This window comes from Takifugu rubripes, chromosome 13, assembly GCF_901000725.2.
Source record: "Takifugu rubripes chromosome 13, fTakRub1.2, whole genome shotgun sequence".
NCBI classification, from domain to species: Eukaryota; Metazoa; Chordata; class Actinopteri; order Tetraodontiformes; family Tetraodontidae; genus Takifugu; species Takifugu rubripes.
In genome coordinates, this window is record NC_042297.1 from 20,557,160 (window position 1) to 20,679,055 (window position 121,896).

The 121,896-nt window shown below is 48.1% G+C and overlaps 2 protein-coding genes and 1 long non-coding RNA gene across 5 annotated transcripts; 2 read left to right on the forward strand and 1 right to left on the reverse strand.

Annotated features, from left to right (window-relative positions):
- The first annotated feature begins 594 nt into the window (after positions 1–594).
- On the forward strand, positions 595–3,407 carry LOC115252092 (uncharacterized). Its single transcript, XR_003890532.1, has 3 exons — positions 595–705; positions 860–972; positions 3,198–3,407. It is a non-coding gene; the product is annotated as an uncharacterized lncRNA (long non-coding RNA).
- A 37,213-nt stretch (positions 3,408–40,620) lies between these two features.
- Positions 40,621–99,492, reverse strand: mafa (MAF bZIP transcription factor a). Its single transcript, XM_011610350.2, has 3 exons — positions 97,619–99,492; positions 91,946–92,011; positions 40,621–46,946 (listed from the first exon to the last, which is right to left on the reverse strand). The coding sequence occupies exons 1-2, from the start codon at positions 98,584–98,586 to the stop codon at positions 91,984–91,986; spliced, it is 996 nt and encodes a 331-aa protein (XP_011608652.1). The 5' UTR covers positions 98,587–99,492; the 3' UTR covers positions 40,621–46,946; positions 91,946–91,983.
- LOC105417300 (uncharacterized) lies at positions 58,137–86,418 on the forward strand. Of its 3 annotated transcripts, none has more exons than XM_029845968.1 (5): positions 58,137–58,200; positions 74,835–75,019; positions 75,712–75,802; positions 84,553–85,249; positions 85,318–86,418. In XM_029845968.1, the coding sequence occupies exons 4-5, from the start codon at positions 84,565–84,567 to the stop codon at positions 85,629–85,631; spliced, it is 999 nt and encodes a 332-aa protein (XP_029701828.1). In that variant the 5' UTR covers positions 58,137–58,200; positions 74,835–75,019; positions 75,712–75,802; positions 84,553–84,564; the 3' UTR covers positions 85,632–86,418. The 3 variants fall into 3 exon arrangements, with proteins under 3 accessions (XP_029701828.1, XP_029701830.1, XP_029701829.1); XM_029845969.1 differs by having other exon boundaries at positions 58,158–58,200; positions 74,832–75,019; XM_029845970.1 differs by lacking the exon at positions 75,712–75,802.
- Positions 99,493–121,896: the final 22,404 nt, after the last annotated feature.

Sequence of the window (121,896 nt, forward strand, 5' to 3'; positions counted from 1 at the left end):
ACACATCGTTCTAACACCAAAGCTCCTGCTCCGATTTTGGGAAGCAGTTGTTTCGATTCACCTTATAGATCAAAGAAAATCTCAACAGATAAAAGACTTTTAATAATTAGCAGCAGGAGGTCAGTGTCAGAGGTCAATGACCTCTAAAGGCCGCTACATCAAGACTATAATGTATCAAATCAAAGTTTTTGTGTTTGGTGGCTCTGAAATGTGTGTGACCCGGGCCTCTTTGGACCTCTTTGGGCTCCTTTGGCCTCTTTGGGCTCCTTTGGCCTCTTTGGGCCCCTTTGGGCTCCTTTGGACCTCTTTGGGCTCCTTTGGGCTCCTTTGGCCTCTTTGGGCTCCTTTGGGCCCCTTTGGGCTCCTTTGGGCTCCTTTGGGCTCTTTTGGCCTCTTTTGGCTCCTTTGGCCTCTTTGGGCTCCTTTGGGCTCCTTTGGACCTCTTTGGGCTCCTTGGGCTCCTTTGGGCTCCTTTGGGCTCCTTTGGGCCCCTTTGGGCTCCTTTGGGCTCCTTCTGGCCTCTTTGGACCTGCTCGGCCTCCTCCGACCATTTTAAACCCCCGCGTGCTCGAGCCAGCAGCGATCGTTCCGAGAGGAGCCGGCCTGGCTCTCCTGATGGATCCTATCCCTCCTGCCAGGGTGGTCTGCTTGCTTGGTTACACAGCTGGAAGGCGCGTTGCTGGGTTTGCTGTCCATGTTGAAGATGTGAGTCTGTGATTGTCCGTACTGGACCCAGAAGGTTCAGGACCCACGACGTCTGCATGCTTCATCAGAACAGCAACTCTATGCCTGACAAACACGAGCGCTCAGTCAACCTTTCTCCATTTCCTCTTTTCCTTGCACTCCTCTTTGTGTCTAGTTTTCCGGGGGATGCTGCCCACGAAGACCCTCCAGAGCTCCCGGGCCGGCGGCCCCCTCCGCTCTCCCCTCGTCTGTCTCCAGGGAAGATTAATCACGTCTACGGTGACGGCGGTAAGAAGAACAGCCATTTCTGATGAGATCCCACGATGACTCGCCTCCGCCTTCCACACATCTGTTGCTTCCATTGAGTGGATCCTTCTATGGAGTCCACGTTCCCCACGCGGGATGTTTGAGGGCTACTGCTGCAAATGTTCCGCTCCCTGTGCTGGGCTGGCAGCTCTGGCTTATGGATCTGAGACATGAACGCACATAAACAGGCAGCCGGCACCCAGAAGAGCTGCAGACCTGTCACTGACGTCAGGGTGGCACCAGCACCTGCTAGCTGCTAGCTGCTAGCGCGCGTGCACGGCGGCGGGGTCGGTAACCGCCGTCGACTTGAGCCGCCTTTAAACGTTGACAAGTTTACACAATGTTTGGAATGGAATGTTTGCAGTTTTCCTTTAATTCGCCAAATTCCTCGCTGTGTTATGGCACATTTCAGCGTATTAAGCGGCTAAATAATCGCACCGAAGGGTCCATTTTATCTGTCGACATGTGGGAGGACTTGGAAACGTGCCCTCCAGTGTGCACTCCTCTTTTTAGGTTAACTGCGTTTGCTACGAGCTGCCACGGTGTAAAAATAACACCCTTCTTCTCCACAATTATTCATTCGCCACCATAAATCATTACAGCTTTATCTGGCATGTGAAAATTCACCCGCTGATAAGGAATCCATGACCCCAATATGAGATTTCCGGCTATTGTACAGCCGGACTAATTGATCGCCGAGCATTTCTGGGCCGGCTCTGGCCTCCTCCCTCCTCCCTCCTCCCTCCTCCCTCCCCCCTCCCTCCTTCCTCCCCCTCCTCCCTCACTCCCTCCCTCCCTCCCTCCTCCTCCCTCCCTTCCTCCTCCCTCCCTCCTCCCTCCCTCCCTCCCTCCCTCCCTCCCTCCCTCCTCCCTCCTCCTCCCTCCCTCCCTCCTCCCTTCCTCCTCCCTCCTTTCCTCCCTCCCTCCCTCCTCCCTCACTCCCTCCTCCCTCCCTCCTCCCTCACTCCCTCCCTCCTCCCTCCCTCCCTTCCTCCCTCCCTCCTCCCTCCTCCCTCCTCCCTCCCTCCCTCCCTCCCTCACTCCCTCACTCCCTCCTCCCTCCCTCCTCCCTCCTCCCTCCTCCCTCCCTCCCTCCAGCGCTGTCTCAGTCTAAAAAAAACCCTTTTAAAGAGAATTTTCCCCACATTTGTCCTGTTTAAGGCGTCAGGCCTGAGTGGGGAGAGAAGGTTCCCTCTGTGATCTCAATAAGCTCTGACTGGTTCTTGTGCTGCTCACTTTAGACCCGTGACCTTTAGTCCCAGTGACCTTTAGACCCGTGACCTTTGTTGTGGGACGGATTCTCGTGGTCCGCTCCGATTAGATGAGCCCCCACTGATGGGACCACCTTTGCATTGCAGCGATCATATCAGAAAATCTTCTTTTCATTGGTGCGACCCCCCCATCCGGACCGAAAATGCAGGTCTGTGAGGAAGCGAGCGCGTGGGTGGTCGAGAGTGATGCAGCTCCGAATTCACGTTCCCGCCGCCTCGGCGAGCGGAGACACCAATTTTATGCAGTTTGTGGTCAACAAACATCAGCCCCTGACCTCCGGGTGATGCCGGGGGGCCGGTGTGGGCGCAGCAGACAGACACCTCCGATAGAGTTGGAGTTGGTCCCTTCTCTCTTTAAAGCTGAATAATTGAAGAGGAATCTGCTGAATCCAAGGCCAGAAATGGAAGGAAAACAAATGGAGAAGCAGGTAATAGAAACATGGCGACTATAAATGCGGTTCCAGTTATTTTTACATCACCTCGAGGACGGTTGTTGGATCTGAAACAGCTGGCCGAGGAAACGTTTCAACACATCTGAATTGGTTGAAGGTTAAATGAGAGTGGAACGGGCGGCTGTGAGTTTCCTTAACAGATCCAGATGTTGGGACTCCGACATGCCAGGATTTGGGTTTTCCACAGATGCATGCTGGGGGTTGTGTTACTGACGCCGGTGGAGCGGCGTGCACGAGCATCTTGGTTTTCATTCATCTCTGAACGGCGGCTTCTTCCCTCGTTGGACGCTTCTGATCCTGGAGAACTCCGTTATTTAAGGAGAACCTTCTCCTGGACACGTGGAAGCAGAGCTGAAACGCTCCGTGAAGCCCTCCAGGAGAACACTCATCTGTTGCTAATGACAACGGATTATTTAACTTTATTCTTCCCCCCTCGGCCCTTTAAAACCTTCTTGTTCTTCTCTGCAAACTTATCTTCCAACAGTGAGGATGTCTGTGAAATAACACTGGACCCGTTCTGTCCCACTAAAATGGCGACTGTCCCTCGGTGAAGTGGCTAAATTGCTGCCTTTGCAGCGTTTTGGACCTTCTGACCCCGCGGATGTGCTCCGATTCTGACATTTCAGGGGAGATGAAAGATCTGAACTCACCCACCGACGGGGTTCACGCACCACACAGGTGGCTCGCTGTCATAAACACAAATAAACCAATTACAACAGCCTTTAATTGTATGTGAGTATGTATGTATGTGTGTGTGTATATGTATGTGTGTGTGTGTGTATATGTATGTGTGTGTGTGTATATGTATGTGTGTGTGTGTGTGTGTGTGTGTATATGTATGTGTGTGTGTGTGTGTATGTAAGTATGTATGTGTGTGTGTATGTAAGTGTGTGTGTGTGTGTGTGTATATATATGTATGTAAGTATGTATGTGTGTGTGTATGTGTGTGTGTATGTAAGTATGTGTGTGTGTATGTATATGTATGTAAGTATGTATGTGTGTGTATATGTGTGTGTGTGTTTGCACTTGCTCGTTGGCTCCTGCCCATTATATTTTCATGAGTCCAGTATGAAGCATCCCCCCCCCCGTGGCCGTCCTTCGGCCCCCCCCTCCACCATCATGTGCAGCGCTCCCCCGTCGGCTGTAGATCACCCAGCTGCTGCTGGGCTCTGTTTGCTTTTCCAGATGCTCCTCTGCTCGTCTCCCTCGGAGGCTGCGGGGAAACAATCCTGAGAGCAGAGCAGCACTGGACACAGGACCAGGCTGCTTTTAAGGGGGGGGGGGGGGGGGGGGGGGTCAACCTTGAATCAATACAGTGGCTCTACAATCTAAAGCAAAGATGCTGAGTGTTCAGGAGGCTGTTGCACATATGGTTGTTATGTACTGAGTGGATGCGTGCACAGTACATATTGACAGTGCTGAGTACATATAAATCAACTGGATCTGTCCCGGGACGGATGGATCAAATGTGCAGATTAAAATAGAAGCAGTTTGGATCTGAATCGCAGAGGTTGGATGCACTTGTGAATACGTGTGAGCACCGGCCACCCTGGGAAAAGATCCCACTTTCCACTGAAGGATCTTTGATCCCGTCTCCACGATTTTGGAAGAAACAACAACGCATTCCCACCAAAATGACCGGGGGGGGGGGGGGGGATTCCTTTTCTGATAAGGATCTGAAACATTATCAAGCAGTTTATCCACAAGTATGGATGATAGTTTTAATTAGTTTAAACACAAGTGGATTTTATATTCTAGGTAAGGTCAGAGGTCACTTTGGCAAAAAAAATAAAAAATAAAAAGCACTGCAAAATATTCCCGTGCACACGTGACCTTCCTGACAGATCATACATCCTGCGATCGATCGGTGGCGTTGATCATTTTCAGCGTTTCCCTGTAAGCTGCCTCTGGTTTCGGTGCTGATTTGTGGAGCGCGTCTGCGTTCTCCACACAACCGGCCCCACTTGACACGTAAATAAAGCAGTTTAAGAGGCTCAGAAGCATCCTGGGCTAGAAGCCATCCGTTATTACTGACATTTAAGAGGATGAGGATGCTGCCGCGCACACACAGACGCGCATGTTACTGTATTTTACACACACTTTTACAGTGAGGCGCTCTCATCCCGTTATTGGCTGCCAGTGATCAATGGGAAGCGAACCAGGATAACCTGTGCGGTGGTTGATGGGATCCACACAGACCTCATCGTGGACCGGGATTTGTGTTTCAGTAAACTGTCTGCGTAAAAAAAACAACTATTAAATTCTGAGCTGTGTGTGCAGCACGGAAACGCAGAGAAGTCGGATGTTAATAACGGCGCAGTCATTAGGTTAGATTTAATTAAAAAAGGCAGCGGCATAGCTTCATATTCCCCCTTCCCTCCGCGTTTCCCAGGAAATGATAAAGATTTAATCCAATTAGCTCGGCACTGTTTCACCAGACTACAGAGGGGAATAGACTCTAATTGGGCTGAAGACAATTAGCTGAATTAATTCCAACAGAAGCCGGAGAATATTGTCAGATTTAAACAATATTCCCTCTGCCAGCTCCACAGACGTTCCTGATTTTATTTTATTCAAATGAGCCGCAGTCTGGTGAGCAGCAGCGGAACCGGAGTTCATCTCTTGTAGAGCAACTGCTCCAAACATGTTTAATCATGTCGCTGCCGCTTTCATTTCCTCTCTAAATAATTGTTTTTGCCAACTTGTTTTGATGTAGAAAAGTGATTCTTCCAGATCTTTCAGGAGCTTTTCTTTGATCTCCTTTGGTTTTTGGGTGTTGCTCGTTGCTTCAAGGTGTTACGTTACCAAAAGGCTCCTCCTCTGTGACTCTGGGGGGGGGGGGGCCCAGCCCAAAGATCAATGGGGCTGGGGCAGTCGCGCCGGTCCCGGGGGCAGCCAGGTTTACCTTCGCCCCCCCTTTGCTACTAAACAAATGCATTTGAAGCAGACTCCAGGAGCACCCCCGCTAACAATGACAAACGACGGCACATGCAGTTTTTTCTCCCCCCTATTAACATAAAGTAATATAAACCGAAGGACGCTAGTCTATAGAGAGAGTTAGGGGCTAATGTTCCATATCAGATGTGGACAATGTCAGGACTGAATACAGATTAGACTGTGTCCTTCACTCCCAGGGGGAATTAAGCGGTTGACACCGTTCTAGCTGCCAAGTGTATTATTATAACATGCTAGTGCCAGGCGTCTCTGTCCTGGACTATTAACCCCACTGTCCTCACATCGGCTTCCCTTTTGCCAGCTTCAGCTCGCTGCAGAGCTACAGTTTGGGATGAGAGACGTCTTTCATGCTCAGTTATTCCTCTGCTGTTAATTCGCCTGCCTCTTTTTAACTGGGCTTATTTAGCATCTTCCACATAAACACCACAGCGTCCGCGTCCCCGGCGTCTGACGCGGTCGGATTGTGATGGATGTCGCGCGGAGCGACCGAAGCCAGCGCGCCTTCGGCCTCATCTGCTCGCCCAAAGATGGATTGTTGTCCATTTTCAGTATTGGTGAGGCTCGTTGCTCATGAGCTACCAGGTGAGGGGAAAGTTATCGGAATCACGCTGCGTCGCGTTCTGTGGGCGATTCTCTCATGGAATCTTGTTCAATATTGCTGGAAAACCTTTTCAAAGTTTGACGCTTGTGTTTGTTATTTAATTTATACAGAGTTTTATTTGGTAACTGACGTCTGGTAAAATAATGAGCAGAGGGAAGAACTAAAAAATAAATACAAATAAGTGTGTTTAAGTGAACTTAGGTTCAAGTTTATATCAGTTAACTGAATAAGTAAATAGGATCCAGGTGATTCTTAATACCTGCCTCTTTTCACATGTTTCCTGTAAATTGTCTTTCATTCACATAATTATTCAGCCAAATGTAACGCGCTACATGACCCATTTAGTTCCATTATTATGACGACTGCAGCTTCATCTGGACGTATCTGTTGTTTTCATTAGGCTGGAGCCGAGCTGGCCCGTGCACACAGGAGCCAGTGGAGCTCCTGGTACCACTTCAGGATTTGGGTGGTTTAATTGCCACCACACATGGAAACACATTACGCTGGGTGATGAGATGCTGCTACTGGAAAATTCCACGTAATAATGCCTGCGGGTGTCGGTGCCATATGAGCGATAATGTGTGGGCAGAGGCTTATTTTCGCTTTAATACGGGCATGCCCACACTGGCACCCACAGGGCCCCAGTTTGAGCTCAGTAATGAAAGAAACAAGCCGTCGTGGAGGCTGGGGTTTGAGGTGTTGTTAAAGTCTTTGAGGTTTTCTCCCTCTGGGCCCCTGTCTGCCGCTCCGAATAAGAGGGGCTTTGTTGGATCAACGGTGGGGGCTTTGGTGAAGCTTGTAGGACAGGTCCTTCTCTGCTGGGTGTCAGGCGGGACGGTCCCGTCTGCTACAAACTGACTTTATATGTGTGTGTGTGTGTGTGTGTGTGCAGGCACATGCAGATAGAGACGCCCACTTTTTAAGAAGGGGCTGATTTATTTAAGGCAAAGCGGTGATGTGAACAGCAGCAGCGACGCCACAGCTCCAGAGTGCAACCGCAGCACAAGAGTGTGTTTAAAGAGTTCCTCCATTAAATTGTGTGTGTGTGCTGTAAAGTGACCAAAATTAGGAGGTGTGAGGTGCCAGTCAGTGTCAGTTAAGGAGGAATTTTCAAAAAAAGATCCTCTAACGTGCACAACACAGTCCGTGTTCTGGTTAACTATTATCCAATAAAGTCAGTTTCAATATTCCCAGTTCCTGTTATGAGCATATTATGGATATTCAGGTATTCACATTTTCTTTTGCAAAATTCTATTTTTTTGTTTATGTCACACTTTATGTTTATTCACCACCTGTGAATAAAAAAACATCATTTTCATAGCAGTCCGAGCTCACTCCCGACCCAGCCGTTATCCCCTCGTCCAATCAGAATCACTTGTGAGCAGCCAACAGGAAGCTGTCAGCATTCTTCTGCTCTCCTGGCAGGAAGTCGGTCTCCTTCAAACCCTTCTGGGAAACATGTCTCTTCCTTCCCCCCCTCCCTCACAATAACTGCTCATTAATATGGTTGTCACGCTGTCAAACACAGTCCTCCCTGTCAACCCAGTCTCATGTGAGCAGGAGATCTTCCAGGGAGTCACCCCCCCACCCCACACCAGTGACCGTTCAGTGGTGGGAGTCACACAGCAGGAGCCATCAGCCATATGTCCCCCTCCTCCTCTGTCCACACTGTCCACGCTGTCCACACGGGGCTGATCAGTCCTCATCCAAGGATGTCTTCATTTATTTTGGACTCCAAATACGTTTCGAATTGTAGATACAAAAGTAGGAATAAAATGATATGACAGCTGATCCTTATATAAACAGGGAATCCTGCTGTCAAAGCCAGCGGAGCAGCGTCAACATGAGATGGTGCTGGAAAGGATGTGTGTGTGTGTGTGTGTGTATTTGTGTGTGTGTGTGTGAAAGTGCTTAGAGGGCAGTAGAGGGGCTTGGGGCAGTGCCATGCCCCCGCAGTAGTTTATCTTGGGCTTGTACTTGCCCCTCTCGGCAGGGTGGGTCCTCGGGGTGCACGGCCCTCAGCGCAGCTCCATTAGCGGGTGTGCTAACCTTGCAACAATGCTGTGACACCCTCGTTTTTCACCGGCCTGCCTTTCAGCTTCCCTTCTTCCCTCACCTCTATCCCAGGGCTTCCCTGACGACACGGAGGTGAGAGGGGCTCTGCTGCCACTCAGAGGAGGGGGACACCGAAAGGAAGTGGCTTTTACTTTCATCCAGGGAAGTCAGATGCAGGATGATGACGTTAAAAGCTCTTCCAACAGATCAGGTTTGTATGAAACTTGTCAATAGGAGCTTCAGTGTAAGAAACAAAAGAAAACCAAACACTTGTATTATATTTGTGAGGAACGACGGCCTGAACCTGGATAAAAGCTCAGTTAAACCTCTTTGATTGATAAAGTTAACATCTTTATCCTTGCATGGAAGATAAATAAATGGGGAAAAAAGGGGCCCAACATCGGTAACCACTTCCTGTTTGCCCGTCTCTCCTCCGTCTGGACTAATCACGTTTCATTTGGAGGGTCAGAAACAGGCCGGCTGGATTTGAACGTTTGATATGTTTGATGCGCCCTGCTCTAGAATCACAATCACACATCCCAGCAGCGTCGGCTACGCTAGTGTTGTCCCACAACTTCTCTTATTTTCATGCGTATTTACCCAGAATGACTCAGTTTCTCACAATTTCTTTTTCTGTTTTCCAAAGTTGTGAGTTTAACCCTGAGATTAAAGGAGAAAGTATCATGACTGAACTTCAATGAGCGTGTTATCGGTTTTCCATGCTCTGCTGTCCCCGTTTAATGACCTGCTTCCTCTTACAGGATAGATAATTCAGGATCTTCTGGCTCACAGCTGTGAAAACTGTGATATCCTGACTTCTCACCTTACTTCTCCGATGAACTCTCACCTTTGACACCACAAAGTTCCTCTGCCTTCAGGTTTCTCCTGGAGGCTCGCTTCAGAAACAGGCAGAACGGCACTTTACTCTCAACGAGCCTCCTCTTTATCTACACGTCCGTGTGAAGGCATTCTTTGCTTTTTGTGCGAATGAAAAAGCTTTACTACCTCTGCTTGTTGGCAGCTTCATATATAATCAGCGGCAGCGATGCTCCGAAGGCAGCGGGGACGACTCCCAACATGCATGGATGATTAAATGGATGTAATGTATATCCCTGCTCTTTTTTGCTGGCCTATTCATCTCAGACACCTCCATGATCCATTATATGTTTAGCAGATGGATCTCCGTGCCCTTCCTCTGCCGCCGTAGACATACACTTACTGTATCCTTTTACCGGAGCAGAGTGATGAACTCGCGTGGCCGTGGCACCCCCCCGGCAGACACCCAATAGGTAAGTGGAGGTTATAAAAAGCTGAATTACAGCACGCGATACCCACCACACACAAGAGCAGAAGAGCAGGAAGAAAGAGGGATGAAAAGACGTGAATAATATGACAAATCAAAGCGCTGTGAAACGGTGAAATCTCTGAGGAATTACATGCTTGTTACAATGCTTGAGCAGGATGAATGAATAAGTTTCCTTTTTTTTGCGCCACTCAGGATTGTCTGTGATAAAACATTCAATCAGAAGTAGCCCTGGGTGATGCTATTTTCATACTGGGCGCAGTGTTCTCCTACATTCCTCTTTCCAGGGACTTCAGTCTGATTTATGCTGAAGCTTCGGCTGCACACATGAGGGTTTTCCTGCCGTCGTTCCCGTCTAGTCTTTGCTTTTCATTTCATTCACTGCTCTACATTTTAAAAACCTGAGACAAATATGACCCGTGCTGACACAAAGGATTTGTACAAGGGAATAAATCGGAGCTAAGCCTTTTATCTGAAGACCTGCCGCCTCCTAGCTGCTATCAATAAAATAATCAGATCAGGATGAGACCTGAGAGCCTTTTCCACAAAAGAGCGTTTGAGCCCTTGAGGCACATGCGTGATTATCCGGCTCCAACACACGCAAGTGTGGCTGGACCTGATATTTCTATTTGATATCCACTGTTAAGCTTTGAGAGTGGAAGAGCAGCTGCACTTGTCAATTGACCCCTCTACATGGTGGTTTTGCCGATCCTAAACTCCCACGTTGTCCAGCATATTAGTTAAACTGTGGCGTTGCATCGTACAGAGGACGAGTGCTGCTCCTGTACCCGCGGAAAATGGGTTTTTGTGTCTTTAAAAGTGCTGCCCTTCACAGAGCAGCCAGTCAAGCATGCTTCTTGTAGCACGTTGCTCCATCTGGAGGGTTTTTCCAAAAGAACCTTCATCGGGGGTGATGGGGGAGGAGAAGGACAAGAGCGGCTGGTAGAGTACCCAAGTGACCTCAGTGTGCCTTGGGGTGCGTGGCGTCTAAGCGGGCCCAGGTGTGGTTGGCACCAAACCACCGTGTGTCACGCGGCCTCGCCAGCCGGTTGGGCCTGGCAGCGAGCCGCGTCCTTCCTCTCTGCTGCCTTCACGGCTGCATATGTGAAGCGCCTGATGACATCTTTCCCCGGAGCCGTGCGGGATCCTTCACCCTCCCATAGTGCTTCAGTCACGTCGACCATCAGATGGTGGTCAGCCATCTAAGGTTGATTCAAGTCAGCAGAAATGGTCACGTGGTTCCATGTTTTAGCTAAAAAACGCAACCTTTTATCATCACATCAGGTACATTTTTCCGTCCCACTCCTTTCCAGCAGTCTTTTCCCTGTCCCAGATGCGGAAAACAACATTAACTACGGCATCAGCAATTAATGACTTTTGGAGGGACGTTTGTTCCAGCGTTTGTGTGTTTTGCTGCGTGAGAGACAGCATCAAAGAGGGGGTTCATTATACAGTCGCCGTCCACGTGTTGTACATCAGAGATTTCAAATGTCCGCAGGGGATTGCCGCTTTGCTAAAGACACTCCTCACATCTAAAACTTCAAGGGCACCCTTTAATTTAAAGACCTCCTATAAATGATTAATTTAATATTGATGAATATTTAACATTTCTTAATAAATTATTATGTATGCTATCAAGCTGTACACGCATCTGCATAAGCAGGGCTGTGATTTCCTTACATGGCTGACTCTTCTGAGTGTGTGTGTGTGTGTGTGTGCCCCACTGAACGTGTGTGTCCGTATGTGCACTGCGGGAATTGTCTTGCTCCGGTTGTATTTTGACATTTGATTTATGTTAGTGTGAAACCATTTTCATGCAAGCCATTATGCAATCTATAAAAGCGAGCGTGTGGTTTCCAGTGAGCGAGGGGACCCGCTGCTGCATCGCTGGCATACCAAGTGGCTCCTCTTTGTAAATTTCATTATGCCACAGACACGGCCGCAGCTCCAACCATAAGCTGAAGGTGTCGTCCACTAATGAAGGTGGAGGTGAGAGCGGCTGAGTGGAGGTGCAGGCAGGCGTCACCATCGGGGACACTGCTGGTCCATGAACCCAACCATATTTGGTTGAATGAATGAAAATTATTTAAATTACAGGGAAATAAATTGCTTTATGTGGGTCATCATGGGTAAAAACAGGTAAGAATAGTTGCCATCAATAATCAGTTAGAACTTTTCACTTCTCATCTGAGGTCCTGACTCCTCTGCATCAGGATTTTATCAAGCTCACCTCAGTATTTAACATCCTCGTAAATCATCTCTTTCTCTGTGGGGGGAAAAGAGTTTGTTTGTCCGGAACGTCTCAAACGATGGAAACCTGCTGGAAACCTGCTGGAAACCTCCCTGCAGGAGAACTGTTCTGCAAATTCTGTCATTTTTGATACAGTTTACCAAAATAAATGAACGTAATTGAACTTTTCCATTTTGATTCTTTGGGAGCTTGTTGAGAACATTTACAGTTAATATGTAATTCAGGATTATTCTGCCCTGTGCTGCGTTCCTTCCCCACCCACTGACGGAGGAAGAGTCCCATTCACAGTCTGTGAAATTACATTATATTCACAGTTTAGTCATTTAGCAGATGCTTTTGTCCAAAGCAACTTACATGAGTGCTGAACGTTGAGTGCTGTGAGGAGAGAAGGTGCTCCCAGAAGAGATACGTCTTCATGAGCATTTGGAGGAAGAGACAATCGCTCCTGCTCTGACAGGGCTGCAGAGGTCCGTAGACCTTAACTGGAGCTGACACCAGATCGGCATGATGTTCCAAAGAGGCCTGTGTGAGGGGAGCAGTGGAGTAAACGTCCATGATATCCAGATGACCAGACCAGCCCACCGTCGCCGGCAGAAACTGATACTACAGATCATTGTTTGTCAAATCAATCAAAGTCACATGATCACCTGTAGCTTCAGGAAACTTTGAGGACCTTTTTCTTCTTTTAACACCTGTTACCTCATCAGTTCAGCAGCTCATCTTTGTTTTCCACATCTTGGATCCTGTTATTGAGATGGAAATGTGAGACTTGGATCACTGAGTCCCTCTGACGTAGCTACACTATGAGTGCATCATAAATAATACAAGTCTGTTTTAAATCCGTTTAAACACACACAGGCCTCAGCCAACGCCATCGCCAGCCCCGCTCCTGCATGATCCTGAAAAGAGATGCCTTTTACTTCACAAGGTAATACGATGGCGATTAGATTACGCCGGCTGCGCTCTGCTGCTCCATGCGGCTCCTGTGACCCCAATGAGTGGCGGAGCTCCTGCAACGCCGCTCAGATGTGGCGCTCGCCACAGCACCATTGTTCACTGGAGAACATATTTATGTGCAGCCTGTGTCGCCTCTGATGTGATTTGATCTTTTAGTGCCCAGGTTGGAGGATCTGATCAAATGCTTCTCATTCAGGAGCGGCCACACAGGCCCGTTGAGCTCGCCACGCGGTCAGAGGACTCCGCTCGGAGTTGAAGATGAAGTTCTTGTCAGTGCTTTATCTACCATGAGCATCCAGGATGCCCCATAGATGGAAACATTTCCAACCAGCTCTTTTTTAAAAGGCAAATAGAGATTTAAAAAAAAGTTTACAGCCGATCTCCAGCTGAACCCGCCAGCGTGAGGAGAAAGGTGGCGTCCCATCTGATGCCCTACATTCACGCCTGCCCCCACCTCCAGTCGACCACAAGCTCCAGATAAGAGAGCGACCTCTCAAACACCGCTCATTTCAGTTAGGTCACCATTTCCTTATTATTTGCTTGGTATCATTTCGCTGCGGTTGGGGGAAAAAAGGCAAGGAGCCGATTGTCCCTCCTCACTGGTACGGTGTTATTTCTTAATCACTGAGGTTCTCTTGGATTGCCTAAGCATCCGCCTCTGGTGCTGTGTTGTATCTGGTGCAGGCTGCTCTTCCTCTGCTGTCAAGCCGACAGCCCAACACATCGCCCTGCTGTCAGGGTGTATTTTCTAGCAGCCAGAAGGTTTTAAGAAAGAGAGACAGAAGCCTCGCTGCACCCAGACGCTTTGCTCCGCACCGTCTCAGAGCTGCGCGGTACGTGGGAGAGAAGCTGTCTGACAAGACCACCTCTCCTGCCAGACGAGGAGAGTTATGCTGGGGGAGGATGAAAGGAGAGGGGAGGGAAAGAGAGAGAGAGAAACAGACAGAGAGAGATGAGTGTGGAGCCCAGAGACTCTTTCCCTAATCTTTATGTATTAACAAAAACAACATATTCACTCATGCTTGCCAAGGCTTTCACAATCTCCTGGAGGAGGAGAGCCTTGGACTGGATTTGTTTACCTATCTGATAAAAACTGAATGTGTGTGTGAGAGAGTGTGTGTGTGTGTGTGTGTGTGTGTTTCGTATGTCTGAGTTTGCATCTAGTCAGACACATGTGCTCCGTCCAGACAGTTGAGATTTTAAGCGCATAATTGCTCCATCCCTCCGAACGGCGCTCTTTTCATGGCGCCTCGGCAACAACCGCCGATGAATTTTTCATGGCCCGTGTTGCAGCCTACAGTAAATTTAGAGCGACACGGCCTCTGCATTTACGTGTCAACAGGAGGGAATTCATTACCCTCCCGGTGCTTCAGGCTCCAGGTGTGATCTGCCTCTTCCACCATATAACACAGTGCTGCTTCAGATCAGCGTCCTTCTTTCCCTCGTGGGCCAGAGAAGTTTTTTTTTCTCACCACTTTAGCCAAAAAGGAATTATGGAAATTTAATTTCAACCTTCGCTGAAAATGTGGATGTGATTTATTTCGACAACTGGGCAGACTCTCTGGCTGTCAATTGCATTTGCTCTTGCTCCCTAACCTTTTCTTTGTAGGCATGACTGCTTTGAGGCTTCTGGTGTTATCCAGTGGGCTGATGGCGTGCGCCCTGACGCACCGCCGCAGCTCCTACGCTGTGATTAAAGCATCAGACAAGGAGCAGGAGACCCCAGAGAGGCTCCTGGCCTGACACTGTGCTCCCAGCGCTCAGCTCTATCACCAACATCAGCTAGCTCAAACACGCATCAGGTACGCCGCCGCCGCGACGTATATTAATCAATGACAATATGATTACCTTCGAATGGCTCCTATACATTATTTAAAGGAGGGTCCCCTGGCTTACTGTGCGTCTGACTTTCAAATTAAACTCAGAGTCAATAATTAATGTTGGGATTAACTGAGTGCTCCTTCAGCAAGCAGGTGTTGAGTCTGTGTGTGTGTGTGTGTGTGTGTGTGTGTGTGTACTATTGACATGGAACCAGTCATGTGGAGGAGTGATCGTGATCTCTGCTCTTCTCCCTGTGGTATCGGCTCTAACAGCCCCGGACGGAGACTGTAAACCTCTCCTCTGTTTGCAGAGACAATCTTCTCTCCATCTCGCAGAAGCGGGCTGACGCTAACGCCGGGCGAGGAGGCGGCGCGGCTTTGTTTCCTTCTTAAAGAGATGTAGGCCGAGGACTTATCTTGATCTCGCGAGACAGAGTGGGTCATGTTGTCTAAGCTCTTTGCATGGTTCACGGCCCCCGAAGTCTTTCTTGGTGATAAGCTGAGAGGAAGAACAACAGCAGATATGGCTGTTAAAGCGTTCATGTGGACGGAAGCCTTCTGTTTGCCTGCCCGATCACTTGGCTATGGTGAGCGGCCAGGGTGGGGCCTGGAGGGCTACCTGTCAGTGCCTGACACGAGGACTGCTGCTTTGCACAGGCGTAACGGGCGCTCAGAAGGGCTGCGCGGTCAGATACACCACAGAAAGAAATGTCCTTTCAAAACTGCTTTCAATCAGATCAGATCCAATTCAGTCACAGGTAAAAATCAGAAGGTACGAATAACAACCTGCTCAATAACGATACTTAATCTTTATTCAGTTAATGTGAATATTGGAGTTCCTGAGCTGGTTGTACTCAACCAAACCTAATAATATTGTCATAATACTTTACATATAAAGGATAAATCCAGTTCATTAATTGTTTTATTCAGTTGTGCCACATTGTACTGGATGGCAGCTGTGACAGAGAAGAGTTTGGGTGTTCTCCAGGCCCTGTGTGGGTGTTTTCCAGTTTCTATAGTTTCCTCCCACGGTCCAAAAACATGCACGTCAGGCTGAGTGGAGAGTGTCCTGTGAGGGAACGTGTGACTCGTTACAACAGAAGAACTGAGGTTGCACTTCTTGACAGCAGTAAATGCTTTGATAAAACAGCAAACATGATTCACAGGTATTAAATAACCTCAACGTGTTGAATCTCTTTGCAGTAATTCAAGCAAATTAACTTTGGCGCTACACTGAAACCCTCATGACATCTAAATTACATCATTTTCCTCCCAAAGGTTCAGCACTGAAGGCTAGTTTAGGGCTTTGGTGGTTTGGATGGTCCCCCTAGAAAACACAAAAAATGACAAAAAACAAAAAAACTTCTGGCTTTAGCTTTTCCATTATGCCGACAGCAAAATACCTTCACAAACACGCCTCCCTGCCAATGTCTCCCATCCTTTAAACACCCACATCCCAGAATCATCCAGATTCAAACCACACTAGGAATGCACAAACACACACGCACACACACGCACACACACACACAAACAGAGTTGCTTGAGATCTCTAATGACCTCTTGTCAATCACTTTGAGCCAAAACCAAATGTATGAGTTCAACCTCAAAGAACCAAAATGACCAATAAATAAATATAAAACCCGTCACTCTGAGACAAATAAAACTGGACTAATCCCGCTCAAGCAGCTACAGCCTCATGAGAACTGCTCATGGTTCTTCCCCTTGTGATGTATGATTAGTCTGAGCCAAAGTCAAAGCCATGAAAAGAGGCCAGTCCCTGACATACGGAAACAACATGCAACACTTTCATGTGGTCCAGTCGAAAGTTGCCTGTTCTAAAAATGTGACGTTGACATAGTCATAACACCAGCTTGTTGACATCGGTGTGAAATCGTCCTTTTCTCAGCAGAACATAAAAAAAAACCTCTGTGGGAAAACTGTCCAACATTTTCTCCAGTAAATATTACAAGAAATATGAAAGGCAGCGCTAAAAAAACACACTCAGATAGCCCACAAGAAACTACACACGTCCTCCTTTGTGAGGTTACATGAGAAATGGCGTGTGTGCGTGCAGCGGTGCTGCGTGCACGTTGAGTGATGTTTAACATATTTCCACATTTGAGGTGACCAGAACAGTCAGTTAGCAGAAATAGGTCTCTGATTGGGTTTGCAAAGCCTTGATGGGGCCATGCGGAAGTCTGCAGTGGTTAACAATGAGGTAATGACACACTACCACGTGCACAATTTTCCAGGTTTCGTCCCTGCTCTGTTAACCTATTTCTCTGAATGCAAAGGTAGCCTTCCAGTAACAAATGGCAGATCTATTTATGACTAGTGGGGCGGCGATTGGCCCGTTTATTTGGGACCAGCAGAGTTTTCTGTGCTGGCTACCATGTCTCTGCTGAGGTGATGTGATTTGTGTGTGTGTGTGTGTGTGTGTGTGTGTGTGTCTTCATAATTGCATGACACAACACACAAAAAGCTGAAAACAGTTCCCCCAGTTTTGATTCACTGTCGATCCTATTTTGTCTTTATATTTGTTTATGTCTATTTTATGGCAGTGTATCAACCCTGGGACCTGGGTGCTCCCTGAGCACTCCTGGACCTTCCCTGTAATTACCTGCCTTTCACGTTGCTCTGGAAGACTGGGGGTGAGCTTCCTTCTGCTCCTCCTGCACACTTTGGGGTATTATCATAAATACAGCACATTAACACTTGTTCCCAGCTTGTCAGGATATAAATTAAGTCTGCAGGTGTCCCACCAAGGTTTACCCCTGATACTAATTAAGGCATGATAATTAGGTTTGTTGAATTTGGTCCTTTCAGCCCCGATGCCCCCCTTGGAATACAGCAATCACAGATTGCAGACAAGAGGAACACTGGAAGGATCCTCCCCGAGCTTCCACGCGGGAACAACCCAATGGGTGCCCGATAAAGCGGCTCCGCGGTGCTGCAGGGAATATGCAGGCTTGTAATTAGGATTTTGCGCATGACAATTCTCATTCATCTGACTTGAATGTGGACTCGCCGTGGTGTGAAGACAACATTTTTTGATGAGGTTCTTCCTCTCTTCATCTAGAGAGAGAGAGAACTATCCATTTACACCAGAGGAACCCCCCCCCCCCCCCCCACTCGCTCCCGTCTCGGTTGACCTTGGCGGCTGGCAGGCCTTATCAAGCAAGAGACAAGTACAAAGAACTAGAAGAATAACAGAAGGTTATGGCAGCCCTTTAAAGCATTTTGGAGGCTTAAGCATAAGTTCTGCCTCTTCTGAGAGTGAAAACAAAGACGGTGCCGCTCACGATGCCGCGCTCATTAGGTGAAGTCGAGGCGGAAGACTGCGCACCTTCACGAGAGGTCAAGAAAGGACAAAGATTTGAATATCATTAATCACTTGTGTGCCTCTACAAAGGGCGTCCCTGCTATGATGTGGCACTTTCGCTGCTCTATGTGGATATCCAAGCCCTCTGCACCCAGAAAAGACAAACAGAGTTGTTTGAGGAACGACAAGAGAAGGGCATGAATTCTTATTCATGAAATTAACAGACGGTGACACGCACAACTGATTAATGACCATAAGGCTCCTGTGACGTGCCCGCGTTCATTGCGAAGTCTCCTTCGTGCAGGTGAAGCTGTCCCTCAGCTCCCTCACTCAATAGTGCTGGCAGGCTGAACCGAGGGAGGAGGTGAACCCAGTAAATACGAGGAGAAAGGAGGGAAGAGGGAGATGTGAGATAGAGCACAGGATGAAGGCAGCGAGGGGAGAGTCAGCTGGCTCGGCTCTGGAGCTCTTCATCATCCTTTCCCCCTGTGACTGCGACCTGTGGGCTCCTCCGTCGAAGGCGAGAGAAATGAGAGGCGAAGGACAAAGTGGGACTCGCAGAGGCAGAAATAGATGGAGTGATACGGCAGGAGAAGCAGCAAGTTAGAAAACATCAGCGAATGGGAATGATGGCCTCCTGTGCAGTCCAGATGTCAGACCGCATCCAGGCCTCCCAACGCAGGCCTCTGGGAGGGCCCCCGCCTGGTGAAGCCCACTGACGGCACGGGGAGAGCAGCTGTGCACAGGTCCTGGCCTCTGCTGATGGCAGCCCAGATGTGGGACAGACAGACAGAGCGCCGTGTTTACACATGGTCCTCGTGTATGTTGCGTGCTTGTTTACTTGTTTTCTGTGGACGTGTTGTTTTCCGACTGTCTCCCATGGCAGCCATTGTTCTGCATGGTCATCTTTTTTCCTTTTTCACATTTTCAAACATCTGGCAGTTGTTGGCCCTCCTGAGGTGCCATGAGGCCACGCCACAATGAGCATTTGTCCATGACAGTCACAACGTAGTTTAGGGCATTTTTCACCTGATGCCTCCATTGTAGAAGCTGTTTGTTTGCTCATTTTTGCATTTTGAATTCCGGATCATCATTGGCGGATATTAAAAAGCCGTAAACATTTACCTGATATTTATTTCATAAGAATAATGGTGATCCTCTGGAGGTTTCATGTTGAGCCACATCTGATGATTGGATATTAAATTCAACTTTATGCACGAATTCCAGCATTATTCACCAGAAAAAGTCTTGAGCATTGTTAAAAACGCTCACTCACACAAACCAAAAGGAGTTTTTTTTACGTGAAAAATTGTCCTACTTTGCAGCCACATCACACCAGATAAGTTGACTTTTTTTCCTCAGATATTCAGCATTCATATCATCTCCAGGCTGATTGTTTAATGGTCACACAATTCCTTCGAGCCGTCCCTGAAAAAGGCATCTGTCCCTGTGACCTAAAGTTACATTTTCTGATAGACTGCTGGGGACAGAAACCCAAAGTGCCATCCATTATGGATGAAGTGGCAAGAAAGAAGACAGAAGTGAGTGAAACTGAAGAAGACTGGGCAGAGCTGAGAGACGGTAGCTTCAGGAATGTCTTACAAAGACCAATGAATGTTTACACTCCACCTATAGACTGGGACTGGCAACGGACACCAGAGACCACATTCAGCCTCACAGTTTTGCTGGGACTTCCACGAAAAAAAATAAATAAATAAAAATCCCCAAGTCTTTATCAGCTCATCTTGCTTAATTTTGACAAGATAAACTCATGAAGCCTTGCTGATGTTTTCTATAAACCAGTGCAGCGTTGATGTCTAGCACTCCTCATTTATTAGTTCCTTCGTGTTGTTGCATATTGTTCCACCCGTCACGTGCCGCGTTTGACAAACAGTGTGCAGCCTCTTAATAAGAGCGCAGATGGAGGCCAAGGCGTGCGTTGTTGTTGCACCAACATGCCTCGCTAACCTTATTATCAGTGTGTGTGCAGGACCTGAGCAGTTCCTGGCTTCCCCCCTTTCAAAGATAGATAACCCACTCTGTGCTTGCAAAACTCAGAGGTCCAACAGGGTCGGCAAGCCCCACACGCCCCACAAAGGAGGGGCGGCCTCACTACAGACATCCTGCAGACTGTCTTTGTTAAGGTGAAACACAAGCAGACAAACAAAAGGGGTCTGCAGGCAGGAAGCCTTAATCGCTGCCTCCGCCATTAGAGTAATGAAGCCTGATGGACGTACAGTCTGGGGGGAGAAGTGGTGGTGGTGGGGGGTGGGCGGGTTACTTTCCTCACTGATGAGGGCTGATAACCTCCCTCCCTCTACCACCGCCTTCTTAGGGACTCATAGTGTAACGACATTCCTCCCTTTAGCTGAAAGTGCCGGTTTTCCTTTAAAGCTGACTCCGGCGTCAGGCCTAACGGAGACTGTAACAGGAAATGATCCAAGTTCTATCAGGAGAAAAAAGATCAGATGAGTGTAGGTGAGAAAAACAGTTATGTTCAATGCACGTTTAAGGAATAAAAGAAGAAGAATCACAGTAAGAACAAAGGGCCTCGAACGCTGTGCTGAAAATATGATAACTGTAAAAAAAAATGTAACAAGGATAACAGGGCTTCTTATCAACGCTGCATCCCTTTCAAGAAAACTTGGTGCCAGTGTTGGGAATTGCCTTCATATTTGGAGGTTGTCCTGAGAGTGAATCAATCAGTCAGCTGTCTAAAGTGTGAGAGAGTTGGACAAGAGGGTAACATCTAAAGCGACTTCATGGCATAATTAAACAAACGGCAGTCCTCCATTTTTGTTGGGGCATGAACATATGAGCAACTTGCTCTCCCATCTCTCGGTACCCTGAGAGGAACCCACCGGAGTGTGATCAAGTTGCCTGTCTAAGTATTCGAACCAAAACTTTCAGCCACCTTTTTGGAGGAGATTGGGTTCAATCAATCTCTTAATTTAAGCACTTTGATTGAGAAATGATATTCACTTTGTATGTGTGGCCAATGTCGCCCTTTTCAAACAGCCCAGAACACTTGGACTGTCACATGGAAAGCATTTTCCCTGATAATAGAGAAGATATCAATTACACGTTTTGTTCCATCAAACAGCAATAATTTACCTGGGACAAGTAACAAGCAATTTATATTTATTTTGTCTGTATAGAGCTGGTGGAACGCCAATAAGCCAACCTAAATCTGATGACTTCCTGTTTCACTGGGGGCTAATCTTGCGTGCTGCCGTACACCCTATCTCCCTGCGCTGGCTAATATTTCCAGCAGGTCTGTTTTAAAGCTCTCAGGTGGGTCTTTAAGCGCTCACTCTGATGATGGCGAAGGCCTCCTTTTTCCATCTCTCCCTCCTCCTGTCCACTGTCCTTTTCAATGGCTGATTAATGGCCCACATAAGTGTGCAAGAGACGCAGAGATTGCAGAGGAAGTCGTAAATACATGAGTGTAGGACCAAACCGGGTGGGGGCAGGAGGGGGTGCTACAGACTGAGGAGGTGACACCGACGTGCTGAGTGTGGGACCGAGAGAGAGACGGAATTTTCACCTTCATTTGTGCGACTGGTGCCTGTCCATGTGGCATGTCCTCGTGGAGTAGATGCTGTGCTTGTGTAAAGCACTACTATAGACAGTACATATGAGGAGCCTTTACAGAGCGGACATGCATAAGGAGGGTGAAGGAAGTCACCACAGAATGGAGTGGTTTTGGTTTTAGTGTAGAATTTTCACAAATTTCCCTGGCACATTGAGTCTTTCTTAACTGCTGGCTAGCAGAGAGAAGCAGTTGACCTTGAACAACCTTTGGGGAGGAGCTCCTCTCAGTAATGACCTCATGCATATGGGCTTGCATGTCGCACTCAGTGGGTATCCCCGAGGTGATCAACCATTTGACATTCACGCGCTTGGGTTCGTGTTTATCAAAATTCTGTGCAATGTTTAATGTGTTTCCAACAGTTCAGTTCTATAGTCCTTTAATTACCTGATGTATCGCCCACAGACATCAGTGCAGATTTCTACAGTCCTTCTAGTTACGAATTACTCAAATTTAACCTTTAATTACCTTTAAAACCGAGTCTAAACCCTCAACTGACGGACGGATGGACAAAAAAGTCCTCACTTTCTGAAAGTGACCTCAGTTTGCAGGTTAAATATGTATATCGGTCCTCACAGCATAGCTTGTACACACACACACACACACACACACTCTACAGTAAAACATTATAGGTTATTTTCAATATGAGAACTAACAGGTTATTTTCACTAACAATTATCAAGCATTTGTTTGAAACCTCTGGTCTTCCACTGGGACCTTTGATGGAGCTTTCTGCCGTTAACGCCTCTATTTTTGTTTAAGCTTGGAAATCTACAAGTGCAGTTATTAAGAGCAGAGTCTGATAAAACTCCAAGCAGATGTTTTACGATCAGACTTTCCAGCGATGGTAACATGGAAAGTGCAGCGACCTGGAGGTGAAATGAATTTCACACTGAAAACCTGGACTTTTTCCTTTATTTGTCGTGGAAATTTACAGCGAAACAGCAGCAAAAACACAGAGGAAAATACATTCAGGATTGCAAGGATAGAAGAAGAACAATAAGTAAGAATAATACATTTATGATACTAATAATTCAAGAATAGAAAATATATAAAATTATTTTAAAAAATGAATGACTTTATGAAACTAATCATGTCACTAATCAGGTCACACTAATGTACCTCAGGTTTTAACAAAAAGGCTTAACACCCCCACGGGTGTGGTTTTAAATCGTTTTTGGGACAGAAGCCATGTTTTTGATGTTGTGGGCACCGATGGCCCGTACATCACGTCCTCTTTACGGTGTTTCCCTGCGAGTCATTTTCACACCATTACAGCTTTGTTTTATAACCCAGTAGATATTAAGGAAGTGGCTCCATTAAATGCCAATTAAACTTGAGGAAAACAGCGACGCCGATTCTTAAAAAGCCAAGAGAATTCTTAATTTTCTCACCTTTCATTGTTAGTGGGAGAATACGGTCCAGATGTTTCCCCTCTGAGACTCACACATCTGTTTGGCAGGTTTTTAATGATAGTAAAACTCATCTCGTTTCCCTCCCCTTCGCCTTCCTGCTACAGCGCCTCTGTTCCTGCGCCGTTCACATCTGGACCGAGCTGGGTGGGTTCTGCTGCCGTCTCCATCTGTGCAGGAGAGCCAGAGTGGGCTCAGGAAGTAATAGATTACATCCACCAACGTTGCTCTATTGGCATAGAGAACGGTCTTAGGTTACAGAAGAAAACGTCCAAAACTGACTTCTAAAAATGGCAGAATCACGTTTCTACTGGAACAGCACGTCACATATCAGGCTCTCGGTGCACGACCGTGCACGTTCAGCGCACACCTCGGCCAAAGCTGCACCAGTCAAGCTGCACCAGTCAAGCTGCACCAGTCAAGCTGCACCAGTCAAGCCAGTAAAAGTGAGCGTGGAAGGTCCTCCTGACTCATCCCGGCTGCACTGTGTGCTGACATTAGTCGTACAAATAAATAAAGAACAGCGTTAAAGCGCGTCGCCGTGGAGAGTTGGAGCGCTCAGAGGTTGTGATTCACTGACCAATCAATTAAATTGACCACTGCAGATGAGACGGGCTTGACTGGGCAAAAATGCAGCTTAACAGAATCTAAAAGGAAAGCAATCATTCATTTGGTGTTCAGGTCTCTTCTGTGAAAGGTGCCTCCAAACATGATCTTAGAAGATCTTATATAGGCCACAATTAACAATGCAGATTAAAGTAAGAGGATTCTGCGGTCGGTGATCAATAACCAATGCCTTAACTTCATTGACTACTTGAGTTGTTGCCTGTATGCATATCAGCACTCTGACTGGCCTGATTGACCCAACTAGTTAAATCTGGCTTGTGTATTGTAATCCAATTATCCCCAACATTTAAATAAAGATTTAAATAGAAGTTGTAATATTGCCCATTATTGAATTTAATGGCCATTGTTTAACTATTGATAACCTTACTTAATAACTGGGAAAATCTCTTTTTCACATCATTAAATCCCATAAGCGGTCGCAGCAGCGTTGCTCAATACTACCGCGCACTAAAATCACTTTTAGCGTAACCCCTGACTGGAGAGAGAGGTGATTCCAGTTAAGGGTTCGGCGGTCTGGGATGTAGTAGGCAGAACACCAGTCGGGATTGGAAGCATGTGGCCCACATCTGGATCTACTTACGGTGTCAAGCGGGGCACTTTGGAGACAGCCAGGCACGTGGCAGCAGCGTAAATCCTGCAGAGAAAATGTGCCTGCAGTTCACTCGGTGTATCGGTGTAAGAGAGCAGGAGGGGTGGGGCCAGGTCCAAATGAGTGGTGGGTGATGAAAAATCCTATTTGGGTTTCATTTAATGACAGTGACATTGGGGGTGATTTGTAGGTCTCAGTCTTTCATATATGGGGGCTGGAGTCCATTCAAAGTGTGGATCAGAGAGTTTCCTGTCACACTTCCTGTCGAAGGCACGACTTGGTCGTTCCCGGTGAAAGCCGACGCGGATCAGGCAGGAATCTGCTCAGCATCTCTCAGCATCCAGACGGAGCGTTAGCGAGCGACCCTTCAGGGCCGCGGGGGTTGGTTTGTTGCTTTAGCGGGCCAGTCTCTGCTTTTCTTTTTAATTCCTGCCGTGTCAAATATTTTGTAAAGATCTGTGGTCAGAACAACTGGTTCTCATTTGCAGCACAAAGAGCGGCCTGTGTTCGGGTTTTACTTCTGAGATTACATTCCTTTCCATCGTTACATGGGGTATTAAAGAAGGTATTTGAAAAGGTCCACACACCACTGCTTTTCTTTTCTTCCTCCATTTTTTTTATGTCTCTTAGGTTGATTTTTCTGCATATTATTCTTCCTGAAAGTTCACACTCCATCCTTTCACGAGTGTTTTTCATGGGTACTTTCGCCCTCCTCCTCTCCTCCTGCTCTCGCTTTAACGCCACTTCTCACAGCCATTTCTCTGCCCCCCTCCACACTCGCTCTCACCGACATGACAGTGCAGGGGGATAAGGGAAGAGTAATTATGGTTCACTGAGGCTGCCAGGTGTGATAAATGACTAATAAGGGGAGTGGAGCCCTGGGTCCTCTAAGGAGGACTATTACAGTCTTATCAGCGTGGTGCTGCAGCACAGCCAGCCTGGCCTGGGACAGAGGCCGCTGTAGCAGCGCCTGCTCCTCTCCTCACCCCTTCACCTCCGTCCTCCTCCTCAGCCCGCATCAGGCCAGCCCACCCCAGAGACGGGCTTCAACTCCAAGACCTAAGCTGCTGCTCAAACATGTGCATTTTGTCCTTTTTTAAATGTATTTATGACAAACGCATTTTACTGTTGGGTTGTTTTGTCATCCACTGTGTGATGGTGGAATTTACTCTCCCATGAACGATTGTTTTTAGGCACAAAAAGGCCAGAATTTGCTTGATGGAGCTTTCCTCCGGTGCTTCGTGGTTCGGTGAAATTTCCACCAAGCTTTTTTTTTTTTTTCATGAAATGAAATTCTTAAATCCTATTTTAAGTGGCTATATTTCAATAAAGTAGCCCTCATGTACTGTGATGTCATTTCCTTCATAGTTTTAAAACTACATATTAAATGACTTAAGAGTCTTTAAGGGATTCAAGAATTATCAATAAAAACATATTTTTGACAAACACTAGGATGCAGTTCTGACAGGATTTTCAGTCTTCTGGATTTTTACACATTACAATAATATGTTTTATGGAGATGAATGTAATAATTAACGGCCTTTGGAATTGTTTTTCTTCTGTTAGAGGAGCTAATCCATGTTGGATTACTGTAGTGTGTGTATGGATGTGTGTGTGTGTGTGTGTTTTATTGCACTATTTTGTGTCCACACTGGTGTCCTTCGACCTTTTCATAACATCTGTCAGATATATTACAAAAGCCGTCAAACACTGAATTCATGGAGATACAAATGATGACTTGTGTGAGATTGAAACGAAGATGTAAATTGTGTGATACACGTCTTTAATGTTTTGTATTTATGCACTAACTGCACGACGGTCCTTTGCTAGCAAGCACCTGACTGCAGGTCCAAGTGGATTCCAGCCAAAGATCAGTTTGCTGCAGGCTGCCTGGAGCTGGAGTCTGCATGTGCATGTGCTTCTGATCAGCCGGGTTGAACTACGCTGGAAAGCTCTGAGGCCAAGAAGAATCGGATCAAATCCCGTTCGGTGGGACAGGCATGCTCGCTGTGGCTATTGCACAGCTGTTACATGCAAACCGCTCTGACTCTGCATGTGGCAGGTTTGGATTTTTCTTTTTAATCAACTCAAAGACAAACATGCAAATTTCAGAAGACCGCTGAATTGGTGGACATGAGAAGACTTGTCCCTCCAGAATTCTGCTCCATAAAATCCTGACATTAGCATCAAGGCTTGATAACAGAGTAAGGGTAATGGCTAAGGAGTTGGAAGTGTTTATCTCAGCTATTACATTTCTCACATATCATACATACTTCAATGCATTCTCCAGGGAAGATCCTGGTTAATCCAGCTTAATAATTAAGCATGTTATTAAAAATGAAATGCCTTTTGAACATTGTGACGTTTGCATGTTAACATTTGTTGGATGGTGATGACATGAAAAACTATGTGCGCGTGAATGGCTCCTTCTGGCAAAGGATGCTGGTACCTGAGTGTTTGGGTGGAATGGACCGCTCGCTCCCACGATGCTCTGGGCCGACCTGCATTCGCATTCACACATTACCTATTATGTATGTTATACACACTTATACCACACTGCTATCTCATCGCATGATAAACAGCAGCAGGAAATGTAGTTTTCTTTTGTCCCTCTGATAGCTCAACGGTGCCGGTTCCCCATGCAAAATATTCATAATGGACCACAGCTCAGGATGCACAATATGTACATTCTTAGCAAGCTGAATGCTATCATGTCTGCTTTAAATTGCATTCCAGCCAGATATGGTGCTCTCTATGCATTACAGCTTAAAATAGGCAATAAAACATGATAAGATGCAACTAAAATAAAATAAAATTCAAGGGACCTTCACCTTACATGCACTGTTAAATAACTAGAAAAACTAAATTGAAGGCAAAAATCTAAGCTCAGATTCCAGCATTCATTTCCCCCCATGTGAAATCTCATTTTCTGAAAAATAAACGTTCATCAGTAGAAAAAGAAAAGGTGGAAAGAAAACCTGATAGGTGCAGGAAGGCGCCGGCTAAACCATTGATTTTCGACAGCTTATGCTGGTTGGCTCAAAGGTGCTTATGCTGGTTCAGGCGTCCCTTTTCTTCAGCAGACCTTCCAGGTCTACCGACATCCCGGGACGAGCTGGAATAATCCCCATCCAGGTATGTCCTTGGATTTAATCCCAGTGAAATGTTCCCAGAACACCTCCACAGGGAGCCCTTCCTCATCAGATAAATGGTTCCTGAAGCAGCGCACTGCGACCTACATATACAGTAGATACAGTAAAATCTAGTTGGCACCTTCAAGTTGCCAAAGGATTCTGCAAAGTCTGCTGCTACTGGAGATGGAGCAGATGTTGGACCAGTTATTTACTGTGGCTTTAAAACGCACCACAAATGTATAGTTCACATCTTGCCTTTTGCCAGGAGAGGTTGCAGATGGACGCTAGGCTAATGGACTTAGCCTCCTACGGTGGCTGCCAGGCTCTACTGTGACCTCTGGTTGGAGAGATGCTGGTATCCTCCCTGGACTCCTGTTTTCAGAAGGAATGAACAGCAAATGAGGTAAAAATGCACCCTATCCTGCCCCCCCCCCCCCAGCACACACACACACACACACACACACTCGCCATCTAAAACTCTCAGCTAATTCATAGTCCTGTTGATTACCCAGGGGGATTCTTTTATCTCCCCATTTCATTCCTCAAGCGCTCCGCGGACATTTTAATGGCTGCACTTTCATCGTCTGTCAGATATTTAAATGGAGGAGCGCGTGTGTGTGGTGAGGTGTGGGGTAGTGCGGGGGCTTCTCAGATTCTGCATGTCAATCTTTAATGCCCGGAGATATGGACGAGCTCTGACCTCTCACTCTGTCATGCTGCCTCCGCCGTGCATAAATTGACCTCCTGATAATCATTTCCATCTCCTATCTACTGTAACGAGTGTTCCAGGGTACTTCTCAGTCACATGACTCGGAGACCATTAGGGTTGAGAGATTGACCCCTTAGCAACGACCAGGCCACGGTGCATCTTTCTGACATATGGATGGCCAAAAGACTGTTATGGCAGGTGAATTTCCCCTGGCCTGATATGACCATGAACATCGCAGAACGACATGTGACATTAGGAGGTAACTATCGGTGTAATGGAAGTGTGAGAGGGAGTCATTTAAAGGGGAAATGAAGTGGTTCGACGAAAGGTAACTTCTTTGGCAAAACTGACAGTTCATATCGTCTGCCTCGCCTCTCCGAGGTATTATTCGATATTTTAGCAGTATCTGTCTCCCCAGCGGGTGCCACCACTGAGCTCTGTGGCGTCCCTGATTTCATCCCAGTTTAGTGTGTCTCCCGTTTCCCACCTTTCTTTTTCTAAAATCAGAATTCCTGGGGGGAAACATGGCTGCACCGCTGTTCCACCGCAGTGGTTGTTTACAGATGACCCGACATGAGAATGCCGCTGATATCTTCGCCGGTTTTAGTGATCATATGCTATTTACCCTAATTTGATTGGGGTATTCCTGTTGCAGCTGTGAATCCAAATTTTAGTCTCTATTTATCTTGTGTCAGACAAGAAAAACACCAAATTGCAAGGATGCATGCGTGTGCATGTGACGAGTGTGTTAGCCGCTGTAATGGTGTCATTTATTGTAAGACTTGATTCCCAAATCTCCATGCCAGCCCCGGCGCCAGGTGGCGAGGAACACAGCTGCCCTGCTCTCCATAGAGGGGTAGTTCTGAAGGCCCGCCATCCCAAAAGCAACCAAAACCAAACCGTACGTGAGAATACCACATGATCACAGACGCCCCCCCCCCCCCACTGTTGCTGTAGACCAGGCGTCCCAAGCAGAGGCCCACGCCTTAAAACCATACTGTCCCCTGCCATGGGGCCGTACACACAACACAAGGGGCTTCCAGCCACCTGCCAAAGGGCAAAGGTGGAGTTGTTTTTAACTTGTTAACAGCTTGTCCATAACAACAGTGCGATGTGATAATTCATCCAACAAATTGTTGCCTGTTTTATTTGTGTCTTACACAATTCCCAAACTCTTTTTTGAAGTTGAACCTCCAAGTTTATGTGCATTCATGGACAAGATGATGTGTTTTGATTCGAGGCTAATTTAGATGTGCATTGAAACAGAACTGTTTACCTTCTTCTTCTTCACCGTATCACTCTAGATGGGATCTCTTTAGCATCTAGTCTCTCTGTGAGGAATCATGGAGTAACCCTTGACCAAAACTCACACATTAAAATAGTCTCTAGAAGTGCCTTTTCACACACACACACACACACACACACACACACACACACACACACACACACACACACACACACACATTTATATATATGTATTTATAACCCTCTGGTTCTCCGTGCAGCTCCCAACTGACTGAGCTATCACTGTCTTCTTTTAATCCGAGCGTTCAAAATGTTGTAAATGGGCCAAAACATGCAAAATCACAGGTTTGGTCCCAAAGTGGAATGCTGACGAGGTCTGATGGGAGCGGTGAGAAGTCTGGACCGTGAACCTGTTGAATTCTGCAGTCTGTGAAAGCTCCCAGTCTAATCTGTCCGTCTAATCTCTGTCCAGGTGGGGGGACCAGCTCCCAGGGCAGAGCTATTGCCCTGACCCGGTGTAGGAATCACTCTCGTGTTACAGCCCCTGACCTTAATGGTACAATTAAGATTAAGATGTACTTTATTCATCCCCGTGGGGAAATTGAATACATGATAGACTATGAAAGTTAACCTGGAACAATGAGGAATATCACCTTTCGCCGTCTTCCAGTAGTTTTTGTTTGTCACTGACGGCTGGGCCATCAGGCAGCCGTGTGTGTGAACACAAACACACATATCTGGACCTTCAACGCACTTTATATTATGTTCTTTAAAAATGTTTCAATAAAAGGAAAATTACTTCAATTCAGGATGAGAAACAGTAGCAAAAGCCAATTTAATATGGGTTCAAAGTGATTCATCTGTTGCTGTATTTATGGGTTTCAGGTGTGTTAATGTGGAAAAGAAATTACAAAAGCGGCTCTGCTAATTTTGAAAATGTTCCAGTTCATAATCTTAATCTGGCACAGCTGTAGATGTGTAGGAGGATTCCGCATCTACCGAGAACCCAGTGGGCGTGTGAACGTGCACTGTGCTGCAAAGGTTAATGAAGGTGCGACGGGGGGTTAGCGCCGTTGCAGACATGCTTCTTCACACACAAAACCCAAATACTGCATAACTATCTGAACCTGTGCAGTGCTCACCTGGACTATATGGGGATAGAAACCTAATGCAAAGCCTGAAGCTTTCTTTTTTAAATCACATGCCTGGCATACTTTAACACTCGTTTTGATTCTGCACTTGGCCCGGTGGGTTAAAGGCTGCATACTGACAACCACGCAACTGCTCTGGTGATCAAGAGTAAAGGAGGATTAGAAGCAGCCAAATGCAAAAAAAAAAAAAAAAAATGACAGCAGGACAGAGATATTTAGTTTCAGTCTTTTCAGTCTGTTCGCTATTCTTAAAGCTGTTTACAGCTCCGTCTGATCCCTGGGAACAGATGGGCGTCTCCTCTGCGCTTTCATGAAGAAAAGAGCCACAACACGGGAGGCCACTTGCTCGTGCCTGATCAAATGCTTGTTTTCATGTCGCTGCTTCCACTCTTTCATCTTTACCTTTACAAAGGACACAAAAGTGACAAAAAAAAACCCCCGTCAAGTGGTGCAAAAGGCAGCGCGTTCTGTCACTTTTTGCAGGGAAGGAACCAAAGACGCAGGCGCACCGGCGGAAGAGGACGGAGACGAGATTGAGTTAGAGACAGGCAGAGGCAGAAAGATACAGCCAGTCTTCTAATGACTTCACACCCCATTAGCCACTTAGTCTGATGCGTCACACCTCATTATGCCACTGGAGCAGCGGTGCATGAACGCGTGAAAGCGTCCACTCAGCCGGACCTGTCCACCCGCTCCGAAACGTCCGCTCGCTCACTCCAGTCCACCGCCTGTTTGTGTTTCTGGATTGCCCGTATGAGACCGTGCCTGTTAAGGTGGCGGCCCACTGGCAGGTCGATCACTGTTTCAAGCTCAATAAAGCCTTCTGCGAAGGGAGTCCGGGTGCCCCTGCTATGTGGTACTTCAAGGTCGCCATGGCGACCCTGGAGATGAAGCCGAAATGCATGCGAAGACAGGGCAGTCCTACACGGTGGAGGAGGACAGAGGGGTGTGACTCTCCTTAATCATTGCCCCTCGAACACGTGACCACACAGGCATGACGGAACGGGCATGCATTTGTGAGGAGATGGGGGAGAACCAGAGGCCCCCCCCCCACACACCATTCACTGCATGAGCAGCCCCAGTTGGCAGGAGTGTGAAGTGTTGCTCTCCAGGACATGGCCCCCTAACTCAAATCCCTGGCTAGCAGCCACACTCCTCTCCATTACAAACACTGGGCCCATTTATTCCAGCGTCCCCCCCCCAGTCAGACTGCCACAGGCGAAAGGCCACATAATGGCTCCGTAGCCACTGTAACTGACATCTCTATGCTTCTCATGTTTATCGTTGTGCTCTGCTTGGTTTGTTGGTATCCAAGAAAAGAGCTGCACAAAAGAAACACCAAAAACCGGTAGATAATTGTATCATTGTGCCAAGATTTGTATAATTCATTGTCCCAGACAAATATTTCATATTCACTGGGAGCAGCCCTTCATTTGCAGCCAAGACTGACTCTTAATGCTCTGGAGATGAAGGAGCTACTATATCATGCTACTTCCATCTGACTGCGGTGGCGTTATTATTTTTGCATCCGTGCCGCTGACCTTAAGCCTGCTGTCCTCCAGACCTGGTTTATCCTTTGGATTCCAATGCTGTGCCAGTTGGAGAAATCCAAACGTGCTTTGTTGTCTGACCCCAGAAAAATAAGGATGGGATTTATTTCATGGGGACATTTTATTGTTTTTGTTCTATAAGAAATTAACTTTTTATTTGTGCGATTAATTGAAATATATTTTATCCACACCTCACATTCGATATCACTTATAATTACAACACAAAGCATGTTGTGTCAACAGTGTAATAAGAGCCAATCCCAGGTGTGATGGGTGACATTCATTTCCATTCCTTTCGTGTCAAAGTCTCATGAGTGTTTGCGTTTGCAGCAGGCGTCTCCCGTGACCTTCAGCAGCGCTCCGAGATAATGTAATCATGGTCAGGGAGACGCTGCTGTCAAACCTGCCTCCTCCCTGTGATGATCTCATGCTGCGTGAACATGTCAGACATCACACACCTGAACACCTGTCTGTTTCCGGCTCCAGTCTCCGCGCCGCTCCCCCGTCCTACGGGATAAGTGAAAGGAAGGGCAGAGGCGGGGCCAAGGTTGTTGACAAGTAAAAGATAAGACACCTCCCCACGCCTGAAGGTATCCAAAACGAACGTTGAACTGACGGCTTTAAATCAAGAGGAGGCGAGATCGCCCGTCAGTTATCAATGGATGGCAGCTGCGACGGAGGGCCGACTCGCCCCGTGTTTCCTCCTGCGGTTTTCCTTTTGCCGGGTCACAGTGAGCTCGCTGGAACACGGTGCCGAGCAGACAGGGGGTGGCCTTTAGTGTCAGGCTCCTCTGTGACCTCCCTCCGGCGTCTTCGCCTCCCCCTCTCTCCCCTTTTTACCCCGTTGCTTTGGTAGGAACTGCGAGTATAAGTAAATGTGAAGAAGAACATGAAATGTTTCATTTTTCACGCTGGGAATCAGAGGCGGCGATTGATCGCTGCAGACAAACCACACGTGCGTTCTTCTGCCTGCACTGACGCCCTTGTCCCGACCAGATGTACACAGAAAACCCCGTGTGGGGTTTGACAGCACGCTTTCCAGGAGGAGGGGTGATAACGTTGTGCGGTCAAATATTCTCATTATCCCTCTCGGTTAATTATTCTCTCTGCTGCTCCTATTCGCCGACCCCGAGTGTCTCCTCTCTCCCATTCATTCCTTCTTACTCGTTCTTCCTCATCTCGTTTGGACAGAGGTAATGGTGAGATCATAATTATGTTTTGACACATGGCGTTAGCCCCCAGAACACATTGGATTTTAACTCAAAGTGGGAATCGTGAGGACGACAGCCCTTACTCCTCTTAATTGGAGGGGAGGACCGGGAGGCCCGCCCATGGACCAGGGTGGCGGTTTTAATGAGGTTATGTTTGTATAGGAAGTCGGAGTGGTGACAGGAGGAAACTGTCACTGGCCTGTTTATGAGAGCAGCTGACATCTCAAAGCCGGCTGTGTTTGTCAGCGAGAGGGGAAAACCTCTCCACTCCTGTCTGTACAGGTGGAAGCAGGTAATTAAAGGAGGGATAAGTAGCTAAGAGACACTCAGGGCCAGAACACCAGCCTAAATTCATCAGCAATCGGCAGAGGAAAAGCTGCCGATAAGATAATAGTGGTGAAATAAAACACTTATTAAGCACCTCAGACCAGTGAAACCAAAACTAATTACATAAAATAAAGGGTAATTAAAACAAATCATGATTACTTTAGTTTACCAGATCATCTAAAAGATTTCAGACCCGTCTGCGGTCAAACAGAAAGTTCCCAGACATGAAGCCATGAAGAGAAAAGAACCGCCTCCAGAGCTCAGGTGGTCATATCGCATGCCTCCATCATCTCAGCATTCTGTGGGAAAGGGTCTCGTTAAGAGATGTGAGCAAGAAGAAGAGGTTTGTAGTAGGTGGCTGCAGAACACCACTGGTCTGGGCCAAGAAGCTAGCGAGAAGCTAGGGTTCTCCTCTGGTCAGAAATGGAAAGCTGAGGTACAGAGACATGCTCAGATTAGTCTGAAGCTTCTGCTTCCAACAAGACAATGACCCCCGACACACAGCCAGGACAACACAGCAATTCCCTCAGCTGAACCCCAGCAAACATCTCTGGGGAGACCTGGAAATGTGGTGACCACCGACTCCCTGTCCAACCCGACAAAGCCTGGGAGGATCAGCAGAGCTTGTAGCATCATGCCTTAGAAGACTGGGGGCCGTCACTGCTGCCATGGTGCTTCAGCCCCCTACCGAGCAAACACCTGGAAACTGAGGAACAGTTTTGAAAACTTCCTTTTGAAACTTTCCATTTGTGTGAATGAAATCACAGATGCACGTGTCTGAGCAGACAAACGTGTGTTTTGTATGACAAATTTCAACATGGAGTCTTTTCCCCCGACTGCAAGCAGAGTAGAAGTGCTGAGAAATGCTGCAGAGCGGTCGAATAAAAGCGGGCTCGGCCTCCTCCAGCTGGACCCTGTTGGGAAGGGTCACGGTTTGCAGAGCCGCGTGGCTGCTAATCGTCTCCGCTTACAAAGCGGCAGCGCGTGACCCCTGACCTGCACCACCCAGGAAGTGAATTCCCCCCAACAGTACGTTCATCTGTAAAAGGTTGTTCTGCAGAAATGTGCTCCAGTCCTGCTGGCTCACCCTCACAAGTGGTGGCTTGATATTTCATTTCAAACAGGCATTTATTTGGAACTCTACCGGCATTTATTTTAAGCGGATGTCGCTTCCTGTGGGGGCACACTGGGCTTGCAGAAGTCCAGGCCGGATCATTTGAGCCTTCGGTGGCCCACCACAGACCTCTGGCCGTGTTGGACACGTTGGGCTGTTGATGGGCCAGGGATATTTTAGATGGCTGTCCAAACTGGTTTGAACTGGAAGGAGGAAAGCCCAGCCCACAGTTTACACCACTGGTGCATTTGGTCGTGGGTTAATTTGAAGGGGAATATTGGCTCCCTCCTCAGCCATGTAAGGAAATAATGACAACGCTGGGGAGGGATCTGAAGATATGCTGCGCTCATTAATGTGGCGCGTGCGTAGCACTCAGAACCCGGGCCAGCTGGCTACGGGTTGACACGCACTCACATTCTTCTGTGTGCTTCACCTGTACCTCATGTCAGGAACTTAATAGACTCCCTTTGTCTGCCTTGACAATATGTGGCATCACACAATTAGAGGAGACTCCTTCCTGCCCTACAACAGATAAGCATCACCTGCTGGCTGTATAGATTGGAACAGGCCGTCCAAGGTCGTCTGGAGGTCTTTCTGTGTGCAGCTCTGCATCCCACTGCCGCATGAGTTGGCTGTTCTGAGGAGATGAAAAAAGAACGTGAGGAGGATGCGTCTTGACCTTCCACGGCGGGGGTCATTGGGAGTTTGGAGAGGCACGGTTGAGCACGCGGGCCGGAGCAGAAAGACGCAAGGTCGTTGCGTTTTCTCAGTGGGCAAGGGGAGGCTGGAGCCACCACAAATGAGCTTATCAGGAGATGTGGACCCCAAGGTGAGAGGGGGCAAAGTCCCATTTAAATCCAATCTGAATGTAATGCAAAGGTGAACATGATTCCATTCCACGTTGCACATCAAAGGGTTTGGAGGCTTTTCTTGTGCTGTGAAAAAAAGAAGGAACCCCCCCCCCACACACACACACACACACACACACACACACATGCACACACACACACACACACACACGTGAAAGCAAGGTGCCTTTTAATTGCTGCTTTAGGGGGATGCTGATTCAGAATTCATTCATATCTCACCTCATGACTGTTCTCAGGCTCCGTGACATCGTCTCAGCGTCTTCCTGTGTTTCACCAGAAACCGAAGAAGGCCTAGTCGTCGCCTGTGCAGGACTCCTCAGCTTCGGTTCAGAGCTGAACTCGCCCCGCCTACGAGATATCTGTCACCAGGTTTGACTCGACTCGTTCCCACAGGTTACCCTGGTTTACATCGTGCGTTTCTTTCTCACATTCACCTCCGGAATATGTCACTAGTTTCACAAAGAAGCTCTTGACCTCGTGTTGTTAGAGAACTGGGACATTGCTCGACCTGCTTGTCGCCTGTTCTTGTGGTGAGCAAAGCACACTTGAATGTCTAAAGAACCCGACATTTATTTTAAGGCTATTGAGAATTTGGGCATGCAGTTTTCTGTGGCTGTTTAAAATATTAAATAGTTGCGGTCATAACTCAGAACGGCAGTAAGTTTAAAAAAGTAATAAGCGCAATAAAAGTCAAGACTTTTCACTGCAGATTCATTAGTCAGTTTCCCGTAAATCTCGGCGTGGCAGTGTTGTAGACTCGTGTTGTTACGGTCCAGACTCAGCAGCAATCACCTCTGGTTAAATCAAGAATCTGTAAAGCTCTGAGGTCCACTTAGCTCAGCTTCACTAACATTAATAATGCAGAACATTTTCCTAATGAACATGTTTTTTTTTTCCTTTTCCATTTTTGTCTTTTAACATGTTGGCCAAGTGTGTTAATCAGGGCTTTACTTTAAGATTCCTTCTCTAATGGCACATCCAGCGGAAGCAAAAGGTCACGGTGGTAATAGACTGATGTCTGGTCCTCGGGGGAGGCTCTCTCTCTCTCTCTCTCTCTCTCTCTCTCTCTCTCTCTCTCTCTCTCCCATTCCCTCTCTCTCTCTCTCTCTCTCTCTCTGTCTTTTTGGCCGTTCCCAGATGGACCGTCTCGCACATCCTCATCTGCCCCCTGCTGCATTTGGCCCGACTCGCTGGGATTTCAATCACAGGTCTGAATGAAATTATTAAGAGGTGTTAAATGTATTAATCACTAAATTAGTTGAAAGATCCTCCGAGTGCAGCAGAGACTGACGACATGTTGTTCTCTAATGCATCTGAAGGTCAGGAGATGCACTTCTGCTCTGCCATTTTGAAGAAATCTGAGTTATGGAGAATCACTCAAAACTCTGAGAACACAAACAACCACACAAAAGTCGCAGCAATCACGAACAAGACAAAAAAAGTTATTTTCATTTAAAACGGGCACTTCCTGTCATCGTTTCCCATTTAAATAACAGTCACACTTCTCAAGTTTCTGTTTCTTTCTTATCTTGATTTGATTAATGAGAAAGTAGGTGGGCGAATGTGAAACACGCCTCCCACGTAACACCGACAGCACATGTTCTCCCGGTATCATATAGTCATGTGACCTGCGCGACACATGCTGAGAAACACCCCTGAAATCTGCAACTCTGCATGAGCTTCAGTCATTGAACTGTAAACTGTTAAAACAAATATTCACGTGGAAGCTTTTGCTCTTCTCTTGAATCTGATCTCTAGTTTAATCCAGCAGGGTAATTCAAAATTCAAGATGTGATGTTACTACAGAATTTATAAAAGGGTAATAAAGAATTACTCTTGTCCCCCAATTAGAGTTAGTGTTGGTATTAAGTGTGGCGCTGAGGGATGTTCAAGGTGAAATCAGCTGGAATTGTTGGACTACAGAGCTTTCTGAGATCAGCTTCGTCTTCCCTTTGATGTCTCGCTCTTCTTGACATTGAGGATAATCTAGTTTCCGTCTTCGATTTTGTCGCAGCTCTTTACAGCTCAGGACGGTGCAGAACATCGGTTCTAGCTCCCAGCTGGTAGGAGGATGTGCGCTAACACAGCTTTAGCTGCAGCTCCTGGTGTTGAAGCACGTCCTCTTAAACTTCCAACACTGTCCCTCCAACCTGATGGGATGCATTTAAGAGGGAAGGGGGGGGGGGGGGCTGAATGGAGTGCACAAGCCTCCTTCAGGTTTGCACACCTGAACTGGAGGTTTATTTTGCTTTGGAACGTTCAGAAAAGAAAGTGACGGGACGAAGGCGTGACAGTGAGAATGTGTGCAAATGTGGTGGAATAAAAGCTCCGCCACGAGGAAAACGCTATTCCCATTCTGTAACAGAAGAGCAGAGAAATCAATGTCATCTGATATTAATACGATCATATGATTAGTCTGTGATCAATATCGCATTGATCTCAATGCAAACAAGGGATTAAAGCTCTCTTGGACAATGCGGCGGACATGGTCTGGACATGTTCGACAGGCTGCCCAGCTGGCCTGCACAACCTTGACCAAGTTTACGTCGATATGTGATTGAACACAACACCGGGGTTATGGGAAAGGTCTGTCTGCCATCCCGTCGATACGCGCTCAAATTTTGGCATAATTACGGGACCTGTTTTCTTCACAGTTAGGAGAGCGCCGACTTTTAAAGATGCGTCACAAACAGAGATAATCATACGAATCAAATGGCAAGAAATCCCCTCATTTATGCATGAGGAGTGTTGTAGTTTTAAAATTCCAAAGATTCAGTGTGTGTGTGTGTGTGTGTGTGGGTGGGTGTGTGTGTGTGTGTGTGTGTGTGTGCGCTGGCTTCTGTTTGTTTTCTGCAAGCCTGTTGTCAGGAGGTGGTTGTCAAAGTGAAAGAGGACAAACATGTAACTGCATTGGCAGATTGCACAATAGGCGTTCACAAACCGCGGCTGCCTGCGCCTCTCTGTTCCGCTCTCCTTTTGTCCAACCCCATTTGTGATGGTATTTATCACAGTGGAGGATACAAAAACCCCGCTCTTGTGTGAAAGTAGCGTCATTTACAATTGTTTACATTAACAAAATAAAACCTGTATTTTACCATTACAATAAGCTCAGACAATAGCAAAGATCCGCCTGCTTCCTTTGGAGCCGCAGCGGCGCCGCGCTAGAGGCGTGCACCCATTCTTCTGTGCAGAACGTGCCGCGGATGCCACCGTCTCTTATTAGATAATGAGAAGATGCTGATAAGTTCCTCAATGCGGTCTAATCCACCGCCTTCGGCATTGTGGCGATCACAATGATGGCCTGTTATTGCTCATTTGGAGCTCAGCGGTGATTTAAACATTTACAGCCCCAGAACAAACAGTCAGATCAGTCATCTGTTTAGGAGGATGCCAGCTCTGCTTCCTGGCAGCTGCGCCGATGGGAGGACGCCGAACGTCTCGGGTCTACCTCCGAAAGGCGACACGCCAGGAGGAAGAAAAGGTTCCACTAATGTGTGATGTACAGCATATGCGTGTGTGAAATGAGATACTACTGCGCTTAATTACACACTCCAATACGCGTTGGCCTGCAGTCAAAGGCAAGATGAATGGAGACTGACATGATGCGGCTGTGGTAAATGTTCTCAATTTCCTGAGCATCTTGTAAAAACAGAACTTTTCCTCCTCACGCCGCGCTGTAGAACCCTCCTCTGACACCTGTGGTATTTCATCTCGCCGGCACTCGGCTCCTCGGCGAGACGCGGCGTGCTCGTATTATAGCTCGTGACCTACCTCTCTCCATCTCTACGACTAGCTTTAATAAATTACTGTCTAATAAGAACTTTTATGATCTTGGCATATGTTGCCTTTTATAGGTGAAAATAATTGCATTCCCAGATCAGTCTGCCCACTCTGAACATGAGAACGAGGCTAGCGGAGCCTGCAGAATGAGATAGTTTCACAGAGTCTGCACAAGTCCTTCTCATTTGGGTCATTACACCTCCCCCTCCTTCCTCCTTCCTTCCTTTCTTTCTTTCTTTCTTTCTTTCTTTCTTTCTTTCTTTCTTTCTTTCTTTCTTTCTTTCTTTCTTTCTTGGTATACCTTCACAAAACACACACGTGCACGGGTTGTATCTGCCGCCATTACCTCCACCGATGCCTGGAGAGGCCAGCGCTTGCATGCCAGCAACCACCTTAAAACCCACAAAACACCATCCCCCACTCACACAGACACACACTCACAGACACAGATACACACTCACACACACAGATACACACTCACACACACACAACCTCGTGAGTGATGAGAGACTGTCACTTACTTTGTTTATCTACATTACAGCAGGGGAGAGTAAAGCGAGTCCTTCTTTCTTTGCTCTATAACCCCCCTGGGAGAGGAATGGGGGTGTCCCCGCATTAATTAATATAATATAAATCCTCATTATATGTGTACCGGTGAGGCTGATACCGGAGCAGGGAAGAGGCTGAAGCTGCTGTTACTGCCGATTGATTGAGCCTCGGGTCATCATGAAACAGCTAATTGAATCAGTCCTTGTAAACTAAAGCTAAAAAAGGAGGAGAAGAAAATCTCCACCTCCTTTTAATTAATGAGGAGAGTCAAATGACCCTCGCAACAACTATTAATAAAGCATCAAATACCTGCAGGGTTGAACAGACGATCTGTGGTGAGACGAGGAAAATCTCTCCGACCAAGACCAAGGTGAAGTGAAACTTAACCTCTGTCTTCTGTCTGTCACTGCTGGGAGCCGCAGGTCAAAGGTCATTGTTTCAGAGACTACTGCAGATATAATGAGTGGAGACACACGACTCTTCTTCTCTGGGACAGACATGGACGTCCTCCTGCGGCCTGTTTTTAATCCTTATTTTAAAGACGCAAATGTCAACATCAAATATCATACAAAAGCCTTCACTTGGCAAAATAACTAAATTAAATGGAGTGCAGGCTCTTTACGTGTCGTTTTCAGTATTTAATGGCCCTTTCTTCGGTGTGTAATTGTCACGTTTCCTCCCCCCTCCGTCGTTATTGGAGCCAACATTTATTTCCACCTTCCAAATGATGGAGCAGCTGAAACACTTCTTTCCGGGTCCAGCCGAAACCACACATCATTCTTGGTACAATAATTATTTATTAAATTTAAAATATCTTTAGTACAGGGTAAAAATTCAACACTTCCAACTACCACGAGCGCCTGGTGAGTTAACGTGGTTTCCACAGGGTTGAAAATAAATTCTCTTAAAACCCCAAAAAACATCTCACTCGGTCAGCGTTGTCATAAAAGGTCACATTTGAGTTGCTGGGCGGAGGCAATTTTGGCATGGCGACATTTCTCTTTTCGGTGGACATAGTTTTTTTTTCTTAAAAAAAAAAAAAAACTTTAATATTTAGAAATGCCAATTTCAGCAATTTGGTTTGAGGCGTAATCGCGCGTCATGTCAGGTCGGTGTCCTGGTGGACGGGCTGGTGTCTTGGACTGAAGCAATGCTTTGACGTGGCGTCCTATTTACTGAGGACATGTCATTAATTTATGCATGTAAACATGCAGAGACGATAAAAACGCAGTATGACAGACAAGCATCCTTCTTCTCGTCCTCTCAGCCCTCTTATAGTCCTTTATGCTCCAGTTTGCCTCAGCTCAACCTTATGAAACATAAAAAAGATAACATGAGCACAGCACTGTAGTAAATGGCAGGCTAATGCATTAGGTATCAGTAAGAAAACATTACGAGTAAGGACATTTATTTACCGGCGTCGAAGTCATTTACAAACCACAATTTACTCTTTTTCCGTGTTTGAATTTTCTTTTTTCTTTCCTCTTTATCGTTACATGCCATATGAGAAGTCTGGATTACAAAAGTACCTGAACAAATTGCTTGTATATTAGCATGCATAGCTGTTTTCTTATTTACATCCTATTTACAGACTCGAATGAAGAAGAGAAGGATCAACCGCACGTTTCCTTTCATGTGTTTCATTTCCATTTCTTGGATGGGGAACAGAAAGCGTAGCTATATCGATTTGCAGAGTGTAGAGGACATGCACATCAAATAGAATATCTGTTAGAAGGAGCAAATGTGTTGTTTATTAACTGGGGTTGCAAAAAAAAAGGAAAGAAAAGGGAGTTAAAAAAAAGCCCGTTCCTCCAGCGGCTTCGTCTCTGACCGGTGCTGCTGCATTGCGTAACGACAATCTATTTTTTCCCCTTTTGTCTAAGGCTGCCTAAGCGGGGGGGGCTGGAAAAGGTTAATTTACGATGTTAACTGTGCCGTGAAGGGAAAAGCAAATAGGGGAGAGCGTGCACAGCGCCAGAGAAGGACATTAGGCTGGAGCTACATCTTTCTCTTCCCTCGATCTGCCAGGGACGACCGAGGCTCCCAGATGTGTGCACAGACACGGGGCTATCACTATCCATCCAGGACCTGGTGAAAGGATCTCTCACCCGTGGTCGGGGTGGAAGTAGGCGCGCGGTGACGTCTGGGTGCTTAATTATTTATTTTGATCTCAGTCCCCCCCCGCGCTGGCAGACCTACACCAACGTAACACTGGAATGAAAATAACAGTCAAAGAGGACAAGATTGGAAGACGGAGATAACGGCACCGTTAGAGTCGAGGTGTGAGATCACATCGACCAGCACTTTTGACTTTTCGAGAAACGTTTGACGCACATTTGCTACGTATGTTCAATGTAAATAACTGAATCCAGGACGGGTCGAGACCTTGATGGTCCAGCTTCGCTCGCCTCTTCATCTGGCTGATGACCCCATTCCACCGTACAACGTCACGGTTTTGTGTGAGCCGCCTCTTTATTTTCACTCACTGTCTAATGCAGACAATCAGCGGCACTTTCGGCCCCTCAATGGGGGTCCATAAAAGCTTTATTTCACTGGACTGCCTTTGAAAAAAGGGGGAGACTGACTGCAGGAGCATGTTAATGTGCTCTCCCATAAAGCTTATCTTTGACTGAGGTCACAGAGGCCAAGTGGCAAGGGGCTGATCGCCATAGCAATAAGACCCCAGAAGCCGTTACCGCAGCTTATGACCCCTCTGACAATAATGGAGTCTCCCCCTCATCAAAGCCCATGTGGGAGATAATGTGGACATTTACTGGGGCACAATTGAAATAAGGGCCGATCTCAAATGAACCTTTGGTATCAGAGCCGAGGCTCATTGTGAGGGGAGCGACAGTTTTAATTGTGCACCAGCAGCCGTATTTGAAATGAATAAAAACAGTGCGCAGGAAAATAGGAATGCAAATCCAGAAAAGGAAATATGTGGCCCCTAAAAGGCAATTTATGCGTTCCACAGTTTTTCCTATTTTCCCCTTGTTTGCTCATTGAGCTGCATAATCGTTTCTCCTGCCTTTGTCAGGTGTGCACGGCGATACGGCACCAGCGCGCGGACAAAAGAGAAAAAGCTTTGAAGAGTCCTTTGATGACATATGGTTGCCCCCTGCTGTGTCACACTCTCCACTCTGTGGGAGGGGGACAGAAGGGATGCGCGCTCAACTTTCTGGACTCTGCAAACTTTTCACTTCTCTAAAAGTGAAGGATTACACCCGGTTCACAGCGGGGAGAACAGCACACATCCCAGCAGCTCCTCTTTAATCTCCCTTCTTCTGAACACGCTCAAAACCACGCTGCTCCCCCCCAGCAGAACCAGGCTCAGATGGCACACCGAGTGAGCGGAAAAGCTACATGATATGAATATTTGTATTTTACTCATTTCTGTAGTTGTGCGGGTTAATAAAAGGTTAATAGCCTCTTAAAACATTGGATGATTATCTCTAAAGCAGAGTCAAATTCAGCACGGCTCCTGGTTGCTAACGGACTAGCATGCATCCCTTTCCTACTCCGATGGTCGAGATTTACTTTGCGGCCTTTTCCGGCGGTATCACGCTGAAGCTGTCCAAGAGCATTTGCTCTGTTTTTGAGGTTTTTGGCTTAATCTGGTTTTCCCATCGACCCATTTCCAAATATTCGTGGGAGACACATTAGCGTACGGGCCAAAATGAGGTCGGAATGAGGTTTTAGAAGCTATTTTCTCACCTTTGCTATCAGCTGTGTGACAAACAGGCCTGCCCTCGTCTGCTCTTACTCTCTTTCTTAAAGTTGCTCAAATCACGATCAATGTGCATGCAACATTTGGTTTTAAATACTCTGTAAACACTAGTTAGCTGGGCTTGAGGCTTACTGTAATCCTTTCACCTTTGACCCTTCACACAGACCACAAATGACTAACTCAGTCACAGTTAAGCAGGGACCCACCAGGCCTGCACACGCAAGAAGGGGGTGTTTTTGTGCTGGCATGTGTCAGAGACAGACAGAGAGATGTGTGTGTGTGTGTGTGTGTGTGTGATGAAGTATCACCAAATTGAGTGTCTCTTGAGAAGATTGAGCAGATTCTGCTAATTACCAACCTGGGGTCAATTTATTGATTTTAAATGTGTTTGCAGGTGTTGATGTATCAGATTTCCTGAGCCATTGTTGCGTGTTGACGCATCTTCTATCCATCTATAGGAACCCTACATGATGTTTGATGGCCTCTGGTTTAGTTTTTCACCAGTGATTCTGCACCAGTGGTCCAGAACACGTTGGACACAGCAATGTTAGTGCTGATGGCCCGTTCAGACGGGACTTCGTGGACGTATTTAGAGGACGATCAGAAGAAACAGAGATAAGTTGATAATGGGCGTGGACTCTCCTCAGGATTCATCTTAACTCGCTGCTTGTGTGCTGTTATTCCATTAGACATTAAAGCGCTGCGCTTTGGGTGATAAAGTGGAGACAATAACGTTGAAATTGTCTCAGTGTCCCTCCACTGGTCTTGTTTACAGGCATGAGTGAATCGCCTCAACGGGAAAACTCATAGTTTAATCAAACACGATTATGCAGCTGGTTAATTGTAGACCTACGCTGCGTACTGAGGTGGAGATGATCAGAAGGTGAATTTAAAGAGAACATGAAATAACCACAGGAACCAAGTGCTGTGGAAACATCAGTGGGTGGTGTGTGTGTGTGTGTGTGTGGGCGGTGGGGGGTCAAAGGAGGAGGTAGAGGAGAGGAAGGTGGTGAACAGGCCCCAAAGGGGAGTAAATCTGAAGCGGTGCAGATCCATATCCTCTGCATCCCTGCCCCTCCCCTCTCACATATCCATCATGTTAATATACCTACAGCAAAGCCCTCTGGGTAATATATCTTTGACCTGTGATTACGCTAACAGCTTATTGTTTGCACACTGAACAATCCCATTATGTCGACGATCTGTTTACACACAGCCTCGCCATTTAGATTAGCATGGCGTATGTATGCATGAGGGAGAAAATCCAGAGGATGTGCCTTCATGTCTCGTGTATACCACCGGGTATTACAGCTTCTATATCCTACGCATGTTCACGCTCACTGTGCAGGGTCACTGACAGGAAAAAAGCTTTTAAAGACACAGACACATCAACCTGAAACATCTGTGAACATCCAAATCTTAGCAAGAATCTCCGTGAGCGCAATCAAAGCGCGGTTAAACGTGTGTTTTTAGGGTGGGCGGAGTCTCCAAAGTGGATTCCTCTCAGAATAGGCTAAAGTCGTCCAGAGTGGGAGGATTGTTCAACACAACTTTTGGTCAGTGTGGCCAAGTCCTCTCAGCCAAACGTCGCCTCCCTTTGTGGCTCTCGGACCTCTCTGGCAGTGCATAGACTCATTGAGATGTATGAATTCTTCTGACACGGGATGAATGGACAGTTGCTGGCAGGATGCCCCGTGCCACTTTGTGTGTCGCCACTTAATTAGAGCGCCCCAGTTTGCCCTCCCCCTGCTCGCTTCCCCTGCCCACGCTCACTGGGCCCAGGCCCTGCCTGACATCAGTGGCCAGGTAGGAGCACCTTCAGAATAAAGTGTCAATCCAAAGAAAAGTGCAGATGTAAAACAAACTGAGCGCCTGCACCGGTTTAGAGCAACAATCCACTGACGACTCCTACAGCAACCCTGATGGATAATGGCGTTGCTCCATTTCCACGCACATGCACGTTAGCGTCTGAGATGATGCAGTGGGGCTGCACGTGTGCACACAGCAGGTTCAGCAGGGCTGCACCTGTTTGTGACCGTGTGTGAGTACGATGCTGTCAGAGTGCCCCGCCCCCACATGGGTGGGTGACGCTGTCCTCGAGAGGATCTGGGGATGCAGCAGACCCGTGGACCGAGGACGGCGCCGCAGCGTTGAGAGGTAGAGCGGGATGCACGGCGACGAAGGTGACATGCTCGGTAATCCACTTTTCTCCTCGGTGTCCATGCAAAGGTTTGCATTGTCGTCGCCACTAAATGGGTGACGTGCGATGTTCTCAGTTCATCCGCCCTCAGTCTGCTCCGTGGTTCTTTTCAGTCGGTAGCAGATGAAGGTTCCGCTGCCGAAAAACAAACTTTTAAAAGGATCTGCTCCTCCTGAGAGCAGCTCCTCCCGCTGGCAGACGGAAGGAAATATTGCTTTAGAAAAGAATAAAAGGCAGCTATGAAGACGTCTCAAACAAGACTCATGTTAAAATGATTTGGACTTTTGAGGGGAATTGCCTGCTTCACTCTACCCAGAACCTGTAAATGCTGCCTCCAAGTCTCCTCCAACATACTATATTAAAATAATATGGTTCGATAAACAGCGGCTAACATCACTAAGCATCTATTCCAATACGTAGAAAGAGCGTTTACATACCTCAGAATACCTCTTCAACTAGCAGAAAACAAACCTTCTAGTACTTTAAAAAGGCTGTCTAAAACATCTACATATTGAGAGTTTTGACTGATTAGGGTAGCCGTGAATATACATAACAGCGTGGTCCATGCTGATATCATTCATCTCTATTTACAAGTAGTTTTGAGAGTATTAGAGAGGAAGACCAGATCATCATGGGGCGAAGGAGAAGAAGAATACAAGGTCCAGTGCTTACAGTCCAAATAACTGCACAAGAAAATCATAAAGGGAATGGTAATTACATTGGTCTCTGGAGATATAATAACAATAGTAATACTGTGAGTACGCTATCTACACCATGAAGGTTTACGAAATCGAGAACAACTTGCCTGTTTCCCATGTTAGCAGTCACAATAGGACCTTTTTATAGTCTATTTACAGTAACATGCATCGCTGATCCTGCTGCCAAAAAAATAGTCCTCGCTGTGTCTTTCTCTGATGTCAATTATCTCAGGGGCTTTTGTCATTTTTTGTTTTTTCTGTATTTTGTAGCAAAAAGCTGGAGGTAAAAGATCACAGGGGAACAGGGGGGTGGTGGGAGGCCTTTGAGAACGGCGCTGTGGGGGTGTCGAGGTGTCTCAGGGGTCGTCTCTCTTGTTCTTCATTGGAGTGGGGTTTTGGAGCGTTGTGCTTTGCAGGAGTCTTCGTGCAATTCGGTCATCCGCTGTGATGTCATCAGCCATCCTTCAGGTAGGTCATCTGTGGAACTGGAGGGGGGGGGGGCAAGCAAGGAGAGGAACAAGGAAGATCAGTCATCAAAGTGTGACTCAGATCATAATTCATCCACGACTGTGCACAGACACACAAACACTCACGCAGAGTTCACGATGAGACAGCGGACTACTGAGGACCCTTGTTTCGGGCCTAAACCCCCCCTCCCCCCCTCCCGCCATGCAGGGTTCGAAGGTGACGCATAGTGAATCACAGCCAGTGTTTTTCGGGGGCTGGGGGGGCTCTGCTGTCACAAGCGCCAGTGTAAAAACAGAGACGGAGTGACCACCCTGTGAGTGGACGTGGCAAAGACGACTTGGCTGAGATCCAGAGTGACAGTGGCGTCAGCATGGGGGGGCTCTTCTTCAGCTTCAATTAAGGCCAAAGAGATGAGGGGTAAATCCAGCGCGGTGGTCGCGCCGGGTCAGTGTTCTTAAAGCAGAATCAGAGATCTTTTCTGCTCTTTTGGGGTTTCTTCGTCACCCGTTCGGGAGCATTCCTGCAGCTTGGAGCCCAGGGTGGAGGAAAGGGGGACCAGAGTGGAGCTCTGTCAGGACTTTCTGCAGGGCCAATAGCAGAGGGTGGTAAAGGTGGGTGTCTACACCCGACGAGACAACATTTGATTCTCCACAGATCTGGAAACAGTGCAAACCCGTCAGTCCAGTGGAAGAATCTTGTAAAAGTTATTCATTTTTTCTGTTTCTCTTGAAACTACGGACGGATTCTGCTGGACAGGGCGCTGATGTGGGATGTGGACCATCCTGCACTTAATGCAGAAGACTTTCTTGTCATTTTCAAAAGAATATTTTATCTCCAAATCAAGCAGAGCAGCGATAATTACAGTAAATCCCAACTCTTGGATTGATAAAAGCTCTGCTTTTATATATATACATTTTAAATCATGATATGTACAGTTTCAAACATTGTGTCTGAAATTTCCCAGAAAACAGTTTTTTCAGAGCTAAAACCAATGTTAAAAGTCATCATCTAGAATGTGAAGAACATATAAGCCAAGTAAGAGCAGAAGGGCATCGACGCCCAGGAGTGGCTAAATATTGGTTATGGCTCTCGGCTCAGACGCTTCCTGCTTTTGTTTGTTTTCGAGCAGCTACTTCTGTCGCCCCACATTAATACCTGCCCCCCAGCTCCATGTCTCTGTTATGTCCACCTTCTTTTAACAGCGTTGAGCCAATATCCTCACAACCAAGATCAGTGCCATTGCCGCCGGGCGTAGCTTCATCCGCCCTCCCTCGACAGCAAAGCTGGGACTGGGCCCTTCAACACCAAATGTGCTCCCAGGGTGTGTGATAACAGAGTATTTGATGGGAATGTGGGGCCATTTGGACCTCCAAAGCCAGGTGTTAGCACTTCAGCTCACTGCCTCATCAATAATTGACAGAGGCAAACCAATCAGAACAATTTGCTCCCCACAGCGAAGTGCTGGAGCAGCCTAACACCGGTGAATCATTAATGAGGCAATTAGCTGAAACGGTTAGACGGTTATCCCTCCCTGGCAGCGCTCCTCTGACGCTCCAGCGACGGATCTCCTTATGCAAGAGCCGCACGCGAAGGACTGATGTACAGGACAACACGCGCTGAGGGGGAGTCGCAGCCAAGCCCCCTAAAGGTTTGGAGAGTTAGTTGTGTGGGTGATGCCAGCCCTCCATCTGTTGACCACTGCTTAGAGAGCCAATAATGGGAACAAACCCAATTGGCCATTACCATGGGAGATTGACCTTTATTGGTTGTTGTTGCCATTGCACAGACCAACAGGAGCCGTCTCCTGGGTGATCCAAGTGTGGGAGAGCCTTTATGGACGTGGATAAAATCGACCCCAGTGACATCAGTCAAACACGGGGGGGGGGGGGGGGGCAACAACAACAATAACAGCAAAGATGGAGTTTGTCTTTGAAGAGCGGAGGTTCGGGATTGTTGTTTGAGAGGAAAATCAAAGGCCCACGGGAGCTGCTCACAAAGCTCCATCGACTGGGCATATTGGAACCATTTCATAGTTTATCGATGCTCCTCTGCTTGCTCTCTCAGCCCCGGTCCAGCACAGCCTCAATTAAACCAGCAACCTTGATGTCAGGCCCAAGCCGTGCACACACTGCTTGCTGCATAGATTATTCTGTCGCTCTCTTTCACACAGACACAGACGCACGCGCCCCTTTAATTCAGACTCCCAGTGACCCAACATTCATGTATATTTAGATCTGGAAGTGCAGTTAAAAGAGTCTTGAGCTGAGGTGATGCTTGTTAAGCTCCTGGGGTTTCCGTGTTAAACTCATCTCCAGCACAACCTTAAAGCATAAAGAGCGCCATCGTTTCATATTTAACAACCATCCCGATTCAGCGAGTTCACCCCACATGAGCACGCAGTCAGGAAGTAGAACGTTTCATTTTACCTGCTGCTCAACAACCACATTTTGAACTTCGGGGCTCCTGATGCACCGAACATCAATGGATATTTGTTCAAATGTCACACTGAAGAGCTGCAGATACTTGGTGACGCGTGAGTGGCCACTATTAATCCTGCCGTGGTCAAACTTCTAACCAGAGGGATGTGTGACCTCTGTTAATAACAGACATTTATGGGTTTAGTTATAGTTTATTATTAATTACACTTTTTCTTCCCTATTACATGTAATTAGTGCTGAAGAACCAAAAAGGCCACGCTGCCCCCCCGATGCCGATGCAATATAAGGACAGTAATCTAGAAGTATGATCCTTTATTATTGCACTGCTGTCAAATTAGCTATGATGCTGTTTGAGTGCCAGTGGGAGATGAAGTAATTTGTAGAAAGAAGAAATATTCACATCATTCTGCTCTGTTATTTGCCCTCTTGAGCTTGATTAGCTTCACAGCCTGAAACATGCTCTCCGGTGTGTCGTTAAAGCATGAAGCAATCAGGAGCAGTCGTGCGTTCACAAATATCAGGAGCTTTTTGTCTTCAGAGAAATTACGTTGGTTGTTTTTTAAAGAACCATATCGCTGCCGCGACAGTTGTTGATACGGGGGTAACTAATTGATTAGCGGCTCGTTGGTCCGCGATGCTCGCAGCGACAGTGGGGCAGATCCTGGAGGCTCTTCGTGGCTCTTTAATGATTGCCCTTCCCCTTTATGGCCCTCTCAGGATGCTCTCCTCAATAAATATTTGCAAACAGGAAATTTGCAGCCTGACTTGAGAGAGTTGTAACCCTGGCACCTGTGTGTTTAGAGATTAAGGTGTAATTAAAATAATAAATCCTAATTATATAATATATTAGTGCAGAAGATTTTGCACAGTGAAACTGTTCATATTGTCTGAGGACAGAGGAGGCTTTTAGTTTAAAGTAGCATGCTGTCAAAATATTTAAACACACTTCATATGTACTGCAGAGATGTTGACACACACACACACACACACACACACACACACACACACTTCCTCTCTAAACCACACTTTTTATCTGCTCGTATCGTCACCGCATCACTCTGAGATCATTTATCTTCTTTGGCTTTTGCAGAAAACAACTCCTAAACACACCAGCCTCCTCTAACACAACAGGGGTTAAAACAGGAACACACACACACACACCCCGGCACACCCCGTCCCCTCTGTCTCCCACAGTATGGAAAATAAAAGCTAAGATGTTAAAAGCTTAATGGACATCTCCCTTTATTGTGTAAAAACTGCTGGACGTATAAATGGCCGAAGAAACTCTGCAGGCCTCAATTATGCATTGAAAAATAAAGTTAGTGTATGAGCTGGGGATGAATTATTGATGCTGGCACCAGGAAGGAGCGCGTGGCGACGTGTCACTCTCTGATTTTGCTGATGCCTGTGATGATATTGATAACTCTTCATCTAAAAAGCCAGTGAACTCTTGATCTATGAAAAATGGAAAAACACACTCGGGATATTGGAAATCTGCTGCAGGGTTACTGGAACAGGCGCGCAGACAACACAATAGCAGCAGCGTCACGGGAACGTAGCCCTGAGCAGCTTTAGCATGATGATGCACAGCATTTTTATAAAATGGCCCAGACAAAAATACACATGTAGCATCTTTGAACAGTAAAATAACAGACGCTTAAAGTGGATCAAAACTTGTGGATTAAAATGTGGGCGGTTGTCGGTGTGCACAGTCCTCTCATAGTTCACTGTAAGAGCAACAACATCAGCTCTGTTTTTCAGTAGCTTCTCTAATCTGAGGCCCCAGAAAGACCGCGAGCGTCCGTAACCACGTAACTACTAGAATGAGAACTTTCTGATTTTCTGACGTCCTATCGTACGAGCTAGGTGGCGGTTTTTCCGGACCGCTGTCTCCATTTCATTGGGGTAAATTTACTGTTAAAGTGCCCCGAATGGAGTCACTGATTACCCAATCAGATCCCTTGTTTATAGACCAAACCGCAGAGACAACGGCAGCGCGCTCATTTGGTCTTTCGCAATCTGCTGTCCCATTTAACAGTCTCTGCACTGTCAACCTCACGGTGAAACCAGCGGCTCTCAGCAATCAGCACTGAGCTCAGACCGGCACGATGCATTTGTCCTCCTTTAATTGTGCTCTGTGTGTGTTTAGGTCGCACACTTATGATTTCTCTGCTACAGGGTTGGTGAAAGTTTGCATTCATTTCAAACCTGCACGATGAACAAGATTATCTCATCGTATCGAAGATCTGTGGAAATCATTTGTATTATTGAGAAAAAAGACAACAGCTGAATATTTTGGCAGGATCTGAACAGAGTTTGGCAGTGAGTCATGTCTGAAGAGGGAGGCCTGAAGTGAAGGGAGCGAAACGAGGGGATGAAAGTGCAGATAAGGCAACAGAAACTACACAAACAGGGCCTGTGACATTTTGGGCCGTCAGAATTCTTCTGTGTGTGATTCAAGCGGTGGACTGAGTCAAACGCCACGGGTCACGTCTCACTCCAGCGTCAGCCTCCAGCCTACTCACGCCGGATTCACGGAAACGTCACCAGAAGAAGAGCAGGTTACTACTTTTTCTGCTCACGGCGTCAGTTTCAGATCGCCGTGACTCAACTTCTGTCATTCTTTGCTTTTTCATCTCCGCACCGGTGGCTGGGACCGCCTCGGCCTTTCGATAAATGACTGATTTTAGGTGGAACTGGCAGTCAGAGGCCGCTGTTAACCTTCCGGCGCTGCTCACCTCATTTGTGCGGTGGAAGATGTGTGCGGCGGTGACGAAGCGCCTACGCTCTTCCTGTCCCGAGTCCACCAACGGCAGCCTGTGGAAGAGCTTCGGAGGAGATCAATACCCATCAGACCGCTAAAATAAATACATTTATCACACTCTGGTGCTTGTTCCGCTGCGCCACTACAGCTTGTTACAGCTGATTGGAGGCAGAGATACTCAGGTTCAAGCTACCATCCAGCGCTCCTTTATCACTTAGGTGTGGAGCGGCGGGGGGTCATGTGACACACGGATCGTCCCTTTTATAGAGCAAGAAGACAAGCAGCCTTTTTTTAAGTTGCTGTTGTGATTTTGGGGGGTTCTGAGCAGCCTCCTTCTCTCCATTCGGTTAATCTAATGGGAGTAAAACGCTCCTTCTGTCGCCCCTCTGCTGCAGATCCAGAACAGGCGTTTTGAGTAATTATGGTGCATTATCGCCAAGCAACGTTTCATTGCTACATTTTAAGCTGTGTAGTGAGCGGTGACAAACAAACGACCGTTTTAATTTCTGTCAGGAGGAAAAACACATGGCTGGAGCCCACGGAGTCAGCTCTCTCGCTCTGCCACTGACTGAGGCCATCTGGCCCGAATAAAGTTTTCCCCTTTGAATCAACAGCTGCTGGAGATTACGTGGGAGCGCTCCTTCGCCATATATTAGCTTTTCTTAGCACCGCTTGGCGTTTGTATTACAGCTTCACTCCAGGTTTGATGAGAACCAAAAACAGCTTCTTGAATGCACCTGTTTCATCTCTCCATGTGTGGCGTTACGATGTGTTTAGAGCTCCGCTCCCGCCCTCTCTGCAGCCCTGATTTAAGGCCTGACCGTGTCAATCAATCTGCCGGCGGTCGACAGTTTTACAACACGTGCACTATGCTGATGGGTGCCATCAGTCATGTAACGATCCCCTCCCACACATACACGCTGGCTTGAGAATTAAAGAAAAGAAACCAAAGAGGCTCGTTCTGTCTTCGTTTCACCTGTGACATCACTTTTTTGAAGTGAAGTGAAGTTTCCGTCCTGTGGTGGTGCAGAGATGGAATCACCATCACGCTCCTCTTTCCACGGGCCAGAGACGCCGTTCCACTCTGCCGATAGTTGTAACCTGGTTATTGTTCTTTTGTGTTCCAAATAAAGAAGCCTTTTGGGACGTGCAGGAGGCAGCCGCGCTCTGAACCCACCCACCAGCTCGCTGGCAGGAGGTTCACACATTTTAAGCGTAAAGGTGGAACTTCTCTGAAACGCCACCACAGCAGCTTATCTTAAACGGTTGATGCCACGATGACGGTAAAACCGGCTTTCTGCAGCGCCTCAGGCCAACGTGGACCAGCCTTTTCCACGCTGCCACCAGCAGCTCTGGCTTCGTCTCCCCTCGTTCATTTCCAGGGGTGTGGGGGGGGGGTTGTGCATGTGGGCGGGTGGCGTTTAACCCTGTCACACACGTCAGTGACGTCTGGGTAAACATTTCCACAGTATTGATTGCAGCGTAGCTCCGGAAGGTCTCTCCAAACCTTTATTCTTGTATCTATGCTGACAGGTGATGACATGATGGAGACGGGGCTGCTGGATTGATCGCCCCCCCCCTCCCGCTCCCGTCAGTCTCTGCCTTCTTTCCCTCTCTCTAGTCATCGTTTGGCGGCGACAAGCTCGTAACGTCAGATTATTTCCCCGCAGACGCCGAGCGTTGACAGGCCTGCAGCCGTCCTCCGTGATGAGAGCCCACGAATAAAAGAAAAGAAAGCGCGTGTTTCATCCGTCACGCTGATTAGAGGCTTCAGGAGCTCTTCTCTAAATGACCATGACTTCATATCTACTGTTCATCAACCCTGGCTTCCTCTCCACACGAGATCTGACCTGGGTGGGGTCCCCAGCCCCCCCCCATCCCCAGCGTAGTGTTTCTATAGCACCTGTCCCCAGCAGATGAATAGGTCCCAGGCAAAGCCTACGCAGATACCAGAAATTACAATGCTAATTCAGCTTGAGGGATTTACACCCCAGCCTCTCGCAGGATTTATGACAAAGTGAGCGAGAGCGGGATGGGGGCTGGATGGGATGGGGGGGCTAATAATGCAGGGAAAAGTGATTAGCTCAATGGGAGAAATTGGGCGTTTGTAGTCCTGCGATTATTATTGTGTTTCTCATCACATAATGACTCTGTACAATGCAGTTAATGGTATTATTGGCCGCCGACCAGGAAGGTGGTGGATATAAACTCGATGGCACTTTTTCATCGATAAATCACTCCGGCGCACGCGGCAATATTTAAATCTGCGTTATTAAAATTGTTGGAACAACACAATCAGATTTATGTTTTGTTATTTTATTATGGATTGATTACAACCATCGTCACACACACACACGATCCGAGGCCCTGCAGAGGACGGCCGCTCCAACGGATGAGCGCCGAGCGAGGCGCGGAAAACAAGAGCTCGCATTCTTCCTCCTGTCGACTCGTTAAAAAGGATTTTGACGGCCTCCTCTTGCTATTAACTCATTTTACGACGTGGGAACTCACACAAAAAAACAGATTTTTTCTTTTTTAAATAGAAACTGTAATTCCAAAAAAACCACTGAAGAACAATGGATCCAAACGGTGACATCTCAGTGGGGTTTGTGGGACTTTAGGGTAGGAAAGGAGAAATATTTGAGTAAAGGTCTCTATATTTACAATAAGAGAATAAGCTTTTATTTTGGTAACCATCTATTACATAACAGAACACTTTAGGCTGACTGAATCTAAAAGTCAACATTAATTATTAATAATTTATTAATGCAGCAGAATTATTGAGACAAAATCTGTGTCTTAATCACTTGATGCCCCCCCTCCCAAAAATTGAGAGACGCGTCTCAAGACTGATGTAGCAACATGCAGCTGTTCCAGCTGTCGACAGCCAAACATCCAGCGGATCGACGGCATATGTTGGGTTTGATTAGAACGAGTTTAACCGGAGCGTCGTTAATGATTAAAGTGCTAAAGTACGCTGTGCTGTCAACACAGCCGGAGGAGATCAGGGGCTTTTCCGCCTCCCCAGCAGCCCTCAGGTCTGCGGCTGACCTGAAATTACAATTGAGTTCCAGGCGTTCCAGCATTCAGACGCACCCTGTTGTTCTGCCCCCCCCCCCCCCCCCCCCCCCCCCGCCTGATGGCTCAATAACAGGTGCCATGTTAAGAGAGCTGTTAAAGCTCTCCCTGAGTGTTTGTGTCAGCAGCCGTGTCGGGGTTGAGCCTTCCAACCTGCTCACCACGCAGCAAAAACCAGAGCGACCGTGGAGGAAAAGCAGCCTCTGCGCTCCCAAATGACGCCCGCTGGGAGCCATCGTCTGCTGGATTCTGCTGGATCCTGCTGGATTCTGCTGGGCGCCTCTCCTCCCGCTTTATTCCTCGCGGCCCCCGGACTGCGATTTTCAGACGTAGCCATATTGGGCCTTTCTGCATGGCGGGGCCCGGGCAGCTGGGTTCAGCAGAAAAAAGTCCCAACAACCAAATGGTGAAATAAATAAAGAAATCGAGAAACCTTTTCTACCGTCTGCAGAAATAAAGCGCACAGTCAAACACGGGGCCTCATTAAAAACATCCATTTGCTCTTGGTTTTGAATGCGTCATCATGCTAACGTTTCCAGACGTGTTCCGGGGTCCTGATGGGATTTAAGGGATCTACTCAAGCAAGACGCTTTCTAAAACAAGTTTAAATGTTAAGGTTATTTTTAAATATGTGGTAACTTTAGTCAGGTCTTATTATCCAAAACAAATCCCAGAAATTGTGAAAATGCTGCTTGAGCCCAATTTATTCTGAACATTCCCTCAGCCATCTTGCTTGGCGGTTAGCTTTAATATCGCTTAAGCCGACGCCGTGATTGCTTATCTTGGACTCGTCATCAAATCTTCAGAGTTTCTTGGCAAAATCTATGCAAATGAAGCCGCTTTGTGAAAAAGACGCACCGGTGCGGCAGAATCCCGAAGGGGGCAATAATCACAGTGGGATTGTGTGCAAACAAGAGAGCCTAAGCACCTGCGGAACGCTGCCGGAGGCAGAAACACGGGGAGGACGCGCGGCGACAGCCGCAGAACGTCAACAGAGTCGCTCTTCATCTTCGCTGAGAGAAAACATGTTTACTTTTCAGAACTTCCTGATCCTTCGCTTAAAACTTCAGAACATCTTTAGACAAATTCCGAAGGTTCCAAAGGTAGATTCCGATCCAACTGACTGGACGCAGGAGACGTCTTCAGGGTCACGCAGGTGACGCACAGGCCGCGTCGCTCTGCTTTCTGACTCTTTGTTTTGGCCCGAGCAGAAGAATCAGAGGCTTTTAAATGCAATTATTTCTGACAAACATTTTAGGGAACACAAAGAAAGATCTGGAGCAGTTATTTTTATGACGCCTCAGTGCTCAGTGTGAGTTTGGGAACAACGCTGAGATCTGTGAACACCTCGCTGCAATTCATCATAAGACCAAGAAGGAAATGTCAAGGGCAAGAGACCCCCCCCCCCCCCCCCCCCCCCACACACACACACACACCATAAACAGTTGCATGCATGCAAACATAGAACACACAAACATTTTAACGCTGCGCTGCGGAGAAGTTGAGGCATTGACAAATCGCTAAGACCCGAGCGTGGGGCTGAGGTGGGACTAATTGAAATGAACTTTGGGGGGGGGGGGGGGGTTGGGTTGTGAGGGGAGGGGGGACCTAATTAAAGGTGAACTTTACATCAGGTGTTTGTGTTGACATCATGGGGGGCTAAATTTAAGCTCATCTTTGTTTGGCCGCCACAATAGCAAACACAAAGAAGGAATAAGGTCATTTTCCCCTTTTTTCCTTCGCTGAAAACACATTTTTTTCTTGTCCTGGAGTCAGCGGTGACACTTCTGCGGAGCCTGTGTGAGGGGCCCATTCATTATCTGCTGCTCTGCCTCCTGGAGACTGCAGTGCACACGGCGCGTGTGTTTGGCTGTTTGCTCCTGGTTCCTGGCAGCGGCAGCTATGTGAATAATGCTCACTGGTGTGTCGCACCTCTTTGTGTACCTGTGTGAGAGCCAGTGTGGCCGTGGCTGCAGGATGGATGGCCGCACGCACGCAAACATTTGTTCCTTGCTGTTTACGGCCTGTTCTTTTCTCTGTATTATTTAGTGGGAGACACGGCCCAGTGCTGGAGCTGAGAGGTTTCCCAGAAGCCGCCCAATTCCTCAGTGGCTGTTTAGAGTGTTCTCCCTGTGCCCGATCAGAAAACAGGACCACTTTAATCTGCTTGTTTAAGGGCCCCTGAGAAGCTCTCATAGCGTTCATCTACTTACCTGCGCTCTGCTTCATCGGCCCTTCTCTAACACACACACACACACACACACACACACACACACATGCGTCTACACACACAAACCCAACCAAAGGTTTTCAGCTGGACAGAATTTCTGTCATTTTCTGCTTGTTCTTTTCATTGTGTTCAGTGTTTACTGACCTGCACAATGTTACAGGACCAGGACTGAAGCTAACTTTTCTTTCTACAGGGTTCTGCAGTGGCTGCTTGAACACAAATGTGCAATTCTAAAACTCCTCAAGTTCACAATCAAATCCTTTTTTAGGACGACCATTTTCCCTCAGGCAGCTCGTCATTCCAGAGAGTTGAGAGTTGTGCTAGCAGGTAGCTCATTTAACGACGTGTTACGGGTACAGCAGAGATGTTGCTGAGGCCTGCACACACACACACACACACACACACACCCACACACACACACACACGCACACACGCACACACACACACACACACACACACACACACACACACACACACACACTGTTGTGTTTTGTGGAATTGTCCTATTTCATCTTTAATTTTCCTTAATTATTTCTTTAATTCTTCTCTTTAATTTCTCTTTAATTATTTCCCTCTAAGGGATAAAATGGTTTCATTGACTAAAGGCCGATACGTCCTTGGTAGCTAGGCTAGTTTAATGAGCACTGTCACTTTAAATAGCGTCTGCACTTTGTGCCCATGTGACCCTTCTGACTGGTTAAAGGGAGCGGGAGATTTCAGTTGCTACCTGTCCACATTCTCACCTGGTGTCCGGCTGCTGGGTGAGTTTATTGAGTTTCTTACTTTCTGCTGGCTTTGTCATCTGCTGTCATGGTGGCTCCTGCGGTGCTGTTGGGGCTACTTGGTAAAGCTAATGATAAGTTCTGGATAAGTCTTGGGTTTGTTTGGTATACTTGTAGAACTGTCATTGTCTCCATGCTCCTAAACTTAAATATTGATATTGTGATGCTGTTAATGGAGATGGATTTGGTGTTTGACTGTCTTTCTGAAGCTTTAATGTTTGTTCAGGTTGCTTTTTCCCTTGCTTTGGAATGTTTGATTGTTTGGCCAGCTTGTAGCGAGGATGTCTACTTCCTGGTTTGCCCAGTGGTTTCTGGGAGCTGTAGTCCAGCTGTGTTTCCTCTGGAGAGACAGAGGCTATTGGGGCTGCAGCTGGGCTATATCACATTTGCCTTTCAGACGTACATAAATGCTTGGGATTTGCTACTTTGAATGTTATTAATGTGTTTCAAGATTTCATTTGCTGCTGATATTTGAATATGATGCAATGTGTATGTAAATACTGGAAAGTTGTGCTTATAATGCACATGAGTGAAACCTTGATTTCCTGGTTTCAGGTTTATTACCCTGCTCACTGCACTTTGGAAATAAAAATAACAAAAGTGGGAAAAAATGAAAAGAGTAATATCCTTATAGTTTGGACACCAAGTTACCCTTTCTGTGGGGAAAATGGAACACACACACACACACACACACACACGGCTTGTGGTTCACTTTGCCTTGCGATGATGTTTAATCAAACCCTAACTGCAAACACGGGTTCAGAGAAGTGGGAATCAGATCAAACTGCGACAAACTGCGTTTTTACGTTTCTTTGTCCTCCCAGTTAAGCCTGTGAACCTGATATATTCTCAGAATAAATTCCTAAAGAAACTGGATCATAATGATCGGATGTGCAGCCCGGCAGGAACCACGGCAGCCTTTCATCCTCCTCAGTACCTCTGGGTCCTGACTGATGTATGAGGATTATTAATGAAACACCTCACATCAAGCCATCATTTATAATGGCATAATTTCATCCACCCTAACCCTACTCTCAATCCAAAGTTGTTCAATAAAGTGTGGGGTGACCCTCATTTGACCCACACTGTGGTTGGCTGCACGTCAGAAGCTGGGCCTTTGCTCAGGGGTCCTTTCTCACCAGATTAAGGTTGTAGTTCTTGTCATTGCCTGACACTCTGGGTCCTGTATATTTATGGTCACGCAATTTCGCTATGGGGACATAATATAATTATGACTTATGAAGACGAAGGATGGGTCCCTGACATTAAGGGTCAGAGTTGGGGAACCAAGATGGCAACAAAAGGTGTATTTTAATATGTTCTGATCATCTGCTCAGCTCATCCTTGTCTGACTCTATCTGGCAATAGAAGAGGACAGCCATCAATGTGGTGCCTTTGTCCAGAAAATGTCCTAACATGTATGAAGGGCTTCATTTGGATGCTGTCTCATATTGTTTATTAGCGTCTGGACGCAGTTCCAGCAGCTTCTGCTGCATTTACAGGTGAAGAGCTCAATACTTGAAACTGAGTCAGTTCCTGGAGTGTTTAGGTGGATCTCCATCAGCAGGAATGAAAGGGCCGTAAATTCTGTGTTATTCAAAGCAAAAGAAAGGGAAACATGCGTCTGCCCACAACACAAAGACGTCTTTACATTTTCTGGCACTGCTCTGCTCACATAAAGGTGAAGTTTTTTCACAGAAGCTGACAAGTGTGAAATTACGATGGGAAGGGCTTCATACCCTGCCATTTACCTTCATTCATTTGCACATTCTCTCTCTCACCTCACACTCACACTCAAACACACGCGCACAAGCGGCGCGCGCGCGCACACACACACACACACACACTCTGCTGAATAGCTGACAGTTATTGCAGGAGTCTTGGAAAACACGGTGCATCTTGGGCATCACCGTTTTACCTTCAGACTCCCTCCACTGCTGAGCTCCTCTGAGAAATCTGCTGGCTTTTGGAGCCGTATTGAAGGCAGCGGTACAAAGGTATCGAGAAGAAGGTTACGTGGAGAGACAGATCTACATGGATTATAGCTCATCCATACTGCTGGTCTCCAGGTCAGCAACTAGATCCATATGTCCACTCAGTTCAAAAGAGTTCTGCGGAGACCACAGAGATTTCCTCCCGAGATGTGAGACCGTGGTCTTCACTGCTCCCTCCTTCTCTCTCTAGAACGTCCAGCGTGTCGTAGTGATACATAAAGCTCGTGTGATGTGCAGTCAGTGCCCAAATTTGTATATTCATAATGGAGTCATGGCGTTGTTATCAGTGTCTCTTCGAGGGTGTGTTTTCTGAAAGTTACCCAGCTGACTTTGTGGCCAGGGGAACTGAGGCACTGGGCGGTCGCAAGTCTTTGTCTTTGAAGGCTGCACGCTGCGTCTGTATCGCTGCCGCAGCGTAATTGATACAGGCTCACGCTGTTGAGCTTAACGGAGCCCCATTATGGCCTTACACTCAGATCTGTTACAGCTGTAGGGCTCAGAGCACTGAGCTCTTCTCACAGAAATCACACAGGCGTGTGTCCACACACACACACACACGCTCAGACACACATAACACCCAGCTGGCTTGTGGGGAGATCACAGCTGAGGAGATCCTGGAGCTGGTTAGACAAACACTAATGGAGATGAGCTGCCTGGTTAGCTCAATGGAAAATCGAGTAGTGTTGATGCTCATTTCATCGTGGCAGTGGTCCGCTCCTCGGGGAATACACGGCCATCTTAGCCTGACTTCAAACCAGTTGGAAACAAAGAGGGGAAAAAAATATATGATGCTCTCTGTGAGGGAGCTGGACGGCACGCTGCGGAGAAGGCCTCAGCGTCGGAGTGATGTTCTCCTAAGTAGCAGGCAGAGAGGGGACAGCTGTAAGGGCACGCTGTGCTCTCAGCCAGATCGTCCCCCGACAAGCAGCTCCGCTCACTCGCCTCTTTAGGAGCAAATGCATTAAATCATGTCGCCACTGGACCGGTAAAAATCTGGGCCACACCTGAGTGCGTGCGCGCCCTGCCCAGCAGCCCTGTGGCGGAGCAGGAAGCCACTGAGGATCACGGGCGACTGGGAGGAGGTCCTCTGCTTTTATCCCCCTGCCTGACATTCTGTGACATTTAAGAAGCCGTTAAAGGTGCGAGCACGTGGAGGGGGAGATTGTGGCTCCTCAGGCAGAAAAAAGACCCTTGAAGCGGTCACCAAATAAAAACCTCATGCAGGTGAAATGATTATGCTGCCATGGGAAAAAATCAAAGCTTGACTGTCCCCAAAATATCTGCTTGTTGTGTTGACAAATCATTTAAAGACGGGGGGGGGGGGGGGGGGGGAGGGAGGAGTGGAGACACCAGCCAGTGCTCAGGCCACCGTTTGTACATCATTGCAGTCATTTTTGGCTGCGACAGACACTCGTGGGCTCAGAAGATTTGAGTCTCCGCTTTTATGAGCCTTTTCCTCTCCTGCAACAAGCAGCTATTAAAGCGCAGCCTGACCTGCTGCTGCTGCTGCTGCTGCTGCTGCTGCTGCTGCTGTTACTCTGCTACTACTGCTACTGCTACTCTGCTACTACTGCTGTTGTTACTCTGCTGCTGTTGTTAATCTGCTGCTTCTACTGCTGTTGTTACTCTGCTGCTGCTGCTGTTGTTACTCTGCTACTGCTGCTGTTACGCTACTACTGCTACTGCTGCTACTGCTGTTGTTACTCTGCTGCTACCACTGCTGCTGTTACTCTGCTGCTACTACTGCTGCTGTTACTCTGCTACTACTGCTGTTACTGCTGTTGTTACTCTGCTACTGCTGCTGTTACTCTGCTACTACTGCTGTTACTGCTGTTGTTACTCTGCTACTGCTGCTGTTACGCTGCTACTGCTGCTGTTACGCTACTACTGCTGCTGTTACTCTGCTGCTACTACTGCTGCTGTTACTCTGCTGCTGCTGTTACTCTGCTACTGCTGCTACTGCTGTTGTTACTCTGCTGCTACCACTGCTGCTGTTACTCTGCTACTACTGCTGTTACTGCTGTTGTTACTCTGCTACTGCTGCTGTTACGCTGCTACTGCTGCTGTTACTCTGCTACTACTGCTGTTACTGCTGCTGTTACTCTGCTACTGCTGCTGTTACTCTGCTACTGCTGCTGCTGTTACGCTACTACTGCTGCTGTTACTCTGCTGCTACTACTGCTGCTGTTACTCTGCTGCTACTACTGCTGTTGTTACTCTGCTACTGCTGCTGTTACTCTGCTACTGCTGCTGTTACTCTGCTACTGCTGCTGTTACGCTACTACTGCTGCTGTTACTCTGCTGCTACTACTGCTGCTGTTACTCTGCTGCTACTACTGCTGCTGTTACTCTGCTACTACTGCTGCTACTGCTGCTGTTACTCTGCTACTGCTGCTGTTACGCTACTACTGCTGCTGTTACTCTGCTGCTACTACTGCTGTTACTGCTGCTGCTGTTACTCTGCTACTACTGCTGTTACTGCTGCTGTTGTTACTCTGCTACTGCTGCTGTTACTGCTGCTGTTGTTACTCTGCTACTGCTGCTGTTGTTGCTGCTGACAGCTAACGTCCTGCTATTTGTCTATCTCTGGCATCTGTCTCCACAAAGGCCTTGCTGTAAAAACCCCACTGACCTATATCGTTAGGGGCTGACCCTATCTTTACAGCAGCAACTGTTTGTTTAGGGGGGCAGTCCTCCCCCACCCCCCTGTCCTGAAGTAGCGATTAGCCTTAGGAAAATAGAGGAGCCCTCAGGTTCAAAGCCCTTCCTCTACTGACAGGCTGTCAGCTCCAATACTAACAGAAAACACAGACGGAGAAATTCAGAGGCGGGACAGCGATTTCAAACGCTCTCTGCTCTGAGCTGTGTCGTGCTCCTCGAGAGGGAAAATCACCCCTTCCCCAACCAATGAAGTCAGAAAGAGATGGGCACATGTGCTGCACGGGGAAATGAGAAGGAAGCGATGAACGTGGCGCCATCCTCATCTTAACAGTGCAACCATACAAACCAGTCCCAACCAGTCATTAGAGTCCTCTAAAGTTGTTTCCCACTTTATTCCGAGACCACCTTTGAACTGTGTGCAAAATGTTGCGTTTTCAGCGACGTTACGATTTACACAAGTTACCTGGTCATCTAAACCATCCAGAGACCTCCCCCCCCCCCCCCCCCCCCATATCAATCTGAGATGAGATGCTCCCTCCACACAAGGACATATTGACATGCCCACAACACAGGCTAATGTAGCCCGGGGGGGGGGGTGCTACGTCACAGAGAAACAGATGATGACGGAGTAACAAAACTAATGTGGCATCTCAAGTTTGCAGCCACGTCTAATGACACGGAGAGGCAAATGGGGGGGGGGGGGTTACAATGGATGGTAAAGATGGCAGCTAAAGGTTTGGGGATTTAAAGAGGGGGGTGAGAGATACATGTGATATCTCTGGCCTGTGGACAGTTTCAAATGCTCTGTCTCCTGTATCTGTTGGGCGTCAGCCACAGGCCCCCACGCTTCTGATCAAACGCTGCTGATCTCAGGACAGATGTGCATCACAGACCCTGGATCTGGAGGGTCCCCACTAAAAGGTCTCCTGCCTGTATCTCCACAGACATCTGGAAGACCAAAACAACTGTTGATGTCAGACGACCACACGCTAACCTGCTGTATTTACGAGCATTGCTGTAACTTACAGCCTCAGAAAACTGTGGCCTGTGTGTTGCATATATTTAGATTCTTAAGATCCCTAGGTAAAACCCCGTCTGTATTCATCTAATTTTTAGATGGGTTTAAAGTAAATCGTGGCTCCAACAAGCATCATCACATCCAATGCAAGATTTATGTTCTGTCAGCTCAGTTTGTATTTAATATTTGGGCTTCTGAGAAGAGAACAGTCATCACATCTCTTTTGATAGACTTATGTGTTGGTTCTCCTCGAAAAACTGATCTGGACCTGTTGTTTGGGCTTCCCAGGCTCAAATCAGGGCTGTCGATCTGAGGTTACCGGACGCCCACCAGCAGGTACTGTCATAAAGGCTGTTTCATATTTCTCTCACTGTCAGTCTGAGCTGAGCTTGTCTGGGCTAAATCCAAATCCAAACATTCAGACATCTGGTCCCTCTAATCTTCTTACCCTTACACCCCACAAAATAACGGCTCTGTTGCATGTGTGACGTTGTGACACAGCAATTAACTTCTGTCCATTAATGAATTAAAAGCAGCTTACTTTAGCAAGGGTCAAGGAGCAGCGTGGACCTAAAGCCTTGAACAGGACAGGAGAAGAGAGTTCAGGTCAGGAGATAATCACACCCATGTGACTACTAAGGGTTAAATCCAGACGCTGCAAATATAGCGGCTAAAACTAGTTTTCAACCAAATGTAGCTTGCGCACATCAAATGGGTGGGTCATGGACCGGCCTTCAGGCCGCATTGTGATTAAACATGGAAGACAAACCTGAAACCAGACAAAACAGGAATGTCAAAATGGAAACAGGCTCAGTTTCCTTGTCCTGTCTTTGAGGATGGAGCCTAATTTAGCAACAGCTGCTCCCTCAAAATGTCTAAAACGCTCAAAAAGTGATGCCTTAATTTACTGTGCTAATATCCAAGCCTCAAAGACAGAAGAGGCAAGCATCTTAATATGAATTCTGTAACTAGCGAGGTAAGCAGAGAGGAGGTATCCCTGCCGCGGTACATGACCTTATCGTCTCTACTCACAGGCACGTCCTCCGTCACCCGAGCCGCCACCCTGTTCTTTTTAATTCGCTGCATGTTTCACATATTAACTGTACGTATCTCCGGGGTTTGGGTTTTAGCAGCATCAAACTAGCAACAGATCTTTGATTCTCCCCCGACGCGGCGCTTGGAAGAAACGATAAAAGCGTTCGGAGGGAAACGGACTGAAACAACGGCGGCGAGGACGCTCTGAGCGGCCTCCCGTCGCAGAGGAAAAGCGGGCGAGAGTGGTGCTTCATATCCTTGGCACGGGGAGCCGACGCGACGCAGAGTGCATGAAGGCGAGAGAGACGCTCGGAACAAACAGTTTATTGAGTGTGCAGGGAGAGGGCGGCGTGACGGCGGAGCAGCACAAAAGATTCATGTGTGTTTACAAAGGCATGTCTTCTGAACAAGTCCTCTCAGCCACTTGGCGCTCGGCCCGGGGGACCCGAGCGGAGCATCTCTGGACGGGCTGCGACGCCGCCACACGCTCCGTCGTTTCTGGTTATGGGATGGCGGCGTGGTTATGACCCCGGCACCTTCATTCTCCTCTTATTCACGGCATCCGAAAAAAGAAATGGACGAGGAGCAAAATGTCGTGTTGAAAGCAGCATCGTCTGAGAAGGAAATGTGATAAAATAAAAGAATCCACGATCGCGACCGTAACTTGAATAACTGCAGGAAATAGAACATTTCCACACAGGTTCCACCATCATTTGATGGCCACCGAGTAGGAAAATGACGCCACGCTGTGAGTACGAGTCGGGGCCAAATTCCAGGGTAACGACAGGAATTCAGGACATGTGTCAAGTGGTTTTCATCACTTCATCTCATTTAAAGCGAGTTTAGACGGATAATTAACACATGTACCACGTTTTTCTTCTCTCCCTCTCAGACACACGCTGAACTCTTCCGATTGTCACCAGCGTTTTCTTTGCTCGCGCGCGTGGACGTCGCATCGAGTTTTGTGAAACTCAAAGCTGCTAGAGGAGAAGAATCTGGGCCGTGCCACCTTCTGTTGGTTCGGCTCAGGTTACCTGTTCAGGCGGGGCCTCGACCCCACATGACTCAACACAGGTGAGGGGGGGCCCCCTCCCCGTTACCTGTCAGCAGCATCCGGAAGGGTTACGTATGATTCGAGCTGTCCCTGTGCCGGTCCGTACAGCTCATTACCTACTCTAGAGTCTGGTTCTGAAGGATGCCATGTGTTCGCTATCATTCTAAACTGAAAGGTGTCGCCCCCCCCCAGTGCGAGTGCATCAGCGCACATTTAACCACATCCAGTCCTATAAATGTATCTGTGCTGCTGCAGTAATCAGAAACAGAGCGGTCCGGTGCCGGTCCGCAGCCTGGTTCTCATTAAAATGCTGGCCCCCACTTCTCACATCTGTGTGCATCTAAATAGTTAATGGCCAGCCCATTCGCTTGGCTTCTGTGGGTCGGGGGCTGGAGGAGGTGTGTGCAGGCCTTCAGAAGTTTGACATCAGAAAGAGTGACTTTACAATCCTGCAAAATCTACGATGTGTTTAGGAACCCGATCCCCTTCCCTCGGTGCCCTTCAGAACCGCACTCATTTCATCACGTATTTTTTGCATTTTTTTTTTTAAGGAGAGGTTCTACATGCTAATGCCCGTCTGCAGCTCACGCCGTGTTGGGGGAAATCTGTTTGTTTGTCTGGCGCTCCTCGTGCCAGGTTGTCTAGAAATGTTGTAAAATGCTGACCAAGTCCTTTTGATCGTGTGTGTGTGTGTGTGTGTGTGTGTGTGTGTGGTAACTTTATACAGTTTCAGGATACCAGGTAGGACGTCTGGATCCTTACACTGGGCCCATACGGAGGGCAGCAGGAACTCTTTGAAGGAACCTATGAAATATTAAGGGGATATGGACACCACGCTTGGCCTGATGCAGACATGAGTGGGGCCACATGTAGGAACCTCAGATAAATCCTGGCTTCTGTCTTTTCATCCCGTCCTGTCTCCTTTTCTCCCGCTGCATCTCGGCCAGCGCCGTTTGAAGACGCCGTGCAGCTCGGAGACCTGACGCGCGCCTGCTGCCGGCGGCCTTCCCACAGCTGGAGGTCGGGTTCCTCTTCGGTCTCTCCCTCCCTTTACCTGTCTTTTGTGGTTGTTCCGGCAAATTAATGAGACTTATAGCGGAGATGTTTCCCGTTTTTAACTCGACGGAACCACAGATCAGTTAATGTGACTGTGTGATGGAGCTGCTGATGCTGGATGAGTCCAGAGGTGAGTCAGGTAAAGACTCACCTCATCCATCACTCTTATTTTCTGTGGTATTTTAAAGCTTTAGTTTGAAAATAAATTGTTTTTTACTGCGTATAAAACAATCAGAATTTTGTCCCTGTGGTAAAAATATTTTTTTGAAGCTCTTTATCACAAATGAGGGATCATTTAATGTATTTTATAAATTGCTGATTCATCAGAATGTAACTGGAAGAGTTGGTGGAGATGAGACTGTGCACGAGTGCTTAAACGGGCTGAGTTAGTCTTCTCAGTAAGGGGGGGGGGGGGGATGCTCAGAACACATCTATCAAAGCGGTGCCACTGAGCTCTGGCTGCTTTTAACCCTGCAGCGATCTCCCCCTCTGTCTCTATCCATCCGTCTCCCCACCGCCTCTTTTTTTGTGCAGCCCTGCTCAGAGTTACTGATACACAGTATGCCAAGCCAGATGGTCACACACACGGTCGAAGCATGTACCATTCGGTTTCAACACCCCTCTAACAAACCCTCCTCCCAGATCCAGATGGCACGCACCGCCTGGTTCTAGTGCCATAGGGGGACGACCATGGTATCAGTGTGCCTTACGTCCCCGGGGGGGGGGGGGGGGGTGTGTGTGTGTGTGTGTGTGTGTGTGTGTGTGTGTGAGAAGGGGCTTCTCTCCTCACTGAACTGCTGTGGTTCGAGATGCACTTCCGGTTCTGATCCGCCCCGCTCGGCCGCCGTGATTAAGTGAATGAGTTGAATCACATAAATAGAGTCGGTTTAAAAAAAACAACAACCTAGAATCACCAACACACGTCGCCAGGGGTGACAGATGTGGGACAGAAGACGAAGAAACAGAACTTTTCTCAGAAAAATTGAATTAAAAAAAACCCTTCACACTGAGTTAGGGTCCACTCAGGGTACCGGTAAAGGCGATCAGGTATTCACCAAGAGATTTCTTGCTCTCAGACGAACAAAATCCATAATTTTGTTCTTGCATGGTTGGTTAGGGAGTTCTTGCAGCTTCTCAAAAAAGGATTTAAGTAAAACTTTTTTCCAGTCCGGTGTCTGATTGGTTCAAAGGTGTGTTCAGGGTGTGTGGTTAACACAAGGCCGTCAGAATCTATGGAAATGTTGTCCAACACACGTGCTGGGGGGTGTAAAGACTGTCCATCCAAAACCTTTGCAACAAGTGAAAATGTTCAACTCTGGAGTTTCAGGCGTGAAACCTCCTCACAGAACAAAATCTGTTGCTTTTTGCACCATTTTCTCCCTTCTTGCAGAACCTGTAGCAGCCTTGGAGCTGAAGTGTTCCTAAACCCTCAACAGGAAACGACTGTGGCTCCTCATTTTCTTTGAAATGTAAATGTTATTTGCAGTGAACCGGCCCTCGCGTGGAGAATTCCTCCCCTCCCAGGGAGGAAGCCTCGGCTCATGCTTATCGTAGGGACTGGGCGCCTCGTGCATTTAACCTGTGGCTTTCTGATTTGCAGCGCATGTGTAAAATGTAAAGGGAGAACACAACAGACTAATTAAACAAAAGTTATTTTGGAGCAAGGCCTGTGGGTTAATTAGCTTAAAGTCGAAGTCACTCGGGTAGAAAATTGATATAAGATGGTATTTTTGTCCAACTGCCACACTCTGCAGTATTTCCTGCTCTTTGCTATTAAAAGGGAACCAAAGCGGAGCTGCGTTTGGAACGGTGTGGTTGTTAAACGCCGCTGCTCCGCCGCCGTGTGCGTCCTGCTGCACCAAGAAAACAGAGTTTGCCTCCGATCCAGGGAATATTTCCGCTGCTCAGCCTTCTAAATTAAAAAGCAGTTATGAATAATCCCCACTGGAGACTCTACTTAAATTAATGCCTCAATTAGATTGGGAACATTAAAAGTAGTAATGATTCCACTCCTCTGTATTGTAATTTAAGGCCTGCTTGCTCTTGCCTGGGAACGCAGCTCTTTGCTGTGGATGTATTAGAGTAGATTAATGAGGGGGGATATGGAGGTGACTAGCACTGCCAGCCAGGCCAGTCTGCACCTTCCCATCTCGCTTGCTTTTAATGGATTGGAAAGAAGAGGTTTAATATTCAAGCCATCTTTGTCAATAAGACTTTTTTTTTTTTTTTTTTTCAAAAAGTTTGATACGCAATTCCCGGCAACTACCTAAACTTCCCAGGCTGGATCAAAGACCCTCCCATTCAATTTGGAGGCGGGGAGTTGCACTGGGTCCAAGGACGCGGTTGAGCGGGTACCTGCAGCTGGTGCGGCGCCCTGAGTCACAGGGCTTTACCTGGGGTGGGGCGCTAACGATCTCTGCATGTAAGCCATCCGTTCCCCAATCGATCCGGACCGCCAACATGGGCGAGACGTTCACCTCTGTCTGCCAGGGTTAGGGTTAGGGTTGATGCTCCTGCATCAGGCGTTAGCATCCCTGACTTCAGATTCAGCGTACTGGTTAAAGTGGGGCCCAACTTTTGTGAAATTACCAGTGGACTGATGTCAGAGGGTTTATAATGAATTAATAGGTTAAATCTATGGTGACCTTATCTTTTGTGAAGCGGCGGGATAATTGGAAGTCCTGCACAACATGGGGGATTACCACATTTATCCTCCCATAATCCCCATAAACATTGAGAAGCGAGAAGCTACATGCTGATTAGCTTCATGCAGAAGCAATCAATCAGCAAATGATAAATTGGTCTCCGCCTCTGTGTCTGTGGGCAGGTAAACAGCTGTTTTCTCTCTGTCTCTGATAAGTTTATGTGGTGTTCCACTTTTACAGGCAGGTGAAAAGAATAACCCCCCTAAAAAAAAAACAAATCACCTGACTACAAATATTTGCTATAAAGCATTTCTCCTTATTTTGGGAGTGGAGTTTGTATTAAGTGAAAGTGGATTTTTTTTTTTCGTGATGCGAGTAAATAGTGGATTCCTTTCCCCGTCGTTGACAATCAAAAGTATAAAACTTTATCGGCCGCCCCAGGCCCGTTGGTGGGATGGCTGCTTTGGCAGACAGGAGGCCATTTTGCCATGCTGCACATTTGCCTATTCAGACGGGGAGCGGAGAGAAGCCCTCAAGCAGAACACATTCAGGCTGCATTTTGAGGACTTCATGTTTGCAAATGACTTGCAGGTACACACATAACCCCCCCACCCCCCCACCTACTTTTTGATAAAGAGACTTGTTGAAACCCAGACAAGCAGCCGGGCACCTCCAACCAGACACGGCACGGAGGAGACAGGTTGTGGGGGGGCTGGACGGTGGGGGGGGGGCTCTTCCTCGACCATGCAATGCCACGATAAGGAGACACTGGAGCTTGTTTACATGCAGCAATGGGAAAACAAATTGAAAATTCCTGCCAGGACACAGATGCATATCAAAACAGGATTATTTTAGAAATAATCGTCCGTGCCACAAACTGTCGCCAGCTAATCTCCACTTTGTTAGAATTCAAATTACTTTCCCATGTTTACATTGCCATTACCGCAAGGGCAGGGACTTGGAAATCTATGGGCACTATTTGCACAAGAGTAGCAATAATGCTAAATAATAATAACAAATACAGATAAAATAAACTTCCCATAAATATTCCAGACCTGAGAGAATGTCTCTGTCCTGTGGGTGTAATGGGAATACTGAATAGGAGAGGCTTTAGGAATAATGGGAACGAAAGGCCCAGGCAGATTGAAATGGTGATGGACTGGGGATTAGCAACTGGGCGACAGCTGCTCGCCTTCGCTTACGTCTACCTGGCCCGGCCACGGCAGGCGCGGCGAGCCCCAGCCAAGCTTTCCTGGACTTGGCTGAAAAGAAGAGAAGTGCATTAAGTTTGAACTCTGTCGGAGGCAGAGGCGTCTCTTGTCTCTGGATCAGATTGCCAGTATTTATCACTTCTAGCTGTGCTGGCACTGAGGGAAGACACACTATCCCTGATCCAGCGCTGTCAGTCAGCAGGCTGAGCCCTCTCACAGGGAGCAGAAGCCTGCTTCAGCACTGGAGGGAGCCGTGGAAAATCACATAGGGCTCGTCGCCCCACAGCCCACCGATCAATGGGGCTTGTCCTTAAGTGAGAACGGAAGCGCAAACCCGTACTAAGCAGTTCTCATCTATCAGAAACCCTGCCAAGCCGGTGCAATGGTCATTCCCATTTTCAAAACATGCACATTAAAACAAAAGTGCACATAGCCCTGCTACAACGTCTGAGTCTATCATCTCTTCATGCAAAGTCAGCGTGCGCCTGTAAAACTCTGCTGGGGTTTCATCCGTGTTTTGCCGCAGAGGTTGGTGGGATGGTTCCCAGGAGGAGAGGGGACGCATTGTGTGGTGGAAAACCACACGTGGCCACAGAGGAGACGGGAATACGGCCCCCTCTCAGTGGTCACGGCAGCAGATGCATTGACTTCTACCAGGCTGTTTCCCTTCTTGCTCTCCAAAAAGCCAGATGAGTTTGAAATTTGAATGTGCCCCTCGTGGTTCAGAGTTAACCCCAAAGGTTCACGCTTCACAATGTGGGCCAGTTCCTGCCACATGCGCAGCCTGAGAGGAGCCGCTGTGGTGGTGACGCGGCGCTGCCGTGACTTTGCTCTTGCCTTCCCAGCCCTTGCCTGAGGCAGCAAACGGCTTTGCTTACCGAGGATGGGGGGGGGGGGCACTGAGGTGGGCTGGATTCGATTTGACAGGGTAATGCTTTGAAAAGGGCCATGTTAGATGATTTATTCTCAAACATCTTCCCGTAATGGGCCAGTGCATGTTTCTATTAGGGCTGATGGAGATGCCTCTACGCTCACTTTCTTAGACAGTCGCTGCTCTGCAGTGCTGTCGCTCCTCCTTCTTTATTTTCCAATCTCAGACACTCTCCCTCGCGCCCCCACTCAGCAATGCACCAGTCCTCAACAACTAGTCCTCTTCCGCTTTTCCCTCAACAGATTTCTCCAACAGATAATTTTCCAGTTAATCCCACCTGGGCTGCAGGAGAAGCCGGACGGATATGAAACATCCCAGCATCCGACTCCACACTCAAAATTAGACTTACCGGCATCACCTACTAGCGGCTGCTGCAGCCGTGACTGCGCTGACACAGGACCGTGTTTTCGTTGTATTTCGTACTGTTTCCACCCTCAGAGTGGGAGGGTGGCGGTTTACAGTCTTCAGAACAGGAGGACAGTCAAAGTGAAAGCAAGGCTGAAAGGGGGAAGAGCAGGTTTGCACTTCAGATGTGTGTAGGTTGTGATAAAAGCAGAATCTGCATTTTTTTTTTTTTTTTTGATTCAGAATTTAGCACTCTTTTTTTCTAAATAAAGGTAAGCCTTGGTTTGATGTTTAGCCACAGGTTCAGAGCATGATTTCCTGTGAGGCTGTTCGCAGCAGTTTCATTTAAGCAGGGTCAAAGTTCACATGGGAACATGTCAGAGCAGCCGGTAAGACAGGCCTGGTACTGACTGGGCAAACCAAGCAGGAAGCAGCCTCTCACTGTGCGACTGTCAGAGATACGGGTCTAGGGAGACCCGCGATGGGTTCTGGTAAGATATGGATGCTTTCTCGCAGCCGCGGCAGGAAGGAACAGAAATAGATACCATTCTTTCCGCAATGCTGGGAAAGTGCGGCTTGTATCAAACTGTCACATTAAAGAGGAAAACAAACACAACTGTAAGACAAGAAATGAGCGATTGGAGGGTAAATTCTAGACTCTAGAAATCCAAATCACTCTCTATATAAAGGCTGGATATAAATAAGCTTATGTTAAGGATGCGACAGATCCGCTCCAGATTGAAATCAATATTGACCATCTGTTGTAATGTTGGAAACGGGAGAAACCCAACAGAATCTCTGGTCATACTTTGGTAATTAAAATAGTGATTATTTTGCTTCATCCCACTGAGGTTTGATTTTGTTTTGCAGCCACTTGGCACATTTTATTCCTGCTTCTTTTTTTTGGTCCCTTTAATTCTGCTTTTATTTACACACACACACACACACACACACACACACACACCCTTCGAGAGGCTGATTAGACCATTAATGGTAAAATAAACTGGAGGTTTTATTTTTCATTTGCACGGCACTTTGGACAGGTGGTTTGTTTCCTTACGTGCTTCCTGACAGCAGCGCTGCACATGGCGCTAAGACAGTTTGCAATGTGAGGCCGGTTCTGCTAATTCATTTCTGTATCAACGTATTGTTTATTGGCGCACAACTTCAGCCATGCACACACCTGTCCTTGCACAAAAAAACCATAAGAAGAAATAAAACTCTTTTCCAGAATTCTTGCACACTTCAACAGGACCTGCGCACACTGTTGGAACCATTGGCAGATTTTCTGGGTTACAATGTAAATTCAGCTGTTTTAATGTCATGGAAGTGTTTTGAAAAGCACCATTTATCACCTAAAGTTGCTCAGCAGAACCCAGAAATGTGCATTTTCAACTGTTTCTCAGGTTCTGGTGAGCAACACCATCAAACCTTTACAGCCTAATTCATTCTGTTTGAGACCCCAGCACGGATGGTGGCTTCGCATGTGAAGATCTGTGAGAACACGCACAGTCACCCGTGAAGACAACATTTGCACACACGTCTGAGCTCCCCTGTACCCACCGTAACCACAGGTTCTTTGAACCCCCCCCCCCCCCCGACTTTGTAACTGGGCTTAGAAGCAGGCAGATGAGCTGTGGTCGCGCACCAGCGTTCACACCGTCACACATGATGTCAGCAACAAATGCCAGTGCCTTTTAACTAGAGGGTAGACCTGATCATCATATATATGTAGATAGTGGAAGATATAGATAGGTGTGTGTGTGTGTGTGTGTATATATGTATCACATGTAAATATATACTAAATGGCCATGAAAACGCTACTGAGCAACACAGAAATGTGTATTTCTAGTCCTCAGAACAGCCGATTCTTTTGACTAAGGTCTGCAGAGAACTGTGAGAGTGTTGCGGTGCGTCGTTACTGGAAAACCAGCCTGGAATAGCTACAACGCCCATTCGATCGCTCTGACGACAGTGATCTACTGTGATGAAACGGCCGATGATTCACACTTTACTGTCAGAGGCTGTGAGGGGAACGCTCGCTCACAGGCCTCGCAAACAGCAAGAGGTCGCGTTGTCACTGACTCACGTCAGCGCTGTTGTTCAGCCGCGACAAACGGAACAGTTTTGGAGCCACTGACGGCTTTGCACGCTCACGCGTTTCGTCCTTTCTCTCTTTCAGCTGCTCATCTTGTTAGAGGCCTCGGCTTTAGGTGTGAAGATCCTAATCGCTCCCCGTTTGGGAGGGTGAAAACTCTGTTCTCCATCAGCAGGTCCTCAGTAACAACAGGGGCCCGTACAGGCCTGCACGTTCCCATTGTGTCCAAACACGTCTGTGTTCGCTGCCTGATCTCCTTCTCCTCCCCAACCTGCTCTCATTAGGTCCGTAGCACGAAGAGGCTGAGACAATGAGGATTACTCCATAAAACACTGCTAAACTTCCTGCCAAGTGGGCCACCTCCAGTCACAAAGAGAGCTATGAAAACAAGGGCAAACACACACACAGTAAAAAATAATTGGCTGTGGAAACAGCGGTCTGTCTAATGGTATTTGTTAGGGATAAAATGGACCTGGTGATGGGTCTCAAGAAGCGCCTGTACCTTGTGCCTGTCGTCATGTGATGCGTCCAAATGATTTGCTGTTTCTGTCTGATGTGTAAGCAGGACGTATACGCGGTGGCTCTGCTCCAGGAGCTCGCCCTGAAGGCCTGGGGGTAGCGGGTGTCTTCCAGGCCCAGCGGTATCTGTCTAAACACTGATACAGCTCTTTCAGTGCTTCCTCGTGTCATCCCAAGACCTGGCCGCTAAAACAAACGCTGACCCATCCATCTGTCAGCGGCGCGTCCCAGGTATGTGAAAAGCAGGAAATCGTCCTTTCTTCCAGTCATCCCGCGCCCGCTCGTGTGCAGTCCTGCTAATGTGGCGTCGCTCTTTTTCTGTTTTTATTTTGCGGCGTCGAAGCCGGTTTGTGTTACGCTCCGCTCTGTAACTGAGCTAACCTTTGTCGCCGCGGCTGCTGTGAGTGGGAAAGCAGAGCTCAGATAAGCCTGAACTCTGACCAAACACACATCCTCTCCTCTACCCTGTGTGCTTTTCTAACCTTAACCCGGGGAGCAGCACAAGAGCCTGCGCAACCTGAGTCTTTATGGTCTCGCTGGGCTCATAAAGCTGCCAGGCCCAGGATGCAGTGCTCTCTCAGTCCATCAAGCACGTCACTGCCCGCAAATCCCCCCACCTCTGTGCACTCTGCTCATGTCCAGCCAAGAGCTGCACATTAAGATAACAAACGCAGGTAGTCCCTCAATCCCAGTCCTCCCTGGAACACCAGAAAGTCATTTCATATTTGTCATCACTTGGATGAAGGTAAAAATTAGTGTTCATGTGAACCGGACGGAGCAGAAGCACCTTTTTCCAGTTGCTTAAGTGTGTCCTACTCGTCTGAAATTATTAATATTTTCACATTTCAAACACTGCTGCACGTACGGAAATATCTCGGAAAGGAGCGCGTCTGACACGGAAGCCCTTTCACACTCCTCCTCAGATTAAACGCCGAATGCTTGAAGGCCACGCGTATCGAGCCAAGAGTCCAGTTTGGGTTCCAGTGGACCGACTTGAGTTACAGCAGAAGAGGGGTCAGGCCTGTACTCGTTCATTACACACTCGCACATACACGCTGCGACACATCGCACACGCGCCTCACAGCCACAAACTAAGCACTTAGGTTTGGCCTTAATGAGTCTACCAGGCCGGCGCTTAAGCTGGAATGCTGTTGACTGACCAGCTGAGCTTCATACTGAGACAGAGCCGGGCTTGGGTTGCTCTTTAATTAGCAGGCCCACCAGCTCAACGCCGAGCCGGGGCCGGGAAACGCGGACTTCAACCTCATTTCAAGAGAGATTTCACACTTGTTTGTGGGGGAAAGACAGAAACTATAATGGAAGTCAAGCTATAAGAACCACAGCTGAGAGGAGGAATGAGAGTGGGACTCTGGAAAAGTCTGTATTCCGAGCCTGACTTTGGCAGCCCCTGTGATCAATATAAATAGCACTGAATGGGCTGTTATAAAATTGTCGAGAGTTGTAAATGATCCCTGAAGGCACAACTGGAACATAAAAAGACTGAGCTGGGATGCAGAGACAGACACTCAGCCCCCCCATAAAGTCTGCACATCTATTCCAGAATTCCGTATCCGCCAGCACGAACTTTCACGCTTGGACTCAGACATTCAGCTGATCTCTGATCATCTGCACGTCTACACGGATGTCAGCCAGAATATGTTTTTCTTGGTCAGCCCCCACCTGAGTGAACACGCAGCTCTAAGAATCAAATACACGCACGCAGACACACACTTCCTGCTCTAAGCTCACCCGAGGCGATACCTTACTATCAATAATGCAAATAAACATCTTTATTGCTTTGTTTAGCGGATGGTGTGATTTATGAGAAAACGCTCTCCTCGGCAGTATTTCGCCCGCCCAATTCTAGGGGACAGCGGGGGGGGGGGGGCAGTCTGGGACACCGTCCCCCTGTGGTCCCCAGATTCATTCGTAAAAGACGTTAAATCTGCCCTCACGTTTTACTGTCTGTGCACCTTTATTTAGGAATCCTTTCTGTTTTTATTTTTCCTCTCTCGTCTCTTTGTTTAAACCTCTTTTGTTTATCTCAGGAAGGAGATCCAGAGATCAGGACTAACTGTTCTAATACTCCAGCAAAGAGAAAGCGGAAAGCTACGGCGCCTGAGTGCAGGTTAAAACGCTGCGCTGGCTTTTTATCCACGCAGAGACTTTTTAATGCGTATGCGTCCCCAGTTCTTGCTCAGTGGCTGCACCTTGAGCAAATGTATTCCTACTAACTTTTGAGGTAAAACTAAAAAGGATTTTTTGGAAGAAAAAAAAGGTTTTTTTTCTGGTTGATAGCGGTGAAGCTAGTGGGTAATCACAGGGTGCTCTCTGCACCAGAGCGCTCCCGGTGACGGCCCCCAAACAGTCGCCGTAATTCAGGGGATATCACACAGACTGGCTAATGAGCATTAGCATTATAGCTAAGAGACGCACAGGTAAAAACACAGAGAAAGGAACCTCCTGAGGATATGTCTAACTTTTGAAATCCCTCTTTTCCCCTCCTCCTTTATTTTCCCCCTACGGACCATTAGCCAGTAGATCCCTCCTTCTCTGCGCTGCCTCCCTCCCTTTTCTTCTTTCTCTCAGCGAGGTGCAATTAGCACTCTCATTGAATATTGAAGGTATGAAGAAGAATGGGGCTTTTTAGCCATTTCTCTTCCGTTAGGACCATTGCTCCACTGAGGGATGGCTGAGGGCTTCATCTAAATCAGGATGCACAGCAACAGCACTTAGAGCCAAACAATCACTGATCATTTATTTAGTCAGTCTTATTTATTCATCCCCATTTGCCATCGCTCACAGCTGTTATTATTCCGTACAATTATTATCATGTGATATTGCTTCCTCGTAGCAGATGAATGGCCTTCTGAAATTAATGAGGATCCTTAAGTGTGGCTCTGCTGCGGTGATTCTATCACTGTAATTGTTCTCGAGCCAGAAAGCCTAAAACGTTGGTTTGGAGGATTTTTATTGCAGTCGTAGTCGTTTTATTCAATTTCCAGCCTGTATCACAGTGGGCTTATTTCCTGGAGTGTGTTTGTCACATCTCGGGATGATGCTGCTGCGCTTTGCTGCCGAGGCTTTAGGAGGGGTCACAGCAGCTGACCGGACCGAGGCGGGCTTTTTCAGGACGCCCCAAACATGCACGAAGAGCGTGCACCCAAACACGACACCTTCACGGCTACATGTGGGAGACATGACCGAAAGTGCCGTGAGTCGGCTCCTCTCTCGCGTACACGCCCACAAACACACCGCACTGGCGGATGCATGAAACACATCCGTGCTCGCGCCTCTACCTTCAACGCTCGCATGCAGACGGATCTTTTTCTCTCACATCCTCACACTCTTAACCAGCTCAAATAACACGCTATAGACGTGTTTACTGTCACACCAGGACTGGGCCAGACCTCCTAGGAAAAGGTTCTGAATCAGTTATTACTGGGTGGAATGAGTTGATTATTATCATCATAAGGGCTGATTGAATCCTCTTCTTCCGATCTGCTGCTGTTCTATTAATTATGGCTCTTTTTGCATCTTTGTAAGTGACCTCTTGCATTCTTGCACCACCCAAACACGCGTATGCACACATGCCCCGCTAACGGAAGGAAAGCGTTGCCATCTGGCTTCTCCTACCACTTCCTTTCATATATCTTTGCTCTGTGGTGACATTCATAATGCATTACATAAATGCACCTCACATACGCCGACATGCAGATACACAAATCAAATACACACGCAGTCGTTTCCAGGAAGTCAAATCTACCTCTGTACGACTGGCCACAGGCAGCGGGGTGCATTTATCACTCAGCTTGTTGTGATGTGACGTGTCGGCCTATTCTGAGAAGCGCTCGCTGCGGACGGCTTCATTCAACCGCTTTCACACAACTACAGCGAGGCAGAGGGAGCAGAGCGGAGAGGAGCCGGAGCAGAGAGCAGGCCCAGACCACAGGAGGAGACAGGCTCCAGCCTTCACTTACAGCTCCATCAATCTTTAATGCAGTGGGACAGAGTGGGGGGGGGGGGTCAGCAGGAGGAGGCCTCGGAGATGTTGGACATGTCTCGTCAGGCTTCATCTCAGCAGTTGGTCCTCCCTAACGCTGGTTCTGGTGAACACAAGATGGTGGAAACATACGTGCACCAACACCTCTAAGAACACAAAAAATCAAACAAACGTCCTACTTTTACCCCTTCTGGGAAGAACAGGAGGATGTAGGATGAGATTTGTCTGAGCTGAAGGTCCTGCCGTGATAAACACACAGCAGCAGCCTGTGGTTGACCACACATTTACTCTGTGATCAGAGCTGCAAACGGCCTGTTTTCCTCCAGCTCACCCCTGCTCAGCGGGGTGCACGTACTGCTCCTCTCAGCGTGCGCACACACACACACACACACAAGCTGTGATTATCTAGACAAGACTGCAGCGTCTCTGTCATTTGGGCCATCGGCTGTGTGGGGTGGGCGGAGCTAAACCGCCACGTCCTGTACTGACCTTCATCTGGAACAGACTGTGGATCGGACACACAAAAGGACACAACGCGACAATAACAGATGGGAGTTCGGCTTCTTTTTCTCGAAGCAGAAAAGCTGTGTAGCGTCACCGCTGCCTTCAAATCCTCGTCCAGACATCCAGCGACATCACGACCATCAGACCAGCTGGATCTGTGCCTGCCAGACCGGGAGGAGGAGGAGGGAAGAACGGGAGGGAACGCAGGAACTAAAGTGCTGACTCCGACACGTCTCTATTTGCCGCTAACGCAGGAACCAATTAGCTGGGTGCCGGCTTCCGTTGCCTTCTCTGTTAAAGGACCTCCTCTCTGAGAGCCCGGGGCTGCCGACATCTCCGGGGCTGTGTTCCACATCGACAGTACAGACCCACAGGAGGGTGTGTGTGTGTGTGTGTGTGGGGGGGGGGGGGGGGGTAGTTTGGATGTAGTTTGTGGCAGACACCAAAGACAACTGGACGCGTTAAACTGTGATCTTCAAAGCCAATGCTGCAGAACTCCACACGGTCACAGAACCTGCAACCCAGGTCGTCCCGCCTGTCTATGACAGCATGAATGAACAATCTGCCAGCACTGTTACGCTAATGCGCACACACACACACACACCTCCATAACCTACACACACCACCTGGCTGTCCTGCCCAAAGAGGGCACCGGGTGACGAGGTCCTTTTATGACAATTATCGATCCTCTGAGCGCTGTAAAAACTATCCCCAGACAGACAACAAAAATAACTGTAACCATATAACAGCTTCCTGCCGGGGGAACAGATCCCGCAGAGCGGCCACATGACTCCACTATTCCTGGAGCATAAAGTAGCCCAGCCTCACCGGTCCGGGGCTCTGACCAGGCGTTGGGCGAGGAGACGGGAAGGTTATTGAAAAGGGCCCGTTTAGGCTTCGTCCATTCTTCTGCCTGAAAAATGAGCATTTCATGTCTTTTGTGTTCACCGGGAAGCTTTCAGTGTGATTGTTTCCTCTTCCTCACCATATGGTGCCGCTCACTTTTAATTATGATAATATCAAAGTCTGTCTTGCATAGTCCATTTATGTAATAACATCTTCTGCACGCAGCGTCCGCGACACACACACACACACACACACACACACACACACACACACACACACACACACACACACCCCTCACCTTTCCATGCCCACATGCGCGCTCTCTGCACGTTTATCGGGTCCATCGTCTTTGAGAACTTGAACAACTTTGGAGAATTATCCTGACGTAACACAAGCGGAGAGGTGCTTTTGTCTTTGCGGGTGAGTTTGTACTGAGGGAACAATGGTGAAGATGAGCCAACATTTCCCTCTCAGATCAATTTGGCTGCGGGGAAATAAGGAATTACTGTCACGGCTGCTATAAATAACACCGTCTTTTATTCTGCCACTATTATTAATTGTGTAAAAAAAGAAGGTGTTCCTGGTGGGATTGAGTTGAAGAATAAAAGGTGCAGAGAAAAGTGCAGGCAGTTCTGCTTGTGAAGCACAGAACATGAAGAGGAACCTTTACGTTGGTGCTGCTGGGCCTCAGATCATCTGGACCTGAGACAGACAGGAACCCATTTATTTCATTATCGGACCATAGACCTAAAAGACACACAGTTCCACCTCCATAAAAATGTGACACACCTTTTAACGGCCGGCTGCTTTAGGTGTCGCGACCTTTGCCGTGAGGAAAAGGAGGAAACGAGCGTCCGTGCAGCGCTACAATACGCGGAAGCTGAAGTGTTCTGGATCCGATCTGGTGGCAGATTCCCAGCTGTAATCTGGCTGTCAGATTAGCAGCACGCCGGCCCGTCTCAGCCTGAAGGTTCACAGTCTGCATTAGCTCCTGGCCCACAGCCAGCCCAGTGACACAGATCTCTCATCATCGCCGTTTCTCAGCGTCCTCCCAGCCTCATTATCTGTTGTCTTTGCAGCACTTTAGCTCTGGTCTCCGTGGAGACCGTCAAATACGTCCACCCGTGTGCTGAAATCACTCAACCTCTGTTTCTGGTCCCTCAGAAGAGAAATCGTGATGCGTTTGCTCTGAGACGTACGCCACGCTGGGCCACAGAGCCCCCCCGGCCCCCCCGGAGGGGCGCTTTCAGAGGGAGGGGTGGGCTGTTTGATCTCAAGACTGATTGGCAGCTTTATTTCTGCGCTCTTATGTGGTACTCGTGAACCTGCACCTTTGATTTGTGGTCAATCTGGAGCCAAAAGCAGCAACCGCGCACACAAACAAACACACGTGCGTCAGACGTTCTTTACATGAAAACATCACCATCAAATAGAAAGGATGCCTTTGATAAACCTCAGGGGCAGCGAAACTCCTCAACGCTGTTGGGCTGCTGATAACAGCGTCCTCACGACGCCTTCCTCCATGCGACGACACGTGGAAACGTTTCACGGTGAAAGCGAGGTTCTGTTTACAATAAAAGATCAAATGATTCACCTGATCATCACGAGATGATCGATATTCTTCCAACCACGATTGTTATCACACTCTTCTCTCGATGCTCGGTTAATCTGATTCGTTTTGTTCTTTTAAATCTGCGCACGTGTAGAATCGCGGCCACATTAGCACAGCGAACGTTGGGTCTGCAGCGATGTTGAATAGAATGTGAAGTATGTTGGTGATAATGAACGTGACCTCTGTGTTTAACCCTGCCAACACACACCAGTAGAGAACACACAGCTGTGGGCAACACTCTCCCAGGGACCAATGGGGATTGGGTGCCTTGCTCAGGGGCACCCTAGCCCACCAGCCGTCCCAGGATGTGAACCACCAACCCTGAACCAGGTTAACCCTAGTTGACCAGGTGAACCAGGGTTTCTGCGTCCACTTTGGGCAACACGTGCTCCACTGATGTTGACATTTTTATCTTTATTTATTATGTTCTTTTCTGAAAAAACAACTTTCAAATGGTTCATTACCGGGGAAAATTGGCAGCGGGTAATAACGGCGCGGCAACAAAAAGGTCAGTGAAAGAGGAACCGGAGCCGCGGTTCTCTCCTCCTGGACGCCATCCCTGTGCATCTATATGTGAAATAGATTCCAGAGTCCTTCACGCCACTTGGTAGCGACAGCCCTAAATATAAGGGAGATAAGTGTGCACGGAGATTAGGCTGAGCAGAGACGCACCCCTTGAAGGAGGTGGCCTGTTTGAATCGGGGGGGGGGGGGTTTCTTTCTGCAGGCTGTGTTTTTCTGCAGCGTCTGCACTAAGAGTATTCATTTCTGGGGGGGCGGGGTTCCTTACATTGGGGTTTGTTGCAAAAACCCGAGAGGCAAGAAGAAGAGTGAGAAGATTCTGGGGTAGCTGGGGGCTTCTGGTAGCAGGTTATCTGTTTAAATAAAGCCCCGCAAAGCTGTGTGATGGAGGAGCAAAAACACACACGCAGAAAGCTGAAATTATCTCTGCAGACGCAGACGAAGCCGCGTGCACGTTCTTCCTGAGCTACTGAAACTCGCTGCTTCCTATCTGCAGATGCTGCTCAGACTTTCCTCTTCTGTTGTTCAAAAGCAGTTTTAAAAAAACTCAAGTTACCAAATATTAGTGTGAGAGAAGAAATAAGGTTTCTTCAGCAAAATGAAGCAGAATTAGCCTCTCGAAAAGGTGCGCAGCCGCTGACATGAGCGCACACGTGTGTGTGCAAGTGTGTGAAAGAGGGAGTGAGAAGCAGTGGAGGAGACGCTGACGGAGACACAATGAGCGCCGAAATGCTGCAGTTAAATGTGGCGATTTCAGATATGGCCGTTAGCCGCTCGGCCACGATGGTGGCTGCACACAGCTGTCGGGCCCAGATGGCTCGGCGCTGCTAACGCTCAGGCTTTTGCAGCGCACCGTTTATTTTCTAATAACAAAACTGTTAGCGCTCGCTAATAGCATAGCCGCTGTCTGACGAGCGCACGTTCCAGCTGACGCTCACGCCACTCGGCTGCCATTTGTGCGGCGAATGGCTCTACTGTTGGCCGTAACGCGGGGAGGCCGGCGGGCGACACACAGACGCAGGCTGTTACAGGTAGCCAAGCAGAACAAAATGACCCCATGGAACGAACAAGTGGGCCTCCACATGCAGGCAGAGGGCCCCACACACATCTGAACCGCTGAAGAGGGGCTGAACTCTGCCTTTATTTGAAGGCACTTCCCATAATGTCACAAAATCTGCACTAAATTCAGCCGCAACTCTGCTGTTAAATGTCCAGAACAGTGAAAACACCATTTCACTGGGAGAAAACGGACAACCTGCTACTTTTAAATATTCCATGGGTCCGAAACAGCAGGTGGATTATGTTCATTTAGCTGGAGGATGAGGGCGGAGGTGCCGACCGTTTATGATGGCAGCTCGGGTCCGATGCTAACGCTAACCCGAGCTGTGGGCGCGGTGAAACGACCTTTCGGACATCCTCGTGTCCTCTCACCTCCTGACAAATGCAGCTCTCTGTGTCCTTTAGGCCTCCCAGCATCCGAAATCCCAGCAGGTGCCAAACACGTTATTTAGTGGATGTTAAGGTAATTTTCAAAAATAAAATAGAAACAGTGATGAATGGGTTATTTGTGGGCAGAACACCCAGACACCCGGGGACAAACACAAAAGGTGCTATTCTGTTACAGCGCTGACTCAGCAGGCCGCGTCGCGCAGCTACACGTGGCGCGACGCGTTCTGTGCGGTGACCCTAAAAATACCGTTGTTTCCAATAATAGCCGCAGCTTTTTAGATCCGACCGTAGGCGCGCTCCTCCAGCCGAGCCGGCGGCGGATCGCACGGCCTTCTCTCGCCCAGCGACTTAATTTAATAAATATTCCAACAGCAGTCAATTTCCTGCTAAGTTTCAATACAGCGCTTCTGCACACGTGCGAGGCTGCAAAGTGCCACGATTAATTGGACTTCATTTCCGGGAGATAATTTCCAACTGTTAGGCAAGCTGTAAAGGCACATGGCCGCGCACATAATTACGCAGGAAGGCTGCAGAATTTATCTTCCCGGCCCAAAATGAGAGGATGTTGAGTGGGACTCTGCAACAGCCTTTGAAGAGGTATTTATGTCTGCATGCTAACAGCCTCTAAATGAGCTAACTGTCACGTCATAGAGGCGCAGCTTCATCGGCCTCTCCTGGTCCATTCTCCCTTATCTCCCAGCCCCACAGAATATTCAGCAAATTAATGAGTAACAAAGCCCCCGAATTAAATTACGCTGTACGTGATACTAAAAAATAAACCGGGGGGGGAGGGGGCAGAATGAAATCTAAACTCTGCTTTCTGCTGCAGGTCTCCAGCTCAATGGTGGAGTTGAAAGACCCTCAGCCCCCCCCCCCATCAGGGGGGCTGGAGTGCAGGAGAGAAGCTGGGTCGGGACTTTTGTTCAAGGTCTTTCCAGTCAAACTGGAGCAAAAACTGGAAGAAAAGAGGGATGAGCAAAAGTCTAATGTAGGAAATCAGCTGTGTGTGTGTGTGTGTTTGTGTACAAGCAGACGCATGTTTGTGCGTGCATGTGTGTGGAACAGAAGGTTCCGGGGCTGCTGTGTGCAGTACCGGCTGGCAGGGGGCTGTCAGAATGGCCCTATTTCCTGTGTCAGCTCTAAAATAGGTCCAAACACAGCGGAGAAGCACGACACACTCCGGCTATTTACAGCGCTAACGCAGTGTGTGCGCGGCGCCGTGCCAAGCGTACGAAACCTCTCTGTGCTGCACCGTTTCTGCTCTGAGTCCTCAGGAATGATGCGTTCCCAAAACACACACGCGACGAGAGCGGGAAAACAGAACCGGAACGGCCCACGAAGACGGGTTCAGCGAAACATTAAATGCTGCCCAGTCGGGTCGTGTGTGTTGGGGACGCCATTGGTGTGGCGTCCTGCTTCTGTCATTGCATCCACCTCCTGTTTACTGGATTGTTGCCCTCAGTGTGTCCATGGCAACCACAGTATCGGCCCAAACGCTCCACATTCCGAGGATGAGCAGGACAGAGGTGAGGACAGGTTATTCGGGATTCGCGACACATTTGTTACTTTGTATCGTTTCTTTTGTGTTTTTCAGCAAACGTGCACGTGCAGACGCGTGACCCCGCCTTCAGACTGACGGCGTGCACGGAGCGAGGCGTCACGGGGGCCAATCCAGGGCAGCAGACGTGCGCTCGGTCTCAACTTTTGCCCCCGTGCGTTCTTCTTTTTGATTTTTTTCTGCTTGCTGACGGCAGCAGTTTGGGGAGGATTCGACCAACCGTCCGCAGCATCCGCCGCCCTGGAGGCGAGCCGCCGCGCAGAACTTCGCAGTCATCAGAACCACGAGGCGGCTCGTCACGTTGTAACTGCCACCCAGCTTGTTTTGAGAAAAGCAGCAGAAAGTCGTGAGTCAGTTGTCACTTAGCTTCAATTAGCACGAAGAGTGTTGACGGTTTGACCGAGGAGTCCACCACTGACGGCGCATTGAGGAACTAAGAGCCGTCTTGGGGAAATAGCTTCATCTCAGGGGATGATGGGTTCATGTGTGTGTGTGAGCAGCAGTTGCACAACCTTTGCACTTCCAGAGCCCCCGAACCCCCCCGATGGGCCACAGACCCGAGGATTCTCACGACAGCGAGTCTGTTCAGGCCGTTAGACTGAGAGGAGAGTTCATGTCAAGCTGAACGTTTCTGATGCAGAGACCGTTAAAAACATTATTTTAGAAGCTTTTATGGATGATAGAGACAGGTTTAATTTCACCTATAGGGCACCTGTTAGCGGTGGCTTTGACTCCAAAAATCAAATTTTATGCTGTTTAAATAATAATCTAAAACAAATAAAACTCCTTGTATCACTGATCCACACGTGCGCTCCTCAGCAGGAGTCAAGCCCACATTTCCATTTCTGTATCATTATTCTAGCACGTTGGCTGAATGTTTCCTCCCTCTTCACGTCTGTCTTCACTGTTCTGACACCTCCCCACGACCAGGTTCTGATGGGACTCAGCCGTCCTGTAATTTACACAGTCGGGTTCTTGGTGCCGTCCCTCCACCGGAGCGCGTCAAAGTAAATAGTCACATACACCATCAACTTTGGATCTCAAAGCTAATTACGCTCCCCAGCTCGCCCACATCTCCTCTTCTTTGTTAACATTTCCATCATTAATTTGAGTAAAATGATTAAATATTTGAGATAATGGTTGTTTTTTCAAGTTTTCATGTTCGTGAAAACATCCCAAAAATTGTATCAAATCCAATAAAGCTGGATTGTTACACTTCTAATTCCTGTGTGTGTGTGTGTGTGTGTGTGTGTGTGCTCAGTTTGCGTGAAGCTGCACACATGGGTCGGCTGCTTCTGGTGTCGGCTTAGAGCCGCTTTGAATGGGCAAGTCTGAGCTCATCTCCTGTCTAATCTTCCCACTCTGGCGGGTGCAGGGAGGAGGAGGAGGAGGAGGACGAACAGGAGGAGGAGGAGGAGGACGAACAGGAGGAGGAGGAGGAACAGGAGGACGAACAGTAGGAGGAGGAACAGGAGGAGGAAAAAAATCCATAGTCTTTTCATCCCGCTGTGACCACTGTGCCTGGGAGACAGCAGCCGTGGGAATGGAGACGGATACGAGCCGCCCTGCCTCTGACCTGCCTCTGCTCCAACACTAGTGTGGAGATAAACAGGGCCACGAGGATCGCTAACAGCTCTCTTCAGAGACACACACACACACACACACACACACACACACACACACACACGTCTCATTAAAGCAATAGTAGGTGAATGTTGCCACGGCGACCTGCCACCGGGAGAGAGGTCCATTAGGGATACTATCAAGAGACAGGGAAGGGGAATGAGAGTCGCTCCGCCCTGTCTCATTCCAGCAGGGCTCCTGTGCTTGACGCATGTCTAATTTGGACCCGGGGACACGACCGGGGGGGGGGGCAGGACTTGAGACTTATTGTCTGAATCATAACGGTAACGGACCGACTGGAGGCTTGAGAGACTAACGGTTACTACACGGATTTGTTACCTGGAGCGTCACCGTGTGTCAGGGGGACAAAGGTCGGGGAGACGGCAGTGACCCTCCCTCCCCCCCTTCCCTCCCCCCCTCCCGTCCCGGTGCCTCTCACGCTCGCGCACGATGAGGCAGCTTCATCTGAATTGGTTTGTTGTCCCCCTGCTGTGACCTGCTGCTTTTCAGGACATAACAGGAAACATGTTTGCAGCCTTGGCTGAGCGGAGTCAAACGCCGCGCGACCTCAGAGCGGAAAGTAAACACGGGGCCGCTCCTGTGGACATGGTTGGTGTCCACTGGGACGCCCTGGTCCTATCATGGCTTCTGTCAGGGGTCATCAGTGTAACTCAAGCAGGCAGAAGTTGAAGCTGGCGAAGGTTCTCTTTCTGGCTATTGCGTCTGTGTGGCGGCGCTTCCCATAATGTCACCCTACACTGCTGGGCGCTGCTCGCAACCAGAGCCCATCGTCTGTGGCCTCGCCGCTCCGCTCTGGCCGCCAGGTCACAGCCCGAGCAGGAACCGGGAACCAGGAACCGGAGCTCCGCGGAGCCGGAGGTGTTTGTTCGATACAGAAACCAGAAGCAGAGCATCATCGTGAGTCGTCTGTGCCACAGTGATGACGTCACCACTCTGAGGGACGATCATGTGATCGGTGGAGCCGAGCTTTCCCAATGGAAGCAGCATTCCTGGTCTGGTGACCTCGAATATTCACTGCGATGATCTAACGGTAACGGTAACACAACAGTCTGATGCCATGACGCAGATGCAGGGGATCCACTGCTGATCCTGCTGCTGATCCTGCTGCTGATCCTGCTGCTACTGATCCTGCTGCTGCTGATCCTGCTGCTGACCCTGCTGCTACTGATCCTGCTGCTGCTGATCCTGCTGCTGATCCTGCTGCTGCTGATCCTGCTGCTGACCCTGCTGCTGACCCTGCTGCTGACCCTGCTGCTACTGATCCTGCTGCTGCTGATCCTGCTGCTGACCCTGCTGCTACTGATCCTGCTGCTGCTGATCCTGCTGCTGATCCTGCTGCTGCTGATCCTGCTGCTGACCCTGCTGCTGACCCTGCTGCTGACCCTGCTGCTGATCCTGCTGCTGATCCTGCTGCTGCTGATCCTGCTGCTGATCCTGCTGCTACTGATCCTGTTGCTGATCCTGCTGCTGATCCTGCTGCTGCTGATCCTGCTGCTGATCCTGCTGCTGATCCTGCTGCTGATCCTGCTGCTACTGATCCTGTTGCTGATCCTGCTGCTGACCCTGCTGCTGATCCTGTTGCTGACCCTGCTGCTGATCCTGTTGCTGACCCTGCTGCTGATCCTGTTGCTGACCCTGCTGCTGATCCTGTTGCTGACCCTGCTGCTACTGATCCTGCTGCTGATCCTGCTGCTGATCCTGATCCTGCTGCTGATCCTGATCCTGCTGCTGATCCTGCTGCTGCTGACCCTGCTGCTGATCCTGCTGCTGACCCTGCTGCTGATCCTGCTACTGATCCTGCTGCTGACCCTGCTGCTGCTGACCCTGCTGCTGACCCTGCTGCTGATCCTGCTGCTGATCCTGCTACTGATCCTGCTGCTGACCCTGCTGCTGCTGACCCTGCTGCTGACCCTGCTGCTGATCCTGCTGCTGATCCTGCTGCTGATCCTGCTGCTGAGTGATATGCAGCCCATTTTTATTTTTATTTTTTTGGAGGGGTTTCTTTTATAAAACTCAAAATGTTTTGTGAACTATTACAAAAATTCAGATGCACCCACATGCCAGCACCCCCCACCCCTGGGTGCATGCGTGGGTGTCTCAGATACATGAACAGACCCCTGCAGACTGCTTATCTTAATAGTTTGTGAATAAGATGATGTCTGGAGCTGTAATTGGTCTGTCAGTGGGATCATCATGGGAATCAACTGGCCTGGATTCCATTCATGATGAGGTGGAGCAAGAGGAGCTAAAAGGGAAAATAATGTGCCCTTAAATATGAGTTAAATATAAGAAACCTGTCCCTTGTGTCATGACCGAACCTCTTGAACAAGGTGAAAGGTGAAAGGCTGAGAGTGGACACCCCCTGCTGAGAGTCCGACACCCCCGAATACAACATGACTCAACCATAGCTGAGAAAACAGCAAAGTGAGTTACGAATCCATAAAAGGGTGGAATATCTGGATAAATGCAGACCTAGCCTCCTCAAAGACCCGTATCTCGGGTGAGTGACTGCGGGATCGGCGGCGTGGCACCATGAAGTGTGTTCATTTCCTTATTTATTGACTCGCTCGCTTTTCTCTGAGTGTTTGAAATTAATAACAGCCAGCAAAAATCAGACAGAGGGATGAAAATCAGCACTTTCCCTGCAGTGAAGCCATTCATCAAGCTAACGAGGGGGAGAATAGGCATGGAGGAGTGGAGGGGGGTGACGTTTGGAGAGGGAGCAGAGAGCAGGAGGGAAGCAGGTGCGGAGAGCGGCGGAGGGGGAAGGCGAGCTCGGGAGCAGGGGTGAAGGGGAAGGAGGCTCCGTTTGTATGGAAGGAAGAGCAGGGAAGAGAAAGGAGGAAGAGCTGAAGAATGAATCACTCGCAGTCCAAATCTCTCCATCTCTCTCTCACTCACTCACACACACACACACACACACACACACACACACACACACACACACACACACACACACACACACACGCGCTTCCTGACATATCTTTGACATGGCTCAACCACTCTTCTCCAGCAGTGCTATGTTGACGACCCGCCCTCAACAGTGGGACTTTTCACCTCAACCTTTGACTGATCGGAGATGATTGACTTGCCCGTTTCTCCGCGCTTTCGCCCCAACAGTGATTTGCCCCCGTGTTGCACCGCCTTCCCAACAGTCCACCAGAGGCCCGTTACCGTCTCAAACCCGGAGTCGGGCTGACTAAGCGTTTACCGCTGAGCATCTGTTCAGGCTGTGCTGAGAACTCTGCCACAGGAAAATAATTAGCAAAGTGGGCTAAAGCTAGCTCATTTCACAAACAAGCAGCCATAAATCCTTCCTTTCTTCCTTCCTTTCTTTCCTTCTTTCTTTCTTTCTTGCCTTGCTCATCTCTCGCTGTACATGGAGATCTGTATTTTTACACCACAGCGTCTTTGGACGCTGCAGCTAAATAAAGTCTGCCGCTCTGACGCAGTCTCTAGTTTCTCACTCCTTTCTAAGAGACGAGTGGAGCAGGGCGAAGGAGAAGGCGAGGCGTGTTTTTGAATAACTCATCCCTCCACTTCTGACCCACACGGAGCACTTCTTTGATGCCCCATCTCCCTTTATGGCCTCCGCTGTCACATTCATTTTCTCCTCCGCACGACAGGTCAATTTGGATCGATTACATCTGCCCTCTATGGCCGACTCCCACATCCTGGCACCCAGGAATAGAGCACTCTGTGATAAGAAGAACATTAACCCCCACTGTTAGCATGTAGCGCTGAAAGAGCGGAGAGAAACAGGACCGGTGTGATGAGCATTGGTCTGGGTGGGGGGGTGGGTGACCTTTCTCAGCCCGTTTCCATCCGTACCCTTCCACGCAGCGCCCTCATGGTCGGTGGCCTTTCCTAGCTGTTATAGCACGCTGATGTGATGACACACTCGGTCACACACATTCCGCGGTCTATATTTACGCTTCCACATGCACGCACCTGATGCTCTATCTTCCTGAGGTCCTTCAGCCTCCAGCTGGGCTCTGAACTTGGGTGTCTTTTTACACGGGGAGCCCCTGAGGGGCCACAGGTCGCGGGCGACACACTCTGGCTCTGCCGACACGACATTAACGCCACGTCTGTTCTTCTTCTCTCCCGCTTTAGCGCAGGAGCCACCAGGCTCTGGTGCCTCGGCAGTCCCAGCCACATCGGGACACTCCCCAGGCAAGGACGCTTAGACCTGGCTCTCCTTCTCCATCATTCAGCCTGTCCTCCTGGAGCTACGTGGCCAGACTGCTCATCTGCACCCCCCCCCCCCCCCACACACACACACATACACACACACACGTCCCACGTGTGGATTTGAATAGAACAAAGACTCCGCCTGCTACCGTGCCGCGACTCAAACTGACCCGGCCACACCGTCGCCGAGCACCTGCCGGCGAGTTGTCACGCTGCGACATGACGAGGGGGTGATGGATAGCGCCCCCACCCCCCGTGGATTTCTACTGTCGATCCTACGACATCAGTCACTCGCCGTTGTTTCTGCTCGACGCCCCTCGGCACTGAGCAGAGGGCATCTCGTTGGCAGGGACGAGGTGGGAGGAGGATGAGAGCACTTAAAGCACTTCATCTAAAGATGATTTGTCCTTGTCGTGCGACGGCTCTTCCTCTGCAGGTGGAGCCGGTCGGCAGATCTAGGACTGGGTGAGGGTTCAGGTGGGGAGAATAGCATCGCCCACAACCAGGAGAGGAGTCAACTGTCCGTTCTGTAGGAAGAGGGTTCTGTCTTTGTGCGTTTGTTACTCTCCCTGAACAAAACACGACGCCGTGCTCACGATGACAGAGCAAGAAACAGGAATAATAATCGGAGCGCCATTACGGAAGTCTCGCAATGTACTGTACAAGTCTTTACTGCATCCGCTCTGATTTAATCGAAGCATTAAATGAATATTAATGAATAATTAATGTGGTTTTCATCGTCCAGGTACATAATGGAAAATAAAAACAAGGCCAGCGATGTTTATGTTTGGGATGGCGTTACAAAGGGGAAGGAAAAGTGCTTTACCTCACGGAGCCGTGGGCACGGAAGAGCGGCGCCGGGACTCACAGATGGAGGAATTTTCTCGATGACCTAAAGGAGAAAACACAGGATTGGACACAAGAGCGTGAGAGGAGATAAATGAGCAGGGAGGCATAAACAGATGTCGTCCCCGTCGCCGCTTCCTCTGTCTCTCTCTCTCGGACGCGGCGCTCGCTACCAGCCCGTCAGACACACGCCCGTGCACAAAGAGTCGTAAAGATACAAGTAGATCCATCCTGAGAGATTCGCTCTCACCTTGACTGTTGGGGAGAAGGCAGTATATGTATCATAGTGAGCGTCTGACGCGCAAGGAAATGTAAAAAATTTGCATGCAAATGGCTTCTACAGCAGAGTCATGCATCAAAACAGTGTAACCACAGCAGACGAAACTCGAACGCCGCCCATTACCGTGGAGCGCCGCGCCCCGAAAACACGGCAAAAACCTTTACTTTTTATGAAGTCACATCAAAGATTCACGAGTCGCGTCGCACATGAAAACCTAGCGTAGCATTTGGGCCACGCCGGGGCCCGAAACCACCACGGAAAATGACAATCGTGGAAACATTCCACCCGCACGTACTGCAGCGAAGGAAACTTCCAATCACCGGGGTTTCGAACAAATGCCGCACAACTCCGGCCGTCAATGGCGAGCTGAGGGGAAAACATCTGCGAGGCGGGCACCTCGCCACAACAGGCGGGACGGCGTGGCGACACGCGAGTGACAACCAGGGCGGATCTTAATGGCAGGGTGGAAAAAGAGACAAACGCATGTAGGAAATTCCTGGAGCGTAACTGTGACAAAGCGTGGACGGAAAAACGTTTCATTCAAGTCGTCGTGTGTGTTTTATCCCCTCGACGTTCCGGGAGCAGCGGAATCCGTCATTTCCCACGTGGAATTCCTAAACTGGAAATCCACCTGCCTCTCCCCAAGCCTTTCCTCTTTGTCACAGCTTACCTCGGAAGTTGGCGCTGCATTTGTTTAAGTCACAGCCTCTTTAGTTTGGGTCCATTTACAGACATATAAAATTACCCAGCAAGTCCCAAGCACCTCATTACCAACATATCCTGCAGCCAGTCTTTCAAGGACAACTCTCTAATGACACCGCGCACATCCGCTTAACGTCTATTTGAAGCCTGCTGTGACTTTCTGCCGCCGAGAAAGACGGAAACGTATAGAAAGAGCAAGGTGTTCTCTGATGAAAGGGGCATCTAACTGATCCCTGATGTCTGGTTGATGCTTCTTCTCTCGCCTTTTCTGGAAGGTGAGAGGGGTTCCTGTATTTGTGACCTGCTGCCGCTCTGCTGCCAGCCAATTATCTGTGTTGTTTGATTATCTAGACCCTGGAATTTGCCACAAAAGCCTCCAGACTCAAAACACTAAAGCAAACTTTAAGATTAGAGCAGTTAAAAGTCAATGTAAAATAGGAGACGACATCTTTTTAAAATGCTATCGGCGTCTGTCCTGACCTTCCTGTTCTGAGGCCAACGAGCACAAACGTTCTCTGAACTTCCTGTTGTGTCGCATGCGATGCAAAAAAGGCCTAAAAATAAAAGAGAATGTAAAAATCAACAGGAGAGGAAGATCCTCTGCTCGGGCCTGCCTCTATTCTCCTCTCCGAGCTTCCATCTGAGCGTGATGATGAGGCGGCGGCTGTGAAACAGGACGATGAAGCAAAGCGTGCGAGCGGGAAAACTGCCAGCCGAGCGCTGCTGCTCCTGCGGAGACACGGGTTCCATTTCCGGGGAATTCGACAGCTGTTCCAGCCACGATTTGATGCACACGGACAAGATGCAGCGACAGACGGTGTGAAAATACACGATGAAGAAGGGAAAATGTTTGCGTGTGGTGTTCAGGGTCGGATGTACGTGTGCGACTTATTCAGAGTGTTGTGGGCAGAGGAAATGAACATGGACTCCCCAGGGCAGGGATTACTCTGGTGACTTTGAGAGGACCAGCGTGCATTATAATATGACCTCTCCCTCAAAAGTTAGCAGCACACACACACACACACACACACACACACACACAGAGTGAAGGCATCCTCCACCACGCTGTCAGCATGCATCGCACCTCTATTCCATATGAGCGCATCAATGGAAAATCAATACATTTAACACTTCCATGAGCTGAGCACTGGTGGATGGAACAGCAAATGCATTTTGGAAATCAGATCTGTCTCCGCACAAATGTCATTTATCTCTCGCAGACGAGTATTGGAGTCATGTAAATGTCACAATACTGTGTGTGTGTGTGTGTGTGTGTGTGTGTGTTTGAAATCGAAATGGACACCTTGACCACTGAACACATTAAATAAAGTGGCACCAGCCCAACACACACGGCTCAGATGAAACAGCCTCCGAATCAGGACAAACATAGAAATGCTTGTGTGTGTGTGTGGGGGGGGGGGGGTACTTTCCACCTGAAGTGATTCGACACATTGTTGTAGTTAAAATGAAAGATTGCACGAATAAAACCCCTGCTTCCGTCAAATAGTTGTAATTAGATGAATTGAGGAAGACAGAAAGTGGTTTCGCTCTAAATTGTGTGCTGTGCGCGTGCTGAGACCCAGAACTGGCCCAGCTGACTGCAGCCGCGCTCGCGATTTATCATCTGTGCAGCCGCGCTCGCCGCTGGCCCGCGCGACTATTAATCATCGGCCAAATCGTTTAATTCCGCCCGAGCCGCGACTATTGTCTCAGTCTCTCACCTCACTGTGGCCAGTCAGAGGAAGTCACACCTCCGGTAACAGCGCTTTCTCAAGCTCTGGAGCACGTCATCGCGGGCAGATGCTGCGTGCACGCGCGTACGTTGAGTGTCAAATGTATAATTGTTATGTCTGCTGGAATGTAAAACTGTGTAATAACACAGTAATAACACAGTATCAGCCAGTGCTTGGTTGGCGGATTGTGTGGCTCTGCTTTGTCAAAGGCGCCCTTTGTGCTCTAAAGTGTAGCTAAGTTGCAGAAAGAGCTGACAAATCCAGACTGAACCTGTTCTCAGAAACCTTCACAGTGTATTCTGGCACCTTTCTCTCCCTCTTTCAACAAACAAACTGTTCCGGGACGGCGAAGCGAGAGCCCGCGAGGTTGCGCCTCGTCCCAGAAACTTACAAAGTAAACGTCCCGTTCAGAGACGTCGAGGAGGAGTCAAAGCGAGAGATCCAGATGTGACGGCGGCCTCGCTGCAGCACGCTGGCACCTTCCACAGCGCCCCCTCACATGCCTCACATAACTCTCCACAACCCCCCCCCCCCCCCCCCCCTCGAGGACATGTCCGCTCCAGGACAACGTCCAGGCCTGCTGAAGACAACAGCAGGGTGAAACGAGACAAACCGAGCAGACGAAATATCACAAACACGGAGCAGGAAACACAAAACGGACGGATGGAGGAGGTCACGTGGAGCGGGAGGGGGGAGAGGAGGGGGGTGTCAGGAGGTCAAAATGTCAGTCAAAGACACAAATTTACATTCATGCCTAATTGAAATTCAGAGGCATGCAGGGAGATTTACACACACACACACACACACACACACACACACACACACACACACACACACACACACACACACACACACACACTAGAGGTCAAATTCTATATAATAGGATATAATTAGAGCTGGTGTTTGACTCATTCTGGGCTCCCATAATCACAAAGATGTGATGAAACAGAAGATGCAAAAATCAAATTTCACCACAATGAATTTGATTGAATGATAAAGTGAAATGATAAAGTGAAATCTCCCCCGAGCGGCTGCTCTCGCACGCCGAGAGTAGAAACGCACGTTCAACAGCAGCCGCGTGGCGTTATCAGGCCTGTCTGGTGTCACGAGCACCAGACGGCCGAAAATGATCCGATCGTTCAGAAACGAGCGCTTGGCCGTGCACGTTACTGCTCTTTAGGCTTCAATATGAACTCCAGGAGATGATTCCGTCATTTTGTTGCATTTTGTTTGGGTTTTTTAAAACTGTCAGAATAAAGCAAAAAGAAAAATGACTCACTGAAGACAGTTACATACATTTATTGCATATCATTTAATTGTATGAAATGGAAAAAACAAAATGAGCACATATGAACATCACATATGGTTAGTGAGTGAAATAATTTTGCACAGCAAAATATATATATTTATATATACTATATATAAGATAGAAGGTTAATTAACATATATTCCAGATTCATTGGCAAATGTAGCTCTCATTACTGTACATGCAGGGTGTCAATCCCTGGCAGTCTAACAATGTCCAGACATTATTGATTATATTAATGGTTATTGCCACGTAAATATTGAAAATGTTTCAGACAAAAACAGGGAAACTGCGGTGAAGTGATGATAAAGTATGAAAATGTTGCGAGGAGGACGCGGAGAGCGGAGAACACAGACTCCCACCTGGTAAAAAGGCCACATCATGTTTCTTTTGTGAGGAATCCTTTGATCTGTGACCCAAACTTGGAAATGAAAATGAAATTCCAAAAGCTGTGTAACCAAGTCAGAGCTCTGTTCTGGACGCACTAAAACCTGATGGAAATGATTCACAAAATGCTTTTTTGGCTGCATCATCCTTTAGAAAATTACCTGTAATTTAATATTTGAGTGGGGGATGCATCACAAAACTTAAATTACCCCCCCCCCCCTTCAAAAAAATAAAAAATAAAATAAAGGGGTAAAAATGTCATTCAAACGTTTTCAAAAGTTTCAAGGAAACATCTTTTAAATAACAACAGAGGGTTTAAGCAACAGACTAAAGTTCCGGGGGGGCGACTGAAGGCTTCTTAAACAGTCAGGTGTGTTTTCTCCTCACCCCCCTCCCCCCCTTCCCTCCCCCAGGATCCCCCGAAGATCAACCACCAGGAACGCACATGCAGCGCGTTTACTGCGGCGCGAAGGCGGCGACGGCGGCGCACTTGAACGCAGCTGAAACGAACTTGCATGGGGGGGGGGGGACTGGCTGTCACTTTTTTGTTGCGTCCCAAAAAAGTGAGGAGTTCGTAAATGAAGTATGAATGCTGGAGTCACCCGAGCTCTTCAAGCACATGAAGGAAAAGAAAGGCTGAAATGAACCGTGCATGTCCAGCATGCAGGCCGCTCAAACACGTGCTTTAAGAACGACGAGGAGGTTGTGATGCATTCTTTTTTTCCCCTCCTTGTTCAAATAACACGCAGAACGCACGAGATGAGGTGGCGCTGAAAGGGTAGGTTCCAAGTTCAAAAAAAAGTTTTAGAAAGACAGGGTGGTTGCGGGTCCGGCGGGTGGGGGCTGTACAGTGTCCGGGGGACAGTCGGGGGACACAACCGGGACTTGTGGAGTTATTTCTGTCGCATGCAGGCTTCGGCTACAGCGGCACAAAAGTTGGATCAACTTTGATCAAACACTGCAAATCTACCGGGGAAAAGCTCGTGGCTACGAAGGAAATGCGGCTTTTTACCTGAAAATGTTCTAAAATGAAAAGGACAAAACCCTCAAAGGATATAAAAGTCACAGACTTGGTCAAACTCGTTTTCGGGGGAAAATAAAATAAAATGGGGGGAAAAACAGAGCTGATTAACTTGGTCAAAGGCGTTTTCGCCAAATGAAAAAAAAAAGTTTTAGAATGAGAAGCGTCGCGATGTTGGGTGAGTAAATGAGCTGCGATCTGTCACGATAATGCCGAGGACTCACATGAAAAACTCCGGGGATGAGGGGTTGTTGTCGCTGCTCGATCCGTTTTCTCTGAAACCGTTGCTGATCAGCTTCTCATACTTTTCTTTGTACGCGTCTCTCTCCCGGACCAGCCTGGAGATCTCCTGTTTGAGGTGATCGACCTGCTGGATGAGCTGCGTCTTCTCTCCCTCCAGGATGTGCCGCTGCTGGACCCGCTTGTACCGGCAGGACTGAGCGTAGCCTCTGTTCTTTAGGGTCCTCCTTTTCTGTTTCAACCGAATCACCTCTTCCTTGTTGACCCCCCGTAGCTGCCGGTTGAGCTCCCGCACGGACATGGTGACCAGCTGCTCGTCGGAGAACCGGTCGTCCATGCGCATGTGTGGGTGAACTGTCCCAGAAGTGCCGTTGGACTGGACGCCGGGTACCTGGTGGTGGCCGTTGCCGTGGTGGTGGTGATGGTGATGGTGGTGCTGCCCTCCGTTCTGAGCCGCCGCCGCGGCGATGACTGCCGACACTACCGCCGCTGCGGACCCCATCTCTTCGCCGGCCATGGCGCCTCCAGCACCGGCCGCTCCGGAGAACTGCTGGCCCCGGGCGTAGCCATCGAACGACTGGAGCGGGTGACTGCTGTTGATCAGCGCCTCGACCGCGTCTTCAGGGCTGAAGCCCAGCGCTTCTGGATTCAACTGCTGTTGGTAACCGGACATCCAGTAGAAATCCTCTATGTGTGTCTTCTGCTCGCTCCCCGAGCCCGGACTGGGTGCTGAGAAGCTTGGGGAAGGGGGCACTGAGCTGCACGGCGTGCTCATCGGGGTGGAAGACAAGGATCCCCCGGCGATAAGGCGACTGCACTGGCTGATGTTGCGATCGGGCTCCACCGGCTCCTTTTTCACTTCAAACTTCATCAGATCGAAGTCATTAACATATTCCATGGCCAGGGGACTGGTGGGCAGGTCGGAGTTGCTCATTGCCAGCTCTGATGCCATCCTCTTGCTGCTGACAGTCCTCCAAACTGGGTGAAGCGCAGCTGTCAAACTGGGTTGACTGGGACAAACGTGAGCCAGTTTGATGTTTTGAACCGTTTGTCTTGACACTGTTTGAAAAAAAAAAAAAAAGAATAAGAAAGAAAAAAAAACTCAGCGTCCTTCTCGCAGCCGCGGACTTGCAGAAGAGTTTTTTTTCTCCTCAGACTCTAGCGCACAGACGCAGCGGTGCCGCGCGTACCAGCAGCGGGGTCCTCTCTCAGCATGTGCAATTCGGCGCTTTTGGATTTCAAACATTTAACACTTTACGGGGTCTTCGTGAGCACATTGCGCAGGCGGAGAGCAGAAGAAGCAGGAGAAGGAGAGTCGAGAGCGAGAGCGTCGGTGCAGCTTCGCGCGTCACACGCCGCTGACTGCTGGGCCGCTTTTTTTCCAGCGAACACGGCGGATGAGTTTAAAGAGTAGAGCGGCCCTGACGTCACGGACTCGGACGGTGAGCCAATAGGGTCGCGCACAGCGAGAACTAATTAACATATCAGCAGGCCGCGGAAGCCAAACTTTTCGCAACTGTCACAGGCCGTCAGCTGACTGTCAGCTGGGATTCACACTCGGCACACTTGTGCTTTTTAACAGTTTCCTCGACCCAATAGCTGTACTGAACATCAAACAAGCACAGTCCGAAACACGGATGACAAGTTTGTTTTAAAGCATGTTTAATGTGTGGAAAGCTTTTATTTGCACAAGAACACTTTTTTAAATTAGCGTTTAAAGCATCTTGAAGAGCTTTAAGTGTTAAAAATGTCAGTTACCGCTCATTGTGTGACGTTTGTGCGATTCCTCCGGACAAATAGCGGTAAAACAGACCTGTAATTCGAATTGGATGAACAGATTTTCGTCCGGCCTCCGCGCACCATTATAAAACTCAACACTGCCACCTTTTGGACGCGCCTGTGCATGCGGTTCCTTTGTCACGCGCTCCCAGGGAGTGAGTAAACACGTTTGATTTTGCTTCTTTCGGCATGTGAAGGTCGAAACTGTTAGATAATTATTTTGCGAGGAAGAAGACTTGACAGTGGGTGTCAGTGAACCCGGTGTTCCAACTGATATATGTCTAACAGCCATTAGAAAACACACTCTATCTGCACACTGAAACAGCCCATAATGCACGTTATCTCAGGTCAGAGGTCTAAACGGACTCATATAAGAGAAACATCAGGCATTGAGAGTTCATTAATACAGACTGTACCATTGCAGATGACTTTTTAACATAGTTTAACTGAATTTTGTTGGAACACTAACATTTTTTCAGCCATAAAGCACAAAAAACATCCCATTAAATATAAGTGTAGTGTTGTGTTGACAGAGTGAACTCTCCTGGAGCTGCGCTGCATTCAGGGGGCGATGATTTCTGTGGTCTTTTTGACACGCTGCTGAAAAAGTAGCCATGGTTTTCCTGGGACAAAACCTACAATTACACTCTCTCTCTCTCTCCGCTCTCCCTCTCTCTTTCTGTGTGTGTGTGTGTGTGTGTGTGTGTGTGTGTGTGTGTGTGTGTGAGAGAGAGAGAGTGTATGATTTCACTATTGGGACTATTTTGCACTCCTGGACTGCCAATGTGCACATTAGAGGCCGATTTGTTGCAAAAGTTGCAACGGACGATCTGGATATTTCTATGTCCTTAAACTCTTACGTGTGGCTGCGATATCGTATCAGCCCAACTGAATGTGGTATCTTAAAAAAACATATACACTCATGCTGATAAAATACACAGTGTCATTCTTATCGTGTGGCCTGATAAGCTAGATTTGAATATCTCCAGGTAAATGCAGGCTTCTTCTGCGGCTCCAGCTCAGGTCCAGCAGGACCGGTGTTTGTGCTCCTCTCCTGCTGGGCCGTACCCGCCCCCAGGAAGGCTCAGCAGCAGTCTGTTCCCCAGAAGACGGCCACAGCCGAGCGAGATTAATACTCAAATGAAGGCGAGCTCATTAGTCATGACAGAGGGAAGTGGTTGCACCTAATTTAGCTGGTTTTGTGCCTCTGAAGTTATTGATGACACCCAGCTTCCAGAGATCTACATGGTGTCCACATGCAGCCCGTAGTGTGATACAACGGGCTGGGGATGGGTGTGTGTGTGTGTGTGTGTGTGTGTGTGTGTGTGTGTGTGTGTGTGTGTGTGTGTGTGTGTGTGTGTGTCCAGACTTTCAGGTGTTTTATTTGCTTTGTTGTGGAACCTTCCAGACTTGACACCAGGTGTCTGATGAATTTCAAAAGCAACAACAACTTTTTTCCTTGATATCAGTTTTCTCCTTATATCCAAGTTAGTTTTCTGTGTCAACTGGACTGTTTTTCTTCTCCTTTGAAGACGTTTCACCTTCTATCCAGAAGGCGTCTTCAGTCCAGTTGTTGCTTTACACGTTGCTCCTGCGTCCTGATGCATCTGCAGCTGTAAAATGGTGAGTTAGAGGCTTTCATCTCTTTATCGCTCGCTTCCCATAAGTCCATCGTCTTTGCTTCAGGGCAGACGATACAATGCAAAGCAGCGAGTTATTAAAATATCAAAGGCAGTAGAATTGTTTAGCCGTGGTCCTCATCGATGCGGCGGCACGGGGGGGCGGTTCAACCGGATGCATGTTAAATATGCAACGATTTACTGATTGAATGATGAGACATGACTGAATATGATTACAACTACTGAATGACATCAGTAGCACTTGTCCTCTCTGTCCTGGATAAAAGGAAGGAACAGGAAGTTAACCGAACAAAATTTAGCATAAAGTTCTTTATAACTTTTACATTTAAATTCCATTCCAGTAACCTTCTCCAGACATGACTTTTGTGGACCGATAAACACGTGTAACCATTTCATTAGTGACACAGGAGACACGGAGCGTTGGCCCAAAGTGGCAGAGGAGCCCGAGTGGAGGGATCACAGGTCACTGAGTTGTTGGCTGTGTGTCAGACCGTGCGCGTGCATGTGTGCGCGCGTGCGCGTGCATGTGTGCGCGTGCGTGTGCGCGCCACCTGACCAGCCTCCATGCATACCAGCGCTTCTCACCGGAGCGCTCTAACTTCTGCTGCGTCCTGCTGTTGAAGGCAAAGGCCTTTGGACAGCTGCTAGCCGTCGAAGATGGCGGTTGCTAAGACGCAGCCGTGCAGCGAACAGGGCAAACACGCCCCGCTGCTATCAGCCGTTGCCCCGGTGACAGTTTTGATTTCGTCATCACTGTCATCATTTGCCCCCCTGGTGCGGCTTGAATGGAATTACCACGAGGGTCACTAATGAAACCCAAACAGGCCGCAGTGGTCGCCGTGCACGGCGCGCTGAGAGCGGGATGGCAGCGGAGGCGGCGTTTGTAATCAGCCATAATCACCTCCACACCAACATAATGTATGGGTGAACTGTCATGTGCGTGGTTAATGTGTAGAGCAGTTTAATTGTTGCATAGCTTCGCCCTTATCTCCTGCAGATGTCCTCCACGCTTTCACACCACTCAGCCTATGACCCTTGCAAACACGTGCACACTCGCATGTGCACAAACCTGAGTAACTTATTGTACATGGAGAGACACCCTCTGGCTGGGCTGTGTGTGGACTCCCCTGCCCCCCTCCCCCGCCCTCTGAACCCGACACCCTCACCACAGTATGATTTCACATTTAGAGAGTTTGTTCTGTCTCGTGCCCCCCCCCCCCCATTGTTGGGGACATGAAACAGGCTGCTGGGGGCTGAAAGGCTTCACACGAGGACGTGTGTGTCGTCCACCAGCAGGCCGCCGCGCCGCACCGCGCCGCGCCGCTCTGATCGTTTTGCTTTTGTTGTTAATTAACTCATGGGTGTAATCTACGATGTTTCCCGACTCGTCCCTCATCTGCTCGGCGGCCGTTACGCTGAACTTAATGAGACCGCCTCCTTATTGTGTCCAACACAGTCTTTGTCAAATATGCCGATAGGCCCCATTGACGGGGTGATACGCAGGAGCCGCGGCCGTCTGACCGCTCTGATAACAGCTGCAGGGTCGACAAGCGCCGCCTGAGCAGAGAGGAGCTACAACCCCAAAATAAAGCTTCGTTTCAGCTGATGACGCCTCCGGAGTTGCTCTGTATCGAAGCACAAATCACAACGGGAAGTTCAGAGGATCACAAAAGCAGATCTGAGGACAGAAGCGGAGCCCCGCGTGCAAACCTGTGCACGGGGACGTGCGTGCGCATGCTCAATGAGAGATTTTCTGACCTTTCCTCATGAACCCCTGGAGAATATTGATGAATCCCCTTTTAAAAATAACTCTTGCCTTGTAGGGTCATCAATGATTTACAGTTATTTCACCAACACGTGATTATTACATTTATTACGTGGGAATGTGCACGTGGGACTGTGCACACCAGCGCTGCTTCTCTCTCGCCGCAGTGTCCCGCCACCTTAAATCTCTGCGCCATTTCCAATTGCAGGATTTGCGATGATATTTGAGGCATTCGTCGCACCGTCGACACCTCTGCCAGGACGACCTTGGAGCGACCATGACCGGCGTCGGCCCTGACCTGTGCACCTCTGATGGTGATGATGGTGATGGTGGTGGTGATGATGATGGTGGTGATGATGGTGATGATGGTGATGATGATGGTGGTGATGATGGTGATGGTGGTGGTGGTGATGATGGTGATGGTGGTGATGGTGATGATGATGATGGTGGTGGTGATGATGGTGATGGTGGTGATGATGGTGATGGTGATGATGACAACGATAATAATAATACTGATTTTGCTGTTGTTCTGCTTCTAACCTGCTGAACATGTAATCGGACTGGGGCCGCGAGGTGCTCCGTGTTGAACGGAGCAACCGGCTTTAATAAAAGAAAAACGGAAGCTCTTCACAAGTCCCAAATGAAGATGATTAAATGAAGTCATTTGAAGAACATTTAATTACCGGCATAATTGAGTTCTGTGAAGTGCAGAGCGACTCCTGATGAAAGGGGAGTTACTGGGGGGATCCGACCCGTTCTCAGACCAAAGGCCAGTCAAGGGGGCCCTGCGAGGGGGGGTTAGCTAGTCTGTTTAGCTAAAAGATATTAAGAGTAGAGAATGATGAGGAGGAGCCGCTGAGGACGAATTGAAGCCGTATTTATGGGGCAGGTGTGCTGCTCGGCCAGTAAAGCCCCTTCCTCTCAACACGTGTAGTTAAGTCGCCGCCATTACAGCCGGCACCTTTCACAGCTTTGGGAAAGTCCCTCCACACTCTGCCACATCTGCACCGCCCATGGTGCCGCTCTCTGACGGAGCGTTTCAGAGGCAGCCGACACGTGTGTGTGTATCGGCGTAAATACGTGTTCGTCTTTACGAGCACGCCGCCGCTGGGCCTCGCGCCGTTCCCAGCCCAAAGCAAATCTCCTCTTGGGTGTCTTGCAGGCTTAAATCCAACTGTCAAAATAAAGACGCGGAGAGAACGTTTAAAAGAAAACGCTCGATCTCATCCTGTGTTTCCGTGGAGCTTTTCTGAGGGAGCTTAGCCGGCCGTGTCAAAGTCTATTTTGTGTTGGCAGCGGGGCCTCAACATAAAGCAAGCGGATGCTGGTTGGTTAAATGCTGGTGACGCTATTATAAGGTTAAATCTAGAGTATACACGCCAGCGGGCTGTATGGTGAGAGCATTTCCTGCTGAACAATGAGTCTCCCAGCGTGTCTGACAGAGACGCAGACAAACACAGGGGAGACAGAGGGAGAGAGAGCAGAAAGTGGGAGACCTCGTGTGTGAAGCCACCTCACAGCTCTGCTACAGTTCTGCTGCGGCGCCGGGCGGGTTCCCAACGCTGCGTCACAGCACCGAGGACTCGCCCGGGTCTGAAACCGAGCAGCGAGGCAGCATCATCAGGCAGGATCAATAAGTGAGGAATATCATAAAGCGCAGTCATGTGCGGTTATTAGCGTGTGAACGCTCCTCATTGTGCTGCCAGTTCACACTCGGATCCGTGCGCGGACACACAGGCGCACTGTGCACGTACGCTGGAGGAGTAACTTAATGTTGGCTGCAGACATCACATGCAAGCAGTCAGCGCAGTTGGTCAAACAGCCCTCTGTTCCCATGGAGACACGGGGCCTATCTCGGCTAATAAAAGCTCATCTTCTTAATTTGGTTCGTGACTCCGGCGCTGTGGTGTCGGAGCGAGCCGGGACAATGATGCCCAGTTGTCGGGGCACATCCTCTGGCCAGGCTGACATTCCGAGCAGCAATTAGGGCACCGGGCCCACCAATCCAGACCGAAACACCTACTCTCGAAGACAATGGGCTCCAGTGTTCGCACACAAGAGCGAGCCTCTTTGGAGCCTCTTCGTTCCTCCGTCCCTCTGGTTCTGCTTCAGGTTCGGTCCCGTTGATCTTTAACCTTCAGGGAATCGTAAATGTACAAAAAATGAGTCAGGTCTTGGAATTTTCATTTGATTTTTTCTCAGCATTCTTGTGATTTTTTCATCAGAATATTTTCGACCCGGATGATTTGATCCATCTTTGGAATCACGGAGACCCGACGTGCTGTTAGAAAACAGCATTTTATCAAAGGAAATGACGTTGTCTTTGATGGAACCCTCAATGTTCCATTCATCTTTTCAGTCTCTTTAAGACACCAGTTTCTTTGGAACACCAGTCCGAATCACATCCCATAATATCATAATGGCCTGTGCGGCACTTTTGTCAACAGAACCCTTCTGAACCCACCGGCAGAACAACAAACAAATGTTTCCTGCACTGAAGCCGTCGGCAGGAAGTTCTGTAGGAATCGGACCCGTCCTCGTGAGCCCTCCTTCAGAAGAACATTTGTGTGCCGTCTGTGTCTGCTGCTCCCTTTCCTGGATACCAGGCGGTGACGGCTTTTTCTTTAACTTCACTTCAAGTCGGCGACGATGAAAAGATAACCGGCACTTTTTGATGTGCGACCCCCTGCTGGGAGAGCGGGCTGGCGACAGCTTCCTCACGGCCCCTTCAGGGTCCTGGGAAAGGCGGAATTCCGGGCAGCCTGGCTGCCAGGTGGACCCGGAGAGAGGCCAACCTCAACGTACAACAGAAGGAACTTTTAATGCAAAGATTTATGGTTAGCTGTCCAAACACGCTCGGGCCGTTTCTGCTTTTGTACGTTTTTTGCTTACTTGTACATTCGATTTCTGCATGATTGTGCACGGTCGGGGTTTTAATCGCAGGATAGAATAAATGCTGCTTGGTTCAAATGCTGCCTTTGCAAAAGGAACATTTAAATGTAACTAAAGAAAAAGCTGACATTTGGGCTCTTTGACGAGCTCATCACAGCTAGTAACTGTTGGCCTGAGGCCAGGAGCGTGACTCGCAAATGGATAACGTGGCATCGACCTCAGCACAAAGAGCTAATTTGGACATCTCGATTAGCTTTCTGTCTCACATTCGCACATGTCCGAAATACACTGCGTCATTGTCCAGTGTGGGACGGTGCCTCTGCTCCTTTGTTTGGTTAGGCTGGGGCCAGAGGTTTAGTTTTGTCCCTGGACTTTTGCAAACCCGACTGGTCTAAGCTGCCTAGCGACAGCTTGGTGTGTGCTGATTGGCTGCTGGGCTGGGAGCGAGCACGCCCTCCGGTATAACACAAGTTGATATCCTGTGTCATCATTCGCTTCTGAGACATTACAGAACTCCATTTTCGATTTTCCTTCCCTTGTTTATTTACTTTCTTCAACATTTCGGACTGTTTTGTCATTTCACACAAAGCAAAGTTCTCTCACAGGTCAATGTATTGATTCTATGGCAGTGAGAAATCTTATTTACATGTTTATTTAGTCTGGAAAAAGTATTCATATATGATTTCACCATCCCAACGCGTTACTCAGTAATCGTTCCTCTCTGGTAGGTTTAGCCTTTAATGAATGAATGAATGAATGAATGAATGATCATTGGTCTTTGTTACAGACTTTATTAATATTAGTAGTTTCATACAATAAACAGAACACGCTGCCTTGGTGCGCTCCGGTTTTTGGGGCAAACTTTTCATGTTTAGTGTTTCAGTCTTTGCTATTTGTTTTTTTATTGACTAAACCTTCGTGCAGATGCTATATGAAGTCCTAAAACAGGTGCCATGAGTTTGTTGGTTTGAGATTTATAGCGCTCAGCTATGCGAGGTGAGATTTCCAAACACATTTTATGGATTTAACCTTTCAACAAGTTTCCTGAAAAAGCACTCCTGCACTTTAGAGGTGCAGGTTGCAGTTTTAAAACTGCTCGCAAGATTTAAATGTAGCCTCACTTCACTGATCCACCCCCACCCCCCTCGAGTCTCTGACCGAAGCCGTGCCCCTCGTGAGAGAGATGGTTGCGTGCACGAACATGTTTCCCAACCAACGCTAGCTGGTTTCCGGATATACCATGGTCATCCTCAAAAACCTGCCACCTCTGTCTTGTGTTGCTCAAGGTAAGCGATTAGGAAAGTGTTAGCATTACAGTACTCTTCCCAGAGACAGCATACCCAGCAGTGCTAGCAATACTGAGCTAGCATCACTGAATACAAGCCAGCAGGAAGTATCTGTAATGGACTGCTAGCTAAATGATATAAGTTTGAAGTCTGAGTGTGGCGCGATGAGTACACGAGAAATAAGTGACGCGTCAGTCACACTTTCGGTCCCTGATTGGTTGTTTTTGCTTTGTTTTGAGGTGTAAAACAGGGCAAGAGAGGGGTGTTTTTTTACACAGATCATTTACTCTTTTGCTACTCTCTGTTCATAGAGGCAGTTTTAACAAATATGACAAAAAGTGTTTTTTTCTTTTTCAAGGATGCAAACTGCACATTTAAATGAAAATCAAGTACTGAACCTCTCACCCTGAGTTCTCACAGGCACTTCCTGGGTACTGGGTCAGGGGCCTTAGCTCAAGGGCACAGTTACTGTCACCGCCTGCAAAGTCTGAAATCTGGGCTAAAGGAGCCACAGCCAGGAAAAGGAACCAAGGCTGCTTTAATGAGAGGTCAAAGATCATTCTGGGTCAAGTACTCTGCTGTCATTTACATGATTAGCACACTCCCCGGGGAAAGAGGGGACAGCGGTGTGGCCAAGCGAGGCAAGAATGCTGGTCTAATTAAAACAAACACACCTTCTAAGAAACAAGGATACAGAGAACATTTTCTCAGTGCATATTTATTCTTTTCTGAAGGCTTTACCATCCAGTGCAATTTGGAGAAGATCCTAAAGGAAACAGCGTCCTCGGGGGAAACACAATTAGTCCTTCAACAAACAGCACGGCTCAGTCGCTTTAATTAAACACCCTCCCCCATCACCGCCTCATCCCTCTCCGATAGGCCCTCCCACGTCTTTCTCTTTACCTCTTTTTTATGTGAGTGACCTGGGATTTTAATCCTAGGCCAGATAACAGTCTAATAATTTGTTGTGTTGCTTGGCAAGCTTCTAACCAGTGGATTAGATGGATATTGGCCAGTGGGGCAGTCTGTGGAGCTGGCGTTAACAGGATTTACCATCGACTGAGTATATTAAAGTCAGGGTCCTGCGCTGAGCACTGAGCACTTCTCCAAATTAAAAAGTGACCCACAGGTGGACTCTCTGCGCTTGTTGTAGCGACGGGCTGCGATGCTAATTGCTTTCTAACCCTGTTACGAGTGCCATCAAATTACGCTTGTCAGTCGGGGTGAGGAGGGGTGCACGGAAGGTCTGATAGCTTACTCCACTGATCACTGCCATGTTCACTTACCATCACAGTCACATAGATCCAAACAAAACCTGTCTTTTTCCCCTAAGCTTTGCTTCCAGAACAACATCTTTATAGCTTTGGCTGCTACACAAACACTCAGTTTAGAATTGCAACGGAGGTCTTGAGCTACATTGTCCACCACAGATTCAGAAAGAGGTCAGTAAGATCAGACAAAACACTCAGTGAAGCAAAAGCTGCTATGAGAAAGCAGGTGAAACTGAAACCCAAGCAAAACATCACATATCAGAATGGAAAAGCAATGGTGTGTGTTTCAGTGTGTGTCTGTACTTCATTTTGAAGACCACAATCCTGATTCTGCTCACGTATGGACCGTTCTGCTGGGCTCCACAACGTCATAGGAGTGTTTTCAGGGTTAAGACGTGGTTTTAAGGTTGAGGTTACATTTCATGTTAGGCTCGAGGTCGGGGAGTTTCTGAGAGGGTTAGGATGAGGAGCTGGCTAATGCATTGTGTCTATGAAAGATAGCAATGTTAGAGGGTGTGTGTGTGTGTGTGTGTGTGTGTGTGCGTGCATGTGAATTCACTCATTGTGGCGAAGGGGTGAGAGGAAGGCAGGCCGTGGAGCTCAACACACAGCAGCTCGTGCTGTCGGGGAACCCCATTGTTGGTTTTTTCTCACTTGCAGCACGACGTTTCTGCACAAAGGAAGTTGTGAGGATCCGCAAATGATGCCGCAGCCTCTGGGCTGCGCTTGTCTGACCTAGAGACATCCTCTTTGGCTGTGTGAACCCGTAACGTCCGTCTGTTGAGCGGCACGAGGGAGGGGTGACATCTGCGTTTGATGCTTTACTGGCAGTTCCAGGCGTACCTTTCCTGGAAGAGTAAAATAATGGGTGAAGAGAACAAAAAACAAAAGAGCGCTGACTCTGTCAGACACACCTGCAGTAGGAGGTGAGCGAGTGGCGGCGTTGGGGTGGTAATTCCACGCACAGCCTGTGGGCACAAGTGAACTATGTCATCAGCGGAGAAACAAAGGAGGGATTCAAAGTCAACTAAATAAGAAAGGAAGAGTGGACAGCCTGAGCTGACCTGTAGTTGCTAATTCATTTAAATGAAAGGGTGAAAGAAACGCACTCATGCTGTAAAACCGCCGCCGCTCAGGTTTCTCCGTTTCACTGCATAACAGCTGTCTCACGCCGCCGCTTTCAAGTGTCCTGATTTTCATTTCGCCGGCTCCTCCAGGGCACGGCTCTGCTCTCGTGCCATGCAGCCTGTCTGGCACGGCGGCTCTTGCACAAACAAAGGGCCCTTGTTGCACCCTGCAACACATCACTCACATTTGGAGAGCAGAGAGGCAGAACGGCTCAGCCTGCAGTCTAAAGGGGGGGTTCATCTTTCAGTCGTCTCTTAAAAATATCATCCAAAGCCACGCAAACATGAGGATTAGTCTTAGAGATTCCCACTTTTTTAAATGCCTCCACCAGGAAAGTTTGCTTCAGATTGTATTGTGCGGTGCTTTGGGGGAGTCGTGGCAATATTCCTTTTCTGAGATTGGAGATGTTTCTGCACTATTTTAAACCTGAGCGTCAAGGAAGACATGATGGACCTCTGTGGGCCACCGTGGACCTCTGTGGGCCACCGTGGACCACTGTGGACCTCTGTAGACCTCTGTGGGCCACCGTGGATCTCTGTGGGCCACCGTGGATCTCTGTGGACCTCTGTGTGCCACTGTGGGCCACTGTGGACCTCTGTGGGCCACCGTGGATCTCTGTGGGCCACCGTGGATCTCTGTGGACCTCTGTGGGCCACCGTGGACCACTGTGGACCTCTGTGGGCCACCGTGTGCCACTGTGGGCCACTGTGGACCTCTGTGGGCCACTGTGGATCTCTGTGGGCCACTGCGGGCCACTGTGGGCCACTGTGGATCTCTGTGGGCCACTGCGGGCCACAGTGGGCCACATTGCCTTTGTTTGAGAATCACTAGACTAACGATTTTAATAAGAAAGTTATATTCATATGGATCAGAAGAACACAGATATCATCTGGTAGTAATCTGATTACCTTCTCAGTGCTGTAACAGCTTTAATATTAAAATCAATAGCCTACCAATTATAATCAGACCATGTTTTATTGGACTGTAGGATCTATTCAATTGACACTCTAAACTCTCATTTACAGACAATAAGATTCCCCAACAGCATCCACAACCCCTGGAGTCTGCAGCTGGGAGGAATACAAACATCTATACAGGCTGTTATCCTAAAGTATTAGAAAGCAAATGTGTGGGGCTGTTTCTGTTCATGTTATATAGCTCTATGTGTGGCTGTGTGTGTGTGTGTGTGTGTGTGTGTGTGTGTCTGCACTGCTGCACAGATGTTTCACAGCCTGCATCCCTGCATGCAGAGGCATGTCCTCTTCTGGGAGCACAGCCAACACAGGAAGTCTCTGCCTTAACTCGTTGTGTTCTGTTCTGGGGAGAAACTCTTCATCAAGGTTGGATCTCAGAACCATATTTCTAGCGGGGACGGGAAGGGTTAACTTTACAGTAACGGCTGCAACCTCTCAGCTCGTGTTTCTTTGCTCTCTGCAGCTGGTGGCAATAACTGGATCCAGTCTCTGTCGCAGTGAGGCTTCACACATGTTGCAAGTGTAAATGGAGCGGGTGTGAAACAACAGTGCGATTTGCAACCCACAAATAAAACCAATCAGCATCAAGGCGACAGAGGTCGTCTGAACACTGCACTCAGCCCCCCCCCCCGCTCACACAACCTGGTCTCCCTCCCTACTGACCCTGAGTGCCTCCATCTATGGAAAAAGACTCAGGGTTCAAACTGTCTCGAGTGATTAAAGGAGCAAAATTAAGTCTTGATTTAATCCATATTATCCCGGCGAATGCAACTGGTCCGTTCTTACCTCACTCTGTTCATTTCAAGTCAACTTTATTCATATAGCATCTGTTAAATTCTGTTTTAGAGGAGCTCCGAGCCTGACTAAGACGAAAACATCAAGAAAAAGAAGAAATCAAGCAGGACCAAGCTCATGCAGGGGGACCCTCCTGCTGATGGGAAAGGGGGAGGAGAAAGGGGGAGGAGGGTGGGAGAAAGTGCCGCCTGTTGCATCAGACATGTAAATGTGTTGTACTGTAGATGCAGAGGTAAACCGGCTGGGACCGGCAGGCCAGTGGACAACTACAGGCTCATCAACATGTCGTCGGTCACGCAACATCTCCTCTGACAGCAGTGGGGTGTTTCCCTTCTTGATCACTACTGCAGAGCGATTTTCAGTTTGTTTATTTGTTTGTTTGTGTGTTTTTTTGTTGTTGGCAGTTGGAAAACTGAGTTCATTTTCACCTCTGCTGAGCAGAAAAACAAGGACAGAGACGTGAAATGCTGTAGAGGTGAATTGGAAGTTCTGATTTTGGAGGACGTGCATGAAATGTGCAGCCAGCCGAGATTCACACCTCTGGGAGACGTTCTCCTCACCCCTCCACCTGCTGCCAGACAGAAACAGCAAGAAAGGCAGGCGGCGGACAGAGGCGCTCGATTGCAGAGAAGTCAGAATTGTGAGAGCGTATTCGACTGTTCCAACAGCCTCTCTGAAAATTCATGACTGGAAAGAGCGTGCTTGGCCCTTTGAAATGTTGCTCAATTCACAGACACTGAACAGTGTCTCAGACAACCCCGTCCAATCCATGCTAACAGAAGCTAAAGGACTTGGAGCTGGCTTCTGTTGCTTGGAGCTGATAAATCAGGGACGCTTCTGCCGGTACTCCCGGTTTTAGAAGGCACGTCTCCTGCTGAGGTTCACTAGGTTAAGAAATAATTCCATGTCACAGTTGAGTAAACGCCTTGACAAATATTCAAAGAAACCACCCCACCGAGCACCACGCTCTGCCTCCCCAGAGAGAAAAGTGTCTAACTGAAGAAGACTTGTTGTTTGTCTACACAATCTGGGCTGGAGCCAAAAGTTGAGCATGGGGGGGTCCGGTCCCTCCAGGCCATGAGGGCTAGGATTACCTCCACGTGCTAGCTTTGCAGCCACCCCCCATCCCCTCCACTCTCTTCTCACTGTGAAGCCAATTTGCTGTGGCAGGCGCGCGTCTGAGGGTCCAGATCTTGTTACGCAAATTTAGCTTTTCTGGAGGATTCTGGAGCAGGTCCAGACCGGAGAGGCGAGGAGAGGCGGCGCGTATCTCTGAGGAGCGTGCGGCAGAGACGACATGATATGGGCTGTTATGTTTGATGAGATTTAATGGGGAAGCTTTGTGTGGTGTACAAACAGCGTAATCTGAAGGCTATTATGTTACAAATCACCAGATAAGAGCCATGTGAAAAACATCGTTCTGTCAGGCTTCACTTGCTCTCACAACCCCTCCAAAATAAATGATGATTGTGTCAAAAACAGGAAAATATGACACGAGCTAAATCAGATGAATGATTTTTCATGTTGTCATTTCACGTTTCTTTCTGTGCCTCTGGCTCATCCCAACGAGGTGCCGGAGCTCAGATTAGAGAACGTCCGTCCTGTCCCGGACTAAATCCTGCTGCAGTCTCTCAGCCGGGAAGCATGGCTGGGGGGGGGGGCTCAAGAGGAAGAGAGGCTTCTGTGGGTTTACCCAGCTCTGCTTTCATCCTCTCTGCTGTTGTTTTTAGGGATGGGCTGGTGGTCGTGTCTGGATCGGGGTCAAAGTGTCAAAAGGGGACGTCCGGTGGTGATAAGCATCTCTAGGCAGTCAATTGCAAACTTGATGATGGTACTGAGGCCGTTGCTGATGAGATAACATGAACACTCTGTATTCTGAATAAGGAAATTATTGGGAATCAACAAAAACATGTATAACAGCAGGTTTCCTTTGTGGTTCTGTCTTCAGGTCCATCCTTTATTTATTTGTTTACTTAAGAAGGTAAAGTGTCTGAAGGTATAATTGTTCTCAGCTCTGTGTCGTCCTCTAATCTTCCCTCAAGAAGCCGAGCTCACAACAGAGGGCATCGAGTCTCTTTAGAATCTAAGAAACCAGCAAGAGGGAGGCATCTGAAACATGTGGGCATTGTGGGAATGTCAGACAAAGGGTAACTGTGATGGCTGAAAAGTCTGGAATTGTCCATGCTTGTTTGGGAAGTTATGACCAAATGCACTTTCCCACAGAGCTTTGGTAAAAGCATTGTGAGTCTGTGGGTCTAGGACTCGTTTCAGTGTAGATGTGGGGAGTGGGAAGACGTGGCGATGTCAACCAAGCGCAGCTTGCTGAATAGTCATCAGTTGACATGCGGGGAAACACTTTTTCTTTCACTTCTTGGGCTCCTTCAGGCCATATCAAATTTGTTTCCCGTGTGATACGTGAAGCCTTTGGTCTGACACGAGTATCCGCGGCGTCCTGTAAGCTGTGCTTGAACCGGCTGACGGCTGCATAGTCGCAAAGTAAAAGAAGCGTGAAAGTCTGCCGAAAACATGACATATCGCTGTCATTAATAGCATTATCCTGCTGGACTATACTTATAATGCTGTTACACTGGCTGACAAGTGGAGGATTTAAAGAGAGCTCTATTCCTCTGCCAGACTCTTAAACATCTCATTTTCCATTAACATGAGACCCAGAGCAGCGTGTGTCACAGGAGGACATAAATCTTCTGTTTCCCTTCCCCCTACTGGCCCCTGCAAGTGCAGGCAAATACAATCCAGCTGAACAAGAGCGCAGCACTCACTAAAACTTGAGGACCTCATCATTCATCCAGTGCTAACTCCTCTCACCCGCCACCCCCCAAAGTTTTGACGCATTTTACATTTGGCCGTTTTTCTAATCACGCCACTAAAAAAAAGAAAAATCATGTCCACTCGCAAATCTTGGCGTTTTCCCCAGGAGAAAGACCAGATCCACCCCAGTGTTCCATCCAAAGACTTAGCAAAGCAGTCATTACCCGCTCCCAATGCAGAGGGCTTTCACAAGACGCAGTGATGGATGACTCCTCTCCTCCTCCTCGCCTCCTCCTCTCCTCCTGCTCTCCTCTTCCTCGCCTCCTGCTCTCCTCCGTGGCAGAAGTCAGCATGCTGCTCCTCCGAAGACCCTGCTGCCCGCTGTCTAATCTACTCCGCAGATGACATGCAATCAGTGAGGAAAGAGCCCATTTCGAGCACCATCCGCTGCTCTTAGATGTGTATCGGAGGCTGCCAAACGGCCATCCGGGGCCTTTCTTAATGGGTGTCTGGTCCTACCAGGGGGACATCAGACATACTAGAGAAGGTTGTTCCTGGTGGTCTATTTAAGACCAAACATTTCTAATTTTTAACTGGACTAAAGAAATCCTCAGAGGATGAGATGAAGATGGTGATGGTGGTGAGATTCAGGATATCTAAAGTTTCAGCTTTCCTGAATGTACCCGGTGCTGCTTATTTTGGCAGCAGATTCAGACCGCAGTCTTCTAGATAAAACAGATTAATAGGTTTTACTTTTAGTTACATAGTATCATGCTTTTATTTTTGTATTTTGCCTAATTAATTGCTTGAGCATCACTAAAGTGGAAATTAGGCCCAGATAGCACCAAACCCTGACGACCACAGCCTGAGGTCACAGTCGGTGTGTTTCGATTGCTGTCTTTATTTTACTTTTTTTGAATAATCACATAGTTTAAGGAAATAAATAAATAAACCTGAAGCAATTTTTTAATGTGAAAACTCATGGAGGAAAAAACCATGCAAACAAATGACCACATTCTTTTTCGATATTCCTCTTTAAATTGGCTCCTAATGCGTCTTGAAAGCTGCATTCGCCTGCTTTCTGCGGCTAAGTTTACTTTCCTTTCAGATGGATTTCTGCCATCCTGACCCAGTAACCAATGACTGCATACACACACATTATTTGGTCATTAGTTGTATTCTCATTAGTGTTGGACCCTGATTAGGGACGTGCTGATGGCTACCCACAGGGACGCAGTGGCCAGTCAATCTGATAGTCTTTAGAGTCGGAGGCTTCTGCTGAGGGGGTCGCATCGGACACTTCTGCCTCCCGCTGCAAATTTCCTCCCTCCCACCGGCGCACATGTCTTTCCCCCTGAGCAACAGCACCGACACCTCCCGCTGTCCTCTGTGGCAGGAAGCACGGCGAACACGGGCTGAGAGGTCAGGCGTCATCAGCTGTGTCGACACTCGCGTGTTCCAGCAGATATTCACATGCTCAGAAACAGAGAATTGTTCACTTGATCAGTTTCTTTGGTGGCAGACTCCACTCTCAAAGTATGAGCCCTGGGGCCCGGCCAGAACCCATCGGAGAACTTAAAGAAGACCGAGTGGGCAAACGTTAGTGTGAAAACAACCAGCACGGAGGTGATGAGGATGAGAAAACCCTGAAAGAGTCGCAGGTGCGGCAGGAAGGTATATTTCCATTCTTTCTTTCAGCTGTTATTGGACCGTCTCAACAGTCCACTGAGCTCACAAGTGAAAACACAAAGAAACAGAAACTACGGGGCGCTCACAAGGCCGAGTCCCGCTGAGAGATTTCCAAACCACTGCCTCTCCGGAGGAACATTTTTTTTATCATTCTCCAAGTGCCCATTAACTGTCGGTTCCCTTTCCATCCGGGTTCTGTTCCACGCTCCGGCACAGAGGGAGCTGCGGCCGAGCTGCCCACGTTATTCCGTGGAGGCCGTGCAGACAGAGCTGGAATCCTGAGAGACAGAAAGCAGGAAAGTCTCCCTCGCAGTGGAAGACATGTAGGTCAGAGAGAACCTAGGAGATGGAATAAACAGATGGTGCTCCCAATCTAATGTTGCCCCTCTGCTCTTTTAAATAAGGGTCCCAGAGACAAGGTCTCTTATTTCACCGCTCTGTCAGAGGGAGCATGTAGACGGCAAACACTCAGTGCTAAAGCTCGTCCCTCATTTACCTTCTGCCTTTTCCATCATGGCTTTGAACATCTGATGGCTGCAGAAATCTCCCCCAGCCCCCACTCCCACCCCCAATTAGAGTCTGATAACTAATCTATACCTCCAGGAAGTAAACGATTACACCCCCGGGAAGAAGTAGTGCAAACAGTGGCACTGTCATTGTTGAGGGCAGAAGGAGGGAGCATGAAATCGGTGGAGCGCAACATGGGTTTGCGGCCAACGTTTCGAATGAAAATGTTAAAATAGCGAATAGTTCTCAGTTCTATTTCTTTCTGGATGATCTGCACCTCCCAGGCTAAGTTATGCTCAACGGCCAGTGCAGCCAGAACCAGACCACAGACAAGGACACCACAACTGGAAACAGGAAGAACCACTGCAACCCTCCAGTCCCTCGTCTTTATTTATGTAGTTATTGTACCATGCTAAAACCACAAAATGAACACAATTATGCAAACTCGGTGCCACTACAGCTGCATTGTTTAAGTGCTACGTGAGAAGATGGGCCCCTGCACAGAATGGGTAATAATATGTTCAGCTCACTCATTTGTCCTTATTTTTCCGACCGTGGAACGTCATCCAAGAGCCAATCAATAGTTTAAGCGATCACTCAGAGACATTTCTTATCAAAGCTCGCTGCTCTGGGGCACAGCCTGGACCATCGTTTGTGCCTGGATAGATTAGTCCTGTCTTCCTTGGCTCTCCATCAAACTGTGGAGAGGAGGCGAGTTCAGCGTCCAACTGATCAGATCAAAGGAGAACCTCTCAAATAAGAGTGAAAATGTGTGCATTTGCATTTAAAAGGACATACAATCACAGCTTTAATGCTTTCCAACTGTTTTCAATACCATACTGTAGACAACTGTTTTAATGAGGAAATTAAAAAGAGCTATTAATATTTACAAGTATTGGAAGCATAAATGTTATAGCATCTTTACTGCACCACGAGAGTTTCAAGTTTTACTTTTACTGCAAAAACCGAGATTAAAACGAGCAATCGATTGATTACAGTCTTGATCCTTTGATGCCACCTAATCCGAGTCTTAGTGTGAGGATGTTGGAAGTAAAGCATCTGCATACGGAGAAGTTTGGGGCTCTAGTTGCTACTTGTGTGTGTGTGTGTGTGTGTGTGTGTGTGTGTGTGTGTGTGTGTGTGTGTGTGTGTGTGTGTGTGTGTGTGTGTGTGTGTTAAACCTCTGGCTCTGCCTCTCGGTGTGTTTCTGTGACGTCTCTGAAGGAACTCTGTGAAAAGGAGCATTGTGCAGAGGGAGTGCTGTTTCCCTGGTGGCTAAAGCTCGTAAGCCCCTCTCCTCCACATGGGGCCTTCACAGGAGGACCTGAGCCGGTCTAGAAGGCACCAGAGATTACTCCATCTGAGACAATAGCAGAAGAAAATTACACTTGTTACCCGGGGAGAATATGACCGTTATAGCAAATATGCGACATGATTAAAAAGAGAAGGATTTTTTTAAAAAGCAACAATGAACAGAGACATAAAACATTCTAGGTAGAAATAATAACTTTGATCTTTTATTAATTACAGAGGGGTGGAGCCGTGGAAAGGTGTAAGGCACTGTAGCTGTCTCTTGTTTTATTTGATGATGGTATTGCTAAATCGAATTTATCCCTACAAATTAAATGGAGCTAGTCATGAACTTGTTTATGAATCTTGTCAAAAGATACTTTTTTCCTTAACCAGCCATGTTTGTCTAACCAGCAGCTCATTTCCTCTGGCATTTTATGTTGTGTCCACTTTGCAAAGTTTGGGGCATCACATGACTTCCTGTCATCTGCGACCGGTTGAGTTTGTCATTCAGTTTTGGCATTTGCTGCTATATTCATTTGCCCGTGTTGCACCAACCACAACATAGCGTGCGCTCACATCGGAGCTGTTTGTTGGGATCAGACCTCCTTTCCTTGGATAGTTCACCAAGCTAAGTACTGCCCTCACATGAGGGTTTAAAAAAGAACCAAAAGTGACTGAAGGTGTTGAATTGTTCATTCCCTATCGAAACAAGTCCTCTTGCCTACCCTGATGTGAAAGTGGCCTCAGTCCTGATCAGGGTCATGTTCATGTCTGGGTTGTAGGAGGAAACTCGACAACACCCACACAGGCAATGGGAGAACACTCAAACTCCACATGCAAAGACCCGGAGGTGAGCTCGCCTCACATATGGAATACATGTGTTTTAAAAGCCTTCCAGGCACCCACATTAGCTGCGCACCAGTAACCTGCTTAGACAAAGCTGATGCTGCTAGATAGACCAGTCATGTTGAAAGATGAGGTGTGCTTAGGTCTAAAACCATGAGGCCATCCTCCCAATGTCAGAGTGTGAGAGAGAGGACATTTATACGTAATGCTGCTACTGTGGGGACGATTGTATGGAGCTGAACAACTATATGTGGACACGCTCTTATCCACTCATACATCATCTTGTCACAGCAGCAATCTAAATTTTATCCTCCTTCTAATCGCAAGTGCCCTGTAAATAGGAAGAAGGGCTGTCAGGGATGAGTTAAAGGAGGCGAGACGTTGATACGACGGCCCGCTAAGGTCAGACGTAGCGGGCCGCGTGACCGAGTGGGTTTGTTTCCAGCTGTGTCGAAGTTTCCTTCACAACATTAAGTGCGTCGCCCGTCTTTGTCACGTCTGCGGCTTGTATGAGGATAAATTCAGTGCGGTTGTCACCCTGGTTACGCTGTGTGAGGATTGATGGTCTTCAGAGGCCGGCGATCCATCACCATTGCAACGGGATTTCAGGAATCTGTTCCCGATCACACCACATGGCAGGGGCCCGCGCAGTAATGACCCCTCAGCGCGACACCACAGGAAATCGATACCGGGCACTCAAGGTCAATGTACTGTTGGAAAACTACTTAAGCTCTGACAAATGCAGGAGCCGCCTGTGGAGGAGACAGGGCACTGACAGCTCCGCTTCCTCCACTGGCCATTCATAAAATTACACCACATTACACGCCGCTGACATCGCTCAAATGAAGGGAGGAAGTGCCTTTCAGGCATTATCATAGTTTATTTTTCCTATAATGCAGAACGTCAGATGGTGGAGTTAGTGCCAGCCTGGTTAGAATCATCTGACCAGTGTGGGCTCAATATTAGTTCAATATTTGTTTGCTCTACACATTTATTTGGCCCTCGAGTCCCAGTGAGTGGACCCATCGGGGACCACGACAATGGCACCAACAACCAGGGATATTTTAAAGAAATTCAAATATGTGGTCAGTTCCAACCAGAGGAAGTGTCCCACCTATCTTAGCACCATGGGATACATGGTGATCCATCAAAGTATCTGAGGTCAAACCCAAGAAATGTTCTCTATGTCACTTGTTCACAACTTTTGAGTTTATACTGCTAACAACTACACAAACGAGCATAGATGTAGATCTACATCTGCCAAATAAGCCACGTGTTACATTTTACGTGTTACAACTCCAAACCCAACCTTTTGGGTCACATGTAAGCTGATTTATAAAGGGGCGCACCGCTTCCTCCCACTGCTGTCGGACCCACACAAATGTACATCCTACACGGAAAAACTCCTTTTCTTCATCCTACGCACAACAAAAAAAGGAACATAAATTGTAATGTAAATCATGCTTACACGCGTGAATTTGCTGCTGCTTGTTTGTGTGTTACGTCTGTCTGTTATAAACTGTATGCCAGGAATTAACAGAGTGAAATTTGGGCGAATTACTAGGTTTGTCTCCACTCTGGCAGCTACCAGGAAGCCACAACCCTCGGAGCGGTGTCAGCTATCCCTGCTTTTTCCAACGATCTTTTTAGATTGCCCTCTTTTGCGTCATGTTTGCATTAGATTTCCAGCCACCAGAGTAACAAAAATCCATCACTGTTTACTTCTGGTTGGATCTTTTTTTGTTTTTACTTTATTTACTGAATTGAGGCGCGACTCCGAGAGGCAGCCTTTCCTTTTTAGGAACTCACACATTCCATTCAGGCAAATACATCCAGTAAACTTAATCTACAGCATGAGGACATTTAGCAACTTTTTACACTGCTTTTAGTAAAGAAACTCTAAAGTCCTTTACTTGAAAAATGTATTTTAAATTGACTGTAGAGCTCAACAGTTGACATGCCACCATGCCTCAAGTTATTTCCTTTGGGGTTATGAATACCATCAAAATTCTGCATTCTGAAAGGCAGGAACAGGTTTTCATAAGAAGACCCAAAAAAGTCCAGGTTCATAGAGGAGAAGAGAACAGCCCTTTCTTGTCAGACAGCAAAACCACAACAAAGGCATTTCGGGTAAGAACTTTCTCGTTCTCGTTACAAGACTTCCTCTGAGAGAAGCAGCCTGGTAGACAAACACCACAGCTAATGTTGATTGTGCTACAGTGGAGCACCGCTGAAGTCGTTTTACGAGCCTCAAAGGCCTCGGACAAACCGTGCATTAGCTCTAGTTCGGGACGTGTTTGAACATGAAAAATTAGCAAGGCCCTCAGACAGTGGTCATTATGTGGTCGCCACTAGGCTTTTCCATCATAACCAGGCCAAATGGGACATGATGCTGGGCCAAAGTGGAACTTCCCTCAAGCATGGTCAACAGAGTCCACAAATAATAAGGACAAGAAGACAAGGGACATACTGAGGGACATAAACTGATAAATGTACCTGCACAATTATGTTAGCATGCAGTATAATGTAAAATGAATAAACTTATTAGGGTACAAACCCTCATGGTATATTACATGTCCAAGAAATGTCCAAAAAGTACCTTTTTCAAGGTAGTTAACCATTAGTTGCTGCAGTCAGCTGTGTATGCTCACATAAAACACACGGCACATCTTTTTCTTGCTGCTCAAAGTGATTCCTAATCCTAAGAATTAGTACTTAGACTGAGATTTCAGACCTACAGTTATGTCAGTTTTGTGTGTATTCAGACCATGATGTCAGCGCTGCCGCAGAGGTTTATATGAAGTCATTGTTTCCAGGCCACCACAAACGGCTTTCTCATGCGCTTTTAGTGTACGTAGCTCATCCTTTAGCTCAACCTCGCATGGCCCCTGACTGACCAGAGCCTCAAGGGCTTCAGTGGTTGTTTCAGAGGAAGCAGACACCAAAAGTCCAGGGGAAGGAAAGTATATTAAGTGAGTAAGAGAACATATAATGGGAAAAACAAGAAGGAGGCTTGGACAGGGAGGGATGGAGGGCGTTGTTTGTGGTCTACTCTTGTTACCGTAACCACAATGCTAAAATCTCTCATCATTGTGGCTTCTCTGTCATGACAGTGGTCAGAAGACATGGAGATGATGCCAGAAGACACAGTCTACTCCACATGGCCCATGTCAACCCCACTCTTAGCACTGTTAGCAACATCTATACACAGACGTCCATAAACATGCACCGCCGACACAAGCTGGCATTCTCAGGATTAGGAAGTCTGCGCACGCAGTTGCTAACTTGACCCCTGGTTGAGGGATCCAACGTTTTGACCATTGATTGAATATGCAAACACACCCACCGCTGGGAAAAAACCAAGATGGCCGCTGCGTGAAATGGCCAAACACTTTGTGGAGGCTCTCATTGTTCCTGGTTCCAACGGTAAACCCGACATGAATGGTTCCAGGATCAAGTGTGCCTTTGATCTTTTGGTGTTCACCATGCAGTGATGCCCTACTGTCAAGTTTCCATGTAGCCACACAGAAGTCTGGTTCACATGAGCACATGAACATGGCTCTCCACATGCATCACAGCCCTACTTGAGATAAGTTCAGGCACTCTGTGTATTTTCCTGATATTTGAG

Coding starts and splice junctions, on each gene's coding strand:
- LOC105417300 (XM_029845968.1), top strand. CDS start 84,565: ATGGTGGAGTTGAAAGACCCTCAGCCCCCCCCCCCATCAGGGGGGCTG. Junction 85,250..85,317: donor CGAGGATGAGCAGGACAGAG/GTGAGGACAGGT, acceptor TGTGTTTTTCAG/CAAACGTGCACGTGCAGACG.
- mafa (XM_011610350.2), bottom strand. CDS start 98,586: ATGGCATCAGAGCTGGCAATGAGCAACTCCGACCTGCCCACCAGTCCC. Junction 92,012..97,618: donor TCATCCCCGGAGTTTTTCAT/GTGAGTCCTCGG, acceptor TTTCTCCTTTAG/GTCATCGAGAAAATTCCTCC.